This window comes from Eptesicus fuscus, chromosome 16, assembly GCF_027574615.1.
Source record: "Eptesicus fuscus isolate TK198812 chromosome 16, DD_ASM_mEF_20220401, whole genome shotgun sequence".
Classification (NCBI taxonomy): Eukaryota; Metazoa; Chordata; class Mammalia; order Chiroptera; family Vespertilionidae; genus Eptesicus; species Eptesicus fuscus.
This window is the reverse complement of record NC_072488.1, coordinates 12,122,277-12,242,127: the sequence shown is the minus strand read 5'-3', so window position 1 is coordinate 12,242,127 and position 119,851 is coordinate 12,122,277. Positions and strand designations below refer to the sequence as shown.

At 41.8% G+C, this 119,851-nt stretch overlaps 6 protein-coding genes and 1 pseudogene across 11 annotated transcripts; 3 read left to right on the top strand and 4 right to left on the bottom strand.

Moving 5' to 3' along the window:
- Nucleotides 1-21,704: 21,704 nt before the first annotated feature.
- Nucleotides 21,705-44,469, bottom strand: SLC4A1AP (solute carrier family 4 member 1 adaptor protein). Its single transcript, XM_028140203.2, has 14 exons — nt 43,810-44,469; nt 43,386-43,581; nt 41,674-41,796; nt 40,856-40,916; nt 40,374-40,513; nt 36,923-37,083; nt 36,036-36,105; nt 35,528-35,714; nt 33,388-33,499; nt 30,764-31,007; nt 26,406-26,492; nt 25,746-25,813; nt 23,428-23,497; nt 21,705-22,186 (listed from the first exon to the last, which is right to left on the bottom strand). The coding sequence occupies exons 1-14, from the start codon at nt 44,461-44,463 to the stop codon at nt 22,137-22,139; spliced, it is 2,223 nt and encodes a 740-aa protein (XP_027996004.2). The 5' UTR covers nt 44,464-44,469; the 3' UTR covers nt 21,705-22,136.
- SUPT7L (SPT7 like, STAGA complex subunit gamma) lies at nt 43,815-54,252 on the top strand. Of its 4 annotated transcripts, none has more exons than XM_054728441.1 (5): nt 43,815-43,872; nt 46,498-47,108; nt 50,554-50,878; nt 51,536-51,773; nt 53,206-54,252. In XM_054728441.1, the coding sequence occupies exons 2-5, from the start codon at nt 46,696-46,698 to the stop codon at nt 53,466-53,468; spliced, it is 1,239 nt and encodes a 412-aa protein (XP_054584416.1). In that variant the 5' UTR covers nt 43,815-43,872; nt 46,498-46,695; the 3' UTR covers nt 53,469-54,252. The 4 variants fall into 4 exon arrangements, with proteins under 4 accessions (XP_054584416.1, XP_054584418.1, XP_054584417.1 ...); XM_054728443.1 differs by having other exon boundaries at nt 43,817-43,876; XM_054728442.1 differs by lacking the exon at nt 43,815-43,872 and adding an exon at nt 44,753-45,053.
- GPN1 (GPN-loop GTPase 1) lies at nt 53,356-73,330 on the bottom strand. 2 transcript variants are annotated; one of them, XR_008558599.1, is made up of 15 exons: nt 73,208-73,330; nt 71,721-71,814; nt 70,561-70,600; nt 69,669-69,735; nt 68,897-68,934; nt 66,625-66,703; nt 66,346-66,440; nt 65,059-65,104; nt 64,085-64,231; nt 63,302-63,384; nt 61,471-61,510; nt 60,825-60,915; nt 58,512-58,619; nt 56,343-56,588; nt 53,356-53,440 (listed from the first exon to the last, which is right to left on the bottom strand). XR_008558599.1 is itself a non-coding variant. In XM_008162288.3 (14 exons), exons 1-14 carry the CDS (start codon nt 73,316-73,318, stop codon nt 56,506-56,508), a joined length of 1,122 nt encoding a protein of 373 aa, XP_008160510.2. In that variant the 5' UTR covers nt 73,319-73,330; the 3' UTR covers nt 55,981-56,505. The 2 variants fall into 2 exon arrangements, 1 of the variants encoding a protein (XP_008160510.2); XM_008162288.3 differs by lacking the exon at nt 53,356-53,440 and having other exon boundaries at nt 55,981-56,588.
- A 1,310-nt stretch (nt 73,331-74,640) lies between these two features.
- On the top strand, nt 74,641-75,432 carry CCDC121 (coiled-coil domain containing 121). Its single transcript, XM_008138346.3, is given in 3 exon segments — nt 74,641-74,909; nt 74,911-75,020; nt 75,023-75,432. Coding segments are annotated over 3 exon segments (789 nt in total).
- Nucleotides 75,433-77,513: 2,081 nt separating this feature from the next.
- On the bottom strand, nt 77,514-96,489 carry ZNF512 (zinc finger protein 512). Its single transcript, XM_008162290.3, has 14 exons — nt 96,359-96,489; nt 95,787-95,845; nt 91,023-91,210; nt 90,510-90,605; nt 90,128-90,211; nt 89,342-89,466; nt 88,711-88,797; nt 88,193-88,291; nt 87,428-87,595; nt 83,832-84,020; nt 82,339-82,440; nt 81,397-81,459; nt 80,206-80,304; nt 77,514-79,167 (listed from the first exon to the last, which is right to left on the bottom strand). The coding sequence occupies exons 1-14, from the start codon at nt 96,386-96,388 to the stop codon at nt 78,856-78,858; spliced, it is 1,701 nt and encodes a 566-aa protein (XP_008160512.2). The 5' UTR covers nt 96,389-96,489; the 3' UTR covers nt 77,514-78,855.
- Nucleotides 96,490-96,737: 248 nt separating this feature from the next.
- Nucleotides 96,738-117,197, bottom strand: C16H2orf16 (chromosome 16 C2orf16 homolog). 2 transcript variants are annotated; one of them, XM_054728247.1, is made up of 5 exons: nt 117,048-117,197; nt 110,360-110,402; nt 108,999-109,074; nt 108,716-108,796; nt 96,738-108,086 (listed from the first exon to the last, which is right to left on the bottom strand). In XM_054728247.1, exons 1-5 carry the CDS (start codon nt 117,195-117,197, stop codon nt 96,989-96,991), a joined length of 11,448 nt encoding a protein of 3,815 aa, XP_054584222.1. In that variant the 3' UTR covers nt 96,738-96,988. The 2 variants fall into 2 exon arrangements, with proteins under 2 accessions (XP_054584222.1, XP_008136569.3); XM_008138347.3 differs by having other exon boundaries at nt 108,999-109,053.
- Nucleotides 114,716-115,437, top strand: LOC129151867 (transmembrane protein 126A-like; annotated as a pseudogene).
- Nucleotides 117,198-119,851: the final 2,654 nt, after the last annotated feature.

Sequence of the window (119,851 nt, the reverse complement as noted above, 5' to 3'; positions counted from 1 at the left end):
CATGACTTTACAGTAAATTGCTTAGAGCAATGTCTGGCACATAAGCAACTACTGAGTATCTGTTATTATTTTTCACTTAACATCACCTCAAGCCTCTCTTCTAGCAGCTGATTCTCCACTGATTTAACTCCAAGAAAGTGTAATAAAGACCAAGGTAGATGCTGGGTTTCTGGGGATCCGAGGAGACTGCTATTTGCCAAAGCTGGAGGTGGGAGCTCCCTTCCGGCCAAGCCCGGAGAGTGGGGAGAGGTCAAGAAAGGAGCCTTCTCACTTTGAGAGCCCTCATTCATGTCTGATTCTCTATCAGGAAGTTGGTTCAGGGTCTGGGCCTGGCCCCCCACAGCTGCCTCCTCTCTTGAGGGGAAAGCTGTGATAGGAACACTTTTCTCTGGGGAGGAAATGGGCAGGGAATGACATGTGTATCCCCACCAGTATGCAAATCATCTTGTGAGACAAATGATTTTGCAGGAAAACACATCCTCTTCCTTCCAGAACATTTCCCTTGATGTCTGGGGGGGAGCCAGTTGGTCAAGGTCAGAGCAATTATTCAGGGAGCTCCTGACCACTGACCCACATCCTTCAAGAGCCTGCAGAGTGATGGAGAAGAGAGGCCAGGGCTGGCGGCTGAACAGGGGACTGGCCCAGGACCCCTCCCCAGTCAGGTTTTCCCAACCAAGGCAGGGAGAGAAGGTGTGGTGGAGCAGTGTCTAGGGACCACGAGTCCTGGCTTCTAGGGCTGGCTGAGTCTCTGACCCACTGTGTAACCTGGTCTGTAAAAGGAGTTTCCTAGTCTATAAAATGAGAAGATCAAATTAGATCAAGTGTTTGTAACTCGGGGAATATAGTCCCTTAAATCATAAATGTGCTTCAGGATATTGGTGCTGCCCTCAATTGTATGCAAATTTATGTACATGTTGTATATTTTTCTGGGGATGTGTGTAAAGTTGTCATCAGGTAACAGAGGGGTCTATTCCCCAGACAAAAGTTTTGGTAATATCTGTGGTCCCTTGAACTTGCTGCTGGGTAGATGGAAGTTTCTTGAAAACAAGGCTGTGTCTTATAACAAGAACATAGCATAGTATCTGGCACTCAGTAGATGCTCAATACATATTTGTTGAATGAATGAAATGTTGGGTAATGACCACAGCAAAGGTGTTTGCTGGTGCCGAATCTCAGCTGTGGGAGTCACGGTGGCCAGCCAGTGATGTCAGGGCTGGTGAGGAGATGGTGTGGGGAGTGTAGAAAAGGAGTCTGAAAGATGCATCCTGGGATCTATTCATTCACGGGCTGTCCGACTTGGATTTCTAGTCTCCGCCAGCGACGTACTCCCCTTGGTTCCTTATTGTAGACTCAGCCGAGCCAAACTCAGCCCAGGGTTCGGCAACTACATTGGTTCGGTTGCAACAATGAAAATTCTCATTTCTCCAATCAGGAAATCCATTGAACCTGAAGAATGTGGACTCACTGCCTCGGAAGGGGAGGGGGGGTGCATGAATGAGTGCAGGAGTGAGAGGAAAAGCAGAAGGTCATCTGCCTCCTCACCCAGCCCTAACCGCCTCAGCACCCTCCCTCTGGACTCTTGGCTGACCTACTTCACCCTGTAACATCTTTTTTTTTTTTTTTATTGATTTCAGGAGGAAGGGAGAGGGAGAGATAGAAACATCAATGATGAGAGAGAATCATTGATTGGCTGCCTCCTGCATGCCCCACACTGGGGATCAAGCCTGCAACCCAGGCATGTGCCCTTGGCCGGAACTGAACCTGGGACCATTCAGTCCGCAGGCCCACGCTCTATCCACTGAGCCAAACCAGTTAGGGCTGTAGCATCTTTGAGCATCCTCTCTCCACTCACACCTTCTTTGCCTACAAATATATATTCGTCTCCCCTGGCCTTAATTAAAATACCTTCACAAGTTTTTTATTATCTAGAAAAATGTTTGTGGTTTGGTGTTACATGAAAAAAAAAAAGGTGGGGAGGGGGGAGATACGAATTATTTATCTTTTGCAATAGTTCTTTCACTCTGGCCCCGTCTCCCGCAGCTGATCTGCAAGGCCATGGCACCAGCTAAGGGAGCATTTACTCACTCTCAGGAGCCTGGAAAGGAAGCACCACTTAATCATGAGAGGTGTGAGTGACTGGGCTGAAGACACACCCCTGCCCAACCCCACGCCTCACCTGGGTCATTGTCACACTGTCCCAGGTGTGTGACGTGGCGACTCTCTGGCCTTGGGAGGAGTCCAGAGCTGGCTATTTGACTTCCTCTTCCTTTCTCCCTCCCGCCCCTGCTGAGAGCATTGGGAGAAGTTGTCTCTGCCAGCTGTCCTTTTGTAGATTCCTATTAAATAGGAATTTAATAGTAGTGGTATCTCCATTCAATCAATATCTGTTAAGCTGAGCACCGATTTTCATGGGTTCTGGGGTATAGCAGTGAGCAGAATAAATCCTTATCCTATAGAACAATAGAAACTATTAAACAAGCTTTTCGGCCTTGGATAGCATATGTATCCAAGCATTTGCTGGCCCAAATGCTTTCATTGTAGAGGAGATTTGTTCTTTGTCTGCCCAGAACAGCAGCCCCCTTCTTTTGGGGAACTGCTCCTTCCCCACTCTAACATTCATGATGGAAGGAGCTGCCAATCATGTGTATTGCTCCAGTGTTCACAGGGGTGAGTATGTAACATATGGGGCCAGTCATAGAATCCTAGGGGCCCCTTGGCCTCATGGGTTGGGCTAAGAATAGTCATATGAACCAATCAGAATGCTTCCATAGCTTTTTCCTTTAAAATTTTAATTCTAAATATATAAATTACACACGAATATGTTTGTAACCACACAGAAACTCCATTTCTTTTAACATGACCTTTTTCTTTAACTTTCTCCTTTCTGTCCTTCCACTCTGTTCCTTAAATCATTCAGCCCCTAGGACCGTGGTTGGCAAACTGCGGCTCTTTGGCCCCTTGAGTGTGGCTCTTCCACAAAATACCACGGCCTGGGCGAGTCTATTTTGAAGAAGTGGCGTTAGAAGAAGTTTAAAAAAATTTGGCTCTCAAAAGAGATTTCAATCCTTGTACTGTTGATATTTGGCTCTGTGGACTAATGAGTTTGCCGACCACTGCCCTAGGACATCAGATTCTGGGTCAGCATCAAACTGTCTTAAAAATAAAGCCTCAGGTCTGTTGGGCAGAAGCAGAGCTTCAGTCAAGCTAAAGATAACATCTTGCCTGCAGTTGTGTTCCCGCCCCAGGCCCATGCAAGCAGAGCCAGACAGAACAATGCCATGGCTGACCTCAGGGCCTGATACAATGATCAGCTACTCCCTAGCCTGGCCCCAACCAATCAATAGAGCCCATGACCCAAACTCCTTTAAGAACCACGATTAATGACTTTCCCCCCATGTAACCCATCCCCTGGAAGCCACGGGGAGCCAGGTCTTTGAGCACTAGCTTATCTGTGGCTCCAGACTCGGCACTATGTCCTCAACTAATAAACCCTTACTTTCTTGACTGCAAACTCTTGTGTTTGAGTTGGATTGGGCTTTGATGCGCGCAGGCAAACGGACCCCTTTAGTCCGCTAACACGTATCATTAAAAAAAAATTCAAACCTGACAGTCTCCTTCAAACCCCACCCCTGATCTTAGCTGTTCACCAGACCTTTTTCTGTACATTTGGATACATTTAGAAATGTATGTTATAAACACACACAGACATGTCTATGATTATTTCAAGGTTTTGTTTTTGTTTAAGCTTGAGTGATACCATATTGTATGTGTCATTTTGAAAAGTACTCTTTTCATTACCAACATGTCTTAGGGCTTATGTCAGTACATATTCATGCTTTTTAAAACTTTCCATATTTTCACAGCATGAAATATACCATGGTCTAAAGATGGACATTTAAGTTATTTCTAATTTTGTGCTACAAATAACACTTTAAATAACATCCTTGCCCATATTTCCTTATACACACATGTAAAAGTTCCTGGTCTGGTTTTGAGAAGTAGCATCACCAAATCAATAGTAACTTTTTTCCCTCCTCACCTGAGGATATGCTTTATTGATTTTAGAGAGAAATGAAGGGAAAGGAATTGAGCCCACAACCCAGGCATGTGCCCTGACCGGAAATCGAATCGGTGAACTTTTGGTGCATGAGATGATGCTCAACCAATTGAGCCACACCAGCCAACGCATGCCATACCCACACTCAGAATCATAATAGGTAGTGCCAAATTTCCCTCCAAAGTGGCTGGAAGATTTACACCCCCTCCAGCAGTGTATCAGAGCATTAGGGTCCCCATTTTTCCATTCCTTCACCAATAGTTGAGAGCATCAAAGTTTAACATTTTTTAGAAATCTACAACTAAAAAATGGTATATTGCTGTTTGCTAGAGCCTCTATCTGGAGATAGTGGGAAGAGCTCTCTGCTGGCCCGGTCCTGTGAGCTGTGGATGAACCAACACCTAGGAGGGGAGGGGAGTCCCGCCAGCTGTGCCCTTTCTGCTGTGTCCACAGTCAGCTTCTGTGAGCCAGTCACTCATGAGAGGTGTGAGTGACTGGGCTGAAGACACATCGCCTTCGGGGCTCAAGCTAATTAGAGTGGTGGTTCTATTCCTTTCAGCCAAACGGTTGAACTCCTAATGGACACGTGTAAATGACCATTGTCTCTGTCATCCTTGTCCCTGTTCACAAAGTTTACACTGATTCTGTAGTCTCTCTCACTGCCACTGCTCCTCTTTCCTTTTTTCCCCTTTCCTTCTTTTCCTTCTGCCTTGCTTCTCTCTGGCCCAGGCACCCTATTCAGAGCTCCAGATCGCACAGAGGTCCTTTTGGGGAGGGCAGGGCAGAGCAGTGAGAAAGGCCCCCCAAGAAAGTAGCATTTGCCTGCCTCCCGAATAAGAGTCTTCACGGAGATAACAGACACACTGAGGGCCCAGTTTCTCTACGTGACCACGTCAGAGGTGGCCAAGGTCAACCTTACAGACAGATCAGCCTTTAAAGAAAAAGAAATAAGGAAGAGACAGAGCAAGAGTGAAAAGACACAGAAGGAGCGGCTCTCCCTTTTTGTTTTTAATGATCAGCACTGAGTGAAAGCTCATTTTGTCAAAAAGGAAAAGCTACATAGCAGTTGCAGCGTCTTAGAGACAGACACAACATAAACACATAAACACAGGCTGTCACCCGCCTTCTGATGGCAGGGTGTGTTTGTTTCATTTTATTAACAAAAGAGTGAGAACAAGGTGCTAAATGACATCCAATCCAAAATAAAAGAGGAGCAGCTCAACCTTGACTCCCGTGGGAAATCATCTTAGTGGGAAAAACACTGGAGCGGGCCTGCCCCTGGCGGGTCTAACCCTGAGAACAGGGCTGTCAGTGCGTCGCTGGCTGACAGGACCTGTGGCGCAAGCGAGTTCTGAGGACAACTCTTTCCAGGTGTAAGCTCATGTCACCCAGGAATAATTTTGAGAATTAGAAATGCTAATTCGGCTGGCATGGCTCAGTGGATGAGCATTGACCTATGAACCAGGGGGTCATGGTTCCATTCCAGGTCAGGGCACATTCCCGGTTGAGGGTTTGACCCCCAATGTGGGGCATGCAGGAGGCAGCCAATCAATGATTCTCCCTCATCACTGATGTTTCTCTCTCTCCCTCTTCCTTCCTCTCTGAAATCAATAAAAGTATTAAGAAAAAAGAAAGAAAGAAAGAAAGAAAGAAAGAAAGAAAGAAAGAAAGAAAGAAAAGGAAGGAAGGAAGGAAGGAAGGAAGGAAGGAAGGAAGAAAGAAAGAAAGGAAGGAAGAAAGGAAGAAAGAAAGAAATAGGGACTGTTATCCCCATGTCAGAAAGAGAATGTTCTTCAAGGCCAAACAGTGAGAGAAGAAGGAGACAAAAGCCTTCCTTCCCAAGATTGTCTGTGAAAAAATTGCTGTTGAAAGTCTGGCCAGGCTAGGAGCTTGGGGTGCAAGGTGGAAGGAGGGAGGTACGCCCCCAGGTTGGCTGCAGGGATAAAGGGAGGCTCAGCAGAAGGGTCACGTACAGGAAAGCTTCACAGAGTGAGAGGCTGGGAGAGGAGTGATCTGGCTTCTCCCCCTGACCCAGGAAATCCTCAGTAAAATTAATGCCCTCCACCCACCCACCTTCACTCCAGCCTCCACTCCATGTTTGGTGGGAAAGGTTTTGTTTTGTTGTTGTTTTTCTGGACGCTGGTAAAGGGGCTGAAGTTTACATTATATTTGCTGGGGTCAAAACAGCCCACTCGCAAGCAAGAGAGGGCAAGCTGGGAGGCATCTGTGTGTGCACATTTGTTCTATCCCGTGGTATCCCCCGTGTCTAGAATGGTGTCTGGCATATAATGGAATTCAGAAAATATGTGTGGAATAAATATACACAACTCTTCACATATATGATTTTGGCCAAGCACACTGCTGTGTTGTCCCCATTCAATGTCTGGTTCAACATTCAACAGACTCTGCTGTGACCGGCCCAGATCCCCACTCACAACACCCAGCACCCAGCACCCAGAAGTCTTGCTTCCCCAGAATCTACCCAAGATCTCCACTGCCCACTCCAAGTCTGGGCAGGGGAGGAGATAAGATGTGTCCTGAGGAAGCTCTTCAAGTTCCGCTGGTGAGAACGGCCAGCCTATCTTTTGGCCTATGTCCAGGGCAGGACTGTGGACTCCTCTACCTAGTTCTTAAAGCAAAGCCTCAGGTCTGCCCCCTACTGTGTAAATGTGGGAACTTCATCCAGAGCATCATACCCCAGGCTCCTTGGAGTTGCAGAATTTTTATCACTTTCCTCCGTGCTGGTGTTAGGATATTTGGCTCTGGGCAAAGACTTAACCTCTCTCAACCCCAATTTACTCCTCCATAAAGGAGAGGGCAGCTGAAAATACCCTCCCTGTTCATCTGGCAAAGAAATGGTGAGGGTCAAATGAGGTCAGACATGAAACAGTGCCTTGAACTCTGTAAAACCCAGGCCAGGTGTGGCACTGCTTCTTTCTAACAGTAGATCTCATAAAACACACAAACACATCCACACACATACACACACACACACACACACACACACACACACACCCTTCGGTCCCTAGTCCCAGGGCAGAGCTTACATTTTCCTTTTCCTCTCGTCCTTAGCCTGAGCCCCTCAGTGCAAGCTGTCAGCTGGCTGAGGGCTACCGGCTCCTGGGCCACCACCAGGCCTGGATGTGACACCCTGGCCAGCGCAGGAGAGACCTGGTCGCCTCATTGGTTAGGCCTCATGACCGGAGACAGCAGGCTGTCTACCCAGATGGGGAGCCATTGGCACGGGGAAGGCCACAGTAGCTTGGGCCTGAGCCAGAAGCTGCAAGGCCATCAGAAACAGGGCTTGTCTCCCCAGAGACCCACGTGAGGCCCCGGGGCAGGCTGAAGGATGCAGAGGCTGGGTCTTACCATGGCCTCAGACACAGGAAAACCCCAAGGCCCTGGGATGCAGGGCCAGCGAGGCGCCCCCCAATAGGCTGCAACATTTAGCAAATAAAAATACAGACAGATACCCAGTTAGACTTGAATTTCCAGATAATCATCAAATACTTTTTAAATACAAGTATGTCTTATGGAATGTTTGGAATATTCTCCTATTAAATATTATTTCCTATTGACCTGAAATTCGCATTTAACTGGCTATTCCATACTTTATCTGGAAACCATACCCCTCCACTGCCCTCCCAGGGCTACAGGGCTCAGGGGGCCCCGTCCTTCCCAGAGCCTGCAGGCACAGCCGCTGGAGGTTCCAGGACTCTCCTAAGAGACCACTTCCTGGCTGCCTGCCCAGGCTGTGGCTTCAGTTCCTGGTTGGTGACCCATGCCACCAGCACTGGGCGAACGGAGAGGAACCACAACACAGGGGAGAACCAGAGGTCCCCTCAGGTCATTTCCACCCCGAGCCTCTGTGTCTGCTTTGCAGGGCCTGTGCACACGGATGGAGTCACGATGGGCGATGCTTTAACATTGTGGCAGGGCCCCCTCCTCTCATGCCACACCTGCCTTCGCTCAGCTCTTAAGTGTGGGTGTGCCTCGTGTCTCTCGCACTTCCCTGAGCCATCTCCCCCACTGCCTGGCTCCAGGCACCACCTATAGGAAGCTCTGCCCCTTCCAGTGGAATACTCGGGGCTGACACATCCCAGGAGCCATGGCACAGGCAGACCATCCACTCTCATCTGCACCGCGGAGACAGCTTCCCACTTGCCCTGCTCCAGTTCCCTGCCACACTACACCCGGGCCCCCGCTGAAACCCTCAGTGGGTTCCACTGGTCTTGGGATGGAGTCCAAACACCTTGTCTGCCTTCTGCCCCCACGCAGCCACATTTCTTGTCATGTGACCGCCAGCTCAGCCCCTTCCCCCAGCCCACTGTCCAACCAACAGCTCTGTCCCACCCAGCCCTCAGTGCCTCTGATCGGTCCCTTTACCGGTTCCCTCGCTTCTTTGACCTCCCTCGACCTTCCCTATAGGATGGTGACAGTCTGCTCTGCCAGGCCTCCTAAGGTCTCAGAGAGAATCAACCGAGAAAAGGGATGGAAAACGAATTTGCAAACTGGAAAGTTTTGTGAGAAGTGAAGAACAGAAGGGAAGGCGGTTCAGGAGTTTTATAAGCCTCCTTATAAGCTGACCTCAGATGCCCACAGGAAGCAGAGGGAACAAGCAAGCGAGGGAACCAAGGAAATTATAGCAGTTTGGGCAGGGAGTGTGGGAGGGTGGGAAGTGCCTGGGTGGGGGCCTTTAGAGCAGCCCTGCCCTCCGCATGAGGTCTGGGACTGCAGGGAGCCTCTGGGGAGGCAGGGGTGGTGATGGGGGGTGGGGGAGGGTGCAAGATAGAATCGCTTTGGCCTCTTCCTTCCAGCTCAGCAGGGTGAGTCATCCAGAGGTGCTGGCCCAAATTTCTCCCTCCTCCACTGGAGGCTGAGCTGAAATAATCCCGAAGATGTACCCAGAGCACGGAGATGCAACACAGAGTGAGTCATGGAGCTGAGTCAGAGCCCACTCAGCCCTTCTCAGGGTTCTGACGAAGGCTGCGCCAGCAGAGTGGCATTCTTCCAGCCTTGCCCCTGCACACACACACACACACACACACACACACACACACACACACACTTCTTCAGATAATAAATCACAACATGATTCCCCTGACCGGTATCTAGCCTCACTTATTTCACATGCAAAGCATAGCCTGAGCTAATGATGACAAAGCAGGTTCTAGTCTGACCTGTCCACGTTCAGTGTGAAGACGGAAGCTTGGCTTTAAGTCTGTAACAGAAAAAATCAGGTGCTTGTATCAGAGAACATACAATATCAGAACGGGAATGACTTAGAAGTCATCTACTTCTAGTCTGACTGCTTCAATTATAGGGGTGAAAACTCAATCCAGAGAGGGGAAAGGAAGCAGAGTCCTTTGCTAATTGCAATCTATGTTGCAGTATTTAAACCACATTACAGAAAGAATGAAAAAGAAAAAACCCACAATGATCCCAACACTAACATAACCATTGATATAACTTTACTACCATTTCTTTACAGTTTCTTCTTATGCAATTGTAATTATACGTGCATATAGCTTTGTATATTACTTTTTTCATTCAATTTTATCTTCTAAGCATTTCCATCATGTTACTAGGGTCTTCATAACCATTATTTTTAATGACAATATAGTTGTCCAGCCCAGAAATGGTCATGATTTTTGCATGACTTATTTCACCATTCCCTCATTAAAGGACATTTCAGGTATGCCCCAATTTTTCCTATTATAACACTAAATACTACTTTTTCATTTACTTATTTCCTTGGGTTACATAAGTGGAGTGGCTCAAAGGTAAAAAGTAGGAACATTTTTAAGTCTCTCGATACCTGTTAACAAATAGCTTCCTTTAAGATTGTACTCATTGAACTGTTGGCAGCAATACAAGGGCTACGGCATTCTTACCTTTCATTATATACCATGGCTCGAAATAATAACTTGAAAAATAAATAAATAAATAAATAAATAATAACTTGTCTATTTCAACGAGTGACCAAAATATAAATGTTTATTCCTTGTGACCACCCACCCATTCCCCTGTGAGAATCAAGGACATAACCATCAAGTATGTACTGACACAGGCAAAGATGTTCCCAAAGATGATACCGTGATACCAAGGATCTTAAAATGCAGAAGTGTGTTCAAGTCCATGGAGAGGGGCATTATGGGAGAGGACTTAAATACTTTTACTTTACACCCTTCTATATCGTTTTAATTCTTTGTAGTAAGCATGTGTTACCTTTATAACTAGCAAAATGAAGATCTTTCCATATCGAGGGGAAAACTTGCAGAAACCAGCACCCCCTTTCCATTTGCAGTTAGGGTGCTGGTTCGGTCCCTCAGAACCCCAGCTCTACGCCTCCCATGACCTTGAGTTTTCTATCAAAGGGCGACGCTACTCCTAATGTCATAGGGTTGTTGTCACTTAAATGAATTCATCCCTGTAAAATGCTTAGCACAAAGTCTTGTGATTCGTAACGATTGAAAATATTAACTCTATTATTATTTTATTCTGATATTTCTTTTAGTCCCTTACTCGCAGCCTTGGCCACTATTTCTTGTTGTTGTTAATCCTCCCCCTAGGATATTTTCCCATTGATTTTTCGGGAGAGGGGAAGAGAGAGGGAAAGACAGGGAGAAACCAAAGGCCTTGGGGAAGGTGGGAGGGAGGGAGGGGCTCTGGGGGAGGGGAGGCAGCTTGTGGGGAGCTGGAGGGAGGAGGGCGAGGAGGTGCGGGCCGGAAGGGAGGCCGGCAGGGCCGGGCCGGCCGGAACCGCAGCCCCTCCCGCCCGGGGTGGACTGAGACCCTCCTCCCCAGCAGCGCAGCCGGCTTCCCGGCCTTTCCCGGCCGCCGCCTCCCCGCCTCTGACGCGCTTGTCAGGCCGCCGCTGGGGAGGACTCCGCAGGAGCCTCAAATGCCACCTACTCCCGGCCTCTCTCCCGGGCGAGGCTTCTATTTCAGGCACCACATTATTTCCTGCTGTGATTTTTTCAGCCTTCTAATTCGGGCTCTGAGGTAAGCCGTGACATCCGCTGCCTCCCCTCCCGCGGGGGCCCAGCGCTGCTCTGGGGGCTTCAGGGACTCATCAGCCGCAGCCCCCACCCCCTCAGGTTTTCAGGAGGAGGGACCCTGCGCCCTGTGCAGGGTCAGAGCCTAGCTACAATATATTTCTCGGCAGAGTTAGAAAAAGCGGCAGGGACCACTGTGTCCACATCCACCGAGGGAACTGCTTGCAAATCAGTGGTTTTCCGCTGTTGTTGGACAAGGCCCCTCTGAGAGTCTGATGAAAGATCTGCACCCGGAAAGCACCCATGTGCACCCCTTCCCCCCTTAAATGCACACAGAGAGACAGCATTTCTGCTTATAATGTCAGGGCTGTGCTTGGGACCCCAGAGGGAGAGGACCCCGTGTTAAAAGCCCAGCGCAAAGGCCCCTGGAATCCCACAGATGCGCCTCCTCCAGCCAGTTTCCTCCGCATCCGATGCAGTGCTCCCCTTCCCTCCCCTCCCCTCCCCTCCCCTGGGATCAGCCTCCTTCTATCTAATCCATTTGTCTTTGTGCAAGGATTTCACCCCCAAGTGGGTAAAAGGAGTTCGAGGGTAAGCGCTTACTTGGTGTAGTTGGGCGTGCCCCTGAGTCCTGCGTGACTGGTGTTGAAAAGGCCGTGTACTTGGTTGGGGAGGACGGAGACTCCAACTCAACGCTTAGCAGCTGCAGTTCCTTGACCTCCGGAGCCTCCGTTCCACTTGCACAATGGCACTCGGTTATAAAGCTGGGATGCAGCTTCCCTCCCGGGACTGGAGCAGCCGGCCCCAGCTGAGGCACCTTTCGCAGGTGTTTCTGTGTCAAGGGAAAGGACCAGCTCATTTCTTGTGAATCACTCACACCTTGTCTGTTACCCCTCAGAGTGGGCAGCACTCAATAGTTCTTGGTTTTTAATCCAGATAGGTAAAATAGGGCATAGTCCAAATAAGAAAGCGGTGTCAGGTGACAAATCTCTAGAATGATAAGTCAAGACCCCCCCCCCCCCCACACACACACACACACACACAGAGCAGCTAACGCGGGAATCAAGCCTTGGAAAGGGGATCCTCCATCTCTTCCTCTGTTGACCCCTCCCTAACACCTACAGATACGCCTCCCACCTTCCATGTCTCTAGGGCCCTGTGCTTATTATCTTAGTTCTTTCTCCCGCCCTGTGAGATGCCTCTAGAGTGCAGTATGCATGCTCAGTGTGATGGCCCCACGCTCTTGACTCTGGGACCTAATTTCTGATGCTCTCTGACACTGTCAGGGGCTCTTCTCAAGCTCTTCTGAGCTTCTCCAGGGACACCCAGCTTGGTTCTCTTCGTCCCTGACTGTGCTTCCCCTGCGCTCGGCTCCTCTGCCTCCTCCGCGCCTTGTTAAGGATGGCCATTACGCAGGGTTCATCACGGGGCCTTCAGTTCGCTGTCCTCCGCTCTTGGGAGAGGGAGCTCACGGACTGGATGGTTTCGCTAGCCCCTCTAGGCTACAGGCTCTGACCTCTCGCGTTCCAGCCCCAATTTCAGCTGTCCACTGGACAACCGTAAGCCCTTTGTCATCTCAAACTCAACACATCTTCCCCCAAGCCAGCTTTCCCTTTTCTGTTTGGGGCTTGGCCATTCCCCTGGTCCCCAGGCACAAAGGTTCCGACAGCGTTGACTCTTCCCTCTCCTCTCTGTCCACCTCCGTGCAGACTCCAAATCCTGTCCAGTCCCCCTCTGGGATCTCTCTCTGGCATCCACCTCTTCCTTCCTTTCTCACCTCCAGTCACCTGACCCTCGCTCTCAGTTCTGATGGCCACAGTAGCTTCCTGGCTGGTGTTTCTGCCTCTGGTCTCTCCATTATTTACTACAGGTTAACTTCTGGGTCAAGACCCATCTCCATCATAACTTTCTCAACCACCTGAACTGCGTTAACACACCTCACCTGGTCCATTCACGTTGCCAGTGCATCTTATCTTGCCAAGTGGTATCTCTCCTGTTGCTGTTTAGCTTTTCACGTTTTTCACCTAACTGGGAGCTCCGAGAGCCCTTTCTCAGTCCTGGATCTGAGCTGACCCAGGGCCAGCCGGGATCCATCCCTGGTGCTGCACCCTGACACTCCACACAAGTGCTTCTGATTCCTCACTGTCTCCTGGCTCATGTCAGCCCTCTTTTTTTTTTTTTTTTTAAATATATATTTTATTGATTTTTTACAGAGAGGAAGGGAGAGAGACAGAGAGTCAGAAACATCGATGAGAGAGAAACATCCATCAGCTGCCTCCTGCACACCCCCCACTGGGGATGTGCCCACAACCAAGGCACATGCCCTTTGACCGGAATCGAACCTGGGACCTCTCAGTCCACAGGCCGACGCTCTATCCACCGAGCCAAACCGGTTTCAGCACTTCAGCCCTCTTTTTTATTAACCAAGGAGTGTGCCCTTCACCAGAAAGCAGAGTCCCGGTCCCAATGCCTAGAGGGACCAGCAGGTGGTGAAATGGGTGAGGAGGGCCAGGTGTGCCATGACAGGAGTGGTGGGGTGTGGCATCTAGATCCCACGTCCCCAGTCCACAGGGGTTGCTCCAACTCAGCCCTCCTTCATTGCCATTAGGCCTCGTGTGGCCAGGTTATCCAGGTTTTTTTTCAAAACACACACCAAATTTGGATTTTTACAGGAAACTTCCCAATTTTTAAAAACATGGTGCAGACCAAACAAAACACTACTGCAAGCTAAATTCAGCAGGTAGCCCTGGACACAAAGGTTTCCTGCCTTGTAAGTATTCGTGATGTAGCACAGAGCACTGCGGACTAGGAGTTTCTCACCATGGTTATGTCAGTCAGGAGCTGTGTAACCTTGGGTAAGTTGCATCCCCTCTCTGGGCCTCAGTTTCCTCATCGGTACAATGAAGGATCCTATTAAATGATCCCCAACGCCTTTCAACTTGGTAATTCTGTGGCTCTATGACTTACCCTAAGTGGTGGGGGAAATCCTATTTAATTGAATCGTCTGATTATTGAGATTTGCCATAAATACACACTGAACATAGATTACCACATTTCAAAGAACTAGAACACAGTAAGGCATTGGTTAACTGAAATTCTCCAGGGTTAATTGGAAAATCCCCTTTTAATCAAGCTTATTGTTGAAAGACTTTCTAAAATACCGGAGTTCAATTTCCTGCCTTTCTAAGCACAGGAGATGCGGCGAGGCCGGGCGGGCGAGGGGAACGGATGAGTCAGTGTCTGGGGATGGTCCTGCCACCTGGGCTGAAAGGGCAGCCGCAGAGGCCCCGAGGTCCTCCGGGACACGCCCAGCCCGCGGGCTGCTCAGAGCAAGGACCACCTGGCTGGGGCCCACCAGACTCCTGGGCTTAACATCCACTTCGGAAGAATACTCACTTGTAAGCTGGGGATTAGCTGGAAACTGGCACTGCCTGGGACCTGTGTCAAGGCTGAATGTTGTGACAACAACCTAGAGCTCCTTCCCACCGAAGAGCCTTGGAGCCCAGCAGGCCTTGGTCGGGATCCGGACTCTTCCGGGCTCTAGTTATACGAGTGAACAAACGGCCAGTGTCCTTTGGCTTCAGCCCAGGTGCCACGAGATCTCCCCTCTCCTGGCCCTCAGCCACACTACCTAGTGGAAAGGAAGGAGGCTCCTGAACCAGTAGCTCTGGAGTTCCCCCCTCTATGGGCAACTTGCTTAGATCACAGAGCTGGAAGGGACCCCAACACTCCCATCTCCCACCTCTCACATTCCAAGGAATAAGCAGAGGCCCAGGCTCGGGGCAGACTTGCCGGAACCCGTGGATCTGGTTGGGGGCCCCATCTGGTGCTTTCCCTGGCCCGCAGCCTGCCTTGTTTATTTGTTCAGCATGTTTGTTTCGGCCATGGCACAGCCTGTTCTGACTCTGGGACATTTAAGAGGTGAGCCAAGAAAATCACAGAAACATGGTTTGTTCTAAGGTGCAGGCAGCCAGGGTGGGAGACAGGTTTCAGGCCGGGTCTCTTTCCTTCTGCTCTTGGGAACCAAAGGGACTCCGGTGGGGCTTCCTGGGCCTTGGTTTTCCCAGGCCCATGGTACGGAAAGATTGGAAAGTGCAACCATAAGATAACTGGTTCTCGTTTTCTCCACCGTTGGCTCCATTCCAAACCCCAGCTTCCACCCACTGATTCAAGCCACAGCCTGATCCACTTGATCAGCCAGGAGTGGAGGTGTTGGGCTCAGCACCTGTCCTGCCCCTCTGCCTGCAGCAACCTCCTTCTCTCTGCTTGTGACCTCTTGCTTATTCTCAAAACTCAGCTGTTATGTCACTACCTCTAAAACCTTGAACTCACCCTCCAGATAGTCTGCCGGCAGCTTTGCTTTTGTCCGATGGGTACTCAGTGTAGTAATGCCACTTATTAGCTCATGTTCACAGAAGCACTTGTTTGCAGTTATATAAATATTTGACTACCAAAAACTTGGAAATAAGTGCACTTTTTGGGGGTTGTTTTTTTGGTTTTGTTTTGTTTTAATTGATTTCATAGAGGAAGGGAGAGGGAGAGATAGAAACATCAACGATGAGAATCATTGATCGGCTGCTTCTTGCACGCCTCACACTGGGGATCAAGCCTGAAACCCTGGCATGTGCCCTGACTGGGAATCAAACTGTGACCTCCTGGTTCATAGGTTGACGCTCACCCACTGAGTCATGCCAGCCAGGCTAAATGCACTTTTTGGCTGACAGGATAATTTATATCAATCTAAGTCCAGAGTGGTAGAGGGGAGAAAGGATGACAAAAGGAATTCTGGTGGCAAAAAAAGGTCTTATGCAGCCCTAGCTGGTTTGGCTTAATGGATAGAGTGTTAGCCTGTGGACTGAAAGGTCCCAGGTTCGATCCCAGTCAAGGGCACATGCCTGGGTTTCGGGCCCAATCCCCAGTAGGGGGCGTGCAGGAGGCAGCCAATCAATGATTTCTCTCATCATTGATGTTTCTCGCTCTCTCTCCTCCTCTCCCTTCCTCTCTGAAACCAATAAAAATATATTTTTTTAAAAGTCTTATGCAGCTTTTTGACACACATGGCTGCCTCATTTTCCCAAAAGCCCTGGCACATAGTAGGTGCTAGAAATACTCTCTGAATACCAGGAGCATGTGAGGATGAGGAGCATGTAATGAGGATGACACCCCTTGGCCCCGGGGGTCATTGAAGCCTCTGTCAACCCTAGTTGGCTGTCCCCAGGGGACCAGGCTAAGAACCAATTCAAGAACTGTCCTAGCCTCGGGCTCCTTTCCCCTAACTGGTGCCGTGCCAATCCTTAGCCCTCATCCAAGCAGCGCTAACATTGGTGAGAACCTGGGGACAGCACCGTGTGTTCTGGAGCCCCGCCAAGGCGCAGGGGCCGCGGCCTGGATTCCGATGCCCGCTGCAGGCCCTTTGCTCCTCCGCTCTGCCGAGTCTGGCCAGCTGTGGGAGGTGCTGTTCTCCTTCACTTCCACGATTAGCTCAGACCTTAAAAATCACAGCCTGGCGCCTGTTCCTCTCATGCCAAGGAAAACAGTGGATGTCAGAAACCTCCTTAGGTATCTGGAAGTGAACAGCTCCTTCTGCTCCCTCCCTTCCTTGTATGAGGTCATTAAATCAGGATGACAAAGCAAACAGTGACATGTACTGTTGGGACTTGTTCCCACATTGATTCCAGGCCTTCTCCAACACCTCTCCTCCCCATGCTCAGAGTGGCAGGCCCAGGTGTGGACAACCAACTGAGCTGGATGCTAGGGATCCTGGGAAATGGAAGGCATCCACTGTAGCAATACCAGTGAAGAGCAGGTCCTGGATGGACCTGGGTAACAGAGGGAATCGGATATTAGCACCACCAGACATTTGCACAGAGGCTCCCAGGCATCGGCATGCTCTCATTTATTCTCATTTGAGGTGAGGAGCGTGAGAATTCTTTTGACTTCACAGATGAGAAAACAGGTCAGCAACTTATTCAGGGCTATATGGCTTAAGGGTCAGAGCCAAACTTGAAATCAATTTTATGACTCTAGTCACATCTTCCCACCTTACCACAGTTCCTCGAACTTCAGTCACTGGTATACCTGCTTCATACTTTTTTGCCTTGTTGCATAGCAGCCTCCTATTATTTCCTTAGTGTTTTTCTTTAAATAAATTCACTTTGAAAATTGACCTCGTTCTAAGCAACAACACATGTGTGTGTATGTGTGTAAATAATAATGTATGTATATGTATCATTGCTAAAACTGAACATTTTCATCCTCCTCCCCTAAGTCATCTCTCGTAACACCAGGGAGACTGGTGCCCACTTTGAGAAACTGTCCATTGCCCTGCACCCACCTGCACAACTAAGAATGCCCCTTCACAGGCTGGCAGTCACTAAGTGGCCGCCGTGTAGAAATGCGCAGCCAGCAGGATCGCTCGGGGCCACCACTGTTGTTGTTGGGGTTATGCCTCCAAGTCACAGAATCACGGAATCCTGGGGGATAAGAGAGACATCGCAGAATCCAACTCCTAAGGGGCAAGGCCGCATACAACATGCCCAGTCACAACCCTAAAGATTAAGGAGGCACCATTCAAAGGTATAAAGATGAATCAGATGAGACCTTGCTCTTAAAAACAAAGATTATAAACATAAGCAACTGAAAACTAGAGGAATAAGCAAAGGGTCTGGAATCAGAGAAACTAGACTTGAACAAGCCCCTCCATGTTTCTGAGCCCCAGTGTCCTTAAACAGAGATGACAGTAGTTCTTCTTTTTACCTTTTAAGACAACAGGAGATTCAGATTTTCTAAATGGGTGTGATATATCAAAACATCAAGTTTTGCACCTTAATTCAGTACAATTTTTGTTAATTATACCTCAATAAAGGGGGAGATGGGAGTGAAAAATGCTCTGTAAAAGACCATAAAGCTATAATAAAGTGTGTAAGTACTAGATAGGCAATGCCCAAACTCCTGAATAGAGTATTTGCATTATGACTGCAGAATGACTCTCTCCAGTGAAAACTACCAGAAACAGGTTGGGGAGAGATTTGGGGAGCACCATATGGGCCTGACCAGGGTCCCCAACTTGCTGCTTCCAGGTCCTGGGCCTAGGAAGACGATGGTGAGCTGCACCAGCTTGCTGCCCTTCACTCCTTCAGAATCCTGCGTTTATTCTCTGATTCTCATTCTTTGTGCTTTGAAACCGGTCTTCCAGCTTCCCACCCCATGGCCAAGTTTTTGCATAGTAATGGAACTTTGCTGCCCTCTGGTGGTCACTCCGTGCAATAGCTGCAGTGACTGTTCAAGGGGTGTGCGTGACAGCCGGAGGAAACCAGAGCCAACCCTCAAGATCAAGATTTTCCAGGGCTGGCAGAGGACATAAAACCCAATTAAAGGCAGCTGCTGGAGTCCAGAGCTCCTTGATGGGAAGGGGCAGTTCCACAGGGTTTTGCCCAAGTAGGACAAGAATCCAGGCCTCTGTCTGCATTAACTCCGCTAACATGTTCAGTTCCTTGACTGGAACTGAAGCTTGTCTGGAAATGAAGATGGCCCTTCTTCCCTCTCTGCCTAGAAAACCCCAGGGTAGGAGGGCCAGGACTAGAACATGCCCTCCAACCCATTTAAAGCAACAGTTAACTGAGCACTTGTTTTGTGAACTGGTTGATGCCATAGGGTGCAATGCTGGTGGGTACAAAATAAGATATACTAGTATAGTTCCTGTCCCCAACTCATAAATTCTACAAGCATAAATAACCTAAGCTCACATATCATTTGAGAAACTGCCCATTGCCTCAGGCCTAAGAGCTATCATAGAAGTAGAAATAGCATGCTACAGGGCTGGTGGGGAAGGAGAGGTAACCACCACGGGAATCGGGGTTTCCTAAAAGTAGAGTCACTCAAGTTGGACTTTGAAAATGAGTAGAGCCTTACCTAGCAGACAGGATACTAATAATAACTACATGTTGGGGGAGCTATTTATGTGCCCAGCATGGTTAAGGATTGTATAGCTACATCAGCTATTTCATCTCCAGCTCCATGTTATGAGGTAGGTATTATTTTCTCTAGTCAATAGACAAGGAAAGAAACCAAGGCTCAAGGCCATGTATACAGCAAGGATTAATAGAAAACATAGAAAGTAAAGGCAAAAGTGCTTGGGGCAAATAATCTATTAGCATTACAATATCAGGTACACCTGGTCAGGTGGCAGAAAGGAAGGGACAAGGGCATATGGAGGGGGTGGTTATGATAATCAACAAGTACAGGAACCATCCTAGCCAGTTTGGCTCAATGGATAGAGCGTCCGCCTGCAGACCAAAGGGTCCTGGGTTCTATTTCAGTCAAGGGCACGTACCTTGGTTGCAGGCTCCTCCCTGGTCAGGGCTCATGCAAGAGGCAACCAATCAATATTTCTCTCACATCGATGTTTCTCTCTGTCTTTCCCTCTCTTCCACTCTCCCTAAAAATCAATGGAAAAATATCCTTGAGTGAGGATTAACAAACAAACACAAAAAAATGTACAGGAACCCAAAAGGTGAAGGGATTAAGTACAGATTGGTAGTTACAGAATAGTCATGGGGATGGGGATGTACAGTACAGCATAGGGAATATAGTCAGTAATATTATAATAACTGTATGGTATCAGATAGGCACTAGTTTTATGGGGTGACCACTTAGTAAGTTATGTCTAATTACTGGGTTACATACCTGAAACTAACATAATACTGTATGTCAACTGTAATTGAAAAATAAAATATTATTTTAAAAAGGTACAGAAACCCTATGATAAGGGATTTGAAAGCCTCAAGTGAATTTAGACCTCACTCTCTGGATAATGAAATCCTTTGAGCTTTCAGATCAAAGGATTCTGCTCAGAGATGCACTTTGGGCTCCTTCAGGGAGGAGGCAGATAAGAGGAAGCGATATCTGTGCGCAGTCAGAGTTGCGCAGAGCGTGGGTCAGGCCAGTGGGCAATGCACAGGGATAAATCCTAAAATCTCTACACAGAGAACCTGTTCAGATTGACTGGGGGGATGAAGAAGGTGCAGCTACCTTCAGTGGGAACCACTGTCTCCTCACACACTGAGCCCACCAACCTGCATCATCAAAGCCAGATCCAATGGGGAGAGAAAGATTTCTGCTCTCCCATGGACTGGAAGTCTCATTCTCACCCTGCTATCGTTGTGCCAAACCTCTAAAACCAAAGCAAGGCAGTCTGTTCAGATTGCAGAGAAGAAATCTTGGAAACTGTTCTCGATGCCCACATCAAGTGAGGAATCTCAAGATCAAAAAGCCTGTCACAAGAAGACACCATACCCGTTTGATGCTGTGACCTGCCTCCCAAAGGTCAAGGAGAGTTTTATGTCATTTCCCAGCAGTCCATCAAACTTGCTTGGGTCCAAACCCTGCATGGGAAGTCAGCCACCAGGGGCTTGGATTCCTGCTTTTGACTGCCACAGGACTGGCAGGCTTCCCTCTGGCTCCCACTCGCAGGAACCAGCCACAGCTGCTGGTCACTTGTCACACCCTATCCGGGAGGTGGCAGTATGTCAATGGTACAGCAACAGATCCCCAGCCTGTGACTAACGGCTTCATAAGCTGTTAGGAATTGTGTCACTTTTCCCAAAAGAGCTATTCCAATGAAGTTAGTAATGAGCAAAGGCTTGGGCTACCAGGACATGGTGCAGCTTCATACTTCCTATCCTAGATTAGGACAATTCCAGAGAAAATATTTATAGCAGGCACTCAGCAAGTATTCATTTTTTTTTTTCTTTTTTGGTTGATCGTCAGCCGAGGATATTTTTCCATTGATTTTTAGAAAGAGTGGAAGCGAGGGGGAAAGTCAGAGATAAACAATGATGTGAGAGAGAGACATCAATTGGTTGGCCCTCCCCTCCCCCCCGACCAGGGCTGGGGATTGAGCCCACAACCCAGGCATGTGCTCTGACCAGAAGTCAAACCGTGACCTCCTGATTCATAGGTTGATGCTCAACCACTGAGCAACACCGGCCGGGTGATATTGTTTTTTGAGAAATCAAAGACTTATCACTCTTAGCAGACCAGACTTCTCACATCTGTCAGGGTAACTAAAGTTTCTTATTATTGCGCCTTGCCTACCTCATGTCCACGGTCTGATCCATGAGGAAAGCATCGTCCTTGCCCACTCTCCTGCTGAGCCACAGCTTTTCTCCTGCCTGCTCAGTGTATCTGCCTCCAGCCCAGGCCACAGGCTCTCTACCTGCTTCCACGCTTAGGCTTTCCTTTCCTGTAGAAGTGAGGCATTAATGATGGGGGTGGCAGTGGGGTAAGATAAAGCATCCTCTTGCATTTCTTCATGCTTCCAGAGAGAAAGGAATTTCTATTCCTCTCTCCACAGAGGTGAGAAGCCCCACACTGGGCAAGACACATCCAGCTTTTCATTCTGTGACCTTATTTGCACTTTTCCACTGGAGGAGTAACTAATCTCATTGGTCAGAGTCCAGGACATTCAGAGGGCTGAGTTTTTATCAAGACTGCGCATGAGGTATGCTATGGTCCTGAACCGGGTCCTGGTAAGTCCGGGTCTGTTCTCAAACCTGGCAGGAGGATTACAGTGGGAAGGAGTAAGAAACTCCCATGTGCATCTATTTTTTAGTTCCCTGAATGACAGGGACCTCCAAGGTCACATCTATGCGTGACCTCATATTTCAACACTCTTTGAGGAGGCAACATCAGTGAATCCTGGGGTCTAATGGCCAGAAGCACCCTACCGCTCGGGAAAAGCACAGTCCCTAAAGCTTAATGAAAGACATGTGGCCTTAAACAAACATGAGCCATCTTCACCTTCTCACTTTAACATAGTCATGTCTCTTACTTTACTAAGTCTCAAAATATATGGTTCCTTTTTACATACATACACAAACACTTTTAAACATAAATATCAAATTCAAGAAAATCAGATGGGTACATAAATTTAGGAAGCCAACAGTATATGAGAGAAGGCCAATCACCATATTTCACAAATGATCATCTGAACGCCTTCTCTGGATATTCAACTTGATATGTTATCCTAAATATCCCATATCACATGGTCCACAAGGTCTTCCTTTAGGATTCTGAGGCAATTAATAGCCATACTTGTCATTAAGATGGGTCCTGCCATCTCCACTTTGACCTACATCAGAGTAGAAAAAAAGAAAGAAAGAAAGACATTCAATTTTCCAAGGTCTGGAAGGAAAAGAAAAGACATCAGTGGACCAAACAGTAAAACACAAAACACATAAATGTTTCTTTTGCCATAGACATTTGACTTTTTGCATACAATTTCAAAATATGGTCCTCTTTTCACTTTTGCCCTAACATTAGCAGACAAAAGAGCGAAGATGAATTTCTATTAATTACTAACATATTAGAAACCCAATCCACGGAAAAAGCAACCTGTGTGAGCATAAGGGGAAACAAGAATCTTCTATATTGCCTTAAGGGTATATGTCTGAATGTAAATGGCACAATGTCTATAGAATGTGATTTATAATATCTTTAGCCCTAGCTGGATAGAGCGTCAGCCTGCAGACTGAAGGATCCTGGGTTCGATTCGGGTCAAGGGCACATGTCAGGGTTGCAGGCTCGATCCTCAGTAGGGGGTGTGCAGGAGGCAGCCAATCAATGATTCTCTCTTATCATTAACGCTTCTATCTCTCTCTCCCTCTCCCTTCTCTCTGAAATCCATAAAAATAAAATAAAATGTTCATAGCCTCTGATCCAGCATGTAATTTTTATGAATATTTTTCTACACATGTAACTCTGCACTTGTAAAATTACATGTGTTAGAGGTTACTTATTGCAGAGTTCTTTGTAATGGCAAAAGAATGGAAACACAGCAAACATTCATTAAATAAATAAAGGTATAGCCATACCTTAAAAGAGAATTATGCAACCATACATACACACACACCCCTATCAATAACTATGGAAGGGTCTCTACATAGTGATAAGTGCAAAAGAGCAAGGCACAGAATATGCTTTCAATTTTGTAAATTACATTGTTTGACTTACCTGGAATAAGAAAAACATTATATGAATAAGCATTCAAAGTGACATAATCAGAAAATATTTTATTGTAGGAAACCCCAGATAACACCCCTTTCTGCCTTATTTGGAAAACATCTCAACAACATTTTCTAATTAAAATTTTGTATAGTGTAAAAAGAAAGGGTTGATTAAACTTATTTCTATGATATTCTACTTGAGAAAAAAGCGAATATTCTTATTTTATTCTTGTGTTATTATTTATTAAATATTGTATTACTTATTTGTATTACCATTGTAAACCTACTTTTGCCCAGCCCTATGTATTACATATTCATAAATATACTAACTAAATCTTGGAGGAAAAGAAAAGTAAAAACAATCTACCTTCAGGTGGAACCCAGACACAATAGTCTGGGTCATCTTCTGGATATTTGGAGGAAAGTGTTGGTGGAAGCTGGAAAGAAAAGATAGGTTATTTTATTTAAAAAATTTTTAACTCTTTAAAAATAATTTTTTTAACTCTAAGAATTATTGTCCCATGCCTGTCAGAACGTGCCCATGTTGTGTGTTAGGTTTCTCTCTCGCTCTCCCGTTCTAAAATCAATAAAAACATTTTTGGTTTTTTTTTGAGAGAACAGCCAGCTGGAGTGGCTCAGTGGTTGAGCATCGATCCAAGAACCAGGAGATCACTGTTCAATTCCAGGTCAGGGCACATGCCCAGGTTGCGGGCTCAGTCCCCACATAGGACATGCAGGAGGCAGCTGATCAATGACTCTCTCTCTTCCTTGAAGTTTCTATCTGTCTCTCCCTCTCCCTTCCTCTCTGAAATCAATAAAAATCTATTTAAAAAAACAACAACAACAAAGAGAGAACAGTTCCCATTAATGATCTTGACATAAGTAATTAAAAAATGGGGAGCATTCTCTCTCTGAACCTTGATTATTTTTTTCCCTATAAAGCCTCAACGAGCTGATTTCAGCCAGAGAGAGTGAAGTGATGTTTTTAAAAGGGGCAGTTAACACAGGTCTGAGCTCTTTCCCGCAGAGGAAAATTCAGCATTTGCCTTTTGATCTAAGTGCAGGAACAAATTAGCATAGCTGACTTGATGGTTATCCTTTGAAAGTCCTGTGTGCAAGTTGGTCTTAGCTGGCATCTAAGAACTTGGATATCAGGAAGTTCCTACTGTCCTAACCGTAAGAGTGGCTCACTGTGCCTAAACTGTAAGTAAAAACAATGTGATTGATGCTGAACACTTGCTTTTCTTCTGGGAGAATGGAATTTGGGCACATGCCAGTCATGGGGTGAGTAAGCCTATGTGATCTCAGTCCTTAATAAAAACCCTGGATACTGAGTCTCTAATGAGGTTTCCTGGTTAGCAACATTTCCCAAATTGTCACAACTCGTTGTCAGGGGACTTAAACACAGCCTGTGTGACTCCACTGGAAAAGGACCTTAGGAATTTTGTGCCCCAGACTTCACCCCATGTACCTTTCCCTTTGCTGACTGTGCTTGGTATATACTTTTGCTGCAGTAAATCACAGCTGTGAGTACAACCACATGCTGAGTCCTGTGAGGCCTCTTGTGAATTACCTAGCCTGAGGGTGGTCTTAAGGACCTCCCCACACAACCTAGCAATCTCATTTCTGAGAACTTACTGTATCCATGCAAAATTATGTATATACAAGGTTATTTATAGCTCTGTTGTAAGAAAAGACTGGAAACAACACAAGTGCCTGTCTACTGGGGGCTGGCTAAATAGAGTAGATTCATACAGTAGGAAGCTCTTGGTGTATTCATAAACAATGATTTCCATAATAGGTTAAAAAATAAACAAACAAGATGTAGCCCTGGCCGACGTTCTCAATGGTTAGAGTGTTGGCCCATGCACCAAAGGGTTGCAGGTTCGATTTCAGGTCAAAGGCACATACTTGGATTGCAGGTTTGATCCCCAGTTGGGGTGCGTGTAAGAGGCAACCAAGTGATGGGTCTCTCTCACATCAATGTTTCTCTCTCCTCTGTCTCTCTCTCCATCCTGCCCTCCTTTCCACTCTCTCTGAAAAGCAATGGAAACAATATCCTCGGGTGAGGATTAACAACAAAGAAAAAAAAAAAAAAACAAGATGTAGAATGCAGTACATTACATCCTACCTTCTGTGTAATAAAAGGAGGAAAATAAGAATATATCACTCTAGTGACTTTGTATGGCATACTAGGATATGAAGATTCACAAATTAATAAAAGAAGTATGTGAGCAGTTCTAAGGAGCACGATAGATGGAGATAAGAATAGAGAATTCAAAAAGTAAACGCTCAAAAATAAAAAGAGAGCCCTTGCTGGTTTGGCTCAGTGGATAGAGCTTTGGCCTGTGGACTAAAGGGTCATGGGTTCGATTCCAGTCAGGGGCACGTGCCCGGGTTGCAGGCTTGATCCCCAGTAAGGGGTGTGCAGGAGGCAGCCAATCAATGATTCTCTTCATTGATGTTTCTATCTCTCTCTCCCTTTCCCTTCCTCTCTGACTTCAATAAAAATGCATTTAAAAAAAAAAAAAAAAAAGAGAGTCCAGGCTTTTAGAAGAGGGGATATAAGGCAGTTGGGAGCTCTGCTAAGGCAGTCCCTAAAGATTCATTCGTCTGGATGTGGTCCATGACAAGAGGATTCATTTTTACTTCCAGAGAAGTGAAGATTATGACTAAAGTACTTACTTTGCCTGGATCAGGAGCTTTCTTTTTCTTCAATTCATCTCTGTTTTTCCCATATTCATTCTTTGATACTAATTTAAGGAAAAGAAAAAAAACAGGCAATAGCTATTTCAAAACAAATAAAATAGAAAAAACATTCTTTCCAAGAGAGCATTATATTTATTGAAGAAAACATATAACAATCGAATTCTCAAAAAGTCCTTCTACTATTGTAAAGACTGTATATTAAGATAATTTTCCCTTCACTAATAACCCTAATTTTCAAATCCTAAAGCTATTCTACAAACTTGAATATAATCACTCCATTTGAATAGGTGAAGGAAAATGGAGCTGACTTTACTTACCACAGTTTAACTATTACAGTTAAAAGCAGTAGAAAACCAGAAAAAAGTCCTTTGACTAGGCCAAACTTTCAACCAATTTCTTTTAATAGTTTTGGAATCAATCCCATGGCAGGCACCCATTCAATTCAGGGAAATGTAAAATTGTGGAGGGCTTTGCATGGCCAGAGGAATAAAGAAAGGCAAATGGGATGGCATCAAACATAAACCTCTCATATATTCCAATTCTCTCCAGGGCCCGGCAGCAGCATCCACCCCTCCTCTGGGACATCCATCGGCTGCCTGTGTGAAGAGCAACAATGGAGTCGGCTGTGCTACTTGCCTGAGGGTTCCTCACGTGATGCAGCTGTTTCACTAATGTCTTGATCATCTTTATTCTGTTCCATTTGGCTGAGTTGAGACCTGTTTTCTATAAAACACAGAACCAAAGCATATTGTTATTATTTAATTCCTGGTGAGGAACCAGGAAAACAAAAACAGAAGCAAGGAAAGCTAAATAAATACACAATCATCCAGTTTTACTATCATTAGCTTCAACTAAAATTAAGTTTTCAATAAATGTGCCTCCAGATGTCTAACATAGAATCACCAATTCTCCACTTTAAAAACTGGCCACTTCTAAGATAAAACTTTTAGCAATACTTACCAAAGCCTTAAAAATTTATATATTCCTTGAAATGTACATATCCTAGAAATTCTACTTCCAGGAACATATTCAAAGAAAATAATCAGAGATGAGCACTAAGATTTTATTATATACAAATATGTTTAAAATAGCCAAAATTAACCGATAACTTACCTGTCTAACAACAGGGAGCTGATTAAGTAAGTTACGGCACATGCATGTAATGGACCACTATGTCCCTAATTAAACCACATTTTTAAAGAATATTTTAAAACATAGGTTATAAAATAGCATGTAAAATATGATCCCAATGTTGTTAAACAAACAAATAAACAAACAAAAAGGCCTAAAGTAATTCTAATCAGCTACAGATTTACTAATTAATGTATCTTATAAACCAAATTTAAAGTTTGCTATTTTTACACAAATATTTGCTTTGGTCCCTTAAACAAAACAAAACAAAAAAAAAGAAAAGTACCATACTAACTTCTCCCCTTCCTGCTGTATAGCTCAAAGACCAGAGTTATAAAAAGTAAATATAGCCCTAGCTGGTTTGGTTCAATGGATAGAGCATCAGCCTGTGGACTGAAGGGTCCCAGGTTTGATTCCGGCCAAGGGCACATACCTGGGTGCAGGCTTGGTACCCAGTAGGGGGCGTGCAGAAGGCAACCAATCAATGGTTCTCTCTTATCATTGATGTTTCTATCTCTCTCTCCCTCTGCCTTCTTCTCTAAAATCAATAAAATAGGAAACCAAGATGGCGGCATAGGTAAACACCTGAACTTGCTGCCTCGCACAACCACTTCAAAACTACAACTAAAAGACAAAACGGACATCATCCAGAACCACAGGAAGGCTGGCTGAGTGGAAATTCTACAACTAGGAGGGAAGAGAAAAGCATACTGAGACTCAGAGGAGGTGCAGAAGTAAAGTGCAGAGGTACGGGAGGCGTGTGCGCGGAAAGGGCTGGCAACTGAGTACGCGGCTGTCTTTTTCAATCTGGAGGGAGACACAAGCTCCCGACTGCTCTGAACTCCAGTTCCGGGCGAGACTCTGGGGACTCAGACTCATACGGGGAGAAACTGGACTGTCTGGCATCGGGCAGAATTCGAGGGCGGCTTTCTCTCAGAGGTGCCTGAAGTGATTACTGAGGAACACTGAGACCCTCTTAGGGCAGGGCCAACGGTCAGCCATTGCTGTATGCTCTGCCCTGAGACCCTGCCCCACCCAAGCTGTGCTCAGAGGTTTTTGCATATGAATGGCCTGGTCCTTTGAAATCTAAAATTACTAACAAACTGCAGCTGAGTCAGAGAGACCCAGAACATCCAAAAGAAGGCCCAAGGCCCCAGAGCAGCTTGCATTGCTTCACAGCTGGGCCTCATCTGGGAACCTCCAAAACCAAACAAAGAAGAAGAATCTGCATATCTCTCCGTAGCTCCTGCTGGGAGGCCTCAGGCAGAGGCTAAATTAGCACCTCCTTGGAGATCCAAGAGCCAGTGTACCCAGTGGTCAGAGTGGGACCATCCAGATTACAACTCCTTAGATCCATAAGGGACACACTCAGGGGGCAGACTCAACGAGCACCAAAGCCCCACTGAAGCAAGTCTTGTCTCATAAGGGTGTCTCCAGCACAGAAGTTCTCCCATCGTAGACACAGCTGATCCTCACAGCCAATTGGCTTGGAAGTCAATTCCTCCCAGTGATACCAACAACAATCAAGGCTTAACTACAACAAAACTGTGCACACAGCCCACAAAGGGGTGCACCAAGAGTGTCCACCTCAGGTAACTGGGGAGGCTGAGCCACTGGGCCCTATAGGACACCTAGCACACAAAGCCACTCTATCAACACAGGGAAGCAGCCAAAATGCGGAGACAAAGAAACAGGTCACAAATGAAAGAAATGGAGGAAAGCAAACTACTGGATATATAGAGTTCAAAACCACGGTTATAAGGTTTTTCAAGAAATTTCTAGAAACCGCCGATAAATTTAGTGAGTCCCTCGAGGATATGAAAAAGGACGAACTAGAAATTAAGCATACACTGACTGAAATAAAGAATAATATACAGAGATCCAAAAGCAGACTAGAGGATCACAAGAATCAAGTCAAAGATTTGAAATACGAAGAAGTAAAAAACACCCAACCAGAAAAGAAAAAAGGATCCAAAAATATGAAGATAGTGTAAGGAGCCTCTGGGACAACTTCAAGCGTATCAACATCCGAATTATGGGGGTACCAGAAGAAGAGAGAGAGCAAGATACTGAAAACCTATTTGAAGAAATAATGACAGAAAACTTCCCCCACCTGGTGAAAGAAATAGACTTACAAGTCCAGGAAGTGCACAGAACCCCAAATAAAAGGAAGTGAAAGAGGACCACACCAAGACACATCATAATTAAAATGCCAAGAGCAAAAGACAAGGAGAGAATATTAAAAGCAACAAGAGAAAAACAGTTAATTACCTACAAGGGAGCACCCATACGATTGTCAGCTGATTTCTCAACAGAAACTATGCAGGCCAGATGGGAGTGGCAAGAAATATTTAAAGTGATAAATAGCAAGAACCTACAACCAAGATTACTCTACCCAGCAAAGCTATCATTCAGAACTGAAGGTCAGATAAAGAGCTTCACAGATAAGAAAAGCTAAAGGAGTTCATCACTGCCAAACCAGGATTACATGAAATGCTGAAGGGTATTCTTTAAGAAGAGGAAGAAGAAGAAAAAGGTGAAGATAAAAATTATGAACAACAAATACATATCTATCAACAAGTGAATCTAAAAATCAAGTGAATAAAAAATCTGATGAACAGAATAAACTGGTGAATATAATAGAATCAGGGGCATAGAAAGGGAGTGGACTGACAATTCTCGGGGGGAAAGGGGTGTGGGGGGGTGCGGGAAGAGACTGCACAAAAATCATACACCTATGGATGAGGACAGTGGTGGGGGGGTGGGGTAAGGGAGCAATGCAGTAAAAAAGAGGAACAACTGTAATAATCTGAACAATAAAGATTTATTTTAAAACAAATAAAAATTAAATAAAATATTAAAAAAAAGAAAAATCAATGAAATATATATATTTAAAATAAAAGTAAATATAAGAACCATTTTTGAAAAGGCTAAGCATTTTGCCATTAACTAAATAAAGGAGAATTTAAAAAAAAGATTTACCCCTTTCAGAGAAGGAAATGGTAATTTTGTAAACAACTGAAGGTGTTTCAAGAGAAGGTCTACATACCAGGTCTGGTGTTTTATGCAGACAAGACATGCACACACACTCACACACATTTAATGCCAGTTCTTGTTTTTGTCCCTCTTGCTCCCTATTTTCTGTGCAGACTTAATCTTGCTAAGCAGTTTGGCCAACCTGTAGGAAAATAACCCCTGCAGTTGACCAGGAATAAGATACTAAAAAGATAAACTATCATCTTTCAGGTTGGAATCATGGGCGATTTCTATTTTCTTCTTTGGCCTTTTATGTATGATTCAGTTTCTAAATGAGCATAAATGCCTTTTATAACTGAAGAAAATACTTTAAAAAACCAATCAATTCCCTTTTTCATCAAATCTTTGCTGTGGTGGGTAAATACTATACGCCAGGTTCTCTACTAGGCACCATGGACAAAAAAATGAATGTCATGATGCTTCCTGAGAAGTATGTCCAGTGGGTATAATTATGCTTAGCATCTGCTTTAGGATACGTGAGTAAGGGGAGGCTTATCTTGAGACCACCTCCCCAGGACTCACCATCTACCATATTCCACTGCTCTCCCATCATATAGTGGCAACAGCTCAGGACTGACCACAGTAGCCAGAGTTTCAGATTCTTTAGCTTTCAATTTTCCATAATTGAACAGACTGAAAATACCTGCCCTTATTTTGCAATGAGGATAAAAAATGACTGGCAGTTAAAGAAAGCATGTTTGCAGAATCAGTTGTATCACATATCACAAAGTATTTCAAAGTCAAAAAGTGCACAGGCAAGAACTAGCTCTGCTTTTTCAAAGGTACCCACAATTTATGCAAATGCTTTACATAAAGAAATACCTTACCGTGCTGCTTTGTTTCTTTAGAACGTGTGAGGTCAATGGGAGGCCTCGTCTCCTGCACTGCTTCTTCTGGCCCTCTCCCCTGCCGTAGCCTACTGCTTCCAGCCTCCACTTTGTTCTTTTCCTGATCGTCCTTTTCTTTCTCTTCTTCCTCGTCCTCGTCCTCTTCCTCCTCCTCTTCCACTTCAGGCTCATCCTTCATTCTCATTAGAGCTGGAGGGAGTTCAGGACGCTTGGGGGGTAACTTCTGTAAGGGAAACAAAACCCCGAGCAAGTTGTTCTACATAATGAGAAACAAATCTCTTCAGAGAGTTAAGCTAAATGTGTAAAATGTCTAATCTCAATATGCTGAAAAGCCCTGCAGAAGTTTGCTGGAAGTAGGACTTTCACCTGAAATTTTATCCATCTATGGACCCTTAATGAGTATTTTTGTTAGTTTCTAGGTCAAAACATATTAAGTATGAATATTAAGAATATTAAGTACTCAGACTACAGGGGGTGGGGGCATGAATTGGGGGTGGAGGGTAATGGGGGAATAAGGACACATATGTAATACCTTAATCAATAAAAAAACTTTTAAAAAAAGAAAATTATGCTTAAAATAAAAAAAAAGAATATTAAGTACTGGAAACAGCATGTAAGGAACTAAAGCATTTATTCCAGGTGAGTATCAGCTATAGGAATTCTGTCCTGTTACCCACTTATGATGTTAAAGGATCTTAATTCATTACAAAACCTTCTAGGGAGTAAATCAAACACACATTTCTAAGAAATAAATCATTTGCACAATCTTTTCATCTTAGATCTAACACAATTTCAAGGAAATAAGACATGTAAGTAAGTAAAATAGGTCCTGAGGAAGGCATTTCTTGAAGAATAAGGCCAACTATTCATATATATATATATATATATATATATATATATACACACACATATACATATGCACACACATACATACATACATGTATATATATATATATATATATATATATATATATAGTTTTGTGTTTTTGTTGTTTGAGAAAGAGAGAGAGAGAAACACTGATGTGAGAGAAAAACAATGCCTCCTGTATGTGCCCTGACCAGGGATCAAAACCACAAACTAGGTATGTGTCCTGACCAGGAATTGAACCCCTACAACCTTTTGGTGTATGGGACAACACTCCAACCAACTGAGCCACCAGGTCAGGGAAAGAACTTCAAATAAAATTATTAGAAAAAGTAGATCACAGCTTAAGGAATAGAGAGAAGATACCAAAGTATATGTTGGGTATATTATGTTTTAAACATAGGATTTATTTCAGTAATCATCTAAGGAGAGCTTTTTAGTCAAGAGTTTTTCTTCTAACTACAGCATAAGTATCCTCCCCCCAACCCCCTCCCACCCCACCCCACCCCACCCCTCATACACACAAGACAGAAAAGCTTCCATCTCAGATTGGGAAACCACATACTCACTGAGAACATATGGGTAGGACTTCAGACCTCTGCCACCAGAGGGCAGTTTTCCCTGATTGTTGGCTGAATTAGGTACCCCCAAGATTCATATGTTGAAGTCCCAATGCCCAGTACCTCAGAATGTACCTATATTTGGAGATGAGATCTTTAAAGAGGTGACTAAGTAAAAATAAGGATGGAGCCCTAATCCAATATAAGAAGAGAGGTGCAAATGCACAGAGGGATGAACATGTAAAGAGGCAGCCTTCTAGAAGCCAAGGAGAGAGGCCTCAGAGGAAACCATCCCTGCTGGCACCTTGATCTTAGACTCCTAGCCTCCAGAATTGTGATAAAATAAACGTCTGTTGTTTAAGCCACCCAGGCGGTGGTATTTTGTTATGGCAGCCCTAGCACGCTAATACACAAGGTGTAGCTCTTTGGGTTGATGAAAACCTTTTAAAAGCTGAAACTACAAACAAGGATGGATGTAACTAAAGCAAAAATATACATGAGTGAACTATTAGAGAATTGTAGAAAGATCACAAACTCAACAGACAGAAGACCTGAATTTGACTGCCAGTCCAATTACGTACTGATGATGTATGTAATGTTATATGTAATCTCTTTGACCCGGTTTCCTCACCTGTGAGAGGTAATAATTCCCACACATCACAAGGTTTTGGAGGGATTAAATAAAGGAAAAACCACATGACAGGGAGCCAGGTGCATAGACTATGCTACTAACAAGTGTTAGTTGAGCCTGGAGTGAAGCATTTAATGCAGGAGACCCTTTCTTAAATGTAACAGTCATCACAAATTAGCCCACTGGTATTCTAATTTATAAATCAGTTACATGCAAATTGATTGGCATAAATCAATTCATTCTTTTTGTTTGTTTTTCTTTTTTTAAATTCCTTTTTTATTCTTTTTTTGTTTTGTTTTTGTTTTTTTTCTCTTTCTTTTGTTTTTTTTTCATTAATTCTTGATAACCCTAAACTGAAGAGAAAAATCTAAGAACCAAGACCTGGGAAAGATGTGATCATACCAAGTTCACAGCCCTTTTCCACATTACTATGAAAAAAAAAAAAAATGACTCATTCTATGCAATGAGTCATTTGAGCCTTGAAAAGAGAAAAGTTAGCTCAGATAACTCGAAAGCTGGAAGCTTAACATCTTGACGCACAACTTACCCCTACTGTCCCAGTTTTTAATTTGAATTTGCTTCCTCCTTTCATGGCACCAAAGAGAGGCAATGTAAGCTTTTTAGCTTTGTTTTCAGCATCTAAAGTGTGACTTTCAGTCCTAGAAAGAAAGAATAATTATACACATCTATTCCAGTGAGGCCAAGAATTTACCTAAAACACAGTGACACTGTCGAAGAAACTACTTAGCAAATCAAAACTTTCCGCATATGAAAGGACTTCAGGGCAGCAGAGTTTGAATGGACAATGACACTACAGACAGTCAAATACAGAGCTATTCAGGACAAGAAGAGGCTCAGGCTCCTACCTTAGTCTAGTAGTTTACACCGTGCTACATGATTTCATATTCATAAAATGATACTTACAGTACAAAGGTCACTGGCAATGTGTAAGATGATCCCACCCCCACGAAGTGGCAGGAGATGGATCCATGGTGTAAAGCCCTATTTCACCAACATCTGAACAGGACTCAAAGTACCCTACTTACTTGGAGTCCACACTTATAACCACACAACTCTGAGCACAGTTGTTTAAAAGCAAAAAAGAGTGTGTGTGTGTGTGTGTGTGTGTGTGTGTGTGTAAGAGAGAGAGAGAGAGAGAGAGAGAGAGAGAGAGAGAGAGAGAGAGAGAGGAGAGAGAAAGGAGAGAGAGAGAGAGAGAGAGAGAGAGAGAGAGAGAGAGAGAGAGAGAGAGAGAGAGAGAGGAGAGAGAGAGAGAGATCCAATCTTTTTTTTTTTCCTTTTATAGAATTGATTGGGGTGACACTGATTGCAGGTGTACACTTTTACAACACATAATCTGTACACTAAATCATGTGTTCACCACTCCAAGTCAAGTCTCCATCCCAGTCTTTCAACTTGACAATATTTTTAAAAGATTTATTCTGTGTGGTCTCAACAAATATTGAAAATGTTGAGTAGGTTGTTTTAGAAATAAGCAACTCGTAGTGAACAGAAACATGTATAAGTTTAAACACACTAGCCAACTCTGGGAAAAATTAGTCTCGAAATCTTATTTACAAATTATTCAAAAATCTCCTGGATGTCTGCAAATGGATTTGGGTTAATGTCTTCTAATAATCTCCCCAAAACCAGTTCACAATAGAATCAACTTCAGGGAATTATGCTTTCTCCCCTTTTAAAGGAAGAAATTACCCATTTTTAAAAAGTATTTTTATTAAACTGTTGTCAGCTGGTTCTTAGGAATAAGAGATACAGGCATTAAAATGACTACCTGTGTGAGCACACTATGCAATAAACAAATCATGTGTAACAGAATTGTACACTTGAAACTTATGTAATGTTATTAACCAATATCACCCCAATAAATTTAATTTAGAAAAAAAATTTAAATAGTCTGTATTCACCTGTGGTTTTAAAATCATAGAATGGTATTACATTATAGTATTTGTATTTCTCTTATGAGGGAGGTTGAGCATCTTTTTATGTAATTAAGAGCTATTTGTATTTCTTTTTCAGTGGCTGTCAGTTGACAACCTTTGCCCATTTTTCTCTTGGGTGGATGGTTGTCTCCTTATCATTCATTAGTCTTTACACATTAGGGAAATGGGCCTTTTGCACATGTTGCTCTTTAAAAAGTATACTCTGCACTAAAAGATGAAGTATAAAATTCAGAGCCTTCCAATGAAACAGGTGGGACAGGAGACAGGGAGGCTCTCAGGGTCTGTGTGTGTGTGTACACGCGCGTGCGCGTTTACACATGTATAAGTGTGTGTGTTTGTGGGTACGCGTGTGAGCTTCCAGCGGGAGGATAAAAATCTGTAGGAGTCTATAGTTCACAAATGAAATGAGTTTTTAGTTACTCTATGAAATGACTGCCTTCTGTGCTTTAAAGTGTTTCTTATATTCTATGTCTATTCAAAAATAATTATCTAAAAAGATAAAAGTATAATTCAATGTTATCTATGCAAACATGCTTATTTAAAATTCCAAGTATATATCACGGTGATCACTTTGTAAATTAAATGAATGTCTAATCACTATGTTGTACATCTGAAACTAATATTGCATGTCAACTGCAATTGAAAAATAATTTTAAACACAAATAAATAATGATTACAAAGAAAAAAAATTTTTTTAATAAAACTCCAAGTATAACTAAGACTTACTTTTTTAGTTCTGGAATCTCTGCTGGCTTTACAATTTTTATCAACCCTTTAAGTCTCTGTTGTTCTTTCCTCAGTTCAAAAGTTCTCAGGTGAAGTTTCTTCCGGGACACACCATCTAATGCACTCCCCGATTTCATTTCCGACATAAATGCATCTAAAGAGTCCTGAGATGCTGACTCTGATAGAGCTGTCAGGAAATGGATAATGCATGTTAGAAAGATGGTTGCAAATGTTTTAAAATGCAGCCAAAGTCACTAGCATAGAGTTGGACAAAGGACATTACTGATATTAGGAATAAGGAAACAGGTTATAGCTGAGAGGCTGTGGGACATCACCTTGCTTCATTCCCTTCATCTATTAAATAGAGAATTTACACCAAATACTGTATAATGTCCTTCCCAGCTCCTTAGAAAGGCTCCATAGTCTATATATCTTATTAACCAATGTAGCCCAGTGCCTAGCATAGTGCACTACATATGGTCGATACTCAATTGAGTCATTGCCTTACCTTTGCTTGAGGCTTTCAGTCTCTCAGAAATGTCAGAGAGTTCCCTTTCAGCATCATTCAACTTTGCAACCTGTGATGCCCAAAGTAACAGGGTTAGCAAATGTTTTTCTTCTTTCAAAATAGGGTAGCTTCCTCCTCTTATTTTCACTATTATTATAAGTTTTAAGAAGATTAATTTGAAGTCTGGTTAAATCTGTTCTTTATATAGTTAACATTTTTCATTTGTTTATTTAATTCTAACTGAATTAATTTCTGAATTAAAGAACTCAGAATTAAACAGAATAAATGTATAGAACACAGACTTTATTTTATGCAAAAGAAAAAGCTCAAGCTATTTGTTTTTAATAATAAATCAAAAGGATAGATGCTGGTAATGTTTTAAACTCTGAATACCACTTAATATAGTGAAAACACCTTATGATAATTTAATGAAGGATACACTGCTTAAAACTATTAAACATCAACAACAACAAATAAAAGACTATTAATCAAACTATACTCCTCAAAATTCCTTTCATGATTTTTGACTGCCAGAAACCTAAAGTCAATTTCACCTCAGAATGTCCCAATTTGGAACTTTTTCTTTTCTTTTTTTTTTTCTTTGTGGGGGATAAAGGTGGAATGTAACATCATATCCAAAGAATGTTCACTAACGAACCAATATTCACCTAGAGGTGGATAGAGACTCTAGCAGCAAGCCAAACTTTTTCCCAACTTGCATAAGACTAGTTGTTTGTTGCCATCAAATTTGCAGATCACAAAAGTTATACTTCAGTACTAGATTTCAATGCTACTGCTTTAAAAATTATACTTATAAAAAAATCTTAAATACATTATTTTATTTAAAATATTAAACTGCCATAGCTACTTCTATTAGTAAAACTTGCCAAGGATTCAAAGGTCTCTGGCTTCTCATCAATCTTCCCAGCCTTCTTCATTCGGTTCAGCCGTTTCTTCTCAACCAGGCCAGTCCTATCAAGAAATGTGTCATCATCACTGTCATAAAAGTCTTCATCTTCCCAGTTCTTTGCTTTCCTTTTCCGAGATACTAGAGGTAGATAAAATAAATGGTAATAAAATAAGTTTTGAAAAAGAAAGAAGGCAAGTAGGTAAGCAGCTTAAAATATCACCATCTGCCCTAACTGGTTTGGTTCAGTGGATAGAGTGTTGGCCTGTTGACTGAGGGGTCCCGGGTTTGATTCTGGTCAAGGGGACATGCCCGGGTTGTGGGCTCGATCCCCAGTGTGGGGGCGTGCAGGAGGCAGCCGATCAATGACTCTCTCTCATCATTGATGTTTCTATCTCTCTCTCCCCCCTCTCCCTTCCTCTCTGAAATTAATTAAAAATATATATATTTTTAAAAGAACGTAATAAAAAAAAATCACCATCAATTATTAAAAGACAGGATTCAACAAGATGGCAAACTATTTATGAAAACAAAGGACTACACCTGGGAGACATTATGCTAAGTGAAATAAAACCAGACACAAAAGACACATATTGCATGATTCCACTTATAGCAGGTACCTAGAATAGTCAAATTCATAGAGACAGGAAGTAGAACAGTGATTACCAGAGGCCAAGAGGGAAGTTAGTGTTTAATGGATACAAAGGTTCAATATGGGATGATGACAAAGTTCTGGAGATGGACAGTAGTGATGGTTGTACAACAATGTGAATATATTTAATGCCACTGAACTTTACACTTAAAAATGCTTAAAATGGTCAATTTTATGTTATGTATATCTTACCACAATAAAAAATTAAAACAAAGGGCTAATTTATTTGATAAGCAAAAGGCTCTTAAAAATCAGTGAGTAAAAAAGGAAAGCGATAAATGAGGAAAAGGCCAATAATCCAAAAGAATATTTGAAAAAGAATAAAAGCAGTTCATATTAAAAGAAATACAAATGATCAACAAACATTTAAAAAATGTTAAACTTTTTAAAATTAACTTAATACAAATTAAAACAATGAAATACCACTTCTCACCTATTAGACTAGAAAAAAGCATTAAAAAGTTAATAATCTAATGAACAAAATAAACTGATGAACAAAATAGATACAGAGACATAGAAGCATGGAACAGACTGACCAATTTCAGAGGGAAGGCAGGGGTGGGGCTGTGGGGTGCAGGGGGAGATTAACCAAGGAATTTATATGCATACTAGAGGCCCAATGCACAAAATCTGTGCAAGAGTAGGCCTTGCTTCCCCCGGCTGCCGGCACCCGGGCTTCCCTCGCAGCCCCGGCTTCATCCAGAAGGATGTCCAATCTAATTAGCATATTATGCTTTTATTATTATCGACTAGAAGCCCAGTGCACAAATTCATGTACAGGTGGGGTCCGGCTGGCCCACCCCAATGGGGGCCCATCGGGCCAAGCCAGCAGTGGGGAGGTGCCATGGGCGGTTGGCTGGCCAGCCCCACCCCCGATTGGGGTGTTGGGGGCCGATTGGAGCCGGGCTGGCCAGGGGGTGAGGGAGCCGATCAGGGCCCAGATCAGGCTGGTTGGCTGCCGCAGTGCGCGTCATAACCACCGGTGGTTCCAGTTGTTCCGCCGTTCTGGTCTCTGGGCTTTTATATAGATAGATAGATATGCATAGCCCAGGGACACAGACAATAGTGTGGCGAAGGCCTGGAAGAGGAGGGTGGAAGGGGATCAATGGGAAAAAAAGCAAAGGGGACATCTGTAATACTTTCAACAATAAAGATACATTTTTAAGAAAAGAGCCCCTCCCCCAAAAAATTTTAAGGTGTAAAATTGTTTTATGGGGTGAAAAATGTTCACCATTACAGTACATTTAAAAGGATTAAAGAAAAAGTATAATTCTATTACACAGAAAAAGTTTGAAGAAACAGTTTTGTATGTAATACAGCAGGTCCGTGAATAAAGTCATTTTGTTTTAATGTTGATGAAAAAAAAGGTTAATAACAAAACAAACAACCAAAAAGGTTAATAAGCAATTTGGCAAGAGTATGAGGAGATGGACTCTCAAACAGTATGCTGGGAATGTATACTGATATAACCTTTTTTATGTTCAATCTTATAACATCTCTCAACATTAAAAATATATTGATCCAGCCCTAGCCGGTTTGGCTCAGTAGATAGAGCATTGGCCTTCAGACTGAAGGGTCCCACGTTTGATTCCAGTCAAGAGCACATGCTCGTGTTGCAGGCTTGATCCCCAGTATCGGGCATGCAGGAGGCAGCCAATCAATAATTCTCTCTCATCATTGATGTTTCTATCTCTCTCCCTCTCTGAAATCAATAAATATATAGATCCAACAATTCTACTTCTAGGAATTTATACTACAGAAATCAAGCATCAGTATTTCTAACTGAAAATCTATAAAGCCCATCAACAGGGGACTATGGTACTATTAGTTTTTTGTCTACTCTATACCATCTTACTCCCCTTACGTTAAAATTTAAAAGTACCCCCTTTCCTTAGAAAACTCTTTCACCAAACTATTAACTAAGAGTAAAGCTAGAATAATTATATTTTCAGAATGAAGGTAATACTTTACTTGCTACATATCTTTTTTCAGGAATCCACTAGGGCATGTCCACCAAAACAAGAGAGCAAGCCAAGAAAAATGAAAAGATGTGAAATCCATTGAAGACTCCATGCCCTCGACTGTGGTACCAGCTTTTTAACCTGCCAAAACCACAGAAGGATGTGTCCCACTAAAACAAAGGAGTAAGCCAAGAAATCTGAGCATATGAAAATCAAGAAACAGAAATTCCAACCCCAGAGAGAGAGGAAGGGAGAGATAGAGACAGAGAGAAACATCGATCAGTTGCCTCTCTATGCATCCCAACTGGGGATCAAACCCACAACCTTTTTGGTGCCCAGGATGATGCTCCCACCAACTGAGCCATTTGGCCAGGTGCCAGTTTTTAAAATGAGATAAGCAATGTAATGATGTGGATAATTTCCACAACACATTCTTATGTTAAAAAAATAAATCACAAAAGAGTATAAATATTTAACTGCATTTGTGTACAGGTGTTTGTTTCTGTTAAAGGATCTAGCTCAAAACACACATCTGTATGCAGAGAAAATGTCTGAAAGAACATAAACAATCGCTACCTTAGGGTTTTGAGATAGGGAATTTTTTCTTCTCACTTCCACAGAAGTCTGTACAATTTACATTTTCCCCCTAAAAAAAGGTTTTATTATCTTTTATGTTAAATTCCCTTCCCTCTTTCTTTTCTTTCTTTTAACCATTTGCACGCCATAAGCATCTATAGACGCAAGCAGCGGACCTTTTTTTAATTAAATTCAAAATATCATGGCAGTTAACTAGTTAAGAAAAAAGTGTTCCTACTCACCTGCCTCCTGCCGCAGCAATCCCAAAGTATCAAGGATTCGACAAGCTTCCAGTGAGCACTGGATCATTGCTTCTTTTTTCTTTCCTAAGTGGATGGCCTCAGCCACCAACTGCTTTCCAGTTGAATCATCCACTGGTAATCTGCATTGGTTTAGAGGAAATTATAGCACAGCACTAAGCTCCAATCCTCACACAAAAGAATTAATATTTTATGGTAATAATCATGTTTTTTAAGATGGCTTTTCAAACTCTTGGTTCATTTTGTTCTGTCTTGCCAAGGTTAGATTTCGAATCTTTTCTTTCTACCTCTTACCCATTCCACCCCACCCCTCAATAATATAAGTGTTACTAAACTATCAAGACCCCAAATCAGGAATAGCCTAAAATTAAAACTAAAGTTACTCTTTGAATTATCTACAACCATAAATTAAACCTGAAATTGGCCACTATCCAGAAATGGACATTAATGAGAAGAGAACATACCTCACCCTGCAGAGCCAGGTGCTATGTCCCTGCTCATCAAATTCATATTCTAATTCTTCTCCTTTGGAGAAAGAAAGACGAGACAATTTTAACAGGATCTGAAAATTACTAGTTGATACAAAGGGAAAAGAGAACAAAAGTTAAGTAAGAATATCAAGTTCTCCTACTACACTGAAAGCTAAATTTCAAAGCATTTCAGTCCTCATTCCTAGGGACTATTATCTGATAATAAAGTTAGGATGAGCTTGAGGCAGAAAAAAAGCAAACTCAAATCAAAACAATCAACTCTCCATACATAGCTTTGTCCGCTACATAGATTTCACTTTTTTGTATAAGTTGGAGACTTAGTTGTTAAATTGTCACAATTGCCTGGTTTTTAGAAGTATAAATAGTAAGCGCAGAATGCAACCAATTCATATACACACATATACATCTATGCATACACACACTTAGATGTTCTTCAACAAATCCCTAATGAAACAATCCTCTGTGGAATTATTTTTTAAATCCTATAAAATCAAAATCCATGCCAAGAATTACAAAGAAAAAAATTACAAGTTGGCTCAATCTCCTGCCATCAAAATGTAGGATCTTTTGAGAAGAATGAGGCAAGTCAGAAAAAAAGAACTTCCATTTTTCCAAGCTGAGAAAGACTAAGATCTTTACTATTTTCAAAATAAATGTAACACAACTGACCACAAGGGCAAGTACTGAACAAAGAAGACAGATAAAATATGGCATTTCTAAATACCTGAAGATCCAGAAACAACACTGCTGTGGACACATTCTACCAGGAGGGTCAGAATCTGTTTACATACCTTCTCGGTCAAAAAAACCTTGGAGAGCCTTTTTTGGATCCTTTATATAAAAGGCCTCCCTTTCCTGCTGAAACTCTAAAACAATGGGATTCTCTTCAGCCTCATCCTCCACAGCATCTTCTCCTACAGAACATGGGAGAGAAAGAACAATCAGATATAAAAAGAGACCATCTGAATGACACCCACTATCCTTTCTTCATAAAGATACAGTTATCAGGGATGAAAAGAAGAGGCGGGGGTCAAAAAAACAAAAAACAAAAACACCAGTGTTGACATCTTCCGATTTTCTAAATTGTGTAACAAGTTACAACTTGTTTTTGTGGCCCTCTCCCCTGCCCCCCACCCCATCACTGTTTTAAAAGCAAAATTACCTACCACATTTTCTATGGAAAAAAAAAAACAAAACCTTAAGCTCCAGGTCTCATACTTGCCTCCAATATAATTTCCTAATACTTCTCATATCTGTCAAATAGACTGGTCTATTCATTATTCCCTTAAAATCATCAAAACCTGCCCTGAACACCATTCTCAATGCTCAGCTTCCTAAGGGCTACTTTTTCTTTCCTTCAAGTCACAGCTCAAAACCCTTCTGCTTATAAACCTTCCCAACGATCTAAGTCAGTGCTGCCCAACAGAAATATAATAAAAGCCATGTGTGTAAATCTAACATTTCTAGTAGCCATATTAAAAAAGAGACATAGCCCGGCTGGTATGGCTCAGTGGTTGAACATAGACCTAGGAACCAGGAGGTCTCGGGTTCGATTCCCGGTCAGGGCACATGCCTGGCCTGTGGGCTCAATCCCCAGTAGGGTGCCTGCAGGAGGCAGCCAATCAATGATTCTGTCTCATCATTGTTGTTCCTATCTCTCTCTCCCTCTCCCTTCCTCTCTGAAATCAATAAAAGTATATTTTAAAAAATAGAGAGAAACAATCAACGTAAAAATATTATCAATGAGATAGTTTACATTCTTTTTTCATACTAAGTCTTTGATATCCAGTGCGTTTTTTACATTTGCAGCACATATGATTTGGACTAGCCACACTGAGTGTCCATAACCACATGTGGCTAGTGGCTACCACGGACAGTGCAGGGCTAAGTCCCCAGTGATTGCTCTCTTCTCTGAACCTTACTCCAGCATGGTTTCTAGATTTTGTTTGGCATTTACCACAGTAATTTCATATTTATCCTGTCCTCCCGACAACATATTAAGGCCTTTTCTATCTTTTCATATTCCTAGCTCCTGAATACCTATTCCTAGCTCCTCTGGCAAAGGGACCAGCTCTCTCTGATTAGATATTTCACATTTCTGGATATTTGCACAACACACAAAATATTCAAGGTAATATCCTATTTCTAATAATATTCCATTTATTTGTTTAAATGTCGTTCCAGCCCTTTCAGTGATAATCAAAGTCAATAATGAAAAAATACTTTTAAATGGTAAAAATACCAAACTAACTGTATGCTAAGGAAGAGTTTCCAACAAGGGAGTGAACTTGTAAAACAAATTAAAAGGAATCCATTGTGTCCATAATTCAATTGTTTTACTACAGGAAAGTAAACGAATCTCTCTGGGTTTTGGTAACCTCATGTGAACATTGTATTTGTCCTCTCTATCTCCAGAGTCATGAAAACTTGCTTGATAAAAAAAAGGTTTGAGGGCAGTCATGACTTTTAAATATTAACCTCAGTAGCAAGTTTAATGTCTTACCCATTCCCCAGGTGCAGCCCATTTCATCATCTTGACCAGCAGTATTTCTCTTCCTTTCAGTGGTATCCATTTCCTCGTCCTCATCGGAGTCTTCTCCCAGCATCTTCTTCTCCAACATCATCTGCTGCTTCTTGCGCAGTTCCTTCAACTGCGTGACTGTCAACTCGGACTCTGCCTCTCGGTCTTCCTCTGGTCCCTGATGAATGCCAAGGAATGCTTTTAGATTTTAGAGTTCAGGATCGCTGACGCCCCTTTCAGAGAGACGGCGATGTGTTGTGAGGTTTGGAGGAGGGGGGCCAGCTTCCTCCACTTTTGCAATCACTGACTAGGCTAGGGGAATCTCCTCCCCGGGCGAAGACTTCAGGAGCTCAGGAACCCAGCCCGCTGCGCTCCAGAGGTTTCCCGTCTAGGTTTTCCTACTCACCTGGAGGAGAAAGAGCCGGGTGCTGCAGCCGAAGCGAAGAACATGCCCGACGTGGACCCGACAGTAGGTGCGGGGTGGGATGCGGGCTTTGTTAAGAAAGGTGCCGTGAGTGCTTCCCAGGTCGTAGAGGTAGAAGCCGGGCCCGTGGCCGTCCGATGGTCCGTCGGGGCCGCCCCCGTGCTGCAGCACGGCGTGGAACCGGGACACGGACGGGTGCTCCAGGCACACGTCGCAGCTAGGCAGCCTCCCGAAAAGGCAGCGACGGGTCCCTTTCAGGCTGCGGGTGCCAAGGATCGTGCCGCCCTTCAGGGTCTCGAGGCTGTAGGGGCCCGTGACGGGGCCGCCCCACGGCGGCTCTCGGTAAGGGGGGGCCCGGGCCGGGCCGTCGGGAGCAGGAGCCGCTGTAGGGGGCCGCGGCTTCTCCTCCGGTGTCCCCCCCGTCTCCGCGCGTTCCGGCCCAGCCGGAGGGACGTCGGGCTCCCCGGAATCTGGGTCCGGCAGTGCCGGGGACCCCTCCTTCACCTCCTCAGGGTTTGAAGGATTGGCGGCCGGGAACTTGCTCCGCACCGCCGGGGGCACCGGCAGGGCTGGCTTTTTGAAGTCGCCATTGAGTTCTTGTGAAGCCGTAGGCTCGGCCAAAGGGATGTCAGCCATCCTTAACCGGACGCAGCATCGAAAGCTGCCCCTGGGAAACCTCACCCCTCGGTCCCTACGTTCCTCCCCACGCCCCTCTCTCCCCGGCCCCACGTCCCTCTCTCCCCGGCCCCACGCCCCTCTCTCCCCGGCTCCCAGCGCCCGCTCCTGGCAGCGAACGTGCGGGTGCGTGAAGAGAGCGCCGTGAAGAGGTGCCTTCGACAGGAAGGTCATAAGCAGGAGGAAAGCAGAAAAGGCGGTCGGGAAGCGGTCCGACGGGGACGCGTTTAGAGGTTGCACACCGGGTTCTAAAGACTTCCTAGGTCCCGGTTACAAGAAGCGCTTCCGGCAGCCTTGGGCCGCTGATCCGTACACCAGCCTTCGGGGCCTGAAGGCATCCTAGCCGCGGGCCCCTGGAGGCGATCCGCAGCCCCGCCGCGCTCCCACGACGCGCCAGTGAACGGTGGCGCCTTCTGGCCTCCGTCCGGGACCAGACCTCCTTGTCTCCCAGCTGCCCCGGCCATCCGGCGACTGACTCCAGGACCCTGCGGTCTGTGCCTGCGCCGGGCCGAGGAGCTCCCGAGGCATGGGGCATTCATTCCTTGGGCTTGGTGCCTGTTCTTCGTACTTCTTTCGGTGAAGTTAGGGGAAAGGGCGGCTTTGTATTCACTTCTTTCATCCATTAATTCGTTCATCCTTTTATTCTTTGCAAAACCAGTTATTGAGGCGGCATAGTGAAGCGGTTCCGAGTGCAGCCTCAGAAGCCTGGCTTGATTTTTTTCCCCCCTTGGCCATTTGTGACAGTGTGCAAGGCAGTGAGCCTCAGCTTCCACATATGAAAAATGGGATAATAATAGTATCTACTTCATTGGGTAGTCGGGAAAATGGAATTAAACACTAAAGGCAAAGTCTGGCACATAGTAAGCACTCAGTAAATTACTGTGAGCCTGACACTGCACTAAGATGATGGTTTTGAGAGATAGATGGGAAATAAAATCAGTTGAGGTAAGTACCAGTTTAAATCCAGGGATAAATGCTGTGATCAAACATGCAAAGTGCGGTGAGAATATAATGGAGGGAGATGTACAGGGGAGGTGATGGAGGGTGGTGACTTAAGCTATACAAGAACGAGTACAAGTCTACCAGGGATGTCCCGGAATTTCTGGCAGAGAAATGCCTTAAAGAGTCAAATGTGGGACTTCATGGCATTCTCAGGAAACTGAGTAGTATGATATTGCTAGAACTGAGAGGGTCCTTTCCTCCAGGAAGCTCCTATGGACTTCCACTGCACCATGTCTGTGCCTCCAGAACAGCACTTGTCACGTATTTTCATATCGAAATGTTCTTTTTATGTTTCTCTCCCTCACCTCAGGTCAGGGATTTTGCATTGGTCTTTGTCTCCTCCCATAATGCCTGGCATTTGATAAATGTTTGTTGAACTTGAAGAAACATGTGAGCAATGAATCTGGAAAGCTGGGTTGCAGACAGGTTTTGAATTCTGTTGAATGGTAGGCCGAAGAATTCTGACTGGCTTTTCCCAATAGGCAATGGGAAGCCATTAATCTGCGTTTTTAAAGAGGAAGTTTAGCAGCACTGGAGGATAAGTTAGACACAAGGAGAGACTGGAGGAAGGGAGTACCAGTTAGGAGTCAACAGAAATGTCTCAGATTCTTCCAGAAATTGAACACATTAGGATTACTGTTAATACATTTTCCACCAGGACCAGTTAAAAGTTCCCATACCTGACGCACAGAATGAGAACCACCTCTTCCTGTTTTTAACTTTACTCCCTTTTCTCCTGCTGATCCAGGACATATGTGTCAAGATACTCTGAGAGATATTTCAGGTCTCATTTAAGTAACTGGGTTTGCAGATTGTTCAGGATTGGGAATGATGGTAATTCTGGTAGTAAGTTAGTGGAGTGAGATGGAAAATAGAGTCGCAGATGCTATAATCCAAATTCCACCTTGTGGTTTATTTAGTCCAGTAGGTATTATCATCATGTGTGATTTGATGACTGTCATGTAACGGTTGTATTTCTCTTAATTTCTGCAGGGGGAACATCATTATTCCTACAGTTGCTGACACTGACATTTTTCTAAGTGATCTTAAACAGCCTACTTTTTATGTAAATAACGACTAGACTTCATATCTTTCACTTCAGAAACCTATAAGCTATAGCTGCCAGAGAGTTAAAAACACTACTTTTAGGATATCATCTACATTTAACTTGAAAGCTTTTCTTATTTAAAAATGTTGAGATACTGGGGAGAGATACCAATCTCATCAAGCCAGACCAACAGAAGTTCCTTTGATTTGCTGCCACGGGAGTTCCGTCTGGTGGAAGTCCATGACCCACCCCTGCACCAACCCTCAGCCAACAAGCCCAAGCCCCCTACGATGCTGGATATCCCCTCAGAGCCATGCAGCCTCACCATCCATACCATTCAGCTAATCCAGCACAACCGACGTCTGCGCAACCTCATTGCTACAGCTCAGGCCCAGAATCAGCAACAGACGGAGGGTGTAAAGACTGAAGAGAGCGAACCTCTTCCCTCTTGCCCTGGGTCACCTCCTCTTCCTGATGACCTCCTGCCTTTAGATTGTAAGAATCCCAATGCACCATTCCAGATTCGGCACAGTGACCCGGAAAGTGACTTTTATCGGTAAGTTAAGGGTTTACTACACTGAGTGGCCAGATTATTATGATCTCTGAATGCATAATAATCTGGCCACTCAGTATATATATATTAGAAGCCTGGTGCATGAATTCGTGCAGGGGTGGGGTCCGGCCAGCCTAGCCAGGGGGAGGGGACATGGGCGGTTGGCCGGCCTGCCTGCTGGTCAAACTCCTGGTCGAGGGGACAATTTGCTTATTAGCCTTTTATTATATAGGATATACACTGAGTGGCCAGATTATTATGCATTCAGAGATCATAATAATCTAGCCACTCAGTGTATATCTACTTTTCTCAAAAAATCTTTCCAACAACCGTGTTGAACATGCAATAACATTTCCATGAGGAAACTAAGAGTCACTGACTTGGCCAAAGTTGCTCAGGTAATTAATGGGAAGTCTAAGACTTGAATCCTGATCTCCAAAATCCAAAGTCTGTATTTTTTTTTTCTGATGCAACAAATATTTATTGAGTGCAAACTATGTACCTACCATGCACTTTACTAGGAGCAAGGTACTACACTGTGTAAAACAGGCCAGTGTGGATTTAGCTCAGTGTCCTCAAATTGAGATTCATAGAGTTATTCTGACATTATTATTCTGGGATTTTTAAGTTATTTATTTTCATTTTGATAACATAGTCAGCCCTAACTGGTTTGGCTCAGTGGATAGAGTGTCGGCCTGCGGACTGAGGGGTCTCAGGTCCAATTCCGGTCAAGGGCATGTACCTTGGTTGCGGGCACATCCCCAGTAGGGGGTGTGCAGGAGGCAGCTGATCGATGTTTCTCTCTCATCAATGTTTCTAACTCTCTATCCCTCTCCCTTCCTCTCTGTAAAAATCAATAAAATATATTTAAAAAAAGAAATGCAATGTCAGTCCCCACCTAGACTCACTGAATTAGAATCATCATTTTAACAAATCTCCTGGAGATTCATGCGTGTATTTAAGTTTGAGAAGTCCTGCTCCAGATGCTCTAAATGACTGACTTATAACCTCGTACTACTACTAGATGTCAGTGTGTATGTTTACATTTGGTGCCAAATTACTACTTTTTTTTCATTTTGAAATTTGCCAGACCTTCAGAAAAGTTTAAATAACAGTACAATGAACACCCAAGTACCTTTAACCTGGATTCACCAGTTGTTAACATTATGGCATATTTACTTTCTCCCATATGTGTGTGTACACACAAACACACTTTTTTATGCCAAATATTTTAAAGTTGCAAGCATCACAGTTTTTCATGCCTAAATTCTTCACTTTATCCTAAGAATAAGGAAATTTTCCTACATAATCCCAATCTTATTATACCAAAAATAATGGATGCTAATTAAATGATATCATATAATAAGTCCATATTCAGATTCCACCAGTTGTTCCCAAAATATCTTTTGTAATTTTCCACAATCCAGGACCTACCTAATAAAAGATTCATGTATTGCATTTTATTTTTTTAAGAGTTCAGGTAATTTGTTTTGTAGAATCTGCCACTTACTGGATTTGCTGATATTTCCTCAAGATTAGATTCAGGTTAAATTTGTTTGGCAAAAGTCTACGTAAGTAATATTGTATATCACTTATTGCATCTGCCTACTGATGATAATAGTACTATTGTAATTGTTGCAAACTAATAAGGAAAGAACAGGAATAAATATAATACATAAAAGTTGCAGCGGGCCAGATGAAGGCCAGATGATGTCACTGTGAAGTCTTTGGAATAGTGAATGTGGGAGGAATAACTGTGTAATAACATGTGTGGCACATATTCTTATAGAGATGCCCAACTTAAAAACACTTGCTCTGTAGCCATCAGTGCCATTTTGAGGGCAATTTAGTGGTAACAAAATAATAACGTCCATCATAGTAAATTGATGGTGTTATTTAGAATTTTGCAGCTTGTGTCAAATTTCTAACTTTGTTAAGAGCTATAAACATCCAATATTCATTCCTAGTTTGTTTTATACATATTTAAGAAGCTGTCTAACAAAAATAATTTGCATCAGGTATGGGAGTGCCAAAAGAATTATTTTCCTTTGAAAATATATAGGTCCATATATTACTCAAGAAAAGCTATCTGTTTATTAGGCATTTCTGAGGCCTAAAGCATTTGGCATAGATACTGGCCTGGGAAATGATGATGGAAAAGTTATTTGGCAGTTGGTGTTCTTATAATCCAACTATTGTGTGAACTGCAGTAGTTGCTACTGAGCAGATAACAGTACAGTGGGCGGATAGCTCCTCCAGCACTCTTTGTACAGCAAATGGGGACACATGCCAAATGTGGAGCAGGGAAGAATCATTCTCTCTTTCCTACTTTTTATATTTTAACTACTTACTTACTTCCTTTGTCAAGGGGAGACAGGATAGATAGGAAATTTCAGGAAACAGGTACATTATTACAGGATTGTTAGAAATTATTTTTGGAGATCAGACAGCTTTTTGAAGTTTTTTCTTGGAAAGATTAAGATTTCTGCAATAGTGATTAAGTGCAATTTGTTGCATTATGAAGAGCATGGGATCTGGAGTCAGAAGCTCCGCATGACACTTTTTTTTCAATATATTTTATTGATTTTTTATGGAGAGGAAGAGAGAGGGATAGAAAGTTAGAAACATCGATGAGAGAGAAATATCGATCAGCTGCCTCCTGCACACCCCCAACTGGGGATGTGCCCGCAACCAAGGTACATGCCCTTGACCAGAATCGAACCCAGGACCCCTCAGGCCACAGGCTGACGCTCTATCCACTGAGCCAAACCGCTTTCGGCTCCACGTGACACTTTTTAATAATACCCAACCAACTTTTGGCAAATGAGCCCCTCTGAACCTGTTTCCTCACCTGCCAAATAGGGATAGTAATATGGCTGCTACCCATTTCACAGCAGGAGAGGATAAAAATGCTGTGTAAGCGGTATATGTTTTAAGTTGCTTTTATAAAATTGAGTTGCTTTCCCAGTTTTACAAATGGTCTGTTGCAGTTACAGAAGAATCTCCTGATTGGGACTGTAAATTTCTGAAAGGCCGTATGTTGCCCAGCATGTGAGGAAACTATGTTCTAGTGAAATAACCTGAGCACCACTGAGCAGTGTCTGAGCTCTACTGTTAAAGTCCATCAGATCCTAACAGTAATCAAAACGGAGCCATTGGTATAAGAAGGAAACTTCCTTTGTACTAGACACCCTTTTACACTGTTTCTTAAAGCTTGAATATTGCCTATGCAAGCTTTATGAAATTGGAGGAGCTCAGGGATAAGACTGTGGGTTGCTTAGCCATGCCCCATCAAGCAGTAAAGAAAACTGGGCTGTGTAACTGCATAGAATTTCCCTGGAAAGCTGGGCCAGTGGTTTGATTGGAATTATAAAACTTCTAGGGAGACAGGACAGGACACCCTTTTGCAGGAGCACTAGTAACACTACTCCCCCGTCTCTGCTTTCAGTGGGAAAGGGGAACCTGTGACCGAACTCAGCTGGCACTCCTGCCGGCAGCTCCTCTACCAGGCAGTGGCCACCATCCTGGCCCATGCAGGCTTTGAGTGTGCAAATGAAAGCGTCCTGGAGACCCTGACTGATGTGGCACATGAGTACTGCCTTAAGTTCACCAAGTTGCTACGCTTTGCTGTGGATCGGGAGGCCCGACTGGGGCAGACCCCTTTTCCTGACGTCATGGAGCAGGTATTCCATGAAGTGGGCATTGGCAGTGTGCTCTCCCTCCAGAAGTTCTGGCAGCACCGCATCAAGGACTATCACAGCTACATGCTACAGGTGAGGTGGCGCTGTGGAGAACGCAGTCTAGGGTGGTCAGCAGGGTCCCACAATTGCTGTAGAATGCGGAGCACAGGATCTTGGAACAGAGGACATAACCTACTTCCCTCATGGCCCTAGATGGGATTCACTGGCCTCATCAATGACCTGGCCAGACAAAACAGAGTGAAGTGATACTGCCCCCAGGTGGGAAGGCAGGGAGACACCATTTTGGGTTAGACCCAGAAATATCTCATCTCTTCACCACTGTGGCCTTAGGCAAGCAATTGGCTCCCTGTTTGGGTTTCCCCGAATCTAAAATATCATAAGGAATTTTTAACACCCAACAAAAAGTCTTTGCTAAGTGATCCAGAGTCTATACTATTCATTACCCACCTGGGGTACATATGTTAACTGTTACTTTTATATCCAAAAATGTGATCTTTTGTCCCATTTCTGATTTATCTCTATTTTTTACCTTTATGTAACTTTTAATTACACACACGCACTCTCTACAAATTTTCTTTACATGTCTATCGTTTACAAATGCAAACTCAACATCTTAAGCAGATTCCTTCCATTGGCAGTGGGTGCTTTATTCATATTCTGTTGGCTTTTCCATACTCTCTAACTTGTTTCTAACATTTCCTTGAAAAATTGTCTCTTGCTTGCCAACAGATTAGTAAGCAACTTTCTGAAGAATATGAAAGGATTGTCAATCCTGAGAAGGCCACAGAGGACACGAAACCTGTAAAGATCAAGGAGGAACCTGTGAGTGACATCACCTTCCCCGTCAGTGAGGAGCTGGAGGCTGACCTTGCTTCTGGAGACCAGTCCCTGCCCATGGGAGTCCTCGGGGCTCAGAGTGAGCGCTTCCCATCTAACCTGGAGGTTGAGGCTTCACCGCAGGCTTCAAGTAAGAGAAATCAACTTACACTTGATTCTGGGATATCCACCAATCTCAGTACTATTTACCTTATGGAATTATACTCTGAAGAACAAAAGTGGGAGAGGGCAGGAGAATGAACAGTCTAAAGACAAGTACAGCTTCACTGATCTAGAGATACCAACATTCTTCTCTTTGTAATTAGAGGACAAGCTTTTTTTAAATAATTCCCAGTTAGGATATGGATGTAATATATGTTGTCCTACTGATTACGAGTTAATTCAGCTGACCCAGCTAGGTAGGCAGATGTCCCCTCCTTCCCTTAGTATCTATGTTGGTCCTTCCTGGTGCTTGTACTCAATTAACTTCCAGGTAAATGAGGAGTGTTAATTGCTCAAGAATATTTGAATAGTTGGGCTTCCTTGCTAGAGTAACGCAACAAATTGGAACTAAAAGCGCTTGCCAGGGGCTGCACAGGCAGCTGGCCCCTTCTTCCAGATGGACTCTGCGATGACCTTACAAACCAGGATGACTTGATCCTTAAGTCAGTTAGATTGGAGTTAGTCTAGACACTTGGTTCTTTACAAATATAAATTGTCATTTCATCAATGCTCAAATGAAGCAAGCAGCAAATCCTCCAGTGTGGCATAAACAGAATTAGGCCACATTTCTTACAACTGTCTGGCAGAGCCTTTCACCATGGAGGAATAACCACAGAACAGTATTGCTGGAACACACAGAGGGCCTTGTTGCCATGTCTCTTTACAGCAGTCCATGAACTGCTAGCATTTTGGAGTGATCATTAACTTTCCATAATGAGACAGGACCAGGGACCCAAACAAAAGGCAGGAAAACAAGGCAGTCCCACTGAAGGAAGGACAAGCAAACATAACCGAACAGGAGCCTGTGGTTGCGCCTGCCTTTGGGCCATGAGACAGGGAATCTTACTGCATGCATGCAGTTTTACTTCCCTGGTTCAGAAAAATGGGGGTGGGTGAGGGAGGGTTAAGGAGGGTGGAGGAGGAAGCGGAAAGAGAATTATAACCATATTCTCCAGCCAAGTAGTCAGAATGTAAGCTGAGCTCAAGGGCCATCAGTCTGCCCTGGATAGGATATTCATTCTACTTTGCTCCAGCCTTGGCTTACCAGTACAGTAGGTCCTCGGGTTACGTTGGAGATCCGTTCCTACGGCGCGACGTAAAGCGATTTTCGCCGTAAGTCGGAACCCACCTACATAGGCACCTACTTCACTCACATGGAGCACATATACAGCAACAATGGAGTGAAACAGTAAAAAAAATTTAAAAGAAAGATAACAATTCCTGACCTTTACTTGTGGTAAATGAATAATAAAAAACATGTACATACATCGAAATGACAAAACTTCCTTTTTTTATAATTAAATGGGAGATAGCGACGTAACCCGAGGACTGCCTTTAGTTATATGTTCTTCCATTTTTAGGTACAGAGGTAAATGCTTCCCCACTTTGGAATCTGGCCCACGTGAAAATGGAGCCTCAAGAGAGTGAAGAAGGCAATGTCTCTGGGCACGGTGTGCTGGGCAGCGATGTCTTCGAGGAGCCCATGTCAGGCATGAGTGAAGCTGGAATCCCCCAGAGCCCCGATGACTCGGACAGCAGCTACGGCTCCCACTCCACTGATAGCCTCATGGGGTCCTCCCCTGTTTTCAACCAGCGCTGCAAGAAGAGGATTAGGAAAATATAAAAGGAAAAGAGATTTTCTGTCCAAACCTACAAACCCAATAGAAAACCTGATATATTCAAATTTGTTTCCATAGTGATTTGACTCTTAAACACAGTGGATTTTCCTGATTTCAGTGAAACTGGACTTAACCAAACAAGTTTGCATATTACTTTTGCATTCAGTTTTTGTAATTTTCCACAATAACCAAGCCACATTTTACAGGTATGTCATGATGCTGGGGTGGTAATCAGATCAAAGCACTGTCTTTGACAGCTGTCCTTGTCACTAGACTAATTGCTTAGCTTCTCTAAGGCCATTTCTCTTGCACAACTGAGAATTTTACCACTTTGACCCATGTTGCAGGGTTGCTGTGAAGACTAAGATGCTATTAAACCTCCAAGTTGTGCTTGAATAAGACTCACAAGTAAATGTATGCCTGTATCAGGTGTCAATTTTTTTAATTTAATTTACTTCATTTTTGGTTGTCATTGTGAATCCAGTACTAACACCTAGCAAGAAATCACTAACCTCTGCACAACTTATCCATCGGAGTCTTTTTAAAACTTTTGTTGCCCATGAAGTCTCATAAAATCAGGTCTGTGTAACACAGCCTTTTTGCTTATTCAGACAGCCCTCTCCTATCTCATCCATAGATTTTCTTCTTGCTTCTTTAGATTTGTTCCATCTATTCTCATCCTAGTCTTTATTTCCACTAAGATTTTTTAAATATTTTCTCTATGTACATTTATTCAGTTGCCTCTTTCATTTTCTCCTTTGTGAATAAAACAATCAGGAACTGTCCAAAGACAGGTTTGTGCTTATTTTATTTGTTGCTTCTGCTTGGCCATCAGAGGCCAGCAGTCCCATTGCTTTGCCAGAATTCTGCATCTGCAAACTGTGCCTCTACTAGATGGGTTTCTACTCTACATCATATCCTGAACAACTTTACTACTGTCACTCACCCATTCCAGTACTGCCCTACTTAGCATCTGATAGTCTCAATCAGTATTTATTATGTAAACGATGCAGCATTGGAATAATTAGGGGTAATTAGCAAACATGTGCTTTATGCCTTGGTAACAGGTGCTGGCATGTTAAATTCTGCTTAAGTTTATGGATGCAGATTACAAATCTTGTGCAATTTAGAGCACTCCTTTAATCAAGACCAAAATTAAGACATTGTGCCTGCCCTTACGGAGCATATAGTGTAGGCCAGTGGTCGGCAAACTGCGGCTCGAGAGCCGCGTTTTGCCGCTCTGTTGACTAATGAGTTTGCCGACCACTGGGATAGGGGCTTAATCACAAGGAACAACAGCCTGTAATTATTGGAATCGAGAGTCTAGGTCAGTGGTTGGCAAACTCATTAGTCAACAGAGTGGCAAACCGCAGCTCGCAAGGCGCAGTTTGCCGACCACTGGTGTAGGCCATACAAGTTCTTCTTTTTTTTTTTAAATATATTTTATTGATTTTTTTACAGAGAGGAAGGGAGAGGGAAAGAGAGTTAGAAACATCAATCAGCCGCCTCTTGCACACCTCCTACTGGGGATGTGCCCACAACCAAGGTGCATGCCCTTGACCGGAATCGAACCTGGGACCCATCAGTCTGCAGGCCAACGCTCTATCCACTGGGCCAAACCGGTTAGGGCAATACAAGTTATTCTTTAAGGAAAAAGTATTCAGAGGTACTAAGGGGAAAACCAGGTATGTTCAGAGTTTTGCTGTGCAAATGGTTTCCTTATAGATCCAAAATTTTAAACCAGTGGTTCCCACTAGGTACAGAATATTGAAATTAATACTTCATAGTAAAATAAAATACTTTTATTGTTAGAATGTTTAAATTGGAGAAGAGGCACCAGATGGTCAAAGTTAGGGTACTCTGATAAAGCAGGTCATATGACTGATACCTGAGATTCATCTGGCCTAGAACTGTCCCAGGCTGTTTGGGTGGTTAGAGCAGTGGTTCAGATTGCTGGGCCCCACCCCGTTTCTGATTCAGGTCTTCAGTGTTCTGTTTCTAAGAAATTTCCCTGGTGATGCTTATGCTTCTGGCCCAGAGACCACACTTCCAGAACTACTGGAGGACAGATTAGGCAAGGACAAAATTCCTTAGGAGAAATGTACTACATTATGAGATACTGTGAAGAACGGAGGCAGGGTAAACCATGATTGTTATATATGGAATGTACACCTGACCCAAGTCCATGGCCTTTGAAAAATCACCAAGCATATTTTGCATTTAAGTTCAAAGTAAAATGCAAACAGGGCCTGGCTCTATACCTGGTTACTACGTGTGTGTAACCAGGGAAACTTTAGTAAACATCACCTTACTGAGACAGGTTTGGACATGTGACTTTAAATCTCTCTGATCAACAGAAGTGAAATTATTTATAATTATATAATTTTCTTATTTTAAATTCTGCAGGCAGGCTTATACCAAAGTTAAAATTAAAAACTCTATCCAAGTCACCATCAAAAACAGGATTCTTATTATATGTTTTGTCCACTTTCTTCAACAAACCTATAATGAGTCCACTTTCTTCAACAAACCTATAATGAGCTACCAAGCATTTCATATCAACATTGACTAGTTGCCAAGGAGACTCCACTGCCACTCTGTACAAGCTCATGTTTCTTGTCTCCCGTTCTGCTAAAAGGAGGGGAACTCATGGGTCAAGGGCAAGATGCTTGGGAAATAGAGGCTATAAATACAGCCTAATAACAGAGATCTGAAGTGAACAGTATGTTCTCTCTCTATTCCATCCGTTAGCAGCAAAAGTCCTTGAGTTCAAATGATACAACGTGAAGGCTTACAGGCCGAATACCAGCATCCAAGAACAGTCAGAAAACCCTTCCTTGCCAAATCCCAGGGAAAGGCCACGGGGAATCAACATCTACCTGCCAGGTCCAAATTTCTTCTGTCCTTGGCTTCACTGGAGTCAGGAACGCTCCCTAACACGAGAACCTCTGCTATTCTGTGTAAAATGGTTCTTTATCGTAACCCCAATCAGAGGTAAGGACAGTTTCTTCACAGAGTTCCAAACTCTTGGACTTCTAGGAACTATTTGTTTCTCTTCCAGTACTGTGCCATTGACTCCTGCATAAAATTCTGGAACGCTGGCTCTTCATGACTCTCCTCCGTAACTGCAGGGAAAGAAAGGTCAATTCTGGTTAAACCCTCCCACTAGACAGGTAGATGAGACCTGCTGCCACCGTCCCTCAGACACAGTACCCTGGTTCTAAGTGTTCACCTCTCCCAGTCAGGAAAAATCTCCCAGAGCATGCTTACCAGGTGGCCCAAAATGTAGTTTCTTTTATCTGTGAGGAAAAAAACCTCCTTCATAAAGTAACTAAAATGAGGTCCCACTCCTAAGTATTTTTATCCAAGGGAAATGAAAACATATGTCCACACAAAGATCTGTTAATGAATGTTAATAGCAGCTTTAGTTATCAGAGCTAAAATCTGGCAATAACCCAAATGCAAACCAGGTGGTGAATGCATAAACAAACTGTGGTAGATCCATATAATGGAGTATTACTCAACTGTAAAAAAACACTACTAATGCATACAACAAATCACAAAAACATTATACTGGGTGAAAAAAGTTGAATGCAAGTTAAATACTGTCATTCCAATTATATGACATTCTGGAAAAGGCAAAATTATAGGAACAGAAATTAGAACAGTGATTGCCAGGAACTAGGTATGCAGGAAGGGACTGAATAAAAACGGGCATGAGAGAACTCGGGGGGTAATGAAGTGTTCGGTGTCTTGATTATGATTGTGGTTACAAGACTATATGTGTTGACTCCTCAAGAGGCACTGCCTCCCTCCCTCCCTCCCACTCCCTCTCTCTCTCTCTCTCTCTCTCTCTCTCTCTCTCTCTCTCTCTCTCTCTCACATGCCTGAGCTTTTCCCATCCTTCTCTTCTTCCCCCAGGCACCTTACCTTTGCCTTTCTCTCTCCTAAACTCCAAGGGCCCTCTTGGAGGTCCTCGCTGAGCCTCACTTCTACTACCTCTGTAACTTTCTAAATAAACTTTCTTTTATAATTTGGAAAAAAAAAAAGCACAACTCATCAAACTAGAAACTTTTAAAAGGTGGGTTTTACTCTATAAATTACACTTCAATAAATCTGATTACATGAGGCACTGACATGTTAGCATCCAGTGCGTTGGAATAAAGAGAAGTTTGCTGCCGAAACCGGTTTGGCTCAGTGGATAGAGCATCGGCCTGCGGACTCAAGGGTCCCAGGTTCGATTCCGGTCAAGGGCATGTACCTTGGTTGCGGGCACATCCCCAGTAGGAGGTGTGCAAGAGGCAGCTGATCGATGTTTCTCTCTCATTGATGTCTCTAACTCTCTATCCCTCTCCCTTCCTCTCTGTGAAAAATCAATAAAATATATTTTTAAAAAAGAGAAGTTTGCTCTTGGTCATAGCGAGGATCTAAAAGGGCTGTTTCAAGAAACAGATTCTGTTCACATTCCATAAAACTATGCCAAGTTAACCCTTTTGGTTTCCAGAGCCATTTTAACCTCAAAGTGTTACAGTCCCTTCGGATCTGCTGAGGCCTCCTTATGTATTCTTAAAACAATTACAATAAACCAAATCCTAGATTCCTCAAACTGAATCAGGACCTAACTTGAGAAGACAGACTAATAAAAGGCCTGTCATCAGCTCAATATTGACCATTCAGCAGGAAGGCCAGAACTCCCAATGCATGGGATTCTCACTGGTGCTATACCTTAACCATCTCCTCTCTCCCCAATATTTTTCCTTTTTTGTTAATCCTCACCCAAGGATATTTTTTCCATTGATTTTTGTTTTTTTAAGACAGTGAAAGGGAGGGGGAGAAAGTGAGAAACATCGATGTGAGAGAGACACAAAGATTGGTTGCCTCCCATACACACCCAGGGGATCAAGCCTGCAACCGAGGCACATGCCCCTGACCAGAATCGAACTTGCGACCCTTCAATCTGCATATTCAAGACCTTCTCTTAACAAGAAGGTCCTATGTGAGGATAAGCGGCTAGTGTGTTTTCATGAGCCGCCTCAGCCACCTCTCACCTCTGTGGTCAATATCATCAGTGTCGCTGTCTGCTTCTTCATCCTCTTCATCCAAGGTTCCCCGAGTCAAGATCAAGTCAGAAGGGTCCCGCCCAGAAGATAAGCCGTCTACAAAGAAAACACCAGCAGCATGTCATGAACACATGCCTCCTCCAAAAGGTGATTCTGAATCAGTAAATAACTACAATTTTCAATTTGGCTGGATGAAAGTGGTCATGATAAAATGCAGGATACTACTTCTTCCAAACGTATTGTTAATACCACATAACATTTCAACAGTCTAATCACAAAGTGCTTTCACTATTCTAATAAGTCAAGAGGTCTTTTTATTTTTTAGGTTTTGTTTTTCTTTAATATATTTTTTATTGATTTCAGAAAGGAAGGGAGAGGGGGAGATAGAAACATCGATGATGAGAGAGAAACATTGATTGGCTGCCTCCTGTACACTCCCTTTTGGGGATCGAGCCCACAACCCGGGCATGTGCCCCTGACCGGAATCAAACCCAAGACCCTTCAGTCTGCAGCCTGATGCTCTAACCACTGAGCAAAACCAGCTAGGGCTGAAGATCTTATTTTTAAACTAAGGAAAATAGTTCTCAAGTAGCTTCTCTTAGTAGGAATGCCATTCTTTTAAAATATATATATATATAGCCAAAACCGGTTTGGCTCAGTGGATAGAGCGTCGATCTGCGGACTGGAGGGTCCCAGGTTCGATTCCGGTCAAGGGCATGTACATTGGTTGCGGGCACATCTCCTGGTGGGGGATGTGCAGGAGGCAGCTGGTCGATGTCTCTCTCTCATCGATGTTTCTGGCTTTCTATCCCTCTCCCTTCCTCTCTGTGAAAAATCAATAAAATATATTTAAAAAAAAAAAATATATATATATATAAATATATAAATATATCAATAAATATGTATATTTATTGATTTCATAGGAAGGGAGAGGGAGAGAGATATATATATATATATATCAATTAAATATATATATTTAAAATGATCCAGAGTAGAGGAACCAGGGCATTCTTCAGAAATAAGAGGGGTGGGAGGAGTTAAGGAAAACTGAATATAATAATAGAAGCAATGCCCTAACCGGTCTGGCTCAGTGGATAGAACGTCGGCCTGTGGACTCAAGGGTCCCAGGTTTGATTCCGGTCAAGGGCAAATACCTTGGCTGCGGGCATATCCCCAGTGGGGAGTGTGCAGGAGGCAGCTGATCAATGTTTCTCTCTCATCAATGTTTCTAACTCTCTATCCCCTCTCCCTTCCTCTCTGTAAAAAATCAATATATTTTAAAAAATAATAATAATAATAGAGGCAAATTCCCTACTTAGGGAAGGAAACTCAATAGAACTGGGCTCCAATAATCAGGAAAAAGTATAATCAGGTCATTCCTAGGCAAGAGATTCAGCCTATAGGGGTCGGTTTCTATAAGAAGCTGAAACCATGCCAAGTAACCTAAAGCCATGGGAGGACATGACCACTCTCTCTTCAGGTGCCTAAGAGGACAAGCAAGATGAGCTGGGGAATAGGGTATCAAAAAGCAGGAACACCAAGGGGCACAAAGCTCAAGTGGCCCTGGCCCTGGGAAAGTATTATGGCATGCTGTGTCAACACTCAATGCTTCATTCCATGCCCAACTTGGAATTACGCAACTGTACTTGTGATTCCTCCAAGTAATTTACTGAAACTCCTCCAACTTTAACAGGTTATCTAAGTACAGCAGACCCTCTGCAACAGATTTAACAGCTGCCACTTCATGTGTTCATGAGTGATTCCAAAGACCATAGCACATAGAAATTGATGTTGCTGAGGTGTGCAACAGGACGGCATAGGCAAGTTCACGTAACTGGTCAACCCAGCCCATTTCTAGCAGCTCCTCCAAGCAGCTTTGCATGTTCTCTACTAGGGGTATAGCAACAGCTTTCCTGAATAGAACTTCACTCCTTTAAAGGCCAGCCCATCAATAAGTGTGGATGGGTGGGAGTATATACATTTAACTAGAAATCCCTGGAGAATCAATGACAAAACTCAAAAGTCAGTAAAGTAGCAGAATAAAAAGACTAATGCACAAAAATTAAAAGTTTTGTATACACAAACATAACCAGTTAGAAGATATAATCGTTCAAAAAAACTATTTTCAACACTAACAAAGAAGAAAAAAATCCTTGAAATAAATTTAATAAGAAATATGCAAACCCTACAAAAGGAAAACATCCTCCTCTTCTCTTTCTGCTCTTAAATATAAGTATCTTCCTGCTGAGTAGAAATAACATATCCACTTTCAGTCCCTAACACCAAGAGACCCTCCAATACCTGTAGCAGTTCCTGTGTCCAAGGCAACAGAGCCCATATCTTTCTGAAGGCGTTCTAGTTGTTCTTTCTGCTGCTGGCTCTGTGCACTGGCCTGTATATGTAGAGAAAACTATCATCAGACTCAAAAAAGAGTCCCAAGTTAGATGTACCTTCTGACTGGAGATGACCAATTATACAAATGCCAGAGACTACCTAAACATTGAGGCAGATAAGGGATGGCTGATATGGAGAGAGACACACTGAGCAGTATGGGCCCAGATTAGCAGTTCAGGCTGGAGGGCTCTGAAGACTGAATCAGAAGTTTCACTTTTTTTTTTTTTGATATATTGATTTTGGAGCGAGAGGAATGGGGGGGGGGGGACACATCAATTTGTTGGCATATCAGAACAACACTCTAACCAACTGAGCTTCCTCACAGGGCAGAAAAATCTGGTTTTTAAAACTTCAAATAAAGAAAAGAAAAATAATTTAAGGGGGCCTTTCTACATCCAGACAGCACACATAGACATTTACAAATTTAAATTAACGAGTATCTAAAAGACACACTGATGGTCGAAACAAAAGTATGAATGGCAGGAGGATAAGCATATGGTTTGAGGTTGTTTTTTTAGTGGCCCTAAAATACACAAACAGCCTCCTCTCTTACCAGTGATTTCTTCAGACGTTCATATTCAGGACGATACTCCCTGAAAGAGAAACAATTTCTAAATTGCTGTGTTTAAAATATGTCCTGCCTGCCCCCACATCACTTCTGTTTTCCTAGGGCTCTGGAAATAAAAAAGGTCTTACTTAACTGAATGTCAGGCATAACAAAAGTGTAACTCACTGAAATCCTATCCCTATGGAATTAAAAGCCAAGGTACCTGTCCTCACCCCTGAAACTAGAAAAAAGAAAAAGTCTGACTGTTGAGCTGGAAAGATGAACTCTAGAGACATTGACTAAGGAGCTTATTAGCATTCATATGGATAAACATTTGAGATGAGTAAAAGAAGCGAGGACTGTTGGGTTCAGGAAGCCCAATACATATTAGCTTTTAATTATGTGGTTTTAACAGGGCAACTATGAAAGGATACAAGTCTTTTCCTAAGGCTTTGATCACACACACACACACACACACACACACACACAAAACCCTTATCTAAATGAATCAAACTCAAAATAATGTGTCTGAAAACCACAATGTGTTTGTTAGGATCTTGCTAATTATGGGACCAACGGAGCATGTGGGGATGCAGCAACTAACAGGCTACAGACCTAAGGGAAGTATCTACGTGCTCCGACTCCACTTTCCTTTAGGTGATTGGGATTCCAATATTAATTATGACAAGTGATAACAATCATTTATTATGAAATGTGCTTACTGTGTGTCAGCAATTGCACTGTGTGCTCCAGATGTTTTCTCAAATAATTCTCACAACGACCTTAGCGATACATGCTATTATCCTGAAGCATAGGCACTCCATCTTGTTCCCATAACCTCTATTCTGTAAAAACTGCCGTTTGAAAATTCCCACTAAGCACAGGTAGTCTTTTGTTCTGTAAATTAACTCTGCTATTCTTGGCTTCTGGAAACATGCTTGCTCGAATAATAAGGAAAATAAGCTCAATTATCTGGCCTTGCAAGCCACTCTGCGGCCGTCCTGGTTACTCCCACACCTTTTCGTTATGTAAATTGTACTGTGCTCAAGGCTACTGAGTGGGGCTGTGCTCAGGTTACAAGCTTCCCGCAAAGTATCTACATAGGGCTCTTTATGAAGCCTGCACAAGGCCCGGAAACCCCGTATTAGGAGACAAAGGGACTGGGGGGATATAAAGGGAAAGTTTCCTCCATGTTGCTTTGCTCAGACTCTGGAGGCTACTCCTCTGAGACCACTAGCGTAATAAAGACTCCAAATTTGGCTTACTAAGGCGTCTTCTGTTCAGCTCGCTGATTTCCAATATAACAATCCCTGAACTACAACTGAGGAAAACTTGCAGAAGTTAATTATTAAGTGGAGGAAACAGAAATCCAACTCTTAACTGTCTGTCTCCAAAGCATTAATGCTAATGGGGTCAGCCAATGTGGAAAACGGGTCAAATCAAGTCCGTTGCCTATTTTTATAAATAATGTTTTACTGGAACACAGCCATGTTCACTCATTTATAAACTGTCTATGGATGCTTTTTTGCTACAATGACAGAGCTGAACAGTTGCAACAGAGATCACGAAGTCTAAAATAATTATTACCTGGCTTTTCACAAAAAGTCTTATGACTCCTGCCTGCTCTTACTCATTAAATACAATGAAGATTTTACACTCCTATTTTTTTTTTAATTAATGGGGATTAGTTACCCCTAAGTGTGGTCAGTAAACATACACACGGCAAATGTAACATATATACTATGAAAACCAAAAAGCTTTGCCTGGCAAAATTGCTATCATATCAGAATTGCGGGTCATTAAGAATGTCATCAATAGAATTCTCCTTTGTTCTCACCTTTCATATTCTTCCGCAGCACTGGTGACTTGCACAAAGAGTTCATCTAAGCCTGTACCCAGAACAGCAGACACACCTACCACCTGACAAAAGCAACATTAATGCCACTGAGCAAACAGATGTGTATTTTTTAATGGTGTACATTATTTTGTTCAAATTTCATAAAAATCTTCATAAAGAAGTTTAGATACTTAAAGAAGTCTCTTGCAAAGAATAAAGCTAAACCAAAAAGCAGCATGTCTACTAAAAAGTCATGGAAATAGGTCTAAGGAAAAGAGAGAATTGAACAAGAAAGATAATTAGGACAAACAAGTAGCGGGGCTTTTTATCTATTCTCTATCAAATCAAACCACTGTCTGTCCTCTATGAAAATTAGTATCTCAGTGCCTTTACTTGGGCAATGAACATATGCTCTGCCACCCATACCCACTTTTGCTTATACAAATCATACCCTTCCTTCAAAGCATACCTCTGAAGCTATATCCTCCAAAACTTCTCATTTCAAGTGATCTTCCCTCTCACCACCATCAGGGCCAAATTCCAATCTTTCTTAATTCTGTTTTAATTCTGTGTATAGCCTTCTCTTCTAACTAGACCATAAACTCTCTGAGGGTAGGGTCTCTATCTATTCATCTATAAACGGCCAGTATTTAATAAGTTAATGCTTTAAAATTTACTTTTCAAAAAGGAATGAACTTCCTTCCTAAGATGGTTCAAAGCCAGTCCTATGGGTTAAGAGGTTATCTGGGGAGACTGCCGGTGTGAGCATAAGAGAAAGTTTACCCTGAGTGAACTGTAAAATTCATCTAACACCAAGCTCATTGAACGAGTCAGGTTGCTGACATATGTAGTCTCTTGATTCAAGGCATCTTGAAAAGCCTCAAAATCTTGCATCCATTCCACTGCAAAGCTGTGATCAATGATGTCAGTCTGCAACAGAGAGAAGCCAACTATGAGAAACCAGAGATGAGTTTAGACACCAAATAATGCCCACCCCCATTTTTTTTAATTAAGTAGTGATAATAACAAGCAATTATTCAGGGGAGGTAGAAGACGGTATAGGGGGGACAAATAGTGATGGAAGGAGACTTGACCTGGGGTGATGAACACCTAATACAGTGTACAGATGATGTATTATATAATTGTACATCTGAAATGTATATAGTGTTATTAACCAATGTCACACAATAAATTCAATAAAAATAAAGAAAGAAAGCAATCATTCATCTATTTTCTTTCCCTGCTTTCCCCAGTTCCTCTTCCACTACAACAAGCCATAAAGAACCAAGACTGCTGTATAGTGTTAATTAAATGAAGGTATATGTTCTCTTCACTATCCATTGCCAAGTGACCATGACCACAGTGGATGCCAGCCCATTCCAGGCTCTAAAGTCAACTTGTCTGCTGTATCCTAGCTACCAACCAACAGGGAAGTTTTGTCTTTTTGTTTTAGTTGCCACTTCCAATAGACTAGCAGTCCCATCTCCGCCCACATTCTAGATTCTGAGGGATAATCCACACCCTATAAGTGAGGGGCTGCTCTATCTAGGCTGAAGTAACTTGGAATGAAAGTCAGTGATAAATACTCAATCTGACTGAATCTTCTCCCTAGAAGTGCCCATGACTGTTTCAGTTAAGCTTGAATCTGCTCTCCGGCATCTCAATAGCGTTTCCCACCTATTCCAAATCTTCCAATAACACAAAGTTCTGATGAAAACAAATACAGTACTGAATCACAACAGTAAGGATCCACTTACTTTATTCATGACCACAATGAAAGGAAGCTTGGTTTTGTACAAGATGCTGAAAAATCAAACAAGACATTATTAGTAAAAACACTTCAGCTCTTGTTTACCATGTCAGTCAGTTGGAATTGAGAAAGGGGAATGAGTTCAGACTTTAAGTATAAGGTATCCATTCTTACAAGGCACATGTCCTCCTCTCCCAAGAGAAAAACCACCCCCACCATCACACAAACACACACACATAACTCTCTTTGAGTAAGAATGCTTTGCTACTGATTCTGGGGTGTGTGTGTGTGTGTGTGTGTGTGTGTGTGTGTGTGTGTGTGTTTGGTTGCTTGTTTTTACCAAATAATTGTCTTTTAAACAACTAATATAAAAATGAACAAATGACCCTAGCTGGTTTTGCTCAGTGGATAGAGCGTCAGCCTGTGGACTGAAGGGTCCCAGGTTCAATTCCGATCAAGATCACATGCCTGGGTTATGCGCTTGATCCCCAATAGGGGACGTGCAGGAGGCAGCCAATCAATGATTCTCTCTCATCATTGATGTTTCTATCTTTCCCTCTCCCTTCCTCTGTGAAATCAATAAAGATATATATATATATATGTCTGTGTGTGTGTGTGTGTGTGTATACATGTGTGTGTATGTGTGTGTGTGTGTGTGTGTCTATATATATATATTTTTTTTAATGAGCAAATGCCGTCAGTCATCAGATTTCTATTTGGACTAGGATTTCTTGCATCAAATAAGAGACATCCCTAATCATACTAGAAGGGGCAAATGTTGGTGATGGCTTTTCTGTACCCCCAAAAACCAAATTCTCTCAGCTTCAGTAACGGCATGCCTTGCTCCTAGATCTAATGTACTGACATAACCTAGTGAGGTATGTCCTCCCTCTCCTAATCGTACCACACTTGGGGCAAACCTGTGTATTTTAGAATTATGGATAAACCTTTTTACTCATAATCTCTCCCCATGTTATAATTTCTGTATCATAATACAGAAAAGGAGCTCTCTTTTATTTAGACTTGGACTTCATTGAACTGGGAGCCACTACCAAAAGATTCATATTCACACTCTACCTCTTTCTGTAGCAAGCAAGGAGGAAGATGAGAAGTTGCTGACCGAGAATGCCAAGGGCACATGTGCCTCTTTTCTCTTCTGACCCCTCCCCAATTCACAACCACTAAACTGAGTGGCAAACCTGAATGCGCACAAATCTGGGGATAAGCACTCAGGACTCAAAGAAGAGGAGGCCTCATACCTTGATGTAATGTCATCCCAGCAATAATCAGTTACCTGCAGGCATAGAGCATGTTGGACATGAAGGTCACTGGGTTGGTACTTCTTGATGTGTCCATTACATAAATGACAATCGTTGGAAAGGAGGATGCCTAAAGCCACAAAATAATCAAAGCCTTAGCCAGAGGGCTCATGATCTGTCCCCAAATTTTTCCTATCTTCTTTAGCAAGAGGGAACCACTTTACAGAGCTTCTATAACTCCCTTCCACATAAGGTCCCAGGCAATAAAAAGAGACTTATCCAGTGTAGCTCTCAGTAATGCCTACAATACTCACCAGAGCCTCTGTGATGATTGTCCCAGAAGCTGACCAGGTGAACACTTCAATCTGCCCAGGTGTGTCAATCAAGACATATCTGTGTCGAGAAAGGCCATTAAAGAAGTATTACACTTGTACAATGCTGAAAATATCCATTACACAAAACACCAAACTACTGGTTATCCAAGATTGGAATGCCCTCTTCACACTGCCAAGTCTATCTTCCTCCCGTCATCTTTGAAATGCATTCCACATTCCCCCAGGCTTTGTTCAATGTCCAATATTCATGCTAATGGATAAGAGCAGCAGTCCATAAATTACTGCAAATGATCACAGGGGACTCTGTGATAGTTATAGAAACACACTGCATTAAAAATGAGGTAAGAAAAACCAGAATATGAATCTCTTGGGAAACTATCCAGTTGCTTAGGGGAAGGGGTAGGACAGGGAAGTGATAGCTAAAGAATACAGGGTTTCTTGTTGAGGTAATAAAAATGATCTAAAATTGGTGATGGTTGCACAATTCTGTGACCATAGTAAAAATCAGTGAATTGTACACTAAATGGGAGAATTGCATGGAATGTGACTTATATCTCAATAAAGCTGTTTTAAAAATGAGCAAAGAATTTAAATAGACACTTCTACAAATATATACCTATATACCAATGTCCAATAAATAGATGAAATGATGCTCAATATCATTAATCCTTGAGGGAATACAAATCAAAACCACAATGCGGGGTCAATCAGGGAAAAAGGAAACATATGTAAAACTTTAGACAATAATTTTTTTAAAAAAGAACAAAATCAGAAGTTGGAGAAAAAAAACCATACAATGCAATACCACCTCACCACCCACACACCCACTAAGACAGTTATAATAAAAAACAAAGATATAACAAATATTGACAAGGACGTGAAGAAACTGGAACCCTCATGCACTGCTAGTGGAAAGTAAAATGGTGCAGCCAATAGGAGCTGGGGAAAAAGAAAGATTGCTAATGTGTATGACATTTCTTTTGGGATAATAAAAATGTTCTGAAATTAGATAGTAGGAATCAATACACAATTTTATGAGTCTACTAAACACCACTAAATTGTATAAATTAAAGGAGTGAACTTTATGGTATGTGAGTTTATATCTTAAGAAAGATTTTTTAAAAATATATTTTTATTGATTTCAGAGAGGAAGGGAGAGGGAGAGAGATAGAAACCAATGAGAAAGAATCATTGATCGGCTATCTCCTGCATGCCCCCTACTGGAGATCGAGCCCGCAACCCGGGCATGTGCCCTTGACCAGACTCTTTAGTCCCAGTGTGCCCAGGACACTTTAGTCCACAGGCCGACACTCTATCCACTGAGCCAAACCAGCTAGGGCTCAAAAAAGATATTTTTTAAAACTACCTCTTTTATGATGCTATTTTTGCAAAACACCTTATCCCTCCATTCTTCTACTTGTGTATATATGCACAGAAACATATGAAATGATAGTCACAGATAGTAATGATAGTTATTTCTAGTGGATGATAAATGCGCCTTTTAAATTATGTATGGTTTGAATTGTTTTTTTAATATATTTTTATTGATTTCAGAGAGAAAGTAAAAGGGAGAGACATCAATGATGAGAGAGAATCATCAATCAGCTGCCTCCTGCATGCTCCCTACTGGGGATCAAGCCCACAACCTGGGCATGTGCCCTGATGGGGAATCGAACCATGACCTCCTGGTGCATGACCTCTGAACCACACCAACCAGGTTGAAATCTTTATAAGGGTCATGTATCCTTTTTTATAAAAATAATTAATTATCTTTCTTTTTTTAAAAAGCAAACCTATTAAAAACCTATTAACAGTTAATTAATTATTAACATTGGGTAATAATAATATGAACAAATATTTTATTTTGTATTTTGATACTTTTAAAATTAAAAAACAATTATTCTCTCTGATTTATGTAAATTATATTCATTTAAATAAGGGTTAGAAAGATGTTTCAGAGATTTTAATGCCAAGAAATATGGTTTCCCAAGAGAAAACAGAGATAGTTTCAAAATATCTCCTAAGTAGCCATGGGCATATACCAAAATGGTTGGGGATAGAATACTATTAAATTTAGCTCTACACTATATAGCATCTTAAGGATTTTCTTGACTATCTTTTTTTCACTTCTAATAGTTTCATCTTAATCTAAACTCTTTCAAAACTTAATGCTAACCCAAAATTTTTCAAAAAAGCCTAGAAACATGTTAACTATAGAGAAATAAACAGGCGCTAAACTGAAATCACTTACTTAGACATGTTCTGGGCCTTCTCAATAAATTTCATCACCTAAAAGAAAAAGGTGCCAATTACAACAGGAGCTGATTTCAGCATAAAATCACAGGGCCCTCTCCATTGGCCCGCTTCATCGGTACCATCAACTGTTGAATCTCTGTGTTCTCAATCTTAGGACACCGACTAATAAACTCACTGAACCACAGAAACAGCCACATCAGCAGCCCTGCAGCACCCTGGAGCTCAGGGCAAGGGTCTGACAAGCTGAAGACTTGATCTGTCACTGTCAAGTCACTTCTCTTGATGCTTCCCAAAATGTTAATAGCCTGTCTCATGGAGTGACTCAGGGCAAAAAAAACTGATTACAAAGCACTCTTAAAACACAGAAGGTGACAGAGAAAACCTAAATGATGATAACTATTTGTCACAAGTTAAAAAAGCCCCATTATTTTTCTGTTCCATATCTGCTAGCCCATCTCACCCCATCTTACCCCCATCCCTTTACTCGATTCTCAGGGTAACACTATAAGCCAATAACAGATCAAGAAACAAACACAGTCTCCTGTATTTCTGTTTTACTGGCTGTCCCAAATATTAAATATCAAGTGTTCGTAAAACTGATCATCCTCTCATAGCCTACTTCTCTGTCTACCAAAATGCCTACTTATTTTCTATATTTATATCCCAGGTTAATTGCTCTTCTTTCCCAACGTTATCAAACTAAGGTATTTAAGAGCCACAGGTTTTTATACAGTCATACCTATATGAGTGAAAACAGACAGACATACCTGATCAAATCTAGTAGCAAAGAGATTGAGTGAGGTCACTATGCCACCGTTGGGTCCAAGTCCATATCTAGACACTAAGTTGAGGATTTAAATTGCTTATAGATGAATTCAGATGATAAAGTTCATACCCAGGGTATCATTCACACAAACATTATAGTATTAGTGGTCCATTAATGAATACTGGCAAGCTAATCCTTGACTTAGTATGTACCCCACAGCTGTAACTTCATAGGAAACATTCATCATCAAGGTCTTCTTCATTTATTTATTGTTTTACTGATGGCCAGGCAAAATGAACAAACTAAAGGGACCAAAAGATAATAGACAGATTCCTCAGGCAGTGACAGCCTGCTAGCATTAGCTATTAAGATCATCTATATAACACTCCTTGCTCTGATCCTCACTAATCAAGCAACTTGCTGATTATACTTAGTTTTCCTACATAGACTTACCTAGAGGAAAAGTACACATTTCACACAGCAATGTACCAAGAGGTGATCTTACTCATTTCTGGCTTCCCCAGTTTGAAGAGGTGATGACCAATGAATGCAGCTTCCAAGACAATACTACTTTCTGGGTCCCAGGCACACTACCAGCTAGCCTCTCATTATCTATGCTCGCTAATTACAACAGCCTGCAGTCTGGGAATTTGGTAAAAAAAAAAAAAAAAAAAAACTAAAATCACAAGCTCAAAGAATATTTCTAATCACCTACAATACTTCTTTCCAGATTCATCTTTCATTTTCCTAATAAAATGACTTTAAAGTAATCAAAATGATTTTGCTAGTATATTTCACAAGGAAACCCAAAAACATTCCTTCAAAGCTGCAAAATACACAGAGGGTAACTAGCCATAGATGAGTCAACACCGAAGAAGATGTAAAAAGGATACTGTTTCATGACTTCTTTATACTTCACAGTGTCACGAATATCTGAGGAAAGAGGGGGAAGAAATAATTAGAATTTAACACATACTAGGTAAGAAACAATATAGCCTGAGGCTCTCCACCAATAATATCCTAAGCCAAGAGGTCTCTCAAGTCATCTGTGCTTCCTCTGAGGAAAAAAAAATAAGTTTCCCTCTATGCATGCGTTATTTTCAAATTTGTTTTGTAATTTTTAAGCCAAGATCATTGAACTGTGATAGAAAAAGAAGCAAAATTGTGAGGAAAAGAATAGAAGGGCAGAAGGTGTTCTGTACTTTATCAGCAAGAAACTAGCCTTTTAGTATTCTCTTGTCAACATTCTCTTCTACCAGCTTCACAATGGTTTCTGTCCTTACAAAGGAGAACTGTCAAGTCACCCATGAAGAATGTTAGGTTACAAGTTCTCAAGCTACGGTTGAGATGTTCTGAGATAGGGAGAAAAGTTTTATGCACTTAAATACCTTGTCAGTAACCATATGCATAGAAAAAGGGAGCTAAATCAAGAAAAAAAATGTTAATTTCTTATTAACTGCTACTGATAACAAAGGTAATGCAGACATGATTTTTAAAAAGGAATTAATTTATCCAGTAATATCTAACTAAACCTATCTACCAGTCTATAAACCTACCCCATCAACTATTAGAATCCCATCCTTTAAGTGAGATGATGAGTGATTTTCTTCCCCAAATTCTTTGCCATATAATGCTCAGTTACTTGATCATTATCCTCTGCACCGACGGTTCCTACAAATCATTAAGTGAACTACCACACAAGAACCCTTATACTCTTAACTAAACTTCGGGAAAAGAAACTAAATAGAAAGGTATATATATCAGAGCCTGCTGAAGGGTTTAGGGCCTAGAAGTGAGAAGCCACTTCATTTTCCCAAACAACAATAGCCTGATACCTCAGGGTCAGAAAGGAGAAAAAACGCTGAGTAGAAAGGAAACAAAAAGAAAGGAGTAAACAGAGAGAAAATGTGAATAAGGCAGAAGAAGCCTGTTCAGGGATTCTAGCAAATCCAAGAGAAATGAAAGTAGGTAGAAAATAATGAAAGCATTGACAACTGGCAGGCTGGAGGGTTTCCATTCCAAGAAACTTTATACAAAATGGTAGTTTACTCACCAATATTGGCAGGAAAGGGAACTTCATGCACAGCGGGGTCGAGATTGATCACATAAGGCGGAGAGCCTTGGCTATGCAGATGTCCTGTGAGCCTCTGCAGACATGTGAGGTGCCGGATAGAGACAGACAAAGAGGGCATGATTAGAGGACAAAGGACATTTCCCTCTATCTGAAATATTCACCTCCAACATTCAACTCTCAGTTGAAATGCAACCTTTCTTTATTACCCATTTATCAGAGCTTCCTCTTCCCTCCATCACTTATTTATTTGCTTTGTGTGGGGTTTTTATCCTATCACTTCCAATAAACCAGTAGTTCCATGAAAGCAGAACCTTGTCAACCTCATTTTCACTGCATCCCCATTAATGGCCTGTGTTTGACTCAAAATGGTGACAATAACCAGGCAGCAAGATCTCAAATGCTCCCAAGAATGAAAGTTTTACAGTTTCTTTTACTTATCCATTTGGAATTAAGGAGGTAACTAAGGAAGATTCCATAAAGCGGGAGAGAGAAAGGCAGAAAGTGGATAATTAATAAGATTACGTGCTCTTTTGAAAAAGAGGCATTTCAAAGGTGAGTTAACCTAGATGCACACCACAAAAAAAAATTTTTTTAAAAAATGAACAGGGCTTGCTTAGAGCAAATATAAACCTTTTACCAAAGAAGTTATATGCCTGGGGTGTGACTGCCCACCAAGACCTGCCCAGTTAAGAACTTATGATCCATATTATCTCACTCATATGTGGAATCTAATGAACAAAATAAACAAAATAGAAACAGGCTCATAGATAGAGAACAGACTGACAACTGTCAGAGGAGAGATGGGGTTGCAGTGCTGGGTGAAAAAGCTGAAGAGGTTAAGCAAAAAACAAAACTCACAGGCACAGACACAGCATGGTGACTGCCCGAGGGGAAGAAGGGTAGGGGCTGGTAGAAGAGGGTAAAGGGGGGATAAACGGTGAAGGAAGGAGACTTGACTTTGGGTGGAGAACACAATACAACATACAGATGATGTACTATAGAACTGTACACCTGAAACCTATGTAATTTTGTTAACCAATTGCACCCCAATAAATTCAATTAAAAACTAATTTATGATCCAATCACCCTGTGAGGTTACTTTCGGTTACACTTATTACAGCACCCCTTTTTTTGTTCACACATGAAATATGACAGGCGCACAAGAAATACGTAATTCTTCAGCCATCCATACCAAAGTCTAGTGTGGTAGCACTCTATCCTCTATAAGCCTCTGCCTTCAAGTCAGCAATTTTGTCGGCAGGACAAGAGCAGGACCACGTGGTAAGCGGTACCAGGTCTGCACTCAAGGAGCCTGAAGGAACCCAGGCTACGGTGCAAGGTCTCGCCAAGGCACCCGAAAGCCACGCGCCGGTCCCCGCCCGCTCCTCGGAAAGACCTCCCCTCCCTTTTCCTGGCCTTCCACCACCTCTCGCGCACACCTACTCCGCCCGCGCCCTGTACCTCACCTGGACGAAGGTGGTTTTCCCAGACCCCGCCATTCCCAACACCAACAGACACACGGGGGGCTGAGGGCCCCCGGCAGCCTGAGGCTCGGCTGCAGCCGCGGGCGCCGCCATCTTCCTCCTGGCTCCGCCCACTCGACCATCGAGACGTCACGTGGCTAGAGAGACTTCCGCCACAGCGGCCGAGCAAGAGAATGGGACTGGCTCCCACCGGCTCCGAAGAGCATCCTCCTCTGCCGACCGGGCTCGGGCGCCCACTAGGGACCATGCCGGGGGAGTGGAGGCGCTGGGAGGACGGGAGCGAGCCGTAGAAAGGCTCACCGTCACCGGGCCTGGGACGGTCCAGACGAGAGGAGATCCCGAGAGCAGGGCAGGGCTCCCAGATACAAAGAAGAGAGTGCGTTTCACTTTCGGCCCCCAAAGGAGCCAGGACTAGAGCCTCCGGAGACCCGGCTGCTAGGGCTGAACCGGGCGAGGGGGTGAAGCCGCTGGGGGGTGGGAGGGGGACCGGCCTGGACTGGAGTGGGATGCGCACCTAGGGGTTGCCGGGCCGTGCAGAGACCCGTTGAACCGAGAAACTTGCTTCACGGGGACGCCGTCCCCGCATGCCGACGCCCCCGACACTAGCTCCTGGTCACTCTCAGTGGACCACACCCACACCTGGGGGGTGACCGCTAGGATCCCCGGAGCAAGTAGGCACTGAAGGGGCGTTTCCTTGCTCGGAAGCGTCCTCGGAAACCGAAACGGTGGTGAAAGAGCTGTATTCCTGCTCCTGTCCACCGAGTCTGTTCTTGTGGCCCTTTGTAGCCAGCTGTTCACCAAGTCATAAATCTGGGTTTCACACCGACCCCGGCTCTGCCACTTGCTAGCAGTGTAAATTGTGGCTAAGTTACTCACATGCTCCAAACCTTTCTTCTTTAAAATTGAGGTATCTCGTAGGGGGTGGTAGTGAATGCATATTGTAAATTAGTCCTTCACCTTTTACCCCTACCTGTATGCTCCGTGCCTCGCAATAAGTGCTCAAAAATATTTTCTTGTGTGAATTAAACTACAATTGTGCGTTTTTTGTTTCCTAAATTTTCATTAAGAATTGATGGGGGGAATGTTTCACTTGTTCTTCCTTCAGGTTTACTGAGGACTCTCAACAGTACCCCTACATGGTATCTTAGTTTAATAATTTTTCGAAGCCAGGGAAGCCAAAAAGAAGGCAGTGATGGGGCTTTAAAAAAGGACATGGTTAGCTGGTTTTGCTCAGTGGATAGAGCGTGAGGCTGCGGACTGAAGAGTCCAGAGTTTGATTCCGGTCATGGGCACATGCCCAGGTTGCTGACTGGATCCCCAGTTGGGGGCATGCAGGAGGCAGCCTATTAATGATTCTCATCATTAATGTTTCTCTCTCTCCCTCTCCCTTCCTCTCTGAAATCAATTTTTTAAAAATGAACAATGGAAATGATGAAGCCGAACAAGCAAATAAAAGGTCAAATCCAGCAAAACTGCCAATACAGGAAACCAGGCAGCTAATCAATGAAAAGTTACATGTCCAGGCTGAAAATAAATTCTTGCTGGAATAACTGACCAACAAAACTGAGTATAGAAGGCAACTTCAGAAGCTGTGAAACAACTATGTACAAAAAAGTGAGGAGACTGAACGAAGGAGACAAGAGTTAGCCTTCAAATATGCAAAGCAAACTTGAGAGCTTAAAACAGCTCTTGCAGAAGGAAAAAATTCAATCCAATTTGAAGCAGCAGTTGCTGGCAATGAGGGATATCACTATTAAAGGAGAAACAGGAAGAGAAATTCAGACATTACAGGAGGAGAAAAAGCCCACGAGGAAACAGGTGTAAAGGCACAGGAAATCCAGGCCCAGTTCCTTTAGGGAAAAAAAGCATTACTGGAGAAACAACTGAGTGAACCAGACCCAAGGCTATTGGGAAAGAGAAAAACAAAGGAGTTTAAAAGGAAGGCCCAGGCCTTGGAGGTGGTAGCAGAGAGGCATACTTCTGAGTTCTGCTGTGGCACCTGCAGAGAACCAGCAGTTACAGAAGGAATAACTGCAGCAATCTCAGCAATGCCAGGAGTTGCAGGTGCTCAAAGCCTGTTAAAAAGTCAGAAACAACAGCTGCAGCAGGAACAGTGGTGTACGGAGAGCTTAATTTAAGGGAGGCAACTACTGCAACAGGATGCTCGAAGCTCCCTGGGACCCCAAATCAAGGTTAATCCTCAGTAATTCCTAAATATCACTGATTAAGTAAGGACTAGATTAGTATTCCTTAGGTGCTGCATAAACCTGATTAGGAAGGTTTTTGGGTCTCATTGCTACGGTAAAATACCCATCAAGACTTGTTAGTGTGAAGGATTAGATGCTCTTTTCCAGCCATACTATTAGATACTAGTGTGAACCAGCTTTCCTTAGATTTTTAATTAGCTCTTGTTAATAAGGATGTTCCTTAAACCTCCAGATAACCTAACACCATTTGCCAGACACTCATACATAAAACCACGTTGAGAAAACCACCTTGAGGAAGTGAAATAGTTGCGTGATTTATTTCATCTAGCTGAGTCAGATTTCTTTATGGAAAAATCCTTTCTGGATAGCATCTCAGACTTTTACTACTAAGAGCTTTCTCCTATGTAAACAACCAATATAAGTTTATCCTCATTCCTTCTGGCCAACTCAGAACACAAAGGCAAAATGTTTTTAAGCTTTTTAAAAAAAAGTTTGTGCCAATAACCAGGTAGCTCCTATAGTTTTCATGAGTGTAAAAGTACTCTAATAATAGCAAGATCAACACTTTGCAGAGTGACCTATTGTCTAATGCAGCCCTTAACAATTTTAGCTTTGAGTAACTTGAGAAGGGAACATATATCAACTTTTACTTTTGAAAATGTTTATTGTGAAGAAATACCTCAAGAATTAAAGAGGTGGCTGAATGCCTCTGCTTGTTTTAGGAAAATGTTATCAAAACAAAGTTTTTAAATATTTGGTTAACTTTTAAAGTCTTATGCCATCTATTATTTCCCTAGCAATATCCTAAATTCTAAGATGATAAATAAAATTACTTAGTGTTAAATATAGTAAGTACTTTAGTTTCAGGTCACCTATATATTTTCTTACTATATATGCACTTAATACATTAAATGCTGTTTGTAATTATTATGTGCCATATCTATAGGCCTATTTAATAGAACTGGGAATAGTATTTTAAATTACTATAGCCATTTAGGGTAGGTGTGGGGGTTTTTTTGCACTTATGATATGATGGTTAGATCAGTGATTTCTTTGAATGCTGAATCCTAATAAAACCTCATATTTTAACATTGCTCCTCTATGAGAAAATATAATCAACTTTGTTCTCCAGAAATTATCAGTAATAAAAAACTTAAAAATAATTTTCTTGAATTTAGTCTTATTTATATGTAAAATGGATTTTAAATTGGTTAAACAAAGGACTCTTCCTCAATGTACCTTTAACTTCTAGCTTTAATAATGTTTCTGTTAAATATGTAGTTTCTTTATTAAACAAGTTTTTGTTGTTAAAAAATAAAAGCCTACTTGGATTATAATCTATTGATTTTATTATTGTTCTAATATTTTTTCTACTTCATCACTTTTCTCTCATTACTTTTGCTCTTATACTTACTAGTATGTATGCAAATAATAAAATTGAAATTTTAATGCAGAAAATAAGACTTTAGATAACATGCAGGTACCTTAAACTGAATACTTCAATTCATGAGCTGAAAATACAGAAAGATGGCACTTGAAAAGCATGGTATCCAAGATAAATTTGAAACCTTAGTCTCTCTGGATGCAAAAACCCTAGGAAAATATATACCCAGGCTGATGAGATATTAGGTTCTTTACTCTTCTGCTCTTAATTCCCCTCCTACCATTGCTGGCCCCATTATCTAACTCGGGAGTGGAGAACTTCTATCTCATCTCAGTTTAGTTTTAATTCCAATCATCCCAGATAGTGCATCTGGTGTACTGCTCTCACATCAATCTCTCTCTCTCCCTTTCTCTCTCTAAAATCAATTAAAAAGAAGGAGAAGAACAAAGAGTGCCTATAAGGGCCTGGCATGAGATTGGGCAAGTTTCCTACACAAATTCACTTTAATCTCAAATTATTCATTTTAGCCAGCAGATTTTTGGGGCTAAAGAATAACTGAGACAACTGCATTTGGCCCTATTTCAAACTCATTCCCCTCTAGCCATCTTCTTATCCCATATACTGTATCAGCAAGGAGTCATATAGCAGGTCGGAGTCAATGAACAACTGGAAACATCAATCTAACAGAGTCATTTATTTCTGTTGTCATTGCCAAACATTTCCCAAGTCTTACTCACCAGAAATTAATATAGCTTCTTCATTTCTTCTCCCTGACAATCCTCATCTACTGAAAGGGCTCTAAGAGCACAACTGCAAATGACAATGTACAGTGGATATACCATGTCCTTCACTTATTTCAAAACATCTAACAGCCCATTAGACATCAGGTAGACATGAGGTACAGAAAAAGAATTTTTCTTTCCAACTCCAGATAAATATCGATATCTGGTGTCAAAGTCTCAGGATTAAAGACGATAAAACACGTGTAAAAGAGGACAGCAATATTCTCAGAAAATTCAGACCGAGGTTGACTAAAGGGAGGGATGAGGACTTAGTGGGATGTAGACAAGTGAGGTCAAGTCCAGGAGAGAAGGAACAAGTGCCTTGGCTACCAATCTTAGTGGCATTACCAGGAACACTAGGATTCTGTATAAAAAATCAGGGGCAATCAACTTGGTTATTTCTCAATCCTTAGAACTGAGAGGGCAAAACAAACTTCAGAAGGGCACCGATTATAACGACAGAGGAGGAGGCCTCAAGCCCCAGGCAAGTTGAGGCAGTATTTATTGCTTCTTCTAGTTTCTTCTTTCCAGCCACTTTAATGTTTGGGACATACTACTCCTAAGACTGCTTTTTTATGCCTGTGGGTTTAGTTAGTCACTGCTACTTGGGGAAGACAAAACACTTCCCAGTAGAATTAGTGTAGGGAAGTTCTAGCTTTTTCATCCTAAACCCATTTCTTTCTTTCAATCCTAAAACCATATTGAGAGAACCACCTCCATAAAGTTTGTTTCCCAAAGAGAGTAACCTTATTATACAAATGACATTTCTAGCTTCTAGACTTGTTATAGCACAAATACAAAATGATTAATCAGTATGGTTTTAAAAAATTAATTTGTAATTGTTTTATAAACTTGATGATGGAGACCACTAAGTCAATGGAATTTCCAAGAACATTCTACACCCCAGGAAGAAAAGAACAACCAGTTTTCTTAGTCTTATACAGGGCAAGAGGGGCCTATAGCTGGCCTTAAGAGGGAGCTCTTTGGGCAAGATAAGAGAAAAATAATAAGACTCCAATGAGGAATAGCAGGAAAACCTACCAAAAAGGGTTTGGGGAGGGAGGTTGTCAAAGTGAATAAGTAGGAAAAACAGTGAAATTTATACAGGAGGAAAGAGTTGAGAAAGTTGTAGCTTTTCACAAACAGCTGAAAGAGTACATTTCTCTTCACTCAGCCCCATAACTCAGTCCTCCCAGCACAGGTCCCCGTGACAAGAGCATCCATCCACTCTCCTAGGAGCGCTCTCACACTGCCTGCCTATTTCCTTCCTCGTTTATGATTAGCCTTTGGGGGCTTTACTTTCTGGAACTGTGCCGGCACTGGTTCCTGCTCTGGTTCTTTACAGGAGGTCGACACTAGCAGTTCCTCGTTATTCCTCCTCGGCTCTTTCCCTGCTCTAAGACTCAGCTCTGCTGGCTCAGGAAGCTCCATGCCAGCCTGCTGCCGCCTTCTCAGAGACCTCCTGCTCCTGTGCTGCTGCCTCCGCTTTTCTTCTTCTTGCTGCCGCTGCTTTATCTTCATCAGCTTTTCAAAGCTTTTGGTTGTTGCTGGGTTTACAACAAACCAATCCTACAAGGCAAAACAGAAACACTATCCAGTCAAAACATAGTGGAAAGCATAGAGAAGAGGTGTGGGAAGAATTTTAGAAAAGGCATGGTTAGGGCAGAACACAGAGTTTTTTAGTTTTTTATTTTGAAAATTTACAAATCTTCTGAAGTTATTAATTTAATGAACACCTAGATTTATCATTGTTCACCTCTCTCTCTTTTCCTTCCTTCCTTCTTTTTGCTGAGCCATTTGCAAGTTAGTTGCAGACAACATATTACTTCATCCCTAAATACTTCAGCATGTATCTGCCTAAGAACCAGGGTGTTCTTCTGCGTAACTACAATTATCACATTTTGAAATATTAACATGGACACATTGCTATTATTTAATCTAGTTAATATTCAAAATTCCTCAGTTGTCTCAATGTCCTTTATATTTATTTCTATGCAGTATTTTATTTTATTATTTTCTTTTAATGTTTTTATTGATTTCAGAGAGGAAGGAAGAAAGAGATAGAAATATCAACGGTGAGAGAGAATAATCAATCAGCCAGCTAGGCTCTAGGAGGTATTTTAAGTAGCATTAAAAACAGGTCGCTCAAAGACGTTAGAATATTAGAAGCCCAGCCAATATGGCTCAGTGGTTGAGTGGCGACCTATGAACCAGGAGGTCATGGCTCGATTCCAGGTCAGGGCACATGTCCAGGTTACAAGCTCAATTCCCAGTGTGGGGTATGCAGGAGGCAGCCGATCAATGGTCCTTTCTCATAATTGGTGTTTCTATCTTTCTCTCCCTCTCCCTTCCTCTTTGAAATAAAAATATTTTTTAAAAGAATATTAGAAAATGGAAGTAGAGAGACTTCTGTTAAGTAAGAAGGTGTAAATTCAGCCTGGTTCCAAGTGCCTTGATTGAACTCCAATGTCTCTGGTAACCACTTTACTTTCCTTGACTGTCCTAGCCCACAAAAACAGAACAAAATCCATCTCTCTTATGGTGTATGTATGGGAAAAGGAAATATGATTAGAAAAGAAAAACACTGTGAGAAAGCAGGACCCTCACCTCAGCATGGACAGAGTTGATGTGATACTTGACACCACTCTCTGACACAAATTCTTTCTGACATAGAAGACACTTGTATTTTCCAGCCACAAAGTTTCCCTGTTTTAAAGAAAAGAGTATTACTGGCAAACTCAGGAACACGTACCTGGGCCACATGCAGGGACTGTTATTGATGAAAAGAAGGGATTCTACTTCAGCAAAGGTAAGAAGGAAGAAAATCCAAAACAGCAATATATTTAGGAAAAACAGCTCGGGCAGACTATCACCACTATATATCTATCCTAATGCAATTCTCTACCAAAACCTCCCACCCCCTCAACACAACCCGAAATCCTCCTACTTTTATTATGTGACATGTCACATCTATCTTCTCTTATTCATTACTTCACTTTCAAGGTTCTCTTGGTTCCTCCCCCAAAATTATCAAACTTCTGAACTTTACTATAGGCACCAAAGTGTAATTCTCCCCAATATAATCCATTGCTGCAAAGAGTGCCTTAGAAACCTAGGATTAGAAGAGTATCATCCATAACACAAAGTTTAAGGACTCAGAAACTAAGATCAAGATGACCAAGCTCTTAAGCATTCCTGGACCGATCTGGTTTGGATGCCTACAACCCTCTTATTGCCTTGAACTAAGACTTCTCTCCCTTCCTGAAGCTTTGTGTTTCCATGATGTTCATTTTGTGTGAAGAGATACTTCTAAAAGGGATTGGAAAGTGGCACCAATCCCCAGGGCTGGTGGGTGGTAGGGCATCTGGGTCAATATGGAAAAGACTCAGTGAGGTGAATGGCTCTTAGCCTGACACCTAGGGATCTCACCTCCCACCTCCCACCTCTAGAGGCCAGTATAGTTCAGATGCATTTAGAGGATCTTCACTAATCCAGATAAGTGCATGTAAATTGACTCTAGAAAGTTTAAGACCCAATAAGACAGGTCAGGTCCAGTGTGGTAGGGATTCAGAACTAATATATTTTTCTCCAAACTCTTCAATTGATATGACTAATGGCTATCTTGGCCTTTTCTGCACTTTGGACATACCCAATAATAGACCAAGATTCTTTGGGACATAAAAAACTAAATCAGCCTCTGAAGGTAACAGAAAACAGGACAATTAGCTGTTCACCTAAACTGAATTCTCTTCTATTTCAGAAGTCATGTTAAGATAAATAGTTCAGAAAGTTACAAACCAAAGTACAAGAGCCCAGGTGAGCTTTAAGGCCAGATACACTACTGTAGACAGCCTCACAACCCTGAAAAAAAAGAAGAAAAAACAACATGAAGACTTGTTGAGCATCCTTCTCTCAGCAATCTGATTGTTGACCATGACCAACCTTGCATTTGTACTACAACCAAACAGGAAAAGAATTCACATGCAAGCCACAAAAGCAAAAAGGAAAACCAACAAAAGGTAAAAAATAAAATAAAAAGATAAAGAGGTAAGTAAGTTATTTACAGAGCTTAACATATTCCCTTCCCTGGTACTTTTTCTGATACTTAAACATAGAAAATTACAGATTTTTTTTTAAATCTGCTTTCTTTAGTACAAATATGTCTTCTATTACTTATATATCTACTCCTCTGCAAAGTACTGTATATATAGGTAAGTTAGATTAAAGATGGCTGGAAATTCTCTGCCACTCTTCCTATCAAAAAGTGGAGTCTGTTTATCCTCTCCTTGAATCTGGGTTAGCACTGTGATTCCTTTGACCAATAGAATGCTATGGAGAGATGCTGAACAAATTCTGAAACTAGGTCTTAAGAGACCTTCAGCTTCTACTTTCATATTCTTAGAATATATACTCTGCTGGTAATCTGACTACCTGCTAGAGAGAGAGGTCATGTGGAGAGCCAAGCTTCCAGCTCAATTAGCTGCATAGAAGCCATCTTGGACATTCAGGTCCCATCTGAGTTTCCAGCTGAATGCAACCTATGAGTGATCTTAGCTGATGCCATGTACAGCAGGAAAACTACCCTGGGCCCTGACAAAATTATTACAGAATTGTGAACAAATAAAATAATTGATGTTAAGTCTCTCAGGTTCGGGGGCTTTGTCACAAAGGAATAAATAACTGAAACAACAGCAGATGCCTGATAAACATTTACTGAATAAATGAATGAGAAAGAACCACCTGATTAGGACACTCAATACGATGGTACTTCTTGATGTCTGACTTCCATTTATGTAGTACTTCCTGGCTGAAGGTAGGTAGCCCAGGGCGAGTATATTTTAACTACAAGATAAGAAAGATCTTATTGGAAGAATCCAACTTCCAAAACATCCCAAAAGTTTCAACCCAACTCTTCAGGTTATGTAATTCTGGAGTTCCACAAGTATATCTTCATATACACACACACAAAAAAAAAAATTGTAATACGTAAGACCCTTTAAAGTTCCTGAAACTACCCTACCCAGTTTGGCTTAGGGGATAGAGTGTCAGCCCACAGGCCAAAGGGTCCCAGGTTTGATTCCGGTCAAGGACACTTATCTCAGTTGCAGACTCAATCCCCAATCGGGGGGAAAAGGGGGTGTGCAGAAGGCAGCCGATCAATGATTCTCTCTCATCACTGATGTTTCTATCTCTCTCTCCCTCTCATTTCTTCTCTGAAATCAATAAAAATATATTTTTTAAAAATGATAGGGGAATGTCAAAAAGAGCTTTTCATGGCCAAATCTGGGACAATTTGCGCAGCAAAATAAATAACAATAGCATTGAATCATAGGCCATTGAATAAATACCCATGAGTCTATACTAATATAAAACAAATTAGAAGAAAAGGACAGAGCTGTCTCTTAATAATTGTAGAAGAAACAACAAAAAAAATCATTAAGCAAACACCACAGTAATAATTGCTGCAAGCCTGAATCATTGTTGGATGTTAAAGTGGGTAGAAGTAGATAAAACAGGTTAGTTATGTAGTCTCAATCACTCCACAAAATATTCACTAATTAGAAAGGGGAAAATTGTAATTTTGCTATGGAAAAAACTGGACAACACACCCTAATCAAGCGTTTAGCATTTACCTCAGTTAAATATAAACTACATATGAACTAACAAAGTGGAAACACATTAGGCAAGGACCAAGCAAAAACTAATTTGGGAATTTAGGTACCTTCTGGGAATGGTCCAAAATTAAGAGGCTCCTTAAAGGAGCTTCTGAAACATACTGTTTCTCTAAAACCTATATGATCTGAAACACTGGAGCTGGATCAGATGTACTTCATCTCCAAGGATAAAGAAGCAAAATATGCCCTAGCCAGTTTTGGCTCAGTGGATAGAGCATCGGCCTTCGGACTGAAGAGTCCCAGGTTCGATTCCAGTCAAGGGCATGTACCTTGGTTGCAGGCTCCCCCCTGACCCCGGTCCTGGTCAGGGTTCATGCAGGAGGCAACCAATCGATGTGTTTCTCTCACAACAATAATTCTCTCTGTCTTTCCCTCTCTCTTCCACTCTCTAAAAATCAATGGAAAAATATCCCTGGCTGAGGATTAAAAAAAAAAGAAGCAGTAGCAGCAGCAAAATATTGTTTATCATGCACTCACTCAAGTGCATTTACTCTTCTATATGTAATAAGCATAGTATTAGACATAATCCTTCAAAAGTAATACAAGTTTCTACCTTACCTTCCGGTCATCAGGTATCAGATCCTGAAGAACCTTCCTCTTAGGCCACTCCTTGGCCAGTTCCACAGAGGCCAGCTCCTGCAGGTGGTACACAGCTATCTTGGCAGAACGCCTCTGAACTCGGCCCCCACTCTTTGGCTCCAGGCTCATCTCTTTTAAGCACTCTGGCTGTCCTGACCCTGGAAAGATCTGCAAAAATGAAACATAGCGAACAAAACACAAGCCTGAGAAGTGTCTTCCAGAAGAGGTGATTAAAGGCTGTCCTTTCTGCTCTCAATAGCAAAAGAGCTATTCATTAGCTTGCTAATCACTATCATAAAGCTCCACCATCTTAATGTACATTTTACCTCACATTACATACAAAAATTAACTCAAAATGGATAAGAGCCCTGTGTAAACCATAAAACAATAAAACTTCTAGGAGAAACCAAGGGATAAATTTTTGGTGATCCTAAGTATAATTTTGTTAAATGTATTTTTCAGTTACAATTAACATACAATATCATATTAGGGGTGTGATGGTTTATTGATGTGTCAATTTGGCTAGGCTGCAGTCATCAGTTATTCAAACACTAATCTAGGTGCTGATGTGAAAGTATTTTATAAATCTAATTAAAATCCATAATCAGTTGACTTTAAGTAAGAGAGATGTGACAGAAGGGGCCAGAGAGATTCAAAGAATGAGATAAACTTAACACTGTTGTTGAAAGTGAAGGGTCCATGAGCCAGGGAAAGTAGGTGGCCTTTAGAAGCTCAGAACAACTCCTGGCCTACAGCAAGCAAGGAAATGAGGTCCTACAACTGCATGGAGCCGAATTCTTAAACAACCTTAAGGAGCCTAGAAACAGGTTTTCCCCTCAAGCCTCATAAAGGAATGGCCCTAATCAAACTTTGATTCCAGCCTGGGGAGGCTCTACACGGGGGAGCCAGCTGTACCGACTATACCTGGACTCCTGGCCTAATGAAATGTGAGATAATATAGTTGTATTGTTTAAGCCATTAGTTTGTGGTGATACTTTTTACAGCAGCAATAGAAAATTATACGTTGGGTTGAGCAAAAATATCTTAGATACAAAAACAAAAGCATTATCCATAAAAGAAAAAAAAGATGAATTGTACTTGATCTGCTCTTTGAAGAACACTATAAAATATGAAAAGATGCTAAAGAATGGGTGAAAATATTTGCAAAACACATCTGATAAAGGACTTGTGTCCAGAATATGTAAAAAACTCTGAATACGATCAAAATTTAATAGTAAGACAACAAAAACTCCAATAATAAAATGAACAAAGGATTTTTAAAAATATATTTTATTGATTTTTTTTTTACAGAGAAGAAGGGAGAAGGATAGAGAGTTAGAAACATCGATGAGAGAGAAACATCAATCAGCCGCCTCCTGCACACCCCCTACTGGGGATGTGCCCGCAACCAAGGTACATGCCCTTGACTGGAATCGAACCTGGGACCTTTCAGTCCACAGGCCGACGCTCTATACACTGAGGCAAACCGATCAGGGCAACAAAGGATTTTAACAGACACTTCACAAATGAAGATACTTCACTAAAGATTGACATCGCCAATAAGTAAATGAAAAGATGATCAACATCATTAAATCAGGGAAATGCAAAATTAAACCACAGTAAAATACCACTACATACCTCTCAGAATGGATTTTTTAAATGAGACTGACAATTGCAAGTGCTGAGAAGGATGCAAAGCAACTGGAATTCTCATCCTTTGCTGGTGAGAAGACAAAATGGCATAGCCACTTTGGAAAACAATTTGGAAGTTTCTTATAAAATTAAACATACATTTATCATATGACCTAGTAATCCCATTCCTAAGTATTTACCCAAGAAAAAGTAAAACTTATTTTCATACAATAACTTTTTTTAATCTTTATTATTGAAATCATTACATATGTCCCCTTTTTTCTCCTATTGACCCCTTCTAGTCCTCTCCCACCTCATCCCCCAGGCCTTCACCACCCTATTATCTGTATCCATGGATTATGCATACATGCATAAAAGTTCTTCGATTGATTTCTTCCCACCCACCTTCCCCCACTGTTCCATGCTTCTATCTCTCTGGATCTATTTTGTTCATCAGTTTATTTTGTTCATTTGATTCCACATATGAGTGAGATCATGTGATATTGTCTTTGTCTGACTGGCTTATTTCACTTAGTATAATACTCTCCAGCTCCCTCCATGCTGTCTCAAGTGGTAAGAGATCCTTCTTTTTTACTGCTGCAGAGTATTATATGGTGTAAATGTACAACAGCTTTTTTATCCACTCATCTACTGATGGGCATTTAGGCTGTTTCCAGATCTTAGCTATTGTAAATTTCACTGCTTTGAACATAGGGGTGTGTAAAGTCTTTCTGATTGGTGTTTCAACTCTTAGGATATATTCCTAGAAGTGGGATCACTAGGTCAAATGGCAGTTCCATATCTAATTTCCTGAGGAAACTCCATACTGTTTTCCATAATGGCTGCACCAGTCTGCATTCCCACCAACAGTGTCAGACAATAACTTTTTTTTGTTTTTATTGTTTTAGAGGGAGGGGAAGAGGGAGAGAGAAAAACATCTATCGGCTGCCTCCTACATGCCCCCAACTGGGTACCAAGCCCACAACCCAGGCATGTGCCCTGACGGGGAATCGAATCAGCAATCTTGGTGAATGGGACGACACTCAAACCACTGAGCAACACCAGCCATGGCTCATACAATAACTTTTAAGCAAATATTTATAGCATATTTACTCATAATTACCCACAAATGGAAATAACCAAACATTCTTCTACTGGTAAATGGATAAACAAATTGTGAGACATCCATATAATGGAATTTCTAGACACAAATTAAAAGGAATAAACTAATGACACATGCCAACATATAAATGAATCTCAAATGCATTATGCTAAGTGGAATTAGCCAGACTCAAAAGTTTGCATACTATATGATTCCATTTATATGATATTCTAAAAAAAAGCAAAACTATAAAGACAGAAAATAGATCAGTGGTTGCCAGGGGTTGGGAATGGTGAGAAGAACTGATTACAAAGAGACATAAGGAAATTTGGGGGAGATTATCAAATTGTTCTATATCTTAATTATGGTGCTGGTTACATGACTATATGAAGTTGTCAAAACTTTTATAACTGTATACCAAAAGGGTGAATATTAATTACCATATGTAAATTATATCTTGAAACTTAACTCTTAAACATGAGGTAAGGGAATGTAGAAATGTAATCAGAAAAAAAAAGTCAACACAAATAAATTGGAATACAGAAAACAGCCGGACAGATTTCCACAAAATTTCTAGCTAAGGGGAAATGCCTTAAGCTTTAAAAAAATAATAATGAGTTTACTTCTGCCTAGACTGTACAATGAACTTTGATTTCTCTAAGCTAAGACTATTCAAAAGGCAGAAATAAGAGAACAAAGGAAGAACAAGGAAAAGAGAACAAAAGCTTCATAATTAAATGAGTATACAAACAAGGAACCAAGAATGTATGGGAAGATGTAGGGCTAAGCAGCTACCACAGAATATATCCCAAACAGGGTCTGGAAAGTAATCAGTACTCACAGGCCCATGCTCTGACCTCAGGTGATATGCAAGTCCAGCCTTCGATCTATATGGCTTCCCACAGTGGTGACACTTCAAGATCATCTCCTCCAGCTCCGAAGCCTCTTTACCACATTTTTTTACATGGTACAGATATCCCATGATGCTGGTGAAGCTACTAGAGCAACTCTGAACACAGGAGAGAAACCAAAACTATAATCTTATATCTTTTGACATGATCTCTAAATTTCTCCACAGCCACAGGCAGTCAACCACCCTCCACATGAATAGACCCTCTGATGTCACTAGACCCTTCCCAGCATTTCCCATTGGCACACCCCCTTCTTGTCCCTGGCCCAACAGCTGTTCTGTCTACCACCAAGCATCAAATTCAATGTTCAGTCCACATTTAACAAACTAGAACTGTGCACCTCTTCTGTGTCAGAGCTTCCTCCTTAGTCTATGATCCAATATCAAATACCCAGCAATATCAAAGTTCCTCACAGTGAGGTTACTAGGAGCCTCTTCGTCACACCAAAGAAAGGGTGGTAAAGAAACCCCTTCAAACAAAGGATAAAGGGGAAAAAATAAATTTTTGGAGACAAGAAAAAAAATAAAGACCTATTAATGAGTTCAGGAGACCTGGAAAAGCGGGAGCCACTCTTATGCTGGAAGATGATACCGAACCAGGTCTACCAGGGAGGAGGAGGAGAAATGGAAGCGAGTAACAGGAAGACATGGGCCTAAGACTCCAGGCAGAAGGAGGTGCTGTCCTCGGGTTCTTACCTCACGCATGCACCTGAGCTTTCCCAGTCTCTTTAGAACTGTTCGGAGCCGTTCCCTCTCACTTGGCTCATCTATTTCATCTCCGGCCTTCAAAATGGGCTAGAAAGCAAGAGAAGCAAACAAGCAGATAATTCATGGAAAAGACAGATACAGGGGAAAAAATTGTATCATAGAAGAATCAAGGACTAGACTAGCACCTAAGCTGATGCCCATGAAGACTATGTTATCTGACTCCTGGCTTTCTCTATCTCCTAGACAGACAAGGAAGTGAATGTAATGGAAATTAGAGTTCTAAGCCTCTACCTCCCAGGATATGAACCTTTGGGACTAACCTAAACACAAAATACCAATGTATCCACCACAAAGGTTTCATTGTACATAGGTCTTCTATTGAAAGGGTCTTCTTACTCACACCCCTGTAAAGTCCCAGAGCCTTAGTCATCTCCACTGAGTTATCTATACTCATCTAAGACACCCAAACACCACGTAGGCTCATGTAGGACAGAAGACACTCTTACCAAACTATTATGGTTTGCCATGACGTGATACTTCATCCCTGCCAGTGAACGAAGTTGTTTCCCACAATGATGGCAAGTAAACATTTCCTGCAGAGAAAAAATACTGCTCAGTGCCAGACTATTCAACAGAGAAAAAGAATGCCACAAAGTCCTATTCAAATGCTGACCTCTGTATCTCCTTTATTTCCCAAACTCAACAGTCAATGAATCTCAAAATCCCACAAACTCCATGTCACATCCTCAAGGAAAGAAAATTAAAGGCAATTCATTTCTTACAAAATAGAAACTACCATTTACTGAGTGCCAATACTTGCCAAATAATGGGGTAGGAACTTAGCATGTGTTATTTCTTTCTTATCCTCTCATAAACTACCCAAATAGTAATTACTTTATTTCTATTTTATAAATGAGGAAACATGAGTCTCACACATAAAAAGCTAAATGATACAACTAGTAAGTGGCTGAGTAAAGATTCAAACCCAAGTCTGTCACAGTCCAAAGCCTATGTTTTCCCTATGACAATGTTGCCTCTTCTCCACGGTAATCAGCATATCCAACACAGTGCCAGATATCTAAACTTTGGGTAAAAGATCATAATATAACAGTCATGAAATGCCACAAAATATCTAACCTGTTTGCAGTTTTCCATGTGTTTCTTTAAGCCCTCTATGGTCTTTCTCCCCACTGCCTGGCAGGTAGGACAAGAGACACTGCCTTTATCCACAATTTCTAAGTACCATTGCTCCTCTAAACTGCCTACAAAAAAGATAAAAGAACATGATATAATCTGTGGTACTCTCCAGAAACAAAAAGCACAATTCCAGCACTTAGGAAAAGTATCACAAAATGGTTTTTCCCCTTCCTGGGGAAGAGACTCCTATTGTTTATAACTTCTAGAAATAATTTTTTCCGACAAGTGAGGAGTTTCTGAAACTTCTACTCAATTCCCCATGATTAAAAACCATCTAAGAAACCTCCAAATCCCAATGGCTTGAAGAACTAGGCAACATTTCTTTTCTAGCTTTATTGAGATATAGCTGACAACAGGCAACATTTTTCATAGCAGCGTTTAATAATGGGATACTGAGATATGTAATAGCCAGTTTGCTGAGTGCTTCCTATGCCTGAGGCTTTGTTAAATGTTTTTATCCCATTTAATTCTCACAATTCTGACTGCCTTTATTATGCCTATTTAGAGTCAGGGAAATTGAAGCTTACAGAAATTAAGTTGAGGCAGATGAGAAAATTATTGAAGAGCCAAAACTTGAACAAAGGTCTGTCTGACCTTCAAACCCATGCTATTATTACCTGTGCCTTCTTAAAGAAATGCTTTTCTACATCATTCCTTTACCAACAATAACAACAAAAATCAGAATGAGAGAACTAGATCCCACAAAGCTTCCAACAGAAAGCATACCTGCTGCATAAGCTGGTGGTTCCTTCCGAATACGACGAGCCTGGGATTTGGGATTAGGCTGAGTTTTAGGTCGTTGCTTCCTCCCTGACGCAAGACAGAAACTTGAAGCCCAACATATCACCTTTGCTAACCCCTCTCTAGTACCAACATCTCTTCCCTCCTCTCCTCAACACCCTATGCCCCAGTCCCTTAACCAACTGACTCCCTTAAATAATGACAGAAGGAAAATGAAGGTAAAATAAGGCAGGATGGAAGCCATGCCTTGCCTAAAAATTCAAAGGGTTCAAAAGTGTTTCAAGGGCCAAACCCTAAAGTCTCTCTCCCTCAAAGAGTAAAGCCCAGGTACCCAGGGGGTAAAGAACTAGCCAAGTGACACCATTACCATACAGCTTATGCTTCTTCTGGGGAAATTCTCGATAATCTTCATCTTCTTCCTGCCTGGGTTTCCTTTTTCCTTTAGTTGATACTCCATCTGACCCTGAAATATCATACACACACAAGACCTAAGTAGGGTATAGAAGTGAACATCGGGGCCTGCTTTCAAAACATCACTCACAAGACCATCAAAGGGAAAGATCATTAGCAAGCACAGGCCTCAGAAGTGCCTGTGACATTGTTAAAGAAGTTGGTATAGCCCTAGCTGTTTTGGCTCAGTGGTTGAGCGGCCAATGTGGCTCAGTGGTTGAGCGTCAACCCATGGACTAAGAGGTCACCAGTTCGATTCCTGGTCAGGGCACATGCCCAGATTGTGGGCTTGATCCCAAGTAAGGCGCAGGCAGGAGGCAGCCAATGGATGTTGATGTTTCTCTCTCATCGATGTTTCCCTCTCTCTCCCCCTCTCCCTTAGTCTCTCTAAAATCAATAAAAACATTTAAAAAAAACATGAAAATGATACCTTCAACATGTGGAGTAGCAGCTGGCTTGATCCTTCTCATCTTCATACAGTAGGTAGATTTTCGGAAGGTTGCTGGAAAATCACTTACTGGTTCACATGACGAGGCAGATGATGAGCCGCTTAAGGAATCATCGTGAGGAATAGTGTACTGGAAACTGTTATCCTTTATGGAGCACTTGGTCCTGCTACTAATATGACACAAAGGTATATACTGTAAAGGAGGGTGTGGAATAAAGTTCCTAGTAATTATTTTATATCATTAAGAAGATAACCAACTTGGTTACCTTTGTAAAAACAAAGAAGTCTGATAATAAAAACAATTTAAATTGTAATCTTCAAGCAATTACAATAATCTAACACAACACATACAACTAGTACTATACTTCATTATAACAAGAAAGAGTAAGCTGTTCACATAAGTGAATACTCTGCAGCCCAAGAAGGCATTCCTTTCTAGATTCATCCAAGAAAAGAAAGTTGTCTAAGTAATAGGGTATTCTGTGGCCAGACAATCCCCTGGATCTGTAGCCAGATATTGTCCAGGTCTCCTTATTTCTCAGACAGAGGGTCAGTAACTAGGTAATATATCTGAGAATAAAGGAACAGAAGATCCTAACTGGTTTGGCTCAGTGGATAGAGCGTTGGCCTGCAGACTCAAGGGTCCCAGGTTCGATTCCCGTCAAGGGCATGTACTTTGGTTGCGGGTACATCCCCAGTAGGGGGTGTGCAGGAGGCAAGCTGATTGATGTTTCTCTCTCATCGATGTTTCTAACTCTCTATCTCTCTCCCTTCCTCTCTGTGAAAAATCAGTAATATATATCTTGGAGGGAAAAAAAAGGAACAGAAGAACAGTTTGTAGGCCCTATTTTGATCCATGTGCCTTCTCCCTTAACCTTCTCCCTAAACCCTGATGTCAGAGCTACCCTATCTTACTTAGGCAACATGATACTTAGCTCCTATAGCTAAAAGAAGGGTGCTATCTTGTCTTGGTTAAGCTAAGAAATCTGGTATACAGTTGGACCCAAATTCCCAAATCCAAGACAAGTCAGTCAGTATGACATTAACAAACTTAATGAGTAACTACAAATTATCTTCTAGGTGGCTCAGAAAATGGTAGAATAACAGTTGTCAAGATGTGAGGCCACTTTATCATTTTTTTCATGTTTTTATTTATTTGTTTGTTTTTCATCTTTATTGTTGAAAGTATTACATATGTCCCCTTGCCCTCACCCCCACCCCCTCCAGCCCACCACCACCCCCTGGCCCAGGCCTTCACCGCCCTACTGTCTGCATCCATGGGTTATGTACATATGCATACAAGGTCTTTGGCTGATTACTAAGTGTGAAGCCACTTTAGATTTATGGTTTAGAAAGGTCATTCTGGATCCTGTATGGAAGATGATACATAAAGGAAAAATGAATAAAGTAAGTTGTATGGATGAGATGATGAGGGCATGAACTAAGGTTTTGTAATAAAGATAAGCTGACATATTCAAGATAACACTTTAGAGATATAGCTGATAAGAATTAAAGATAGAAGTTTTAAGAGCAGGGAGTTGGAAGAAATACAGGTGACCATTCTTAAGAAACTATGTAAGTAAAATGTGATAGAAGCAATAAACCATTTCACACAGAGACATGAACATAACTAAAAAGCATACTACTGAATGAAAAGAGAAACAGAACAAGATCTATAGTACGTCAATTCAGTAAATTAAAAAAAAAAAAACACATGTAAATATCACTAGCTATTTTGCAAGAATTCATAAATACAGGGGTGAGCAAAAGTAGGTTTACAGCCCTGGCTGGTGTGGCTCAGTTGGTTGGACTTCATCCTGGTCAGGGCACATGCCTGAGATTTGGGCTTGATCCTTTGTAGGGGCTGTGCAGGAGGCAGCAGATGGATGATTCACTCTCACATTGATGTTTTCTCTCTCTCTCTCCCTCTCCTTCCCCTCTCTCTCTCTCTCTAAAAATCAATTTAAAAATCTTAAAAAAGTAGGTTTACAGTTGTTTGAATGGAAAATATAATAATTACTAAATAATTATCTATAGTAATAAAAGCATAATATGCTAATTAGACCAGACGTCCTTCAGGACAAAGGCAGGACTACAAGGGAAGCCCGGGTCCCTGGTGCCAGAGGGAAGCTGGTGCCAGCAGCCGGGGGAAGTAAGGCCTACTCTTGCACAAATTTCATGCATAGGGCCTCTAATATAAAAATAAACTCTGGCTGAAACCGGTTTGGCTCAGTGGATAGAGCATCAGTCTGCAGACTGGAAGATCCCAGGTTCGATTCCGGTCAAGGGCATGTACATTGGTTGCGGGCACATCCCCAGTAGGGGGCGTGCAGGAGGCAGCTGGTCAATGCTTCTCTCTCATCGATGTTTCTAGCTCTCTATCCTGCTCCCTTCCTCTCTGTGAAAAATCAACAAAATATATTTTAAAAAAATAAATAAAATAAACTGTATTTTGCATACTCACAATTATAAACCTACTTTTGCCCACCCCTCTATTTAAGGGTAAATATCAAACTTGTTAACATGGTTGTCTATTGGGAGGAAGGGGATGGAAATGGGAATAAGAAAAAATAACAGGGACTGATAATGTCAAATGTTACAAAAAGGGTAGAATGATTTTCAGCTCTCTGCACATGAGCTCTAGATTATCAATTTAATACAAAGAAGTCCTGGTTCTGGCATAGTGGCATAAGCCCACCATACCTGCTGATTATAACTAAAAACTCTGGACTCTAAAAAGTAAATAAAATGACGTGGGTTGTGGAGAAGAGTCAAAAAATGAGGGTATGTTTCCCAGTTTTTCCCCCCCTCACATGTGGCTTTGCAACAAGGGTGGACCCCACTTGCAGTGCATGATGGCCGTCTAAATTCCAATAGATTCACACCTTTCTGGCCAGAAAAACCAGGAAGAGGGATACCTATAGAGCATGTGTGTGGTGGGGGGAGTCATAGAGAAGAGATAGGCAAAAAAGGATCCCATGATTTTAGGTATGAATCCACACAAATCACAGCTTAGCCTGAGCTATGTATGTGTGGAACATACCCAAACCAGCTTTTGTAAAGGCTTAGAAAAATGAAATAAGATTTGAACAAATGGACAAGTCTCAGACCAACCCCTGAGCTACTAGTGTGAGATGGACCCAAACCAATGTATCAAAAGCTTTGAGAGCAAAAACAAGTTTTGAAACACCCCCAAAAAAAGTCTCAGACTAACCCATGGGCTCTTTATGTACAAAACATACCTAAACCATCATAGCAAAGACTCAAAGAATTGAACTGATATTGAACCAATGCCCTCAAAAGGCAAAACAACTTATGGTCTGAACATAAACAGGTTACCTATTAAAATAAAAACATTAACACTTCCCAGAAGATTCTGAAACGACCCAGAGTCTATATATATAGCATTCACAATCTTGAGAATTCCAAAATTATGCAATATACAATCAGGAAAATGTGAGCAAATTCTCAAAGAAACAGATGATAAAGAGATGACAACCCCAAGATAATCTAGATGTTGGAACTATCATAGACTTTAAAACAACTATTATTATAACTATGCTCCATAAAATAAAACACATTTGAAATGAAGGAAAAGGTACTAGATTTATCCGGGTGATTTACTTCGTAAGTTATATGTCTAAGCACTATGTTGTACACTTGAAACTAATATAATGTTGTATGTCAATTGTAACTGAAAAATTAAAAATTTAAAAAACACACAATGAAACATCATTATATACCCACTAAATTAGCTAAAATTAAAGACTTACTCTCATAAACTGCTGGCAGGAATGTAAAACAATACCACCGTTTTGGAAAACAAGTAATGTCTTGTAAAAGTTAAACACACTCCTGACATATGTATGACCCAACCATCTTAAATGCTAAATACCATCCTAGTAAATAAATACCATCTCAGATACTTATCAAGCGAAACAAAAACATTTTCCCACACAGAGACTTGAACAAGAATGTTCATAGCAGCTTTACTATAATACCCTCAAATTGAAAATAACCCAAATATTCATCAAGGTAGATGGCTAAATAAATGATGGTCTATCCATAATGGAATTCTACTCAGTATTAAAAACTACCTTTCATTCAAAATCATTATTCTGAGTGAAAGAAATCATGCAAAAAGACAACATAATGTATAATTTTATTTATATAAAATCCTAAAACATGCAAACCACTGTAGTGAGATAACAGGTCAGTGGTGTCTGAAACATAGATTTTAGTAAATGTTATTTGAATGAATTAATCCCTTCCAATAAATACCTAGTTAACTACTTTTTGCTTTAATATGTAAAAGCTTAGCACATTCAATATACAAAATACACCAGTCTGGAAGCCAAATAGTTTGAAAATACAAGGATGTCTTAGAGTCATTTTTATTATTCCTTCTTATGTGTACATAAATGGAGAGCTACACTGAGTCCTACCTTGCATTTTTATTATAATTCGTACTTTTGCAAGCTAAGTTTTTCTCTGGGTTTAGACCTGCCCTGTCCAATCTGGTAGACATTAGCTACAGGTGGCTATTTAAATTTAAGGTAATTCAAATTAAAAGCAACTTAAAATAGATTCTCACAGTAGCCACATTTCAAGAGCTCAAAAGCCATGGGTGGCTAGGAGCTACAGCACTGGGCAGTGCGGATACAAACCATGTTCATCCTCAGAGGCAGTTCTAATGGACTGCGCCGGCGGCACAATTATAAATGGACCTCAGAAAACCTCACTTACGTCTTCGTTCCCACGATCCTCGTGCTCCTCTGCTGCTTAAAGGAGGTGGGTCCCGAAGTCTATCAAACGCAAGCACATGAGTGAATGCTAGGGATCTCCGGACCTTGACCACGGAAAGACAATTCCCCGGTGCCCAGAAGACACGAAGCTCTCCCGGGGCAACTACCTCAAACCGAAGGAGGCAGGGCTTTTTTTAGGAAAAGTGTGCCGATCTATCTTCCTAGGGCAGGTGACAACACCAGAGCCTTCATCTTCCCCATTCTGAAAACCCTGTCTGGATAGAGGCTCTAAAGGGAGGAGAAAAGAGAGGACAATGGATACGGGAGGCATTGGACATATAAAAAGAATAGGAACTAATGGCAACGTGGCGACGGACTGAATCCAAGGTGGTGAGGAACAGGCAGCGGAGAAGCGGGGAGAAAGAGGAGGGCAGGTAGCTCTGACCTAACAGGGTGGGGCCTGCGAGGGGCTCTGATAAAACCAACAGGGAGCCTGGGACAAAAGCGAGGACCGCGTGCCGCGGGCTCCACAGCGCTCCCTCTGAAGCACAACGGCCAAACCGAGAAACTCACGGCGGGAACTGCACCGAGCCTGGAAGACATCACTCCCTCTCCACGCCTAACAAATTCACCCCAGGGCTCCAGCCAGACCAACGCCACTTCTGCTCTCCTCGCCTCTCCCGGATGTGGAGTCTGCGCAGTCTGCGCCGCGCGACTCCGTCCCGAACGCCCACTTCCGCCTGGCGGCTTCCGAGGGGGCTGCTGCCGCCGCCGCAGCGGGTCACGTGACGAGCCACTCTCCAATACCTCGGAGACCCCGCCCCAGGATGGTGTGGTGCGGCCCAGGGGAGAGTGGAGCCTTAACCTGGTGGCCTCAGGATCCCCTCCCTCTTGGTTCAGGTCCACCCTTCATCCCCAGCACGATGAGTGGTCTTTCTAGATGCACAGGAAATTAATGATTGCCCCTTTATTTATCGGAAATTGCAGACCCATTCCCGCCGTCCCAGCCCCAAGGTAGAGAGGCATAAGCTCTTTCATTGCTGAGGAATTGGAGTCAGTTGGCTGAGCAGGAAAGAAGCCAGGAAAGGCGAGCTTGGTGAAGACTGGAGGGAATAAAATGAATAACGGGGGCGGAAATCTCATCTGCTTCCTTCAGGGCTCCAAGCTGGCCCTGCTTTGAGGGGCTTTGTGTGTGCGTGATCCCTAGAAGATATTTGAGTAGCTCATGAAATCTTTAGAAAAAGTATGTCTGGGCCTCTCCCGACGCGAGCCGCGTTTGCGCTTCTCCTTAGGGGCACTGAGAGTTCTCGCAGAGGGCCTTCCCCGGGTTCTCTCCGGTGGGCTGTGTCTGCTCCTCTCAGAATGACTATGTCGTCTCCTCTTGCAGGGACTGTGATTTCTCCTCGCAGAGAGTCTGCGGCATCTCCTCTCAGAGGGACTGCGGCATCTCCTCTCCAAGGAACTTGGATGACTCCTCTCAGAGAGACTGTGATGGCTCATCTGAAAAGAACTGTGATGGCGCCTCCGAGAGGGACTGCGATGGCTCCTCCTAGAAGGACTGCGATGTCTCCTCCGAGAGGGACTGAGATGGGTCCTCCGAGACGGACTGCGATGGCTCCTCCGAGAGGGACTGAGATGGCTCCTCCGAGAGGGACTGAGATGTCTCCTCCTAGAAGGACTGCGATGTCTCCGAGAGGGACTGCGATGGCTCCTCCGAGAGGGACTGAGATGGGTCCTCCAAGAGGGACTGCGATGGCTCCTCCGAGATGGACTGAGATGGCTTCTCCCAGAGGGATTGCGATGGCTCCTCCGAGAGGGACTGCGATGTCTCCTCGGAGAGGGACTGCTATGGCTCCTGTCAGAGAAATTATATGGGGTTCTTTCCCTATGGAAGCTGTGGTGGTTTGGTTTCTTAGGCACGAGTATCTCTTTAAGGTGACTGTATGAGGTTCTCTTCTTAGGGGTACCATGTAGCATTCTCCCTTGGGCCTGAACTCCCATTCCCCTTTTGGAGTTCTGGGACTCTGAGCTAGAGATTTCTTTTCTGTAGAAGTTCTTCTTAGGTCTGCTGCCACTCTCATTTTGAACAGCACCCAAAGGATGTCTGATGGTGGTGACACTTCTTTGGGAAACTCTGCACCTGGGCAGTGGGAAAGGTGTGGATTGGAAAGAGCTATCTGTTTTTGGTGGTTGTGCTGAGCAGAAGTGTTCTAATTCTTCCCACAGCATGCTCTCCTGTTCAGTGGTTGGGTCTGTTGGCTTTAGCTCGACAACTGGAATCCTCTCTCTTTCGACATCTTGTAAACTATAGTCAGAGGCTTTTTGTTCTGGTTGGCAGTTTTTGCTTGACCACAAATGGTCCGCCCTTGTCCTGTCCTCAGGCTTTGGCCCAACAAATGCCATAATTCTGCGTGCGGTTTGGAATGCCTTTCTTAGTCCCTGAAAAAGCAGTTTAATGAATTTGGGTTGGGAGGGTTTCTTGGGGTGTCTTTTTAAAGAGTCAGTAGTTGTCTGACATGCTCCATTTCTTTTCCCTTTCAAGTGGAATGGTAATTTCCTAGAGGGACTCTGTATTATGGTTCTGCTGTTTGTAGAGAACTTTTTGTTTTGTGTTCTAAATCTCTTGTTGATTCTTTTCATTGGATACTTTGAATCATGGGTATTTTTGCTTCTCACTTTAGTCCACTCTTCATCCTGAGTGCTTTCAGAGTCACTCTCTGATAACGAGTGGACTTCAGTGAGTTCATAGTGCCCAGGCTCTCCAATATCTGTCTTTCCTTCCAAGTCACGGCTAATGTGGACTTGTAAGGATGCAGGAGACTGAGAAGACTGAGACAGGAAATCTATTGTAGAAGTAGGACTCTTGGAAGCTTGATTACAGATTTTACCTGGTGATACAGGGCTCCTTGGTGTCAAGGGCCTGTCTCTTCTATAATACTTTGGAACTTGGGATCTTTTTCCAATTCGTAACCTAAAGCCAAGGCGCAATCTAATCTCTCCATGGCCTTCTGGCGTGCTTACAAGGTGGAGCTGTGGATAGATAAGAAGGTAAGGTCCAAAAGTAGTCTGTAATTTATGACAATTAAATCCTGAACATCGGCCACACTGTAGGCAGAGAGGGTATTTTAGGACCAGACCTGAAGTGAGAGGTGGAGGTATATTGTGAGGTATTTGACTCCTTAACAGTTTTGCTGCTATTTTCAGTTGCAGATCTTTTAGCAATTGGAACTGTTCTGAGAGGTCAGTCTTGGACTGGGAAAGGAAACTTGGCTCGAGTGGGTGTTGGGACTCCAAAACCCTTGTCTGTGAATCTCTCTGTGAGTTCTCACTCTCTTCCACTGCAACAGGATCTTTCACAGTGAGAAATATATTGAAGGAAGACTCTGACTCTACTGGGTCAGGAAGCTGACCCCCTGTACATGAAACGGGAATGTGCTGAAGGACTTCCTGGGGTATATCATTGAGCTTTGAGTTTGTTTTCTTTATTCTCACTCTAGTTCCAGAGTATTGCTGTATTATGGAGGACATAGAACCACGTGTCCATATCCTTAAGGCCATTCTTTTCTCATGACCATGGCATGAAGTATGTCTCTGAATGTAGTTTTTGACCATTGAAGCCTGAAAAATAGTTCCTCGACCTGTCTCTAGCAGACTCTGGGAAAATTCCATCAATTCAGCAGGAACCCCAAATAAATTCTGAATAGATTGACAGGTATCAGCAGTAGACCTTTCTGTTAAAGATGTTTGAGAACAAAGCTTCCTTCCCATAGTGGTTCCCAAGACATTCCCCAACATTAGCATATTGGAGAGATACTTTCTAGGAAGTCTCTGCTTCCAGGAGTGACTCTCCCAGACATTCTGTTGTCTTCCCAGGACAGACCAGGTGAATCCTCTTCGAGCCCCTGATCCTGCCTGGAAGGTCTTAGATGGTGATCTCCAGCTTTGTGGTGGATGTTGGGAGAGGCCCTGGAGTGAGTTCTCTAACTCTGCCACCTGCCTCAGTTGAATCCTCTCCTTAGATACGTTATACACCCATGAGATCTCAGAATGGGAGGTTTCTACAGAGTTGGTTGTCTTATCAGAGGATTGGTTATGAAAGAACAAGGGAAAAGTTGAAGCAGGATCTATAAAGGACTCTTTAGGCTGCAAAATATCTGTCCAAAGGTTTTTTATATCCAATGCTCTTGATACTTCTGTCATCTCAGAATCCCAAAGACCTAATTCAGATGTTTTTTTGACAGAACTTGAGATGACTGAGTTTGAAGAGTTGGGTAGACGTCTAGAGAAATAATTCCCTATTTGTAACTCTTCTCCTGATGTTAACTCCTTAGATTCCCCCTTCTGATATACCTGTCTTAAATTCAAATCCTCAGATTCTGTAACTTGAGGCCTTATTTTTATACCTATAGATTTCACAGCCTGATCCCCTTGTTCATGAGTCAACACTGTAGGATGCTCGAATGGAGATGTTGGCTGTGAGGTTAATTCTGCAGATTTCACTTCATTATTTGACCGTGGATTTAACTCCACAGATTTTACTTTTTGAAAACATGATTCTAGTGCAAACACCTCACATTTTAAGTCCTGCATCTCAGAGCCTGAAATCAAGTTCACAGAATTTGCACCACAAAACAATGGCTCTTTGTTCATCTTCACAGACTTTATATCTTCAAACAGTGGCTCTGGTACATATAACACAGATTTTGCACCATTTAATTGAGGATCCAAAACAGAGTGCCCAGCTTGTTGCTGTGACCCAAGGTGGTTCTGCAAAACTTGGCCTTCTGGAAATTTTATCCCCGGAGTTAATTTAGAAGATTTTACACTTTGCAAATGTGATCCAGGATTAAATAAAATAGACTTTGTGCCTTGAGATTCTGGCCCAGGATTCAATTCAGAAGGCTTCATGCCTTCTATCTGTGGCCCTGGATTAAACTTTATAGAGTTCATGCATTGAAGTTCTGACCCTGATTTCAATTCAGAAGAATTCACACCTTGCAGCTTTGGGTCCAAGTTGAACTCTGTTGTCATTATATCTGAAGTCAATTCAAAAGATTTTATACCTTGCAAGGGTGGCCCACGGTTACATCTAGTAGAATTTACACATTGTAATTTTGTCCCTGTATTCAACTCACAAGAATTTTCACACTGCATCTGTAGCCTAGGGTTGCATTCCACAGGTGCTATATCTAGGAACTTTGACCCTGGAATCAATTTAGATTTCAAACCTTGCCAATGTGGTCCATGATTGAACACCATAGATGTCTCACTTTGAATCTCTGGATTCAATTCAGAAGACTTCATACCTTGATGTTTTGAAACTGAAGTTAATTCAGAAGAGTTCACACCTTGCAAATATGGCTCAGGGTTGGACACCATAAATTTGACGTTTTGAAGCTCTGGCCATGGATTTAACTTATAAGATTTCTCATTTTGCCACCGCTTTCCAGCATTGAACTCAGGAGATATCACACTGTGAACCTCTGATTCCAAGGTCAACTCAGAGGGTTTTGCAACCTGAAATTTTGAGCCATCATTGACCTCTGTAGAGTCCATTATTTGAAGGTTTATCGACTCAGAGGACTCTGCACCTTGCAACTTTGCCCCAGAGTTGAATTCCATAGATTTCATACCTTGAAGGTGTGTGCCTCGTGTCAACATAGACAATTTCCTATTGTGTGGGGCTGAGTTGAACCCCAAAGATTTAACATCTTTTACTTTTGTACCTGGAGTAGATGTAGAAGATTTCATATCTTGCCACATTGGTCTGGTGATGAACTCCACATATTCTTCATTTTGAAGCTTTGTCTCTGGTGTTAATTCAGAAGTCACACCTTGTGACTGTGGAACAAGTTTTAACTCAACAGATTTCAAATCTTGAACCCCCCACTCCAGTGTCAAATCAGATTTCTCACCTTGTCCCTGTGGTCCAGGGTTGAACTTCACAGGTTTCACCCCTTGAAGCTTCTTCCTCTGGGTTAAATCAGAAGGGTTTCCACCCTGTAACTTTGGATCATGACTGAACCTTAAGGTGTTCACATCTAGAAGCTTTGTCCCTTGAATTGACTCAGATTTTTTACTTTGTATCTGTGATTCAGAGTTAAAAAATGATTTCATTTCTTGAGGCTTTGTCCCTTTAGAAGATTTTGTATCTTGAAAGTGTGGTATAGAATTGGACCCCAAAGATTTCATATCTTGAAGCTTTATACCCATGATCAAGTCAGAACATTTTATATGTTGTAACTGTGGATCTGAGTCCAACACTACAAATTTTGCACCTGGAAACTTCCCCGCCAGGGTCAAGTCAGATTTCTCACCTTGTAATTTTGGACTAGGTTTCAATTCTACAGATTTCATATCTTGAAGCTTTTTTTTTTTAATCACTTCAGAAGATTTCATACTCTGCAAGTGTAGTCCAGACCTTAAATTCATACATTTTACATCTTTAAGTTTTATATCCATGAGCAACCTAGAAGAATCTATATCTTGCAACTGAGGGCCTGTGAATTCTGCTGATAGTGCTTTTTCAAGCTTTGTCCCCGGTATTAGCTTAGAAGATTTCACAACTTGCATCTGGGGGCCAGGGATTAATTTTTTATGTTCTACATCCTGAAGCTTTGTCTTTGAGGTCCCTTGAGAAGATTTCATACCTTGTAACAATGACCCAGGTTTGAAATCTATAGATTTAACACCTCGAATCTCTGTCCCTCTTGTTGATTTAGAAAAAGTTGTACCTTGCAACTGTGAGCTAGGATTTAACTCTGTAGATTTCATATCTTGGGACTTTATCTTAGGTGGAAACATGGAAAATTTTAGACTTTGCTGCTGTGACCCAGCATTGAAATTCTCAGATTTCACACACTGAAGCTTTGTTTGAAGACCCAACTCAGATGACTTGACACTTTTCAAGTGTAGTAGAGAGCTGGACTCTATAGTTTTATCACTTTGTGACCCTTGGCTTAATACCCTAGATTTCACCTCCAGAAGCTGTGGTTCAAGACACTTTACACCTTGAAGCTGTGTTCCTTGGGATGACCATAAGGGTTTCACTTCCTGAAGCTGTAAACAAGGTTTCAAATCAGAACCCTGAGGCTGATGTTCCTGGCATGATGCCAAAGATTGTATACCTTGAAGCTCTGGTTTTGAAGTCAATGTAGATGATGATTTCCTATCCCTTGACTGTATCAAAGTTTTCCACTCTACTGGTTTGACGCATTGAGATTGTAACTCAAGATTTAGCAGAGATTTTATACCTTTAAACTCTAGTGCAGGTATCCACTCAACAGATTTTGTACTTCTAAGCTGTGGTTCTTGGTTTAGCTCTACACTTTTCATACCTTGATGCTGTGGCTCTGATGTTGACACCAAAAATTTCCCTTTTTGCAGTTGTGATCCTTGGGACAACTCAGGAGTTTTCACATTCTGCAAATGTGGCTCACAGTTGCACTCCATATATGTTGCACCTTGAGTTTTTGGCCCTCGAGACAATTCAGATGACTTCACATCTCTTGATCGTATAAAAGATTTCAACTCTACAGATTTGACTTTTTGAGGTTGTGACCCAAGATTTAACCCTACAGATTTCACACTTTGGAACTCGGGTCCTGGTATCCACTGAATACATCTCATACTTCCAGGCTGTGGCTCTTGTTTTAAATCAACAGTTTTCACCCCTTGAAGCTGTAGTTCTGAAGTTAATACCAAAGGTTTCACTTGGTGCAACTGTGGTTCAGCTTTAAACTCCTTAGATTTTACATCTTGAATATTTGATTTTGGGGTCAATTCAAATGGTTTCATTTCTTTTAACTGTAACTCAAAGTTGAGGTCTGCTAATTTTCCATCTTTAAAGTTTAGCTCTGGATTTAACTCCAAAGACATCCCATCTTCTGACTTAGACCCTCTCTTCAATTGCTCTGAATTCACACATTGCTGCTCTGGTGAGATTACAGATTTCTCACCATTTTGTTCTGTCTCAGTACTTACATTCACAAATGCTTGCCCTTGAAACTGTTGCCTTGGTGCTGAATCCACAGATTTTAGTCTTTGAAACTTTTGTATTCTGGTTATATCTACCTGCCTCTTTAGACTTCGGGTCAACTTCACAGATTTTATACATTGCAGTGGATCTGGAGTCTCCTCTAATGATTTTAAACTTTGACGTTTTAAACATGGGTTAATTTCCAAAAATTTCATGTGTTGCATTTGTGGCTCTGAAGTCAATTCCTCAGGTTTCGTACCCTGCCATTTAAGCTCTTGGAGCAATGTCCCTGGTGCAAAAGGAACAGAATTCTCACCTTGCAACTGAACAGATTTCATACCTTGAAGCTTGGAATCTGGGGTGGTTTTTACAGATTTTATATCTACCTGTGGGCTTAAGGTTATTTCCACAGATTTCTCACCTTCCAGTTGTGGACTTGGGCATCTCAGGCATTCTCCTGGAGTTAAGGCCACAGATTTCACATCTTCCAGCTCTGACTCTGAAATCAACAACTCAGACTTTAAACCTTGAAGTTCTGAACCTGGAGTCAGCTCCACTTGTTGCTCACCTCCCACCTGTGGCCCAGTGGTTAGCACCATAGATTTGACATCTCCCAATTGTGGGTTTGGTGTTAACTGCATAGATTTCATATCTTCCAGCTGTGGCTCTCGTATTAGTGCCTCAGATTTTAAACCTTGAAACTTTGAGATTGGGGTCCACTCCACGGTTGTTACATCTTGCCACTGTGGTACTTGGATAAATTCAGATTTCATACTTTGTAACTGTGGTCCTCTGGTCAACTCAGAGAAGTTTAGACTTGGCAACTGATGCCCAGGAGTTAACTCCATAGATTTTGTATCTGCTATCTGTGACTCTGAGATAAATTTATGAGAAATGTCATTGTCAGAGCTTGGGGTATTTCCTAAAGATGATTGTATCAACCCCACAGATTCTTTCTCCTGGTGACAAATGTCAGAGGTCAACTTTGTTTCTGGTTCTTGATATCCTGGTTCTGAAATCATCCCTAAAGAGTCTGAAGCTTGCCATAGGGTCAATACTTTAGGTTCTGTGACTTGGTGATTTGGTTTGGGGACCAACTTTACAGATTTTACTCCTGGAATGTGTATCCCTGGTGTCTGCTCTTCATATATCATATCTTCTACCTGTGTCTCAGGAATCAACCTCCTACATTTTACCACTTGAGGTTCCACATCTGGAAGCAATAGCACTCGGTCTGTCTCATCAGATCTTAGGTCTTGTAACCATGGCTTTGGGGCCAACTTCACAGATTTCATATCCTCCTGTTGTGGTCCTGGGGTCAACTCCACAGGTTTTATACCTGGAAACCCTGGTGGTAGGATCAAATGAACACATTCCATACCTTGCAACTGTGAAATGGAGGTCAAATCTGTAGATTTCCTATTTTGCCACTGTGGTACTTGGGCTAACTCAGCAGATTTTTCACTTTGCTGTTGTGGTCCGAGGGTCAATTGGATAGATTTCTCTCCTTGAAACTGAAATCCTGGGTATGACTGTACAAATTTCCCACTTTGCAACTGTGGTATAGGGGTCAACTTACCAGCTTTTACACTCTGCTGTTGAACTTCTATGGCCAATTCTATAGAGTTCACAATTGGAATCAGCTGTTCATATTTTACTATTTGTGGGATTGAACCTGTGGTTATATCTACAGATTTTATATTTTGTAACCCTGGTCCCATGGTCTGTTTCTCAGATTTTACATTTGGCAACTCTGAGGATAGCTTCATAGAATCTATAACTTGAAGTTTTGGCACTGACTTTGCCCCCATATTTTTCACACCTTGAAGCTGTGGTGTATTAGTCATTACTGTGGATTCTGTAACTTGATGCAGTGGTTTTTGACTCATTTCCATAGATTTTGTACCTTGACCCAGTGATTTTGGGATTGTACCTAAAGATTCCATTATTTGATGATGTGACTGTGTAAACTCTACAGATTTCTCCCTTTGTAGCCATATGTCAGAGCTAAATTCTATAGTTTCTATAACTTGATGGCTTTGCCTTGGGCTCATCTCTGAATATTCCAGGATTTGATGCCTTGGGGTCAACCTCGAAGATTCTAAGTCTTGAGTTGACACTGGGGTTAATGTAATAGATTCTGTGCCTTGATGATAAGGTTGTGGAGTCATCGCCATGGAGTCTAGCACTTGAATACATGGCCCAGGAATCAACTTCAGAGATTCCTTGACTTGAGATATTGGCCTTGGGGTCAAATCCTGGGAGTCTACAACTTGTGACTGTGGTTCTATGATTATTTCAATGGATGACTCCAACCTTGGGGTTGTCTTCAAAGAATGTATGGTTTGAAGTGATGGCATCCCTACTGATTCCATGACTTTAGGTGGTAGCTTGGAAGGTACACTCACATACTCTCTAATTCCATGTGGATCAATAGTAGTAGGAGAATTAGAAAACATCAAATCATCTGGTTGAGTTGCCTTTAGGGGCAAATTTGAAATATGAGTCTGTGAATCTGGGGTACTATCTGGCTGTGCTGGTGGAATTATCCCCATGCAATCCATAGCTTGTAATAGTGCCACTGGAGTTATTTTTATGACATCTATGACTGGATGCAATGGCCTGGGTATCATGTTCAATGATTTTGTGTTTTGACATATTGGTTCTGGAATAATTTTCACTGGTTTTATGGTTTGACTTTGTGGCTTTGAAGTTATGCCTACTGATTCAATAACTTTATGTTGTGGCCCTGGGGTCATTTCCACATTTTCCATGACTGTATGCTGTGGTCTTCTCCCCATCTTTCTTGGTTGTATGACTTGATGATCCAACAATGTGTTAATTTTCACTGACTCCTTAACTTGATATTGTAGCCTTGGGGTCTTTCCCACTGATTCTGTTATATATGGGTGTGATTTTTTAATTATCCCCATGGAATCCATGGCTTCAAGCAATGCTTCAGGAGTTACCTTCACATTATCTGTGACTTGATTCAGTAATCTTGAGGTCATGTTCATGGATTCTATAACTTGATGCCGAGGCCTTGGGGTTACCTCTACAGGTTCAATTATATGATATGCTGGTTTTGATCTTACCCTCGCTGTTTCTATTGGTTTCACAACTTCATTTGGCTGTGAAAACAAACCTACAGATTCTGTCAATTCTGAATGTGATTCTGGGTTCACCCCCATTGAATCCATGACTTGAAGTAATGCCAATGGTGTTACCTTTATGCTATTTGTGACTTGATATGGTAGCCTTGGAGTCAACTCCACATTAGTCACTTGGGTCTCATGCTGCTGTATGCTTTTTTCTCGAAGACCTCTTACCCTCTGTTCTAAATTAAGCTCTAGCACATGTTTTGGGTCCTTCTCCAGTAAAGTGGTTTCCTTTTGCATTATGTCAACTCTTAAACTTTTGGGAGGTGAAATGCCCATTGATGTAACTAACAGCTTAGATCCAAGGACTTGGGGGCTCCCGCCAGGTTGTGACTGCTTACCTAGGATAAGTGATTGTGAAATTTTTGTTTCTGTTCTATTTAATCCAGATTCCACTCCAGTGTTCACATGGCGCTGAAATGATGGAAGGTCTGGGTATTTATTGTTGATATTTTGCTCAGTGCTTTGATTAATGGGCATAGATAACTGGATTTGGGGTTTCTCTGGTTCAGGGATGCTTCCATGTACTTCAATTAAATAATTCAACATTGCCCATGATTCCTTCACAGGCAAAGGCACTTTTTGTTTCTGCAAAGTACAAACCTTCCAAGCCATATGTCTCTCTAACTCCCTCCTAGCCAAAGGAGAGAGCCGGGTTGAAGCCCACTCTGGGACTCGAGGTCTCTCTTTGAAAACAGAATTTGGCCAATGATCTGATGTCAAATGATTCTTCCTCCTTCTCTCATACTTTGTTTTCACTTGCTTGCAGAAATCTGAGGATTCAAAAATAGAGTTGATTAAAGAGCTTTGAGGTCTTAAAGGTGAAAGAACTGCCAAATTCGGAAAGATTTTTGATTTCCCAAGCTCTGAGAGCGGAAAAGGAGGCAGGGATGTGCTTTGGTTCTTGAAAACAGGTGGTTGCTTTTTAGATAAAATAGGTAAGCTGTGGCTCCGGGATTGCCAGATTGTTCCTTCAGAAAAGACAGAAGAGTGAGACAAATTGGAGTTGTTGCATGATGATCCAGAGGAGATGCAGGGCATAGTAGAATATGTTGTCATCTTACAGTCACAAAAGGGTAGAATAGGCTCCTGAGTTAAACAAACACAGGAAGTGGAGGAAGAAATATCCTGCGGTTCAGGCAAATATGGTTCCATAAGAGCTGATCTAAGGAATAAAGAGAAAAGTTTCATTTTGCTTTGAAACAGGAAAAGGAAACGTAGAAAAGGGGAAAAATAATGGCCATTTCACATGCAAAATATTTTGGACTGAGGGAGAATAACAACAAAAGGTTAATTACTGCCCTAACCAGTTTGGCTCAGTGGATAGAGCCTCGGCCTGCGAACTGAAGGGTCCCAGGTTCGATTCCAGTCAAGGGCATGTACCTTGGTTGCGGGCGCATCCCCAGTAAGGTATGTGCAGGAGGCAGCTGATGGATGTTTCTCTCTCATTGATGTTTCTAACTCTCTATCCCTCTCCCTTCCTCTCTGTAAAAAAAATCAATAAAATATATATATTTTTTAAAAAGTTAATTACTTATGGAAAGAATTCCTCCTCCAGGACAAAGAGAGACATTTGTCCCATTCCAGTCAGAAATGATCAATAGACCAGTGGTTCTTTAAATTCCTTTAAACCCAGAACTTTCCCCTATTTCCAAAATATCTAACTAACTAACTCTCTTTTTCTTCTCCCTCTCTCCTTCTTCATCTTTCTTCCTCTCTCTTTCACTCCCTTCCTGCCTCCCTCTTAAAAGCTCTACCACCTTCAATCCCCACTCAGAAACTATATTCCCTGACCTTGTACTTTCCAGATGTTGGAAGATCTGTTGAAGACAGAGTATACATTCCTGGGTCCATCGCTCAGGAAAGCCTGAAAAGCTGGATGAAAAAGAGTATGTCAGTGTAATGGAAGTGACATAGGAAACCAATAAAAAGAGACTTAATTTAGAAAGGAGACAGCTATGATAGAGTGGGAAGAAAAACAGAGTCCTAGGTATCTTACTCCTAATTTTTTACAGTTTATCAGTAGAATAGGCTGAAGAGAGGAAAAATAGACACAGTGAAGATGGATTTTACTCACTTTGTCAGGTTAGTTTTAATGCAACCCATGCTGGGATTTTCTTCCCACTGTTGAGCTGGGAGTAGAGGTGAAGAATCTATTAATATAATGACAATTGACATCACCTAGTCCAAACCCCTTATTTTGCAAATAAGGAAGCAAAGATGGAACCATGCACAAGTTCATAAAGCTAATTAGTGGTAGAACTCAGGTTTAACCTAAGTCTCAAGTTTGTTTTTTAAACTATACTCTGCTGCCTTCACCGTGTAGTATAGAGGGAAGCCATTGGAAAGAGCAGGGATAATCATGATTATTGGAATTAAAGTGGAGGAAACAGAGGTGATAATGAAGTATTGGTAGTAGAAACTGCTGTTTGGGTTCTGTACTTATTTGTTTGCTAAAACAACAGAAAGTTATCTTGATTTTCTGAACTTATGTATGCTATCCCAATACTCCATTGATGATGGCTTGAATGTGCCATTGATTGTGATCTCACTGGTCATCGAAGCACATTCTTCTGGAACCCAGAACAGCTCAATTATCCTAAATTGTCTCAGTAGCTACAGATAATTGAGTTTTGGTTGACTCAGTGGTCCCAGAATCAGAAGAGCACAAATTATCCTAAATTGCCTCAGTAGCTACATACAGATAGTGCATTCCTGTTGACTCAGTGATCCCAGAATCGGGACAGCACAATTATTCTAAATTGCCCAGGTGGTCCCAGATAATGTGTTTCTGTTGATTCAGTGATCTGTAGACCCAAAAGCTCTGTAATTGCTTTGTGCAAACAGGTTCCTCATTCCAGACCCAAAGATGTAATCGATACCTTTGTGATATTCTGCCAATATAAGCCAGATGTGGCAAGCTGTTCGGGGCTGCGAGGTCTGGAGCGCTTTTGCTCCCTCGTATGCCACCGGCTTTTAATAAATGACTCCATAATTCAACTTTTTGAGGCGTCCTTTGTAAGATGGGGGTTACACTACAACAATAATACATATCTTTTCCTCCAAAAGAGTCTATCCAATGTCAATTACAGAAAAAAAAGGTTCAGAAACTTTCCTCACCAAACTCTTGATAATTACCCCTGCTCCATTCTCCATTCTCACCACCTTTATTATTGATATTTTGAGCATTACACAAAATGAGATGAGGAAATGAAGCATGGAAAGAATTAAGGAGCCATTTGCATCTCTTTGGAAGTAGAGATGCTAGAAAGAATAAGCACATTTCTTTCATTAACATAATCTTTTTCAACCTCCTGCCCTCCACCAGCTATTAAAGGCAAAGTCTTAAAAAAAAAACAGTTGACCTGTCATTAGCCTTGAGCTTAAGAATAAAGCATAGGGGGGAAAAATAAGAATAAAGCATAGGGTCTTTCTGACCTGTGAATTGCTGGATCTTTTCCAATCTATGCTGCTTTGAAATCTAGAGAAGCACAAAAAGAAAAGAAAAATCAAGTAATGTTCCAGGTTAGAGAATTTGACAGTGCATTTTATCTTATAGACACAAATATTGATATAATTGGCATCCATCATCACAGCAAAAATTACCACCTCATTCATTTATTCATGAATCATTTATTGAGTACTTACTAAGTTCTTGGTATTGTGTGGGGTGCCAGGACTACAAAGATCCCTGTATTCTAGGAATTTACACTAATAAGGAAAACAGATCAGATCTCTAAAGAGATAAATTATAATTCTGTGTGGTAAATGCTGAAGTAGAAATGTAAGTGCTAGGGAATACTAAGGACAGTCATTAACTACTTGGGAGAGAAAGGAAGAATTACTCAAGAAGCTGCCATTTGTATTAGCGTTTGGAGAAAAAGCAGAAGATTTTTAGGTAAAGAAAGAGCCTTTCAGGCAAGTGGGAACATCACCGAGATTAGGAGGTCATGGTTGTCCGGTGCACTTTTGCTAAGTAGTGAGAGATGAAGCTGAAAAGGTAGGAAGAAGCCACGTTATGCCAAGTGTAGCATTTTTATTTGGTCCCGTAGGTCAGAATTTCCCAACCAGTCAGTAGTCAGTAAACTCCTGGGTTTTTGCAAGGGTGTTCCCAGTCATTTTAAAGGCAAAAATGACATTTGTTACAATTTCAAATCCTAAAACAATTTTTAATTTATTTCCTTTAAACTAGAACATCAGTCTCTGAGAGTATATTAAGAGAGCTTCCACAATAATTACTAAGGAATTCATGAATGTCCACATGATTCAATCACTCAGTTTATTCCTCAGTTGAATACCCCTAGCACAGTGGACAGACCTAAATAATCCCCCACTACAAAAGCACTTGGAAATGCCTACTAAAATAAACAAATATCCTTTGAGCTTATGAAGCTTAACCTCTGGGTAGATAGGGAAAAACTCATAGCCTTCTCAAAGAATTTTATCCAATAGTCTATCCTCATACTGGTTTGGAATACTAATTTATGCTCACTTTGTAGTCAGTAATCCTCAAAAGGAAAATAAAAGTGGTCCTGGCAAAAGGCAAAAATAAATATAAAATCTTTTTGGAAATTGGAGTAGAAGAGGAAGGAGAAGGAAAACAATTTAAATAATTATACCTTAATAAATGAGAAATACTTGATGAAGTGGTTACATTCTTTTGTGTGTGTTTTTAACCCTCACCCAAGGATATTTTTCCATTGATTTTTTAGAGAGAGTAGAAGGAAGAGGGAGAAACAGAGAGAAACATCGATATGAGAGAGACACATCGATTGGTTGCCTCTTGCAGGCACCCCAACCAGGGCCAGGGAATCTGCAACCAAGGTACGTGCCCTTGTCTGGTATCCAACTCAGGACCCTTCAGTCGGAGGGCTGACGCTCTATCCACTGAGCCAGGCCAGTTAGGGCAAAGTGGCTAAATTCTTAGTAAAAATGTAAAATACCAAAAGTAGGCAATATATATATATAATTTGAGTAGACCAATAAGTATTAAAGCAATCAAAATTATAATCAAAGACATTCTCCATCAGACCTAATAAAAGAATTCAAGGTTCCTAAATATCAGAACTTATGAATATCTATAGTATTTCTCTACTGTAGCAAACAAACTAGGAAAATATATAATTTTAAATAATAAAAGATATGTCCTTCATAATAGCAATAAAAATGATAGAGTATTTCAAGGTATTAAGTTAGCCAAGACTACAGAAGACCTCTATGTAGAAAATTATAGAACTTTAATAAAAGACATAGAAGATGACCTGAATAAATGGAGAAATATTCTTTCTAAAAGTCAATGGAAAAAATATTCTTGGATGAGGATTAACAAAAAATTAAAATTAAAACGTGGAAGGTAAAACTGGAATATAAAAAAAAAAGTAGGAGAAACTCTTTGTGACCTAGGGAACAGAACTTTAAAAATCTTTCTTTTCTTTTCTTTTTTAATTTAAATTCTTTATTGTTTAAAGTATTATTTGAGTCTCCTTTTACCCCCATTGACCTCTTCCTGGCTGCTCCCACCCCCCAGCACATGCCCTCACCTCCCTACTGTCTGTGTCCATTGGTTATGCTCATATGCATGCATACAAGTCCTTTGGTTGATCTCTTACACACACACACACACACACACACACACACACACACACACACACACACCGCCTTCCCTCATAGGTTGGACAGCCTGCTCCATGCTTCTATGTCTCTGGTTCTATTTTTGTTCATCAGTTTATGTTGTTCCACAGAACTTTTTAAAGAAAACTTCAAAAATACAAACCATAAGCCCTGGCCAGTTTGGCTCAGAGGATAGAGCATCGGCCTGTGGACTGAAGGGTCCTACGTTCAATTCTGGCCAAGGGCACATGCCCATGTTGCAGGCTCAATCCCCAGTCGGAGGTGTGCAGGAGGCAGCCGATCAATGATTCTCTCTCATCATGGATGTTTCTATCTCTCTCTCCCTCTTCCTTCCTCTCTGAAATCAATAAAAATATATTTAAAAATATACAAACCATAGGAAATAAATAAATAAATAAATAAATATCCAGTAGAAGACCCTGCCACATTCAGCTGGAACCTCATGACACTACTCATGACACTAAGAAGTTCAGAGAACTAAAGGGAAGTCCTTGGGAAGTTGTAACCACAGGTTGACTTTTGTGTAATTTGCAGCTCAAGTTCACATCATCTACATGGTCCCAAAAAACTCTCAAACCTGAATTTAAAGTGGTCCTGGCACTTGCCGGTTTGGCTCAGTGGATAGAGCGTCAGCCTGGGAACTGAAAGGTCCCAGGTTCGATTCAGGTCAAAGGCACATGCCCGGGTTGTGGGCTCAATCCCCAGTGGGGGATTTGCAGGAGGCAGCCAATCAATGATTCTCTCTCATCATGGATGTTTCTATCTCATTCTTCCTCTTCCTTCCTCTCTGAAATCAATAAAAAAATATTTTAAAAAATAAATAAATAAAGTGGTCCTGGATTGATGGTGCCATAGTCAAATTGAAATACTGTCTAAGGAAGATATTTATCCTAGGCCTCAAAAAAATCTATGAATATTGTATTTTATTGAATAGATTATTTCTGCAGAAACAAACCTACAGAGATGCCAAATATTGGAATCATCAGATCTAGAGTAGGAAACAACAATGTATATTACATTTAAAGAAATAAAAGACAAGCTTAAATATATTTATAAGGAACAGAAAACCATAAAAAGTGATCTGACAGATTTGAAAGAAAATCCAATGTTAGAATGCAGTACTGAAATTAAAATCTCAAAGGATGGATTTATCAGCATTAATAAAATACTTCTGAACAGAGAATTGGATAAGTATGCATATTGTAATTCCTGGAGTAACCACTGGAAAAATAGGAACAAAGTGCATAACTTTTAAGCTAGTAGAAGAGGGAAAATGGAGAGAGAAAAATTTAATCTAGGATTTCTGTTTATAATTATTGTTTGAATCCTCCAAATGAAAACATCTAGAAAAACTGGACCAAAAAAATTTAAACATCTATTTGAAGTCATTGAAGAGCTTTCAAGGCATCAAGGACCAGAGGAGCCAAGATCCCAGAGAAAAAAAGGAATCGTAGAGAAGCAAGCCCAAATTTCCCCCTCAAAGCATCTACCAATTGTCACGCCATGGTTGAACAGCTAAACAAAATGCTCAGTGGTTTTATGGAGAAAGATGAACAAAAAATGACTTAAGGGGTCAAGGAAGAGGGCCCCTAATAAATATTTCAGACTTTCAGTTGAAACTCCCAAAGGTTTATACCTAGGAATAAGAATATACCTGAAATAGCCCTAACCGGTTTGGCTCAGTGGATAGAGCGTTGGCCTGTGGACTCAAGGGTTCCAGGTTCGATTCTGGTCAAGGGCATGTACCTTGGTTGTGGGCACATCCCCAGTAGGGAGTGTGCAAGAGGCAGCTGAATTGATGTTTCTCTCTCATCGATGTTTCTAACTCTCTATCCCTCTCCTTTCCTCTCTGTAAAAAATCAATAAAATATATTTTCTTAAAAAAAGAATATACCTGAAATAAACTAGGCTCAAAAACTGAAGCTCATATGGTTTAAATAACTTTTTAAATTGAAGTTTAGCCTCTGATGAGTTTAATCCCTAATTGGATTAAGATGAGTTTCTCTCTACTCTAAATGACTTCTGGAAGCAAAAATAACTCTCATATCTGGAGAAAAGTAACTTTACATATAACATACCTGGTATTCAATAAAAAATTGCCGTGAATACTAAAATATAAGACTAAATGGTTGGGTGCCTCCAAAGATGGCTGCGCCCGCGGGAGCAGGGTGAAGGTTGCAGTGAGCCTTAGGGCCGAGGAAGGCCGGAGCTAGCACCGAGGGCGGCAGGGAAAGCATAAGGCTCAAGATGGAAAATCATGAATCAGATGATACTTTCAAGAAAGAACACATTTTGGACATCATAAACAGAAAAATTAACCAACTTCCAGAAGCAGAAAGGAATCTACTTGAACATGGATCAACATATATTGGACTTAATGCTGCTCTCTGTGGCCTAATAGCAAACAGGTCTTTTTCGACGCGTCTTAAATGTGACACAGGCTCGTATAGCTGCTGGTTTACCAATGGCAGTGATCCCATTTTTGACAGCAGACGTATCTTACAAAACTGTTGTAAGTTTACCACTGAATACAGGTGATTTGCATTATGAAACCTGTACCATAATACGAGGTGGATTGATTCGACATGTTTTTGGTGGTCTGTACCCTGTTTTCTTGGCTATTCCTGTGAATGGTGGCCTAGCAGCCAGGTATGCCTCAGCCCTGCTACTAGAGAGAGGAAACATCTTAACCTGCTGGATCAGAATTTCTCAACCTATCTTTAGAAAGATGTTATTTCCTATTTTGCTCCAGACTGGGTTTTCAGCATACCTTAGTTCTAGGCAATATAAACTACTTATAAAGGCTCTTCAATTACCTGAACCTGGCCTAAACATTGAATGATTGTTAAGCAAATGTGTACACAAAAATAAAACTATAATAACCAAAAAAAAAAAAGACTAAATGGTTGAAAACTAAGAGACAAACATGGGCAATATAAACAAACTCACAGTCAGTCAGTACAGACATTGTTAAAAGACATGTACTGTAGCCCTAGCTGGTTTGGCTCAGTGGATAGTGTCAGCCGACAAACTGAAGGGTCCAGGGTTTGAGTCTTGTCTAAGGGCACGTACGTTGGTTGCTGAATAGATTCCCAGAAGGAAACCAATTAATATGTTTCTCTCACATCAGTATTTCTCTCTCTCTCTCCCATAACCTTCCACTCTTTTTAAAAATTAATGGGAAAATATCCTCGGGTGAGGATTAACAACAACAAAAATCATATGTACTTTAAAATACATATGATTGCCCTACCAGCATGGCTCAGTGGTTGAGCAATGACCTATGAACAAGGAGGTCAGTGGTTTGATTCCCCATGATGGCACATGCCTGTGGTGGTGGGCTTGATCCCCAGTTTGGGGCCTGCAGGAGGCAGTTGGTCAGTGATTCTCTCTCATCATTGATGTTTCTATCTCTCTCTTCCTCTCCCTTCCTCGCTGAAATCAATAAAAATATTTTAAAGTAATAATAATGATATTAAGGGGGAAAGCTGATATGATTATTTCAATTGATGTGGGAAAAGAACTTAATAAAATCCAACGCCCATTTATGATTTTAAAGACATGCCGCAAACTAGGATTAGAAGGATACTTCCTCAACATGATAAATGGCATTTATGAAAAACCCACAACTGCCGAAACCGGTTTGACTCAGTGGATAGAGCATCGGTCTGCGGACTGGAAGGTCCCAGGTTCGATTCCGGTCGAGGGCATGTACATTGGTTGCGGGCACATCCCCGGTAGGGGGCGTGCAGGAGGCAGCTGGTCGATGTTTCTTTCTCATCAATGTTTCTAGCTCTCTATCACTCTCCCTTCCTCTCTGTGAAAAATCAATAAAATATATTTTAAAAAAAAAGAAGAAAAGAAAAACCCACAACTAATACCCAAAAGTGAAAGACTGAAAGTTTTCTCTCTAAAATGAGGAACAAGACTGGTGTGACTGCTTTCACTACTTCTCTTTAACATTGTACTGGAAGCTCTGGCCAGAGCAATTAGGTAAGAAAAAGAAATAAAACACATCCAAATTAGAAATGAAAAAAGTAAAACTACCTCTATTTCACAGACAACAATCTTATTTACAGAAAAGCCTAATGAATACACACAAACTATTAGAGTTAATAAATTAATTTAGCAAAGTTACAAGATCAATGGCATTCAAAAATAAGTTGTATTTCCATATACAAGCAGTGAACAATCTGAAAATAATAATATTATTCACCTAAAATCACTTATCATATATTATGAAAAAGGGATAAAATGATTTTTAAATTCCTATGGGGGTTGATAAATTATGACAATAAAAAAGGTTTGAGAGTCAGAAAAGGTTGGGAAATGCTGCTGAGAGATTTTGATGATTTAGTTGCTTTTAGCAGAATGATACAAAAGCACTATCCCAACTTCCCCGTACCCCCATCCAATTTTCCCCATGGCCCAAGACGTAGGCTCCAGGGGTAGGGGCAGGGAGCAATGAATTTCAAGAGAGTGTTGCCTCACATACCTCTGAGTCCGAGTCTGTCTCTGCTGCCACCTGTTCCGTGCTCTGTTTCCCAGAAAACAGCACCCAAAGCCCCCAAACAAGGAGACCAAATAATAGGAGAAGACTGACATGTGATGGCAGTGGAAGGGTCAGCCCCCATGTCAGCGCCATTACTCAACTCCATGCCCTTCTCAGTCAAACAGTTTTCCTTCTCAGGGCTGTGACTCCATGTGACATCACAATGGGCATTGCAAGGTAAGCCTGACAGGTCACTGTGCATGCTGCTTGAGTCTCGTCTCTGAGCCATGCCCATCTGCTGCTCCTTGCAATCTTTGCTTTGACTGCCAATACTTTTACGACTCTTCTAGGATGGGGCTGGAAAACTGGTCATCAAGTAGAGAGTATGGAGGCAAGGTTTCAAAGGAGCAGGACTCCCAAGCAGCCTGTCCTCCCTACAAGCATCTTCTCTGCAGCCAGTTATTCCCTAGAGGTCAGGTATGGTGTCATAGGTTCCAAATCACACGTTACAATGGGTCAAGTACATTTGAGAAAGCTAGGATATCTTAAGTAGGTACTCGGAGAAAATGTGAGCGGTACGCTTTCTTAACTCGTAAGGCTTGACACGTTTCCTAGTTGCTGTTGCATTGAGACAGACAAGAGGTGTCAACATGGGGAAATGAAATGACCTTAGAGGTTCACCCTACTCCAGAATCCATGGTCTCATTTATCTTGTCATTACACCCAGTTGACCGGATTCTCTGGGGTTAATTCACTGTAAATAAAATTTGCAAGGAATCAATTTATGCTCTAACAAAGATAAATAAAACAGGCCAGAACATTTTTTTTTCCTTAGAGAAAAGTTAACCTGGAAAATCAACTCAATGAAATAACTTGAATAGCAGACAAGGTCTTAGAAAAAGACATTCATGGTCTCTTACCTCATAGAATTTTCATACCTCTGAGTCTGAGTCTGTCTCTGCTGCCACCTGTTCCGTGCTGTTTCCCAGAAAACAGCACCCAAAGCCCCCAAACAAGGAGACAAAACACTGGGGCAACCAAAGTAATATTCTTGAAAAGCCCATCAACAGGGAAGAGGTTAAATAATATGGTATATTCATAGTATGAAATATTCTGCAGTCACTATAAAGATTATAAAAATAAAGATAGCCTTAGCTAGCTTGGCTCAGTGGATAGAGCGTTGACCTGCAAACTGAAGGGTCTCGGGTTTGATTCCGGTCAAGGGCGTATACCTGGGTTGCGGACTCGATCCCCAGTAGGGGGTGTGCAGGAAGCAGCTGATCAATGGTTCTCTCTCATCATTGATGTTTCTATCTCTCTCTCCCTCTCCCTTCCTCTCTAAAATCAATAAAAATATTTTTTAAATTATCCTACTCGTAAGTAAAAAACAACAAAACTCAAAAAAGTAAATAAATAAATATAAAATAATATAATTATAAGGAATGAGACCTGTCATACTGAGCACACATTATATGGCATGTACTAGTTATATGCCAGCCCAGAGTGCTAAGAAAAGATTATGGCTGGAGGTACAGTTTTGGTTCTTAAAATATATAGGTAGAGTTTGACAAGAACCTTTTTCTATATGTATATAAAAATGTATTCTTTGTGTCTTATATATTTACTCATCATTATATTTGAGTCATTCATGCTATTTTGCACAGCTGACATTCATTTGTTTTTATTATTTCATTGCATTATATAACCATGGCATAACTTATTTATCCATTATATTGATGAACATTTGGCTTGTTTTCTGTGTTTGACTATTATAAACAATGTTATTAAAAACATTCTTGTTCATGTACCTTGGTGGACTTACATTCCTATTTCTCCATAGCAGTGTTTCTCAAGCTTTAACATGCATTAGAATCATCTAGAGGGCTTGTTAAATACAGGTTGCTGGACCCTAGAGTTGCCAATTGAGTAACTTTGGAGTGTGTGCAGGAATTTTGCATTCCTAGTAAGTTTCCAGGTGATGCTCATACTGATGCTGTTGGTCCAGGGACTACCCTTTGAGGATCCCTGCTCTAGGGTATCTAACTAGGAGTGGAATTACTAGGTTATAGAGTATATGTGACTTAAAGTTTAGTAGACAGTGGCAAACTATTTTCCCAAGTGGTTATATTGACATTTCCACCAGTGGTGAATGGCAGACAGTTCTTGCTCTCATACCAACATGTGGTATTGTCAGGCTCTTTAATTTTAGCCAATCTGATATATGTGGTAATAGTATTTCATTGTGGTTTCAACCTAAATATTCCTGATTATTAATAATTACTAATTTGTGTACCCATTTGCATAAGTTAACTGGGTGTTTGTCTTAAACGATATTGCTGCATTCTACTTGCTAATAGTTTGTGTAGGATTTTTGTTACCTGTTTTCATGAATGAGATAAGGTTGTAAATTTCCTCTCTTCTTCTGTTCTTCAGATTTTTTGGTGTCAAGGTTATGCTAGACTTGTGAATTGAGGAATGGTTCCTCTTTTTGAATGCTCTGAAAGAGTTTGCATAAAATTAGAACCATTTGATCCTTCAGGTTTTCTTTGGGTGTTCCCTCACTCCACCTCCACCACCTTTTTCCAAAATTTTTCTTGATTCTTGGCCTATCATGTAATCTCCCCCAAACAGTTCTGTTAGTTCTCTGCACCTAGCCTGTTGTCCCAACCCTCTTCAACTCTCTCTCTTTCTCATATTGCAATTGCTTACATGTGCTTGTGAGTTCCTAAGGATAGAGGTCATATCTTAGTCATTTTTGTCTCCTCCACAGTGACAGAGTGTAGCCAGCCTCTAAAGTCCCCCAAGGT

Excerpts from the sequence above, each read along its gene's own strand:
- SLC4A1AP (XM_028140203.2), bottom strand. The coding sequence starts at position 44,463 with ATGGCTGACATCCCTTTGGCCGAGCCTACGGCTTCACAAGAACTCAAT. Across the intron at positions 43,582-43,809 it reads CCCGGCTCTTTCTCCTCCAG|GGACCAGAGGAAGACCGAGA; the intron begins GTGAGTAGGAAA and ends GGCATTCATCAG. Across the intron at positions 23,498-25,745 it reads AAGCTCCTGATCCAGGCAAA|CTTCCACCAACACTTTCCTC; the intron begins GTAAGTACTTTA and ends TTTTCTTTCCAG.
- SUPT7L (XM_054728441.1), top strand. The coding sequence starts at position 46,696 with ATGTTGAGATACTGGGGAGAGATACCAATCTCATCAAGCCAGACCAAC. Across the intron at positions 47,109-50,553 it reads CCGGAAAGTGACTTTTATCG|TGGGAAAGGGGAACCTGTGA; the intron begins GTAAGTTAAGGG and ends CTCTGCTTTCAG. Across the intron at positions 51,774-53,205 it reads GGCTTCACCGCAGGCTTCAA|GTACAGAGGTAAATGCTTCC; the intron begins GTAAGAGAAATC and ends TTCCATTTTTAG.
- GPN1 (XM_008162288.3), bottom strand. The coding sequence starts at position 73,318 with ATGGCGGCGCCCGCGGCTGCAGCCGAGCCTCAGGCTGCCGGGGGCCCT. Across the intron at positions 66,704-68,896 it reads AAGGCCCAGAACATGTCTAA|ATATGTCTTGATTGACACAC; the intron begins GTAAGTGATTTC and ends TTCTCGACACAG. Across the intron at positions 63,385-64,084 it reads AATTTTACAGTTCACTCAGG|GTGGTAGGTGTGTCTGCTGT; the intron begins GTAAACTTTCTC and ends TGCTTTTGTCAG.
- ZNF512 (XM_008162290.3), bottom strand. The coding sequence starts at position 96,388 with ATGTCTTCCAGGCTCGGTGCAGTTCCCGCC. Across the intron at positions 91,211-95,786 it reads AGGATCGTGGGAACGAAGAC|TAGCAGGACCAAGTGCTCCA; the intron begins GTAAGTGAGGTT and ends GTGTCATATTAG. Across the intron at positions 88,798-89,341 it reads ACATGGAAAACTGCAAACAG|GAAATGTTTACTTGCCATCA; the intron begins GTTAGATATTTT and ends TTTTCTCTGCAG.
- C16H2orf16 (XM_054728247.1), bottom strand. The coding sequence starts at position 117,197 with ATGGCGCTGACATGGGGGCTGACCCTTCCACTGCCATCACATGTCAGT. Across the intron at positions 110,403-117,047 it reads AGACAGACTCGGACTCAGAG|ATTTCAAAGCAGCATAGATT; the intron begins GTATGTGAGGCA and ends GTGCTTCTCTAG. Across the intron at positions 109,075-110,359 it reads AAAGATCCAGCAATTCACAG|ATTCTTCACCTCTACTCCCA; the intron begins GTCAGAAAGACC and ends TTATATTAATAG.